The sequence below is a fragment of the Sphaerodactylus townsendi genome, linkage group LG02 (genome assembly GCF_021028975.2).
Source record: "Sphaerodactylus townsendi isolate TG3544 linkage group LG02, MPM_Stown_v2.3, whole genome shotgun sequence".
NCBI lineage: Eukaryota > Metazoa > Chordata > Lepidosauria > Squamata > Sphaerodactylidae > Sphaerodactylus > Sphaerodactylus townsendi.
The window spans coordinates 98,687,963-98,832,141 of NC_059426.1; the positions used below are offsets into that span (position 1 = coordinate 98,687,963).

The following is a 144,179-nucleotide window of genomic DNA, read 5'->3' on the forward strand; positions in this document are numbered from 1 at the left end:
TTATTATTATTATTATTATTATTATTATTATTATTATTATTATTATTATTATTATTATTATTATTATTATTATTATTATTATTATTATTAAAGTTGAGACCTGTCTGACTTGGGAGCCCCTTCTGATAGTATACATTACCTCCAGCATAGCTCTCAACGTCATCAAAACACACAAGCCTCTTCCCCACGACAAGTGGGTGCCCGTGAGGGTATTTATTATTATTATTATTATTATTATTATTATTATTATTATTATTATTATTATTATTATTATTATTATTATTATTACACATAACAACACAGCACAAGTGTCTGGAATTCATTTCTGAATGTCGAGTCCTTCCCAAGGACCTAGGATATTAGAGGTATTTGCGTAGAATATGTGCAGTTTCTGGAAGTGCTGCTTTCTGCAACGTGTGGACTAATGTTCAGGCTTTTCAGATGTTTTTTAAGGATTCTTGGGATTCCTCCTAGAGCACCGACTACTATTGGGATTACTGTTGTTCTTTTTTGCCACAATCGTTCAACTTCAATTTGTAGGTCCTTGTATTTTGTGATCTTTTTCAGCTCTTTGTCCTCTACCCTGTTGTACTGGCAGTGCAACACCTATGATCCAAACTCGTTGTTTTTCTACCACTGATATGTCTGGGGTGTTATGTGCCAGGTGTTTGTCTGTATTCTAAAGTCCCAGAGTATCGTTGCTTCTTCATTTTCTATGGTCTTCTCTGGGTTGTGCAAGTACCAGGTCTTGCTACAGGGCAGGCTGTACTTTTTGCAAAGGTTCCAGTCAGTGGTGGGATCCAAAAATTTTAATAACAGGTTCCGATGGTGGTGGGATTCAAACAGTGGCACCTCCGCACACACTATTGGGCAGGGAGGTTGCTTTAGTAACCCCTTCTCAGCACTCAGAAAAAATTAGTAACCACTTCTAGAGAAGTGGTGAGAACTGGTTGGATCCCACCTCTGGTTCCAGTGCACCATTGCTGCTAGCCCATTGTGATGTTCAAGATAGTCAGTTTGGGCCATTTTCTTGCAACAGCAGATGATGTGCCCCATGGTTTCATCACTTTCTTTGCAGAGTCAGCACTTTGGGTCGTTGTAGGACTTTTCAATTTGTGTCTTTATTGCGTTTGTTCGTAATGCTTGCTCCTGGGCAGCAAAAATCAGGCTTTCAGTTTCCTTCTTTAGAGTTCCCCTTCTGAGCCACTCCCATGTTTTCTTGTTGTCGACCTTCCCTTCAATGTTCTTAAAGTACTGCCCATGGCTTGTTTAGCCACTGCTCCTTTTGTGCTGTAAACTGTTGGACTCTATACTCTTCTTTTGATTCTTTGGCTTTCAGCATCTCAGCCTTGTGGACTTGTTCAATGCTGGCTTTTGACTTTTTTTGATCTATTCTTTTAGACCTCTTTTCTCTTCCTCTACTGATTGCTTGACTTGGAGCAGCTCTCTTCCTCCTTCTGGCCTTGCTAGGTAGAGTCTGTCTACATCACTTCTTGGGTGCAGTGCTCGATTTATGGTAATAATTTTCCTTGTTTTTCTGTCCAGGGGGTCCAATTCGGCTTGTGTCCAGTTAATTATGCCAGCAGTGTAGTGTACTACAGGAACTGCTCAAGTATTAATTGCCTTTATTGTATTTCCTCCATTTAGCTTTGATTTCAAAAACTTTCTTACCCTTCTAAGATATTCCTTCCTTTGACTTCTGCATGCTTGATGTTCTTTGCTTGCAGTATCCCCAAGTATTTGTAGCTTTCATTAACTGGTAAGCTCTTTATTTCTATGGCATTTGGCATATTCACACCTTCGCATGTTGCAAGTTTACCTTTATTGAGTTCCAAAGTTGCACACGGAGGCAGTAGGGTGATACATTACCTAATGGTTCCAATGCAGCAGACGAAGGCAGGGACTCTATGCCAGCACAGAGATCCCATAGAAGGACGATATCATGTCTCATACTAACTTGACCAAGGGAGGTTCAGGTTAGAAACACGCAGACCACGGCCACACAGCCCGGAAAACCCATCAGAACCAGTTGAATCCGGCCATGAAAGCCTTCACTAGATAACCTTGATCCAATCACTGTCCTTTAATTTAGCTTTCTCACAATTATTTTGTGAGGATAAAATGGAGAAAGGAAAAACAAAGTACAAATAGATTGACAGAAAAAAAATTACATACAAAGTTTTGTCTCACTATAAATTATTTCTGTGGTACTGATCATCTCTAGGAACTGTAGCAACTAGATTAAGTGCAAGAATGCCCTCTAGTGGTGAAACGAACACAAATACTAGATCCCCCTCATTGCAACTGAATGTTTAGTTTGTTAATGCTAAAGGAGGTCTTTCTAATTCTGCCTTCTGTTATTGAACATAGTCCAAAGGTAGAGCTTTGTATGTGTTTTTGAACAGTATTTTTCATTGATTGGGGGGGAGGAATTTCCTTGGTATTAGGAATTTTTGTTAGGAGGAGGGAAAGACAGATATCTCTGAGAAGGGAGGGCAATTTCTTAGACAACAGCAAGGAGCTTAGTTGCAGCCTAGTTTCAACATAAATGCAGAGGTGGGATCCAGCAGGTTCTCACCAGTTCCCGAGAGTAGGTTACTAATTATTTGTGTGTGCCGAGAGGGGGTTACTAATTTGTCCGTTAGAAATTCCATTAGGTCCAAAAATCATAAAGTCCTGTTGTTTCCTATGTGGCTGGTTAGCGAAGGTAGAAAGCAGAATAATTCTCCCTGTTGGCCTGTTTTAAAAACATGTTTTAGTAATATGGTAAAGTTCCTTGTTTAAGGAAAGTATCCTTCTTTTGATTTCTAGAAACAAAATTAAGTATTTGAAAGTATTAAGTATTTGACAGGCAGTCAATTAGAGGAGTAGTTGTTTCTGTTGGCAGTAGACGATAGGACTTGCTATAATGAGTTTAAATTATGGATAGAAAGATACCAGCTGGAAATTAGGAACTTTTTTTTTACAGAATAAATGTTTTCTAAAAATCAAAACTAACCAAAAATAAAATGAAAATTGGAGTGCTGTGTGAAAATGAAAATTGTCAATTAGTTGTTAATTAATTGTTAGTTATTGTTCACAAGCAGGGAGTTAATAATCCAATGAACTGTTTGGATCCTTTTGTGTAAATTCAGATGCTTCTGATATGCTTCATATTTAAAACTCTTTGAGCTCTTTCAAAGTGAGCAGAGTGAGTCTGCCAGACTGTAGTCTAGCCTCTGATAAGACAGACCATGATTGGGGTGATCATTCCACACTGACTGTTTCTATATAGAACTTCCCTGCGTGTGTGTTGTCCTTTTGTTTGCAGATTACTCAATTTTCAGTACTGGATTTTTGGTTGTTCTTTTTTTTAAAAAAAAACACTTATGCTGTAATGCAGCAATTTAATGCCCCCATTAGCTTGTACCACCAAGTTGTACCTTGTCTGTCCTTTTGACTGTTAGCTGCATTACCACATTAGACTCATTGTTTTGATTGGCTGTGGTGACCCTTCCTTTTTGAATTTACAGGCAGCAGCAAACAAATTGATTCTGGATGATTGCTGGCTAAGGGAATATTGTTTTTCAAGGTTATTGTTGAGATTCTTCGAAGCATCCTTACACTTATCCTATTCTATTCAGCAGTAAAGAATTTTGCTGTGTTTATGCTCAACTCATTATCACTGATCTTGTTCGCAGGAAGTGTTTGTGTGTGTGTGGGGGGGGCGCATATACCATACAAGCATGTCTTTTGGCCAGTGGAGATTGGGATCACTTTCCACCCCTCACAAAATGATGAAGTGGTGTAAAAATGGGGAACAGCATAGACACTTCAGACTGCCAAGTAATCAAAATTGCTCCCCCCGCCTGCTCAGGGCTTGTTGGGCTGCCAGTTCTCACTTTGGCTCTCTCACATTCTATAGGTTCATTGGGGTCCCTTGTGATGCCCTAGCTCACCCAACTACACTGCACACAAAATTTGAAAATGGTGTCCAGGCACAGTGCTCAAATATATTCTAAGGAATGTACCATGAGGTAGCAAGACAACCATTTGCTGCTTATTTTGGGCCTTCTGATTGGCCATGACAGTTTATCCAGTGCATGTGTTGTCTAGTGCTGGATCAAGAGAATGGTGATATACAAAGTTTTTTTTAAAGAATCACTTTCCACCCCACTCAAAATGATGAGTTGGTGTAAAAACAGCATAGGTACTTCAGACTGCCAAGTAACCAAAATCAAGCCAATTCAGGAAAAAAAATCAGGAGAAATAGGTTAAAGAATGGAGATTTGGAAATGTAGAAAAACCAGGGCAGCAGATAATTGCTAACAAAGCTGGTGGAAATGTGGAGGAAAAATAGTAATAAAGAGAAATGAAACTGGGACATTAAAGCTGACTGGAAGATGCCACTATGTTCAATAAATGTTTATAAAAGTGGAATGATCATACCATAATAAATTAGTTATTATGATGTCCTACAGGATGTTGTTTTTTCCTGCAGCAAACTACAGACGTAACAGTCTTCTTTCACATATGTTGAATGATGTACTTGTGATGTACTTGCAATGCATTTTAACAATCGTCTTCCTATCTATGTGCAAGAAGACTCACTAGCAGCAATAGATTTACTAGCAGGGCCACCCAAACCCAGAGATAAGGCCCTGCTACAAACCCAGATGATAACTTTGTTCTCCTATTCACTCTAGGAACAATATTACTTATTTAACAACATACTATTAGGAGTTCATTTTTTAAATTTATACTCCAATGTGATATCTGCCTACTGTCTGCCAACAATGATTTCTGATAAGTATATGAGACAAAGAAGTACATCTTTTATCTACTGAACAGAATTAATGGACACAAACCTGACATGGCAATAATCAGAAAGCAGCGTGCAGACATTTCAACCTCCCAAGTCACTATGCTGCTAACCTCAAACTTTGTGAATAGGAAAATGAGCCCTTTGTAGTACAGAGAAGAACTTCCCACATGAAATTGTTGAACTGGAATTAATTAGAAAACTTGATTCTTTTCCATTTGGACTTAATTTGGCATTGAGAAGTTTTCTTATACTTACAAACATTCTTTGGACCCAGAAAAAATTGTATTATCACCAGTGACTTCTTTGGGACTAGGTCACTGAGTTCTGTATACAGATATCCCTTTTGTGAATATTGTTGTTTTTATATTCCACTTCTTTCTCTGATAGGGACCCACAGTGGCTAACAATGTAAAATGGGTAAGTACAAGAAAACTGTCCAGATAGGCCCAACTTTAAGGAAAAGGGCCTTTGGGTCACTTCCCTGAGCAGGTCCAGGCACTATATACCAGTGTCCAGAGAGAAGATCAAACTCAGCATGGTGTTATTCAATTTCTGGCGGCTAGCAGGACCTTCCCTCCATTCTTCCCCTTCCACTACAGAAGATACACACATATCTATTTGCCCTATGTAGTCAGCAGAAGGATACAGGTGACATTATTTTTGCATCCCTATTATCTTCCTCTTTGTTCCACTGGATGTATAATGTATCTGTTTGCCATACTGTCATCTGAATATAGCACTTCATACATCTTGTTTTGTATCACGGTTTGGCCCTGAAACTTATATTTTGGGACTCATTTTATGGTGACTGGTAGGTGGTATGTAGAAGTACTACACTTATACTGCTGTTCAGTGAGACATCATCTGCTAGTAGCTCATAAGATCATCAGGATTCACCCCCAAAGTCTGGGAAGGGGGATTGGGTTGATTCAACACTGACCTTTTCTGCACAAGTCATTTTAAATATGTCTGGCACATTAATAAATCATTTCTTTCTAGTTCTGTACTTCATTTTCTCCTATTCATGCTGGAAAGGTTTCATTTTTCCTTTTAATCAGTCTTTTCTGAAAATCCTTTCATGGTGATTCTTTCTTCTGAAACATTTCCGAGCCAACTTCCTTACAGTGGAGTCAGAATTACGTTTTAAATTTCCCTCTGAAAAGCCCAACCAATTTCCTTGCCCTGTGCCATCTCTTAGCCTCTCACTCAGTGCCTGGTCTGCCTTTTAAAAAATATCCTTTTCTGCCATTACCTCTGTGCCATCACTCAGCCTTCCCCTTGGTGCCTGGTTTGCCATTTTTAAATCATCCCTCACCTCATTCCCTTTCCCCTCACTATTTTCCTGCATTTCCTTCCTGCTTTTTTATGGATCTATAACGTAATGAAGCAAAGAATTAACAAAGCAACAAATCAATGAATCATTGTAGCATCATTGCAATGAATACCACCACCCCCAGTGTAAATATTACACAGCCATGAAACATTTAAAGGAGGTGAGTGCAGACAAACATTGAAATAAAGGAGTTAAAAAAAAATTCCTGAGACATTTTAAGCAGAAAAAACCACTGCTATCTTTTCTGCAGTACACTAACATGGCTTCTGTTTTGCAACTGGAGCACCTTTTATTTCAGACCAACCTGGAAAGGATACCTCCTGCTTCAAAATGTGAAATCCTGCCCCAAATAGGGAAAGACTTCCACCCATTGTATTGCCATAAGCCCCTTTGCTGTCTGCTATTTTTTGGCCTGAGGTTTGAACATCACAGCTGAATTATAATTGCAGGGATCCATTCTCATCTCAGAGAGCACAGGGCACTGTAAATTCATTCACAGGGTGATCAATGGACCATGAATTAATTAGAATGGAGAGGGTGGACAGTGTGGATGTAAACACAGCTGCTCTTTTCTAGGTATGAATACTATCAGTGACTGAACAAACTTGCAAGCAAATAGACTGCTTTGCTGTTTTTGTGCAGCCTTAATTTGACTTGACAGCAAATCATCTGGAGTCAGAGCCAAGGTCAATATATCCCAACTTCCTGGAAAGCAGTGTGAAGGATGCTTCCCCTTCTCCTTCCCCATCTGTTTTTGCTCCAAGAAAAGCCGTAGGTTAAACAGCTGAAAGTCACATTGTGCATAAGTGCCTCCACAAACAAAATGCAATGACACATTTTTACCATGCAGCTTGCTTTTACAGTTAGCAAGCTTTCTATTAGCAGACACCTATATGGGATTATTTTTCCCATTAAAAAACCTCTTGCTTTCCTGGCAAGCTTTGCTAGTAAATACCAAGCTCTGATGGTGGTTTAATCATGTCATTTTGTCAAGTTCAGCTCTTTGGCAATGGAAATTCTGTTGGAACACTTAAAATACCTTCCAAACCAGTGTTCATCCTAAAACTGAATGCTGTTGTTTCAATCCTGCCAGAGTGATTGGTGAGTGGAAATATGTTTTTGAACATAGTCTTTCTGGATTTCATTGGTGTACATACAGTACAGTGGCATAGGGGGAGAATGGTACCTGGGGCAAAATGGCGCCTGCTCCCCTCCCGTGGCGCCCCCCCCCCCCCCACACTTACCTGAGTTCAGCCTGCTGCTTTTTGCAGCCTGGTGGGAAAAGCAACCTGGTGGGAACTACACTTCCCAGGAGACCTTGCCCAACTGGCAAGTGTAATTCCCACCAGGCTGCTTTTCCCACCAGGCTAAGTAGCTGGCTGAACTCAGGTAAAGGTGGGGGGGGGGGAAGGTGAGGCCCAGCCACTTCTGGGAAGGAGAAGGGGTGTGGCTGGGTCTCGGTGCAATATGCGCACACTGTTCAGGCAGGCCTTGGCCTGAGCAGCGTGCACATGTCGTGCTGAGGCTCAGTCACACCCCTCCTTCTTCCTGGAAGTGTGGGGAGTGATTTTTCCATCCCCCACATGAGTCCCATGGGGGGGACCCAGGGCGTTAGTCCCTGGATGTCCCTGTGGCAGCTATGCCTATGATACAGTGAGATGACAAAATCTCACACCCAGGATAACCAAGAACGTGGCACTAATAGTGCAATTCTATGTTGAGTTGCACATGTGTCAATGAGGGTTAAATGATGCAATTCACTTAGAACTGTACTGTTAGTGCCATTCACTTGGTTGTACTGGATGTAGGGTTTTGTCACTTCACTTTTATGAACAGTACATGGAATGAACCCAGAAAGACTTTGTGCAGTAATGTATTTTCACACACTGATCACTCTTGCAGGACTGAAGTGACAATGTTTAGTTTTCCATGACTAGATAGCCCAGGCTAGCATGATCTTGTCAGACCTCAGAAGCTAAGCAGAGTTGGCCTGGTTTGCATTTGGATGGGAGACCTCCAAGCAATATCAGGATCACTATGCACAGGCAAGCAATGGAAACCACCTCTGAACATCTCTTACCTTGAAAACCTTATGAGGTCACCATAAACTGAATGTGACTTTACAGTAAAATAAATATGTCATTCTGGTTTGATTGCATAGTTCCTCTCTTCAGGAAAAGAGATTCTTCTGTACATTGATGGCTATAAAGTATTGTGTACTGCATGAGAGAATTTGGCAGTTGGGAACCATTTTGTTGAAGTAAATGCTACTTAAATACTCATGGGCTTCATGACCAAGTCATGCACTAGGAAGCTTAATACAATGCAGCAGTCATATCGTGGTTAATTTGACTATTACAGGCAATTGCTAAATTTCTGCCCAGCATATATTCATATTCTTTGATTTCTGCCCAGCATATATTCATATTCTTTGATTTCTAAAAGCTAGATAGCACAGCTGCCTGCCAGGTCTAAGGCATGAGAACTGTATGGTGTCAACAGCACTAACTGCACTAACTAACTGGAATCTTTCCTAAGATGGTGACAGACTTGGCACAAGAAAGAACAGGCCAGTGGAATTTAACATCCTGATTGGCCTCTGCACTATCTATCCAAAGGTGTCAGGAACTTGCACAATGTGATATATTATTGCTGGAAGTTTTCTTTCCAGACTAGTATTTTTTTCATGTCATCATATGGAGAAAACATATGTGAAAGGAGATATCAGTGTCAGAGGCTTTTGCGCTCTATCCCAATTTTTTTCTTTAACTTGGGACGTGAAGGATGTGAATGGCATAAAATGTGTCCAAATATGCAATTCCTCTGCTGGAACAGCCTTGCCAACAGAAGAAGGGGCACTGGAACAATGGAAGAGGGGCAGTGAACTCTATTTTATTTATTCCTCTCCTCCCTCTCAATGAAGAGCTCTTCTTTGCTCCCTTTGTGGTTCCTGAAGTGTCGACTGACTTATGAACAATTGGGGGGGGGGGGGGGAAGTGCGCTGAAGCAGAGGGCAAAGCAGAGGGCAAAGCAGAGGGCAAATTCCACTTCACAAATCTTCACTCCACTATCTTCAGCTCTGGTTGAGTTGTATTGAACAAGAGGAAGGCTAATAGTATCATTACATAGGGCTACTATGAGTTTTGTGGGCTTAGTGGCCAGATCAAGTAGGTTCTCCCACATGGTTCACTGGCCTTGGGTAGCCACATTTTGCTAAAGGCAGGAGATGTCACCTTTTAAGTGCCTCTTACCTGTGTACAAGGCAAGCTTGAGAGGCATTGACAGCACATCTGGGGCTTATCTTTTTCTAGCTGGCAATGAGGCAAGTCTGAAAGGCATGTTGCCTCCCAGATCTGCCCTGAAACTTCTGTGCTTGGATCAGCAAAATACCTTGAGCCAGCATGGTTTTCCCATCCTCCTCTCAACTGCTTTGGAAATAGGGAGGTTGTGCTTTATGAAACAATACTTGAACTTTTACATCTAAGAATTTGTATAGGCATAAAAGCCAAGTACTTGACAGCTTTGTACAGTGGTGAGAGTATCTGGCTAGGATCTGGGAAAACTGGGTTCAAATCTTTGTCACTTTGTCTCAGCTCACATACTGTTGTAAGGATAAAATGAAATAAAAGAGAACAATATTGGGACGCCATTAGAGAAGACAAATAGGGTATAAATATTCAAATAAATAAGGATAACCTTATTGAAAAATAGTTTCACCTTAAAGTTAATGTGTTACGTCTATGTGACTTCTCTGTGACACTTCACATTTACAGGTTGCAGAAGAGTGTTAAATATTGACTTTTCTGGCTATAGTTTAACATCCTGTTCTTCCCACAAAGCTCAAATATTGTTAGACAGGGTAAAAGGGTAATTTCTATTGACCTTTCAACTAAAAAACCCATGTTTTAAAGTGCTGTGGTCAACACTTCTTTGTGTGTGCAAATATCTGTTTGTTGATACAGTGTCAGGCAGTGTGCGGGAGAGGAAAATGGAGGTCAGTGTTGACACAGTTTCATATACAAGAAAACTACAGACTTGCAGAGATAACATCTAACATAACCTCAATATTCGGTTAGCTTCAAAAAAAATAGACAGTTGATAGTTTGCTCAGAGAGATGATGTCTAACTTCCTGTGAAGAAAATATATCTGCAATGGCAGATTGCAAAAAAAGCAGGTAAAATAAATCTAACATTTACATCAACTTCTAGTAATCTGATAACAGGGTTGGGTTTCTGCCCCATTTCATGTTAAGATAGCTCATTTTTGTTTTGTTTCAACAGATGTAATTCATCTCTCTCATTTGGGTGGGCTCACAGCTGCCCTGAGTCTGATCTGAGGAGACTATTATTAAGTATGTTTAGTTTCTATGTTGTATGATAAACACAAACAGATTTATGCTGGTTGATTCCTTCATGCAATGCTGGGAGCTGTCAGTCTTCTACATACCTTTCAGGTAAAGCATCTGATGGCAACACAATTTAAATGGAAGCCTGAATAAAAAATAGGGAGAAGATGTGACTCAATCATCATCGCATTGTACTTATGGTAGTGAAACATTGCACAATAATTGGTTAAACTAATGTGCTGGCATGGAGTTTGAGTTGCTTAAGGGAATGAAACAATTTGCTGTTGAGCTTCTGTAAATCAGGGAAAATCTTGCTGGGATTAAAATCTCACATGGCTGTAGAATTGGTGGATGCCCCAAAGTCAAAGATGGAGGGGAAAAAATGACAGAAGGATACACAATGGGTAACAAACTACAAAAGAGAAATTAGAAGGAAAAACATTGAAAACTGAGGGCAGGTTTACTGGTTGTACAGTACTAAAAATGTTTAATCAGACAGCGGGATCTAAAGAAATCTCAGAAGACTTAAGGTTAAGTATTGCAGGACTGGGGGAGAGGAATGTGAGAAAAAGCACATCTGAAGTCACAGTGGATAAAAATGGCGAGGCATTGTTTTATTGAACTGAAAAAACAAGATCCTGAGGAAACAATGAGTGGTGGTGATGTGGAAATGAATAGAAGAAGAACTGAGGAGAGGAGACAAGAAGGACCTAGGACTGGGCTCTGAGCCATGGGCAGGAAGGAAACAGGCAGACAAAAGTGTGCTGAGCCAAAAATTACTAAGTCTAGATTAGGGATTCCCAAAGATTCCCAGATCTAGACTAGAAATTCTCCTGGGGGTGGTGAAAACATCAACAGGTGGTGGTGATGAATTTTGAGGCAGTAGGGGGGTGGCAGAGAATTTTGGGGTGATAGGGGGCAGGAATTCCTGACCCAGCTGGAGGGGAACAGATCTTGTCCTTCAATCTTTGCCAAGTGGAGACTGGTGAATTTTAAAGAAAAAGCAGCAGCACTCTCCTTCTGGGGGGGGGTGAGCCAAGGCAGACAGCCCCATCACTGCTGCTTTGCAAACCAGGATTACTATTATTATTATTTTTGCAGAAGCAGCACCACTCTCTTGCTGGGTAGTCTGGGAGCTGGGGGAGCCAAGGCAAAGAGCCCTATTGTTGCTGCTTTGCAAAGCAAGATGTTTTAAGAAGGAAAAGCAACACTTTCCTCACTGCATAGTTGCCTGTGTGAAAGAGTGCACATGGGTCCCTGCATGTCTATGTTTCTGGCTGAGGGAAAAGGTGGCCAAGACAAGAGCGGCTGCAGAGACAGAATGGGCTTGCTGACTGGTTGCTTTGCAAGGCAAGATGTATTTTTAAAGGAAAAGCAACAGCACTCTCCTCACTGTGTAGTGGGGGAGGGGTAAAGCCAAAACAAAGAGCCCAGTTGCCTCTGCTTTGCAAGGCAATATATTTTTTTTAAAGGAAAATCTGCTGTACTCTCTTCACTGCTGTTTTGAATTTGCAGTAGGGAATTCTGGCAACCTTAATGGAACAATAAGGTCCAAAAAGGCAGTATGCCTGTATGGAGGGGTGGTGGTGGTGGTGGTGGTGGTTAAATTTCACATATTGATAAACTATGCAGGCAGGTTGCTAGTTACAAGTCTCTGTTAACTTTGTGTTTTAATGGTTAGAGTATTGAAGTAGGATTTGAGAGATCTAGATTCTGTTGGTTATATGTATTAGTTAGTGTGGCAAGGCTGCATAGTTTGGAAACTGTGAAACCATGTGCAATAAACATACTCCAAGGAACTATATTGGGAAAAAAAGGTAAAACTTTTGTTAAGGTAGATTCAAATTTACACCCATATTGCAGTGGCAAAGAGAAAGATGCCTAATTTAAAGAATACCATTCCCTATTTAAAAATGTGGTCATAATCCAGCATTACATGTAAGCAAGTATGATAGCATGGCTCTCCAGAAGAAACCTGTAGATATGTTCTGCTTCTTACAGATCCATGAGCAGAGAGAGAACACAAAGGGCACAGAATGAGGAGGAGTCAGAGGCATGCCATTCATTAAGAAGATAACACATATTCATAGGGAGCAATATAGGACCTCCCCAGTGTTAAGAATGCTGACTTGCCTTTGCTCCAACAGGTTTAAATGTCCATTCAGCCATGAGGTTCATGAGAAACCAAATATTCTCAGCCTAATCTAGCCTCTGTAGTGTAACTAGTGGAAAATCTTGCTTACGCACATTACAGAAATTCAGAAGCAACTTTTCCAAGACCTTGCTGTACACTGTTTGTAAACAGAAACGTTTTTTCTTTCAGCTGTTGAGTTCAGCTTCCAGTTAACATTAATCCATCTAATGGATTTCTGGCCTAGATTCTTCCTTCACTAGAATGATGGCTCCACTTCCAACTGGAAACTATTACAATCTTGTCATACAAAGCTGCTGTTGCATTCTGTCAATGGTTGGATAGAGACATATAATGTGTTACTTGGAAATCATCCTTGAACACATGCAAGGTAGTTCTATTACTGATTAGCATATAAACTATGACATCCGGCTGAGGAAAAATGCATACATACCTGGAATCTATGCTACTGTTCAGGATTAGAGAGCCAGTGTAGTGTAGTAGTTAAGATCAGCAGACTCTAATCTGGAGAACCAGGTTTGATTCCCCACTACTCCACAGGAGAGGCAGACTGTAGTCTGGTGAACCAGCTTGGTTTTCCCCATTCCTCTACAAAAAGCCTGCTGGGTCAGCCATAGTTCTGTCAGTCACAGTTCTCTCAGCCTCACCTACCTCACAAAAGCACCTGTTGCAAGGGGGAAGAGATGGTGATTGTAAACTGCTTTGAGGCTCCTTTCAGTAGAGAAAAGTGGGGTGTAAAAACCAACTCTTCTTTTCTTCATTTCATTATATTCCTAATTTGACAATAGTATGAATGCATGAAGCAGCTTTATACTGAATCAGACCATTAGTCAATTAAGGTCCAGTACTGTCATTCTGACTGGCAGCAACTCTCCAAGATCTTAGGCAGAGATCTTTCACATTACCTGCTACCAAAAATCCTTTGGAGATGCTGGACTTGCAACCTTCTACATGCAAAGCAGATGATTTATCACTGATTTATTATGATTTGATTATCACTGATTTATTATGATTTGCAACCTTCTACATGCAAAGCAGATGATTTATCACTGAACCACACCCCTGTTTCTGCACTGGAACAGCTTCCCCTTATTCTGCTGTCGAGAAAATTCTTTCTCATGAGGGTCTGTGTAACATTTCCCTTTCTTCTTTCCTCAGTTTGCCATGAAGACTTTTGATCAGATATGTCTTCCTGAGTTTTATGCCAGAACTAAGTTCTCAGGGTGTGCCAGGGTTGTTTTGGATTGGGACTGAAGTATATGGGCAGAAAAGGCTTAAGTCTGATACTGTACCATTTTCCTGACCTGAAATGGCTTTGAGAGTCTCTGTTTATCCTGCTGTGGAAACTTGAATGTACTGATGACTACCTATTGCTATCCATATCTGTTTTAAGTTAGGAAACTAGCTGTGTGGGGAGGGAATCTTAGACCCTTTGCACCACATGCTGTGCTCCCAGGGACGTAGGTATAGATTTTTTTAGGGGGGGGATTCAGGGGTGGGGCCACACCCCCACCCACCCCTAGGGCATGGCCACGCCTCCCCAAGCCCCGCCCCTGGCCTAGCACTTACAAAAACAGCTCTCCAAGGTCGGGGATGGCATACTCCCCAAACAATTGTGAAAGTGGATTAAAAGTGCATTATTCTGCATGTGCGGAAGGGGCCATTGTCCACTGCCAGTAGGTAAAGACTCTTTCATTTGGATATTTCCTCACTAACTCTTATTCGCTTCCTCTCAGTTTACATTATGTATGTTTGCGTGCTTACACATTTTACGTTTGTGTGCTTACACATTTTATTGAATTGCTTAAATATTTTATATAATCTTATATTTTAAACGCTGTTTTAATGTCTTAATATTTTACAATATTTTAAAATGTTTTGACGTTTGCTGTCTTGGGGATCCTATTTGGTGGAAAGGCAGAATATGAATGTTTAAAATAAATAACATTAGTTTGAGTTTTCTTCCTCTCTCCCTCTTCACACTGACTCCCAGGAAAGTGGCCTTAGGACTGTATTGTGTATCTTTCATACTCCTCAACATACATTAATGATAGAGTATGATAGTGGTTTATAGAAGAAAAGTGATTGCTTAAGCCAGAACATTATGATTGCTTAAGCCAGAACATGTGACTGTTCATCTGTAGCCTACAGGAACAAATGGTGCCTTGGAAAGGAAGCAGTCCCCTCTCAGATTTGTGCCACTGCTTATGTCAAAGGTCCCTGAGGCACTGGCAGTGCTATAAGGGCTCAGTGTGCTCCTAGACAGCAGCCGTACAGGAGAAGGCCCAAGTGTAGCTTAAGCCCCTGGTTGGTAAGTACGCTTTCCAAACCTATGGTCAGAAATTCCTGGAGATACATGGGTGAAACCTGGGGAGATAGGGGTTGGAGAGGGGAGGCAGCTCAACAGGATGCTATAGAATCCACCCTCCAAAGCAGCATTTTTTTCTCAAATTATTTTTGTGTTCTTACCTTTAAGGGCTCAAATGATTGTGGTATCTGAAGGATTACATCTTCCCATACTGCCCTGTTTGCTAGATGAGATCTTCTTCCCAAACCATGCTTTTTTTGGCTAGAGGAAAAATATTTGGCAACCAGGGAGAGAGGTTTTTTTCATTGGTACCTGTCATACTTAAAATGCCCTCCCTTGAGTCTCACTCAGAACTCATCTTACTAGCTTTTAGGCAGCAGGTCAGAACATTTCAGTATATTCAGGTTTTAGCTGACATGTTCCATCTCCCCCATGGGCAGCTGCTGTGATGCTGGAATCCACCTCCAAACAGCATCACTTTCAGTGGTGTTTAAACTAGTGTTACGGCCTTAACAGGGGAAGGGGATTTGGGATAGGAATTCTCCACCAGCTGCTAAGAGTGTAACAGCACACGTTTAGAACTTTAAGTAGCACAGGGGAATAAAAATAACTCACGTTGGCTGCGAGAGGTTTGGCCGTGGGGATCTTTTGGACTATATCTATGGGGAAGGAATTCTAGCAAAGGATATTCCAGAGAGAAGCACAGAGTCCAAATTAGTTTAAACATTTTATATACATTTTAAAAATACATACACACAGTAAGGCACAAGAGCACATACATTCAAGTTTCCTAGTATATAAGCAGGTTTGAATGATAGATTTGGAGGATAGAGAAGGGAATGGGTTTTTCTGCAGGGTGATACGTTACCTAACGATTCTTAGAGGTAGATGAAATAGAAGGCAGAGATTCCACACCAGGACAGAAACCCAATGAAAGACGAATTCGTGTTTCAACACCAACAAGACCAAGAGAGGAACATGTGGCAATGAGCAATGTGCTCCAGGTGAACTGAACTTTTATAGGGTAGATTGTTCCTTGGCAGGAAAAGGAACCAATCAGAGCAGGTTTTACTTCTGCAGGATCTGTGCTGGATTTGGGGTGCTGACTTGGATGAGTCAGCTCACCTTTCACTAACCCCGTGACAATAGGGCCAAATTACATTATCAAGCTGAATGAGGGAGGGCTGCAATGCTCCCATGCAGATTAACCCTGTAGGGTCACTGCCCAAGATATTCAGATTTTGGCTGAGACCTTTAGACTTGGGGGAGGTAAAGGCTTTTAGGAGTACCATTACAAGAGGAGGGGAAATACAGAGCAGTAAGTATTTACTGCTGACCTGTGTTTCCAATGCAAATTAAAGAATACAGTATCTGCTGGCAGGGTGACTTTCCATATCCTTTGTCTTTAACAGTTGCTATAGCAAGGTGTGGTAATCAAGCATGCATGATTCAAATGAGACCTCCAGCTTACCAAGAGTACCTCATTATCTTGATTCTGCTTTTGTTAAAGTAGTTTTGACCTTTAGCTTGTGGTCATGTGATCATGCGGCTACCTACACCCAGAGGAGTGCTTCTTGGCAACTGGCATTTGCCAATATGGTTTTAAAGCAAGAAAAATAGATAAAAATAAATATTAATATCACAGCAGGGTTACACTAGGGAGCCCAAGAAGGTGACTCCACCACACTCTGAGGCAGGGTATTCCACTGTCGAACTTCTTACCATCAGGAAGTTCTTCCTAATGTTTAGCTGGAATCTCCTTTCCTGTGCTTTGAATCCATTGCTTCTTGTCATCGCCTCTGGAACTGCAGAAAACAAGCTCCCTCTTCAACATGACATCCCTTCAAACATTTAAACATGACTACTTTGTCACTCCTTAACATTCTCTTTTCCAAAATATGCTTAGCTCCCTAAACCAGTGGCTAAGTGACCATGGGACATCCATGGTTAGGTCACGTAGGGGGTGGAAAATTGCTCCCCTAGACCGCTCTCCCTTCAGCTTGGCCCTGCTCCAACAGACTTCTCAGACTGCTGCTGGCAGAGCCAGCTGAAGGAGCAGTCTGTTGGGATGGGGGCGGGTCAAGGAGGGAAGGAGGCCTGGTCCTGCAGGCTGTCCGAGACTGCCGCCATGCCAAAAGGGTAAATGGGGCGCTGGAGGGTGGGGGCAAAACCTGGGGCCGGATGAAGTTTTTCATCCCTAACCCTGCCACCCAAGAAGGCCAGCTGGGCCTGCCAGGGCCCAATAGAAGCCTGCAGAAGCCTTCCCTCCCCCCGCAGATGCCTGCAGCTTCAAGCCTCAGTTTTCTCGGCTTATAAAAAACTGCCGAGGCTGCAGCACCACTCCCTAACTGGGAGGCTCACTCTCAGAGAGGGAAGGGCACTCCAGCCTCCTCTGTCAATGGAGCCAGCTCGCCTAGCCTCCCACACCATCCCCAGCAATCTGGCTGTGCCCATAGATCACAGGATCCATGGACAGAGTCAGCTCTGCCAGCCCCCACCCCATCCCCAGCAAGGTGGCTCTGCCCATCAATCACAGGATCCATAGACGGAGCCAGCTCTGCCAGCCCCCCCATCCCCAGCAAGCTGCCTCTGCCCACAAATCACAGGACCCATGGGCAGAGCCAGCTCTGTGAGACTCCCCCACCTATCCCCAGCAATCTTGCTCTGCCCATGGATCACAGGACTAATGGGCAGAGTAAGCTCTCTTAGCCCTCCCCAATCCCTTTGAAATGACCCAGTGCCCAAAATCATGGTTCAGTCATTGGGGGAGGGCCACATTTCCAGGAATTTCCCAAGATGCACTTGGCAACCCTCCATGCATTCTGTGAAGTTTGTCATAGCTGATATCCCCCCTTGCAACAGGACACTTCCTCAAGTAACCTGGAGACTTCCTGGGTCTTGACAACTCCTATGAGAATAAAACATAAAAGCCAAAAGAAGGATGCAATTACAGTGCAATCCTATGGAGAGTTACTCCTGTAAAAGCCAATTGAAATGAATGGCCTTAGACTGAAATAACTTTCCTCAGGATTGTACTGTCACAGTCTCAATTTTCGAGGTGCCTGTATCTTGTCTCTCGTAGACTTGCATAGATGTGGACAGGAAAATGCCATGCAAAGCACAGCCTGCCATTTCACACAGTATAACTGTGAAAGTGTAGTTTGAATCGTTCATGACATTTTGTAGGACAATTACATTTTTAAACAAATGTACCTTTAATCAAACAAATCAGATTGTCCTTTTAGTTTCTCAATCAGTGGAGGATTGTCTACTGCAGAATAAAATTAATACAATAGACAGAGCATGGCTTGAGCAATATCCTGTAAGCGTTTGAGGGTAGGTGGGTGGTGGGACTTGGCAGTGATCCTTGAGATGGGTTTAGTGGAAATAGGAATGTGCTCCTGTTTTCAGCTGTGAAACTTTGAAGAGAAAATAATACTGGAACAAAACATTAAGGTGCATACTTGTTTGCAGACTGTACAATTACCCTATTAAGCCACTAGATGGAAATCCTGCTTTATCATCATCATTTAGTAGCTACTCAGTAGGAGATGAAAACCCTTAAAAAAGCTAATCAGTTGTTGGCTATTCAGCATGTTTGCCTTCACAGTAATTTTGCTGAGAAACTTGATCTGCAGTCTTTGAATTGCTTACCTAGAATCCTTTTAAACAATTACTTGACAGCCATATATGAGAGAGAGTCATATATACTACCCTGACCCTTCTTGGAGAAACAGCAGAATAAAAACATACTACAACAACAATGTGATAAACACTGCCCATTTGGTTGCATGATATTCACCCAAACCATGGCAGCATGAAACGGAACCCCATGGAAAAAGGAGATTCAATATTCCATTAAACCTTCTTATGTCAATAGCATTCTAGTCACCTTCATTAAAAATAAATGCCCACTCTCCCATTAGTCTTGACATCTACTCAGGATTTCTGCATGGAAAAGTAGGACATGCCAGCTGATTCGTGACATAAATTTAATGTAGTCGTTGCTCTGTTCACAACTTTGTGATATTCCCAATTAGCCTGTGTTCAGCAGTCATCAGACATGGAACAAAGGAAAATGTCACTTTTTGCTGTATTCCATTGATTTTACATCCTTGCCACAGCTAGCATATTTCTTGACTTAAACTGCTCCTCCATGCTGGCATACTAAATGCCAAATTGATAATTATTTACAAATTATTATCATTTACATAATAATTTACATAAGTACAGGTTGCGCCTGGGAACTGGCAGAGGATACTTCTGAGGCACATGTCAAGCACTTTTGGTAGCAAAACCCATACCCTAGACAGTAAACTCCAGAAATGTCATGCTACTGTGCTCTGCAAAAAAGTATTGTGATGAAAAAAATGACCTGAGCAAAAAGTCTATGTGTAACAGCACAGTCTTGCATACTCTATATGGCAGCACTATGCACCTATTCTGGCAGACAATTCCATAAGGTGGGCACCACAACAGAGAAGATACAGGTTTTCGAAGCCAAAATATGGACCAACCAAGAAGAGGGTACCACCATCAAGGTCTCCTAGAAGTATAGGAGTATTTGGCATGTTAAGAGATGTTCTGCACCTTAAACTGGGCACAGAAGCAGACTGGATATCTGTGTGGTGTAGTTTTCAAAATCAGTTGAATATGCAAACAATGTAGATAAGAATTTTTTTTTGGACAGATAAAATTGAATTGTCAACATGTAGAAAGTGAACCCCCCCCCCCACAGAATTATAGAGCTGGAAGAGACCACAAGGGCCATCAAGTTCAACCCCCTGCTATGTAGGAACACACAGTCAAAGTCCTGTTGACAGGTAGCCATCCAGCCTCTGTTCAAAAACCTCCAAAGAAGGTGACTCCACCACACTCTGAGGCAGGGTATTCCACTGTCGAACTTCTTACCATCAGGAAGTTCTTCCTAATGTTTAGCTGGAATCTCCTTTCCTGTGCTTTGAATCCATTGCTTCTTGTCATTGCCTCTGGAACTGCAGAAAACAAGCTCCCTCTTCAACATGACATCCCTTCAAACATTTAAACATGACTACTTTGTCACTCCTTAACATTCTCTTTTCCAAAATATGCCTAGCTCCCTAAACCAGTGGCTAAGTGACCATGGGACATCCAGGGACAATTGTCCCGGGCACCCCGTTAGGTCACGTAGGGGGTGGAAAATTGCTCCCCTAGACCGCTCTCCCTTCAGCTTGGCCCTGCCCCAACAGACTTCTCAGACTGCTGCTGGCAGAGCCAGCTGAAGGAGCAGTCTGTTGGGATGGGGGCGGGTCAAGGAGGGAAGGAGGCCTGGTCCTGCAGGCTGTCCGAGACTGCCGCCATGCCAAAAGGGTAAATGGGGCGCTGGAGGGTGGGGGCAAAACCTGGGGCCGGATGAAGTTTTTCATCCCTAACCCTGCCACCCAAGAAGGCCAGCTGGGCCTGCCAGGGCCCAATAGAAGCCTGCAGAAGCCTTCCCTCCCCCAGCAGATGCCTGCAGCTTCAAGCCTCAGTTTTCTCGGCTTATAAAAAACTGCCGAGGCTGCAGCACCACTCCCTAACTGGGAGGCTCACTCTCAGAGAGGGAGGGGCACTCCAGCCTCCTCTGTCAATGGAGCCAGCTCGCCTAGCTTCCCACACCATCCCCAGCAATCTGGCTGTGCCCATAGATCACAGGATCCATGGACAGAGTCAGCTCTGCCAACCCCCACCCCATCCCCAGCAATCTGGCTGTGCCCATGGATCACAGGATCCATGGACAGAGTCAGCTCTGCCAGCCCCCACCCCATCCCCAGCAAGGTGGCTCTGCCCATCAATCACAGGATCCATAGACGGAGCCAGCTCTGCCAGCCCCCCCATCCCCAGCAAGCTGCCTCTGCCCACAAATCACAGGACCCATGGGCAGAGCCAGCTCTGTGAGACTCCCCCACCTATCCCCAGCAATCTTGCTCTGCCCATGGATCACAGGACTAATGGGCAGAGTAAGCTCTCTTAGCCCTCCCCAATCCCTTTGAAAATGACCCAGTGCCCAAAATCATGGTTCGGTCATTGGGGGAGGGCAAATTGCCTACGGCGGGGATGGGGCTGCAAAAGATTTTGCCCTAGGCTCCATTTTTCCTAGCTACACCTCTGCCTTAAACTGCTCTGATAGGACGTGGAATTCAGACTTTTTACCATTTTGTGTCATCCTCCTCTGGTCATCCATTCCAGCTTGTCAATATCCTTCTTGAATTGCAGTGCCCAGAACTGGACACAGTATTCCAGGTGAGGTCTGACCAAAGCAGAATAGAGTGGTACTATTACGTTTCTCGATCTAGACACTATACTCCTATTGATGCAACCCAGAATTGCATTGGCTTTTTTTGGCTGCCACATCACACTGCTGCCTCGTGTTCAGTCTGTGGTCTACTAAGACTCCCAGATCTCTTTCACATGTATTGTTGTCAAGCCAGGTGTCATCCATCCTATATATGTGCATTTCATTTTTTCCTGCCTAAGCGTAGTATCTTACATTTATCTCTGATGAAATTCATTTTTCTTGTTTCGGCCCAGCTCTCTAATCTGTCCAGGTCATTTTGAGTTCTGACCCTGTTCTCTGAGGTATTAGTTACCCCTCTTAATTTGATGTCATCTGCAAATTTGACTTGCATGTTCTCTATTCCATCATTCAAGTCATTGATAATAATATTGAATAGCACTGGGGTACCTTATAATGTTGCTTGTTACTCTTCATGAGATAAGAACTGAAGATAGAAAATATGTGCATGCATGAATATGTATCCAAGGAAAGCCAGTGTGGTGCAATGGGTTAGAGTTTTGGACTAGTATTTGGGAGACCCAGGTTCAAGTACCCACTCTGTCTTGAAAACCTAGTGATGACGTTGTGATTCTGTCAACTAACCTACCTCACATAGTTGTTGTGAGTATAAGCTATTTTGAGTTCCCATTGGGGAGAAAGGTGGGGTATAAATGAAGTAGATAAACAGACCAAGAAAGGTTTTTTAAGCTAGTGTCTGTAGGAAGCAAGACAAAGGACTACATTATTTAATATTTTCCTAGTGTCCTGGAACAAGTAGGGTGACAAACTAAGTCCTCTGAAAAATACATCAGGCCAAATTTACTATTATCTGTTCTATACTGTAATGTAGCATTTGTGAAAACAGCCCTGGTGTAATGCTAGTACCAAAGTCCACTTGGTAAGAACAACATTGGGTAAATTCCTGTTACAAATAATATGCTGCCAAAAGCAATCTTCATGCAGCTTTGGCTGAGCCAGAACTTCCCTTCATGTAGCTTAATGGTTTTTTTATTTAGAACAAATGCAAATCTTATCACAATAAAGCACATCCACAAGTTTTGCTAAAACCTTTTGATGATGGCCTCTGAAAAACAGTTCCTCCTCCATTATCTTTGTTTCAGCATCTGTGCAAGACATCACTGTGCTAGGCAATGTGTTTTTGTGATTAGGCAAGAATCCAATAAACTAATAAACTAGATGTTATTACGGAATAAATACAGGAACAAAGAAAACTGCGGATCTAAAAGCAAAAAAAAAAAATCCAAACTGACAACATCTAAAGATTTGCTCTAGGAAAGGACTGTTGCAACATAGGAAATTATAAATCTGCTAACTTGCAGTTAAATGTGTCATACTATTGGATTTTTTGCTTAATCCACAAGATAAACATTAAATATTCTGGATGGAAAACAAAGGAAACATTAACAGATCAAGTAGCAATTAAAAACCAGTGTTTGTGATGTCCTATTAGCTCAATCTGTATTGTATCAAACTCCACTGTGATGCCAAAATTCGAGGGGAAAAGGCACTGCTTACTGTTGTAGAGGGATGAACCTGAATTCCCAAATTCATATCAATTTGCAAGCATTACCTAACCTGAGAAGGAAAAGATTAGGATGCGTATCTAAACACGGTGCAGAAAATGCTAGATGTCACACTGATCCAAGTGAACCAGAGATTCTTTTCACAGATGGGAGGCATTCCTCACCAAAGGAATCCATGCATTCATTTCAGTGCGACTTCTTGAATGGAGGATGCACAGTAACAGCACTCGGACTACAGCAGCCAGTTTCCATATTTGTTTTGAGTTATCGTAGCTGTTCTCTTTGGACTGCAGCTTTTGTTTAAATGAGATCTGCGTTAAAAACCAAACCTGAAAAGAACGGTCTTAATCTTTTTTTGCATTCTTTCTGGATAAGAGTGCCATCCTGATGGAGTAAAAAGAACTTTACTATGTTAGGCCCTTTCCGCACGGGCCAAAAACGACGGCCTGGGGGCGGTAAAAACGCCGCCCCCAGGCCGCCGTTCGCACAGGCCACCGTTTGACCTGACTGCGCTCCCCCTCCCCCAGGGCGGCGTCAGGCCGCCCTAAAAAGCAACCCTTTAAAGGGTTGTTTTTCCCGCAACAGCGTGTTCCCGGCGGCGCGGTGCGAACAGCACTGCCGGGAACACGCTGTTTCCCCTCCCCGTCCCACTCACCGTGTCCCCGTCGTCGGCCTGCTGGCCGTCGAAGCCCCGCCCACGCTGTCCTCCGACCCCTGGCCAGCAGGCCAACGACGGGGACACGGTGAGTGGGACGGGGAGGGGGGAAGAGGCGGCTCCGTGCGGAGCCACCTGCCGTCCTCTCTGGAGGCCGCCCGCATGCTTCCATGCGAACGGCCTCCACCTCCACGCCGGCAAGAATTCTGCCGGCGTGGAGGCGCCTCCACGGCCGTGCGGAAACGGCCTTAATTAGGAATAGTGTTTTCCAGTTAATAGTGGTACAAGGAAGATTGAAATCAATTATACACTAACATAATGAGTTGCATCCTGCCATTCAGTTAACAGTGCCTTCTTCTGGAATGTATGTGTGTGTAAAGTGCCATAAGGTTAACCAACGTATGGCAACCCCAGCAAGGCGCTTTTAAGGTAAATGAGAAGCAAAGGTAGTTTGCTGTTGCCTTTCTCTGCAAAGTCTTCCTTGGTGGTGTCCTTCCCAAGTATTGACCCTGCTTAGCTTCCAAGATTGGACGGGACTGGACTATTCCATGCAGCCTTCCCTCCTAGCCTTTACAGTCTTCCTCTGATGAAAGAGGCTCTTCCACCAGAAATCATTAGCTGAGCTGAATAGCAGGATAGAATCCAATGGTAACATATTAGTCCAGGATTGTAGCTAAGTAGCAGGGCATGTGTTTTGTATATACAAGGTCCCAGTTTCAATCCCTGGCATTCCAGTTAGGATCTCAGATAAGGAATTTTGAGAAGGACCTGTGATCTTGGGCCCTGCTGCTAATCAGAGTAGATGGTGCTGAGCTATGTGGACTGACTTGGTGTAAAGCAGCTTCATGTACACAAGTCACTCCTAAGACTAGAGGTAGGTCCTATAAATTTAAGCAAAAGACATTCCAAGTAAGCTTTCTTAGGATCATAACAGCTTCAGATCTAGACACTTGGAATTGGACAGTGGGAATTAAAATCTCATTTATTTAAATGAATCTGGACCAAAGATTACTAGGCTGCAAATGCTCACATTATTTTGGACAGACAATCACAATGGAAACTTACTAAAAATTTGGAAGGGAAGTTATACATAACTTATAAATACAAGTTAAAACATATGACGCATTTAGGCATTTCGTCATAATTTTGATAAGCATCATTTTGTTGTTTTCAATTACTCACATTCTCTGTCCTGATAGTAAAACATCTCTGATACACAGGAAAATGGAAGGAAACATGTAAAAAGATGGTGACTGCTTAGATATTCTGAAATGGACACATTATGCTTGAATCAATCACTTTTGCACCAAATAAAAATATAAGTAGAATCCATCTTGGAACCATCTTCTAACTCCCTGAAGAAATTCAGATGTACAGTTGAAGAACACAGAGTAGCTTGTTAATGACTTCCAAGAAAGCCATAACAACAGCTAGAGTCGCTGCGAGACTCAAATAATATGCTTCCAATGCCCATTTGCTGACTGTTATGACTATTTTTATTTTGAGACAGTCTCCATACTTTAAAACTAGATAGTGCTTTGTGAACTGGGACCTTCCTTCAGGCAGTCTGGAAAGACACAAGAGCCATTATCCTCTGAGAATAGGCCATTTGGTGTATTCTCCCACTTACACAGAGGCATGATTCCATAGTAGTCCAGCCTCCAAAGATTACTTCCTATTCAGGACATTCTTCTGCAGGATCCGTAGTCTTGACATTACCACATCCCAATCTGCATAGGCTCCTTCAAGGTGACGGGATATTTCTGTTCCTGCTTGGTAACTCTGTCGGCCATGAAGTAAACGCCAGTTGTCAAATACTACTATTTCACCTATAAAAAGCATGGAAAGAATTCAATTAGTGATGAGTACAATGAAACTGGCTGAGCAAAGACACATTCTGAGTTAGTTGAAGGTTAATTTCATGGTGTGGACATTGGGCATGGTCTGACAAGTAGTGAGGTGAAGATTAATCTTGACCTATTTCAAGTTATGAAACCCAAGCTGAAACAGGACCTCACTTTGTCTTTGTGAGACAAAATGCTACCAAACCTTAGAGTTGCCATCAAATTTTGTAAGTAGTAAAACTTGGAGCAAAACATTAATGAACATATAGCATTCTTGTGATGTTTAATTTCCTAGCATAGGAAATCACCTCTGTTATTCTATAGTTATGGGTAGGCATCATCCTTTCCGATTCTGGAAATTCAAAAATTAATCAGTGTTAGGAATATAAGATTAACAATACTCTCTAGGCAACAAATATACAAAGGGTCTTATTTATTTAAACCACTGATATGCTGCCTTGCCACTCAAATAGGGTTTCTTAGGTACAGAACATCAAAGCATCAAAACATTAAACTATTGAAGCAGCAATTGAAATGTATATCAAATATTTCACCATACATTAAGAACATATTATAGACATACACACAACCAACACAGTCAGGGAGGAGGATCAGTAAGAGTTTACCAAATTAAACCTGCTAGCAGAAGACAATGACAGAAGGAGACATTGTGATGAATCCTGTACCCCTCCCAATATAAATAAGACTTAATTCTTCAAGTTATTTTACTTACCAAGTTTCATTTTGTAGGTATACTTATTCTCCACACTATTTAGCAGATTAACAAAGTCCTTGAGAGCAGCATAAAATGGCTTCACTTTTTCAGCAGGTATGTCCAATATTGAGTCTCTGGTTGCATTATTAAAATTGATACGAATTACCTGGCCCTTGTCATCCGTGCTATTGAGAAATAAAGAATAAAGCGCATTAGCTTGACATTCCATCCTGAGCAACTTGGGTATAAGAAAACAAATGTAAAATAAAAAGCATTTCTTCATTACAATGGAGTATAGTGCAAAAGATTATACTACAATGTAGACATAATTTGACATGAAAGTGCCTTCCTGTGTCTCATAGTACATCACAAAATACATAGTACATAGAACATCACAAAATAGTAAATGAAATGCCATATGAATTTTTAAAAACTATCTCTAGCGCATGTTTATCACACTTTGCTTCCAAGGACACTAGGGCAGCACCCGGGATAATCCTTTGAAAAGTGGTTTTTAATTCCACAAGGTGGCAGTGATTGACCTATGGATTTTGGCTAAATACTGTAACAAAGCTCTTGCTGTGCTAAGCTATAACTCACAGTAAAACAGCTACAAGGCACATGGTGCTAGAGGCAGTAAGATATAATCATATTGTGTCTGTTACTTACTCTAATATTCTTTGTTTGGCATGCACAGAGAAAACACAGTAATCTGCACCAGTGTCTGTGAAATTGACAAGAGTGGAGGTCAAGATTTGGAATGCTTGAGGATTCTGCTCCTTAAACTTGTTTGCTACGTGAAATCCATCTACAACATCACTCTCCCCTCCAGTGGGTGTTTGTTCTATACAATGCAGGAACTGAATCTGTAACACATTATTATTATTATTATTATTATTATTATTATTATTATTATTATTATTATTATTATTATTATTATTATTATTATTATTATTATTATTTATTCAATTTCTATACCGCCCGATCCCCAAAGGGCTCCGGGCGGTGAACAACATAATATATAAACAATAAAAAGGAGCAAATCCGGTAAAATACAAACATAGGCTCCGTCAATAAAACATCTTAAAATACATAAAAACAGCGGCTAACAATTAGCAAATTAAACAAGAGGCGTCCAGGCTCAATTTAAAAACCCACCCCAAGAAGGGGGGGACGGCAGGCCCCTCAATATGAGGAGCTCTGTTGTACCCGTGCCAAAGCAGGAGCAGTTAATGCTGAATTATAATAGGAGCAAGCCTAAATGTACCATAATTCAAGATCATTGTATTTCATTTGAACTTTGATTACTCCACTTTTAACTGTTATAAATTGCTATTGGGATGACATAAGCTACAAACTGCAATGAAAAGATATTACATTAACAGCCCAATCCAGAGAGGTGGGTGAATCTCCCTCTGTAGACAGCATGGGCTTACTCTGGTGGAAATGTCCTACCTTGGTGGAGAGACAAATCCACTGGTGCCTGGCCACTGTGACACCCTGTGACAGTGGGCCGTGGTCCCCAGTCTCGTGTCAGTGTTCCCATGCCACCCACAACTGCGCTGGTGTAGTGGGGGCGTTCTGGGGGGTGAGGTTGGCCTTAGCCTCAAGAGGCTGATTGGCCCCTTCCCTTGCTTGCCACCCCTCCCCCTCCCTTCTCTAGGGTGGGTGGGTCATGTTCAGATACCGGGCCCCCTCCCACTCCCTCGCACACCACCCCTCACTCCCTCCCCTCCCTCCCCTTCCCTTGCATGCCACCCTCCCCCTGCACCATTGGAGCAGCCAGTGATTTGCCACAGTTTTTGTGGTGTATCTGTATTCGCTCCTATTTGAGGTGAGGGTGTGTTTTTTTCTATTCTTAGGCTTCCTGCACTGCAGGAAAGCCCTTTGGAGCAGGTGGAGCAGAACCAAAGTGGTGCTGTTCCTGGCTGCCTGTCAGCACTGGGTTGGGCTGTTAGCAATGTTTTATTCCTCTGGTACACCAGTACTGTTCCACAACCCAACATACAGGATACTTGCCTAAAAAATGCTGTGAGTCATGGCCAAATCATGCATATTAGGCATACACATAAATACACTGTTTTTCTCTCTCCCTCAAGCACATTCAGGCAGGAGACAGTCAACAGTAAATGCAGTAAACAGTTGGGCTATTTTGCCAATAACCATTATAGGAATGCTTCCAGGTTGGGTGTGGAGTTCTCCCAGACCACAGAGATCAATGAAAACAGTTACTTCAGAGGGCGGGTTCTATGGCAGGGGTAGGGAACCTGCGGCTCTCCAGATGTTCAGGAACTACAATTCCCATCAGCCCCTACCAGCATGGCCAATTGGCCATGCTGACAGAGGCTGATGGGAATTGTAGTTCCTGAACATCTGGAGAGCCGCAGGTTCCCTACCCCTGTTCTATGGCATCCTGTCCTTGCTGAGCAACCTTCCCAGGCTCTATCCCCAAGTCCTCAGGAATTCAACAGCCCAGAGTTGGCTACCCTAATGCTTGACCTGGGTTTATCACAAGGCAGAAATTGCAGTTATGCTAACTAAACTAAATCAGGCATTCATACAGAGAAGTAATTTTCTTTGAATTCAATGGGACTGGCTTCCAAAAAACCGGGTGGCAATAGACAGTGCCAGTTTGCAACACACCTACCACTTCATTCCAAGGCAGTGCTACTACTGTTGACGAGACCACTGCAGAATAAGTATATTGTGGGGTCTGATCTGGTCTCTTGGATTTGTTTCTACCAACTGAAACATTTGCTTCTTCCTCTCACCTTTTCAAACCTTGTTTATTATCTCCTCCCTCTGCAATAGAAATGGAGTTCTCAAGCTTCATAGGTATGTGGTGAATATACACTGCAGTTTATTTTTAGTGATCAGCCCAATAGAAATCTTTCAAGTAGAGAGACTTCACTGAATATTTAAACACAATTTTTATGCCATGGGAATGGACCGGTGCTGCGACAATTAATGGGCACTTGTGATCAGGGAATAATCCTGTATCTCAGAATGGTGTCTGACAGCTAAAAACAGTCTTCTGTCTGGTTCTGGTGGGTTTTCCGGGCTGTGTGGCCATGGTCTGGTGGATCTTGTTCCTAACGTTTTGCCTGCATCTGTGGCTGGCATCTTCAGAGGTGTATCACAGAGGAAAGTCTGTTGTGTGTAACAGACTTTCCTCTGTGATCCACCTCTGAAGTCTGCCAACCACAGATGCAGGTGAAACGTGGAACAAGATCCACTGCAACCACAGCCAAACTTCAAAAACCAGTTGAATCCGGCCGTGAAAGCCTTCGACAATACATAGTCTTCTGTCTGCCTGTGGACTATCTGTAATGAGAGTGAGACTGAAACAGCAATGAAGGCAGGGTTTCAAGGGCAATGAACCCTTGAAAATGGGTTCAGATACCAGATTTTATGAAGTTACAATCAGTCAGGCTCTTCTAAATTGTATATCAGCAGTTCTTGCTCCTTGACTTGCAGAGAGCCACATTCACAATTGCCATTAACCAAGAGAGCCACATGGTAACTGTATGCCCTGTGTGTCAACCCACCAAACACTCACATATAATAATTTAAAAATAATTATTAATATTAAATATTCAACTGTGATAGTAGTCTTTTCAATTATCAGAGTACCTCTAAGCAAACAGGGTTGTCTCTCCCCACCACTGCTGATCCATAGCCAGCTTGTATGTCTGGAGTAAGGAGAAATGTTACCCAAAGTGGTGGGAGTCTTTTCCTTTTAGAGTGGGAAATAAGCAAGAGCAGACTCTTGGCTTAGCTAGAGGTCGGGCAATGGAGAGATCTGATTGCCTATGGATACCCGAGTCAGCTTTTGCAAGAAACTCGCAGGAAAGTGAATAAAGTTTAACAATTTTTATTAAGGGATAATGAGTGTATACAAGCACACAATCAAATCAGTGCAGTAGAACGTATACACAGTCCTAGGATATAAGCAGTTGTGAGGGGACAGTTCTGGAATAGATGAGGAAACTGGGGAAGTAACGGTTATAGTCACTTGATCCTGGAGTGGAATGGTCCAATCAACAGAACTGAGTGACCAGTGCTTAGCTCTGGAAGAACAATGTGTTAGAACATAAGAACACGCCAGCTGGATCAGACCAAAGTCCATCTAGTCCAGCTCTCTGCTACTCACAGTGGCCCACCAGGTGCCTTTGGGAGCTCACATGTAGGATGTGAACGCAATGGCCTTCTGTGGCTGTTGCTCCCGATCACCTGGTCTGTTAAGGCATTTGTTGTGGAGCAATATCATATGTGGCTCCTTAGCCACTGAGTATCACTATGGTATACCAACCAAAACTGATCTGTCATCAGAGGCATCTGTTATCCCTTCAGCTTCTCTAAGTTACTAAAGATGAGTGGGCACAATAGAGTTGGCTTCAGAGGCCTACATGCTTATATTAGGCCAGAGATGCTGTTGCAAAAGAGCAGCTGGGCTTCTGGGAATAGTGAGAAATGTTGTTCCTATGGTTCCCAGCACCCTTACAAGCTGCTGCAAGTGGGCACAGCTGAATAGAGGCTATATTTTCTGGACATTATAGTAAGAACATAAGAACATAAGAACAAGCCAGCTGGATCAGACCAAAGTCCATCTAGTCCAGCTCTCTGCTACTCGCAGTGGCCCACCAGGTGCCTTTGGGACCTCACATGTAGGATGTGAACGCAATGGCCTTCTGCGGCTGTTGCTCCCGATCACCTGGTCTGTTAAGGCATTTGCAATCTCAGATCAAGGAGGATCAAGATTGGTAGCCATAAATCGACTTCTCCTCCATAAATCTGTCCAATCCCCTTTTAAAGCTATCCAGGTTAGTGGCCATCACCACCTCCTGTGGCAGCATATTCCAAACACCAATCACACGTTGCGTGAAGAAGTGTTTCCTTTTATTAGTTCTAATTCTTCCCCCCAGCATTTTCAATGTATGCCCCCTGGTTCTAGTATTGTGAGAAAGAGAGAAAAATTTCTCTCTGTCAACATTTTCTACCCCATGCATAATTTTGTAGACTTCAATCATATCCCCCCTCAGCCGCCTCCTCTCCAAACTAAAGAGTCCCAAACGCTGCAGCCTCTTCTCATAGGGAAGGTGCTCCAGTCCCTCAATCATCCTTGTTGCCCTTCTCTGCACTTTTTTCTATCTCCTCAATATCCTTTTTTGAGGATCGTGACCAGAACTGGACACAATTACTCTCCCAAGTGTGGTCGCTGCGATGGCTTTATATAAGGGCATGACAATCTTTGCAGTTTTGTTATCAATTCCTTTCCTAATTATCCCCAGCATAGAGTTTGCCTTTTTCACAGCTGCCATGCATTGAGTTGATATTCCCATGGAACTATCAACTAAGATGCCTAAATCCCTTTCCTGGTCTGTGATTGATAGCACTGACCCCTGTAGCGTGTATATGAAATTTGGATTTTTTTTGCCCCTATGTGCATCACTTTACATTTTGCTACATTGAACTGCATTTGCCATTTCTGAGCCCACTCACCTAATTTATCAAGGTCTGCTTGGAGCTCTTCACAATCCTTTGCGGTTCTCACCACCCGACATAATTTGGTATCATGCGCAAACTTGGCCACCATGCTACCCACCCCTACTTCCAGGTCATTTATGAATAGGTTAAAGAGCACTGGTTCCAAAGCGGATCCTTAGGGGACACCACTCCTGACATCTCTCCATTGTGAGAACTTCCCATTTACACCCACTCTTTGTTTCCTGTTTCTCAACCAGTTTTTAATCCATAGGAGGACTTCCCCTCTTATTCCTTCATTGCTGAGTTTTCTCAACAGTCTCTGGTGAGGAACTTTGTCAAAAGCCTTTTGGAAATCCAAGTAGACAATGTCCACCAGTTCACCCCTGTCCACATGCCTGTTTACACCCTCAAAGAACTCTAGTAAGTTTGTAAGACAGGATTTGCCTCTGCAAAAGCCATGCTGACTCTTTCTCAGCAGGTCTTGCTTTTCTATATGTTTAATAATTTTATCTTTAATGATAGATTCTACTAATTTACCAGGAACAGATGTCAAACTGACTGGCCTGTAATTTCCTGGGTCCCCCCTAGATCCTTTCTTAAAGATTGGTGTGACAGTGGCCATCTTCCAGTCTTCAGGGATGGAGCCTGATTTCAGGGATAAGTTGCATATTAAAGTGAGAAGATCAGCAATTTCATGCTTGAGCTCTTTAAGAACTCTTGGGTGAATGCAATCTGGGCCAGGGGATTGGGTAACATTTAGTTTATCAATGGCTGCCAGAACTTCTTCCTTGTCTACCACTATCTTCGCTAGTTCCTCGGATTCGCCTCCTAAGAAGCTTGGTTCAGGTGCAGGAATTTTCCTCACCTCCTCTTGTGTATAGTGTATTTATTTTTTAAAAATTGTTTTCTTCAGGAGTATCCCATCAAAAAAGAGGATTGTCCTACATTTGCATAAACATTTCAATATGTAACAGTATTTTTTGAGTGTGTGTGTATAACATTTTTTGCAGGGGTTCCTCTTACATTATGGCTGTCTTTCTTTTGAGTAAATACAGTGCATGCCACAACAGCAGCCTAAAGAAATACTCCTTTACACAGTGATCAAAATTGAAATTTGCTGCCAGAGGATGTTGTGATGGCCACATAAACAGCTTTAAAAGGGGACTATATAGATTCATTAAGGATTGGAGTGTCAGTGGCTACTAGCCATGGTAAATAAAGGTTACCTCCACATTCAGAAGCAGCCAACTTCTGAATTTCAGTGTCAGAAGGCAATATCAGGGAAGACCTCCAGCCTTTATGTCCTGTTGTTGGCCTTCGGAGAAAAACTTGTTGGCACAATGTGAGACAGGATGCTGCATTAGTCAGATCCAGCAGCAGGACTCTTCTTATGTTCTTATGAAGCATTGGGAACTACATTGCTACACATTCACAAGGTAGCATCTAGGGTCCCCACTTACCCATCAGCTGCCATGAGCTTTCCTTGGTGCTGCTGTACACAGATCTCCAAGGAATGGGGCAGGATAAAGGACTTGTGATTTGGAGGGTTGCTATATGTCTGCAGGACATTCCTCAGTACTTGGTGGCTATGCACTGTAAAACATGCTGTTTGCTTTTGGGAGAATGCTGTTGGGGACTTGAGGGATACTCTTTTGGTGTTTGCCTGCTTCTTCCATCGCTGACCCAATATATTTGTTAAGTAAGCAAATATATGATAAAATTTAGGTAAGTCCTACAAAGGGAACTGGTTGTAAAAGACTGCCCTATTACTTGCTGTGGTTTTGGGAGATGGGAATGTAGAACTCTTTTATTGGAACAGATTTTTGCTAGTCTTTATGTCTCAATTTCAAAATATCATGTAACCAGGCCCAGGCGGTACACAAGTGAGAACATGTAGCTGGTAGATGGTTTCCAAAATGTTTTAAAGCAACTTTTATTTAGTACAAGCATTTCCAAATTGAAAACTTTGAAAGAAACATCATATGGGACTGTGTGATTTTGGCACAAATGAGATAGTGAGCTAACTTGCATTTGTTTTTCCATTTTGAGGAATACCCTCTTGTTTCAATGCCACATTCACTTCTACAGCTTCTAAATGAATTTTCAAAACAACCCATTAGTGTGAATGATTTGGCATCTGTTCAGAGACACATCAGGCAAGCCTGCTCAATTCATTAATAACTGTCTGAGGGCCTTGAGCAAATGTTTCCTACAACATGTGCACTTCAGCATTAATCTGCTGTCACTGCAAGTGAAGACTGGATGGCAGGAATTCTGTCATGGTGTCAGAATGTTATAAGTTCAGTAGGTTATTAAAGCCCTGTACAAAAGTGAGTCATGGTTTCCACTGAAATGTTCAGCTTCACAATGAATGGATGCTCTGCTATATGGGCATTGGCTTTCCTACACTTATTGCACATTAACCATGGATAAGTTAGATCTGATTTAGCATTTGGCTGATTCAGAATGTCTTCACTAAGGATAACTTAAAATCTGTCTAGGAACCACCTGAAGGTGTACTTGCACTATTTAGGTGCAGGACAAGTCGAGGAGAAGACTTTAGCTTTTGTGCTGTTGGTGAAGTAGTTGTGGGTTACTATATAAGAAACCCATTCTCACAATTTCAATTTTCCCCTAGCAGGACAATTCTCAACATGCAGTGTTTAGTGACAGCTCTGAATATCTGTAGAGTCTTCACTGTGAAGTGCTACAGCATTCAATCTTGTTTCCACTCAGTTCTGTGCAAATACAAGGCAGCTGAATGAGATGACATGAAGGTTCAGAGTTAGATGACTCCATTACACTAAAATTACAAACTGTATCCTGACCTCTTTAATACAAATCCCAGTTAATACAACCACACTAACCAAAGTTGAACATACTCAAAAAATCAGGTGTTGCTGAGTTGTAAAACTGGAAGAAGATAAACAGAAAAAAACCTCTAGCCTCCATTGGTTATTGAGGGCTTGTAGTTTGTAACACAACAAGACACAACCAAGAACTCCCGAGGAAGCTCCCTTTCAGCAAATGTGTCTACTCGAGCTTTGCAATGTAGAGAAGGTAGAAACTTAAATCAATAATAAAACAACACATTATGCTTCAGAACTGAAACTAGATGGATCATGGATTATTTCCATCCACCTATGTCTCATGAGTATGTACTCTAAGTGTTCCTTATTTCAGATTCTTATGCAAACAATGACCCTCCCTCCCTTTTCACCTTCCCTTTGCCCCTCTGTTTTCTCTTACCCCAGGTGGATGTTGTAGAGCAGGATAATCAATTAGTGAAAACTTAGCTTTTTCAGTTGTGTAAGCCACATTGTTGGCATCCATTTTGTCTTGTATGCCACGTGGGACTTCATTATAAGAGGGAGAAAGATAGACAAAAATAGAGGGGAAATTATAAGTCTGCCTAACAAAACCCTGAATATAAAAGTTCTTTAAAAGTGGCTGATCCTTAACATTAATACCTATGTAAGTCACCAGAGTCCTCCTATGTTTTAAATGACTGTTTTAGCAACACCGCGAGCAAAACAAATCAATTGCAGAGGTAACCCTTTGATATTGTCCTTAAATTTTACACTTCCAGCAATGATCCCACTCAAATAATGGAAGGAGGCAAGGGATATGAAATAATATCAGAGTACTTACACTCTTCACTCTCTTTTTTTTTCATTTTCTCTTAAAATGTTGTTTTATTTTGTGTGATCTGGGATCCTAATACTCCAAAATGGTGTATCTAAAATGGCAGTAGCAGTCTTTGTGCATGGCTTTAGCGGCAGAAAAATAGCAGGATGTATGTTGTGTAGTCTGCAGCAGCCTGTGCTCTGCATTACTTGTTTCCATCTGAAGGTTGGCTGGGGAAAGTCCTAGAAGGACATTGAGTCCTAGGAGGGTAGATAGGTTTGGTTGCCATAGTAGAGGGTTGGGATTAAGCTCCAGGTTACTAAATAACAGATTAAAAGCATTCTTATAACAGCTAAATTTGGCTTTCCTTGTTGATTTGGACTGGATTTCTTCTTCAGTGAAAGTCTGGGACAAGTCCAAGGGTCCCTTCCACAAGTATGACTTTCAGGATGGAACAAATGTTTCAACTAGAAGATGTTGATACTTTTGGTCTGTCTCCACCCAAAGAAAGAATGGCACAGCTTCCACTCCCTGTTTCCTTTCCTATTTTCAAGATGGATGAACGAACATAAACAAGAGAATCCTGCTGACAACAGCAACAAATTACAGACTGTAAAATGGTTGAAATACAAGGGCATGCAGAAGATGACACATTACAATGCAATCCAAATATGCTTTCAGTGGCAGAAACAGGGAGCAGATGCCAAGACTGAAAACCACAGACTCCAGTTGTTTTAATTTTTTGTGTGTCAACAATAAAAGAAATTACACGTCAATATATGAACTATAAGAAGTAATTACATATTAGTCCTTAAAGAGTGATTTAAAAGGGAAGATGTGGGAGACTCATGGATAAAATGTTCAAGATCCTACTCCGCACTGGAAAAGCAGACATAAAATTATTTTATAAAAGCACCACTGTTATGCATAATCTCTTATATTATGCATACAAAGGTTTCTAATTTAGGCAACATGAGACAAATACTGAGGCAAGTTCTGCTAAGATAAATAAATGGTATTTATGAAACTATTTAATTGTTTAGGGGAAACCCATCTGATAGTTAAGCATTTTATGCATTCAGTGAGCTCACTAATGAAATATAGAGAACCTCAACAAGACACCGCCAACTGGGTGTGACATCATCATGACCATTACACTTTTGATCTCTTCGATTAAAAAAGGCTCAAAACAATTTAGTGGTTCCCAAATGAATTTGATCCTTGTTACTTCCTTGCTTAGAAGTTCTATCAAAATAGTAAAAGCTAAAATGGTATTTTGTAGTACTTGACATATAATTTTTTTTTTAAAACTTTCTTAATCTGTTCATACATTATGTCATATGTGGATTTGTCCACAGAATATTCTTTGAATGCAAGAGATAAAAAATTAATGCATCCAAATACCAAACTAGAGATATATGTGGTAGGCAGACTGTGATTAAAGCAAACATTTCTGAAAGGTGGGATAGAAGACACAGCAGCTGGGGCAGGGAAGAGAAACCATGAGAATGGCAACTTCATACAAGACTTGTGGAAGGGAGGAAAATTTTGTCCAACTAAGGACAGCTGTCACCCAAAGGAGTTTACAGAATATTTTTACCTTGACATTTGAGGTTAAATTTCTGCACAATTTCAAGACTCCAGTCCACCTTCCATCTATAGTTGGTAGAGTATCATTCATTTCAGTAGGTGAAGTCTTCTCTGCACCCTGTGCCAGGCTTGGATCCAGCCTGCATCACAGGCCAGGCAGGGGTGCAGCCTAGCCCTTCCCCTCTCCAACTCAGGTGAGCAGGGGGATCTCTGCACCCTGTGGTGAAGGCACCTTGCTTCCCGACATGGCAGGCGAGGCTTTGAAAGCCCTGACAGCCCCTTCCGCCATGGCAGGGGTAGCAAGGGCCCTTTAAAGCCTCCCTCTCGCTGCTGCTATGGCCGAGAGCCGAAGGCTTGTCAAAGAAGCAGAAGCTGGCTGCGGAGGCAACCAGCTTCTGCAAGACACAAATTATAAGAGATCCAAGGAGGCCTTTTCAGCACAAAACTGTGCTGAAAAAAGTCAACCTATTCGAGTATATACAGTAATAACAAATAAATCAGACAAATTCTCATTTCAAATAAAGTCCAGTTGGTTTTGCGACATCAGAATACAGGCTTAGGAACTAGCAGAAGTCATGCTTAAGTGTGCTCAAATAATAGTGTACAGATGAAAGAACATTCATGTCCACCATCAGACTGAGACAATTAAAAATCTGTTCTGTTTTTCCCACTTATTGTTATTTTATTATTGGAAGAGACAGAGCAATTGTTATCTTTCCAATTTGAGATTTGGTCTTTTCACTATAAGAACAGAAAATTTCCTGGTCTGTTGTATTTGAAACCTGCAAAGGATACCTCAGGAGTAAGATTGTAAATTTTGAGTGTCTGACTGAAGATAGGCTCAGGGCACGAAGTAAAAGCGTACTAGTTTACAAGAGCCCAATAGTTTAAAGAAAATCCTCTCATATAAGAATTAGAAACTGAAAAACAAAAGCTTAATGATGCTCTCTAAAGCCTGTGAAAAGAACTGAACATTTTTTATAGTGGACTACATTAATAGGACACCATCCTTGTTATTTAACAAAAGATTTTTTATTTTTTTGGATATTCATAATTTTCAAGTGCCACTATAAAAGTGGTGGGTGTATTTTCAAATAAAGAGACACTTTCCAGTAGTTCCCTGTGGCTGAGCTTTGGAGCCAGAGAAATATCTTCCTAGAAGTGGGACATTATTATAACATTAGCCTGGGCAATTTACATGTTATCAAAGGTGGTTCAGTCTCTGGTGGGAAAATATGCTTCACAGTATGCTTGAACAGTGTAGGGTTGCCTCAATGAGTTTTGTCATTTTCTCACCTTAAATTTGACTTGTCAACTTCTGCTGAGTGGCAATATTTACAATTGCAATGTCTGTTGGTATATAAACAAGGTCCTATATGGCTTTGTGTAGTTTCCCCTTTTGATCCTGGAAACTCTAATAGACTTGATGTAGAAAATGAAATTACAATGCTTGTTTCTAAATATTAGAGTGTCAATTAATGAATATGATCTGCAGGGTCTCAGGAATGAATGCAATAAGGGGCTAGGAATTCACGTTAAATTATGACTTACTTAGCAAAGATTATGTTTAGGATATACTGGATACCACAGTGTCTCTTTATCAAAGGACGAATGAAGTGTCTAACAGCTAGTATTTTAACTCACAAACATATGCTTTGGGCATGTCCAGTCATTTATTTCTTTTCTGTGAGGGAAGTTATTGTTCATATCAATTCTGTATGAGAATTTATTGTCGAAGGCTTTGTGGCGAATTCAACTGGTTCTGGTGGGTTTTCTGGGCTGTGTGGCTGTGATCTGGTGGATCTTATTCCTAATGTTTCACCTGCATCTGTGGCTGGCAACTTCAGAGGTGTAACAGACTTCCCTCAGATGCAGAGTAGAAATGTTGAGAACAAGATCCACAAGACCAATGGCCACACAGAACAACTCCCTGAAATTCAACCCATGAGAATGTTTATTGATTTTACTAGCGGATACTTATATACTTTAAACTATCTGCCCATCTCTTAAAAGCAAACTGACTGTCAATGAAAATGGACCCTACAACAAATAGATTTGTATTACAAACTGGAATGATAAATGCTCACCTCCTGTAAATAAATGCATGGAGGACCTTACACCCATATCAATATTTATAAATATATATAAAATTCATTTTAAAATTAACTGTTAGATTTTGAGTTTTCCCCTTTATTTTGCTTCTTCCTGTTTTAAACAAATGAACAGAGCAAAAGGAGTCATTTCTTATCACTTGATCCTTTTAATGGGAAATATAGGGATTGAACCTACATGTGTAAACCTAAAGCTCTCCCACTGAGCCACTGCCTCTCCCAGATCAAGGTAATATTTCTTGGGACTGCAGCCACTGGGGCATTCCCCCGCCCCATCTTGTGTAGTAGGAAGGACTGGGCATGTTAGTCCCCTCTGATGTATCTGTGCTGATCTGCTATTTGGTTATTAGGCCCAGGTAAAGGGAGACTGTCTCTGGAATTGGTTCCCCTTGAGACAGTTACTGACATTAGGCTGATTTTTCCTTAGGTCTACAAGGCCAACTTACTTAAACACAGTGCTCTCAAGCAGAGGTGCATGACCTATAGCCCGCCCTGAGCATGGGGGTGTGAGGGTGAAAGGTAGGGGACAGGCTCCGGAGTTGTCTCCAGGTGCCATTTCCCCACAGTATGCCTCTGCTCTCTCAAGCCTACAGTTTTATGGGGTTTTTTTCAGGCTGTGTGGCCATGATTTGATTCAGAGTTTTGCTCCTAACATTTTGCCCCCCATCTATGGCTGGCATCTTCAGAGACAAGTCACCATAATAAGTGTTTTTCTCCATGGCAACATGTCTTACCATGACAGGCCTCAGAAGATGCCATTCATAGATGCAGGCAAAATGTTAGGAGCAAAACTATAAGACCACAGACACAAAGTCGGAAAACCCACAACAACCAGTCAATTCAGCCGTGAAAGCCTTGACAATACATTGAACAGTTCTGAAGCCTGTTGGCAGAATCCACGGTTTCCAATTTAATTCCATTTTTAGATTACCAACTCCTCCTAGTCCAGCAAACAAAGTAGCTTACAATTCTGTAAAAAACCTTCACTAAACAAAGTGTTAACTTTGTGTCACTCATTGTTGCCATGTGTTTCAAGGCCATTATATATTACAGATTTCTCATATTTGTCCCAAAATCTTCCATGAGAAAGAAAGCCCAGGTGTGTATATGTGGATTATGTAGGGGGGGACACCAAGATCAGAAATTCCAGTCCACAGTCCAACTTACAGAACAATGGAACTTGCAAAACATATCTGATTGAAGCTGAGAAGTTCACATTACACATTCTACAAAAAAAAAATCCAAATGGTAAAATCTTTTACATTTATACTGTACCCCAAATGTTTGCATATTTTCCATGTGGAAAACTAGGTAACTGTGTGTGTGGGTGTGGGGGGGGGGGGGACTAGAATGAACTCTTCTTACTTTTCTCCTTCACATACTTTTTCCAGATACATAGATTTTTTTTTTTCCTGATGGAGGAGAACTCAGACATGCAATCACCTCCCACTAGTATTAAGTGACAGTCAAAACCTGAAGCAATATCATCCAAGACAAGTCTACCATTTGATTTGTGAGTGCCAAAATTGAAAGAGAATTGCTTGTGATTTGCTAAAAGGCAATTTTGCTAGCAATTATTTTTTTGCAGGCTACTAGAGGGATTGCTAATTTTTGGGAAGCAGGGGACAGTCCTCTGGAAAGTAGTACTAGAGAAGGAAGAAGAGATAGCACTAGAGAAGGAAGAGAGATCTACAAAAACTGAATAGTCCAAACAAATCTGGAAGTTTACAGTTGGAGCTTCACATAGAGATCACTACCGAATTCCACAAAACCTATCAGTTCCATTCTAAAAATTATGAGTCCATGCAAATGAGACCCAACTTAAGAAAATATTTAGGTGCAAAGAGGGAAAAGCAAAGCCAATGCATAAAGATAGAAAACATGAAAAATATGGAAAGAAGCACACAATGAAGGCATGCATAATGGAAGCATTAATGTTAGAGGGAACCAAAATGGGCACGCACTGTTGAAGTTAACCCATTTAAGAGCACTTGCATGTGATAATTTGTCCATACACTATTTTATTGCTTTCCAGACAACAGTGTTTCTTGTATGGCTAAGGGACTGGCATAGAACCAGTCCTGGACTATGAGGGTATGTGTATGCCTCCCTGTATACAATCAGCAGAATGGAAAGGTTTTTTTCCCAAGATGGGAGGCAAATGCCTTTTTTTCTATGAAGAAACACTCAAGATTCTCATTGAACACAGAAATTTCTACATGATCCACCTATAAGGAAGTCCATCTCCTAATAACAAGCTCCCCCAGAGGAAACTTATCAGCCCACTATTCTAGGCTACTAGCCCTAAAAAAAACAGTAGTTAATAGCAGTTTTAATAGTAATACAACCCGATTATATCATCATATGTTCAGAAATCAGTCTTGGTTTTATCAAATTTTGCAGCTATGGACATAGTAAAATGTCATTATAACTGCACTGATCCACCCTGAACTGTACACATTAGATGTAGAAGCAGTTCTTTCTTAAAAACTTATGGAATTTTACCCCCTTTAAATGGGACTGCTTTGCATGTCAAGACAGGAGGATTTGATTCCCCCTTGCCTGAAATTGATAATATAATTCATTAATGTAAATCCATGAGTAGAAATGACATTGAAAAAACTTATATCCATTGTCAATAATTTTTCCAGCTTTGAGAATCTTTTCTATAATTTTTTGAGGTGGCAACTTCCCAAATTTTAATTTTTGTGCTGTCAATTTCAGCTCAGCAAGATATTTTTCTCCCTTCTATCATTCACTTATTACTTGGCTGGTGCATTCCCTACAGGTCTCTTAATTAGCAAGCAACTGACTAATGACAGAGAAGGATCTTCTTCATTCATTCTCAGCCTCAGAAAGAATAGTTTGGATGAAAATATTTTCCCCATCTTTACCATTCTGTGTTCAGTCAATGCTTCATGTGCCGATACAGCTCACACGTGGCTTTAGATTTTTAAAAAAATGTTTTTATCAGAGGCAAATAAATCATTGCTGCTCCTGTGTTCTAATGTGGAAAGAATGTGGCTATTCCAAGCCAAGATTCTGAATATATTTTTCCTTCTTTTTATTTTTAATTGTTTCAGAGAAAGGAGAAGATGCTTTTTCTTATTTCTTAACTTTTGGGCTGCAGTGCTCAAAATAAAAGGGATATTTTGTTGGAATTGTTACTATCCCAGTCAAAAGCGGGAAAAACATTAAGGGTCTTCTTTGGCTGGAAGCCCCTGGATGTCCTTTTTGTAGCTTTTCAAACTAAGGAAAAGAGACAGAAATGGTGCAATTACACGGAATGGTATTGCTTGAGTTAGATATAGGGCTGATCATTTTCCCTTAGCCCTGTCCTCCCACTTTCCCAAATTACATAAGATAATGATAATAATCTTATGTCTTTAGTTCAGTCTCTGGAACCAGCAGAAAGGAGAAGCAGTGGACAAGGCATCTGGAGCCAGGAAAAGAACAGAGTGACTCTCTGGTGTTCATTTTGGAGGAGCTTTTCTCAAAGCCACATCTTTACTAAAGCACAGTGTATTTTTTAACAGAGGGGTTTTGCAGGGTTATCTCTTTTCTCCCTTGTAAGGTTGCTTAAGAGCTGAGACTGCTGGAGGTGGGAGCTTAACAACAGGGGCTAACAGGAGGTTACTCTCTTTGTCCCTGGGCTGCTAAAGGTGGGAGCTCCTGAGGTGGAGTCCCATTCAGTCTTTAGTTCAGGCTCTGGAACCAGCGAAATAGAGCAGCAGTGGACAAGGCATCTGGGCCAGGAAAGAACAAGAGTGACTCAATTGGTGTTCCATTTTGGAGGGCTTTTCTCAAAGCCACATCTTTTTAAAAAACAGTGTGTATTTTAACAGGGGTTTTGCAGGGGTTATCTCTTTTCTCTGTATGGGTTGCTAGAGCTGAGACTGCTGGAGGTGGGAGGAAGGCTTAACAGGGGTTAACAGGGTTACTCTTTGTCTGGGCTGCTAAGGTGGGAGGCTCTGAGGTGGATCATTCCCAGTCTTTAGTTCAGTCTCTGGAACCAGCAGAAAAGGAGCAGCAGTGGACAAAGGCATCTGGGCCAGGAAGAACAGAGTGACTCTGGTGTTCATTTTGGAGGGCTTTTTTCTCCAAGCCACATCTTTTAAAACAGTGTATTTTAACAGAAGAAGGGGTTTGCAGGGGTTATCTCTTTTCTCCTTGTAAAAGGTTGCTAAAGAGCTGGAGACTGCTGGAGGTGGGGGCTTGCTGGGGGGTTAAGCGAAGGTTACTCTTTGTCTAGACTGCTAAAGGTGGGGCTCCTGAGGTGAGTCATCAGTCTTCGGTCAGTCTCTGGAGATGCCAGCAGAAAAGGAGCAGCAGTGGACAAGGCATCTGGGCCAGGAAAAGAACAGAGTGACTCTGGGTGTTGTTCATTTGGAGAGCTTTTTCTCAAAACCACATCTTTTTTAAAACAGTGTATTTTTAACAGAAGGGTTTGCAGGGGTTATCTCTTTTCTCCTTGTAAGGTTGCTAAGAGCTGAGACTGCTGGAGGTGGGAGGCTTAACAGGGGGTTAACAGAGGTTACTCTTTGTCCCTGGAGGCTGCTAAAGGTGCCAGGAGCTCCTGAGGTGGAGTCCATTCAGTCTTTGGATTTAAGTCTCTGGAACCAGCAGAAAAGGGAACAGCAGTGGACAAGGCATCTGGGAGCCAGGAGAGAACAGAGTGACTCTGGTGGTGTTCATTTTGAGAGGCTTTTCTCAAAGCCACATCTTTTAAAACAGTGTATTTTTTAACAGGGGTTTTGCAGGGTTATCTCTTTTCTCCCTTGTAAGGTTGCTAAGAGCTGAGACATGCTGGAGGTGGGGGGCTTAACAGGGGTTAACAGAGGTTACTCTTTGTCCTGGGCAGCTAAGGTGGGGCTCCTGAGGGTGAGTCATTCCAGTCTTTAGTTCAGTCTCTGGAGACAGCAGAAAAGGAGCAGCAGTGGACAAGGCATCTGGGCCAGGAAGAACAGAGTGACTCTGGTGTTCATTTGGAGGGCTTTTCTCAAAACCACATCTTTTAAAACAGTGTATTTTTTAACAGAGGGTTTGCAGGGTTATCTCTTTTGCCCTACTCCTTGTAAGGTTGCTAAGAGCTGAGACTGCTGGAGGTGGGGCTTAACAGGGGTTAACAGAGGTTACTCTTTGTCCTGGGCTGCTAAAGGTGGGGCTCCTGGGAGGTGAGTCATTCAGTCTTTAGTTCAGTCTCTGGAACCAGCAGAAAGGCAGCAGTGAGAGCATGGGCCAGGAAGAACAGAGTGACTCTGGTGTTCATTTTGGAGACTTTTCTCAAAACCACATCTTTTTAAAACAGTGTATTTTTAACAGGGGTTTGCAGGGGTTATCTCTTTTCTCCTTGTAAAGGTTGCTAAGAGCTGAGACTGGAAGTGGGCTTAACAAGGGGGGTTAACAGAGGTTACTCTTTGTCCTGGGCTGCCTAAAGGTGGGAGCTCCTGAGGTGGAGTCATTCCAGTCTTTAGTTCAGTCTCTGGAACCAGCAGAGAAAAGGAGCAGCTTGATGGACAAGGCATCTGGGCCAGGAAGGAACAGAGTGACTCCTGGTGTTCATTTTTGGAGGAGCTTTTTCTCAAAGCCACATCTTTTAAAACAGTGTATTTTTTTAGCAGGGGGTTTGCAGGGAGTTATCTCTTTTCTCCTTGTAAAGGTTGCTAAGAGCTGCAGAGACTGCTGGAGGTGGGGAGCTTAACAGGGGTTAACAGAGGGTTACTCTTTGTCCTGGGCTGCTAAAAGGTGGGAGCTCCTGAGGTGGAGTCATTCAGTCTTTAGTTCAGTCTCTGGAACCAGCAAGAGAAAGGAGCAGCAGCAGTGGACAAGAGCATCTGTGGCCCAGGAAGAACAGAGTGACTCTGGTGTTCATTTTGGAGGAGGCTTTTCTCAAAGCCACATCTTTTTTAAAACAGTGTATTTTTTTTTAACGGAAGGGGTTTGCAGGGGTTATCTCTTTTCTCCTTGTAAGGTTGCTTAAGAGCTAGAGAGACTGCTGGAGGTGGAGAGCTTAACAGGGGTTAACAGGAGTTTACTCTTTGTCCTGGGCTGCTAAAGGTGGGGGCTCACTGAGGTGGAGTCATTCAGTCTTTAGTTCAGTCTCTGGAACCAGCAGAAAGGAGCAGCAGTGGACAAAGGCATCTGGGCCAGGAAAGAACAGAGTGACTCCTGGTGTTCATTTTGGAGGGCTTTTCTCAAAACCCACATCTTTTAAAACAGTGTATTTTTTTTAACAGGGGTTTTGCAGGGGTTATCTCTTTTTTTTCTCCTTGTAAAGGTTGCTAAGAGGCTAGAGACTGCTGGAGGTGGGAGAAGCTTAACAGGGGGGGTTAACAGAGGTTACCTCTTTGTCCTGGGCTGCTAAAGGTGGGGCTCCTGAGGTGGAGTCATTCCAGTCTTTAAGTTCCAGTCTCTGGAACCAGCAGAAAAAAGGAGGAGCAGCAGTGGACAAGGCATCTGGGCCAGGAAGAACAGAGTGACTCTGGTGTTCATTTTGGAGGGCTTTTTCTCCAAAACCACATCTTTTAAAACAGTGTATTTTTTAACAGGGGTTTGCAGGGGTTATCTCTTTTCTCCCTTTGTAAAGGTTGCTAAGAGCTGCCAGGGCACTGCTGGAGGTGGGGGGGCTTAACAAGGGGGTTAACAGAGGCTACTCTTTGTCCTGGGCTGCACTAAAGGTTGGGAGGCTCCCTGAGGTGGTGAGTCATTCAGTCTTTAGTTCAGTCTACTAGGAACCAGCAGAAAGAACTACTTGATGGACAAGGCATCTGGGCCAGGAAGAACAGAGTGACTCACAAGTGTTGTTCATTTTTGGAGGGGCTTTTTCTCAAAAGCCACATCTTTTTTAAAACAATAGTGTATTTTTTAACAAGAGGGTTTGCAGGGGGTTATCTCTTTTTTTCTCCCTTGTAAAGGTCCTTTAAGAGCTGAGAGACTGCTGGAGGTGGGGACTTAACAGAAGAGGGGTTAACAGGAGGCTACTCTTTTGTCCTGGGCTGCTAAAGGTGGGGACTCCCTGAGGTGGAGTCATTCAGTCTTTAGTTACAAGTCATCTGGAACCAGCAGAAAAGGAGCAGCAGTGGACAAAGGCATCTGGGCCAGGAAGAACAGAGTGACTCTGGTGTTTCATTTTGGAGGAGCTTTTCTCCAAAGCCACATCTTTTAAAACAGTGTATTTTTTTAACAGGGGTTTGCAGGGGTTATCTCTTTCTCTCCTTGTAAGATGGCTAAGAGCTGAGACTGCTGGAGAGTGGGGTTTTAACAGGGGGTTAACAGAGGTTACTCTCTTTGTCCTGGAAGGCTGCTAAAGGTGCAGGGCTCCCTGAGGTGAGTCATTTCAGTCTTTAGTTCCAGTCTCTGGAACCAGCAGAGAAAGAACAGGCAGTGGACAAGGCATCTGGGCCAGGAAGAACAGAGTGACTCTGGTGTTGTTCATTTTGGAGGGCTTTTCTCAAAACCACATCTTTTTAAAACAGTGTATTTTTTAACAGGGGTTTTGCAGAGGGGTTATCTCTTTTTTTTCTCCCCACTTGCTTAAAAGGTTTGCTAAGAGCTGAGACTGCTGGAGGTGAGGGCTTAACAGGGGTTAACAGAGGTTACTCTTTGTCCTGGAAGGGCTTGCTAAAGGTGGGAGCTCCTGAGGTGAGTCATTCAGTGCTGGAGTTCAGTCTCTGGAACCAGCAGAAAGGAGCAGCAGTGGACAAGACATCTGGGTAGGAAGAACAGAGTGACTCTGGTGTTCATTTTGGAGGCTTTCTCCAAAGCCACATCTTTTAAAACAGTGTATTTTTTAACAGGGGTTTGCAGGGGTTATCCTGCTTTCTCCTTGTAAGGTTGCTAAGAGCTGAGACTGCTGGAGGTGGGGAGCTTAACAGCGGTTAACAGGAGTTACTCTTTGTCTGGGCTGCTAAAGGTGGGGCTCTGGTGGAGTCATTCAGTCTTTAGTTCAGTCTCTGGAACCAGCATGAGAAAAGAACAGCAGTGGACAAGGCATCTGGGCCAGGAAGAACAAGAGTGACTCTGGTGTTCTGATTTTGGAGGGCTTTTCTCAAAGCCACATCTTTTAAAACAGTGTATTTTTAACAGGGGTTTGCAGGGGTTATCTCTTTTCTCCTTGTAAGGTTGCTAAGAGCTGAGACTGCTGGAGGTGGGGCTTAACAGCGGTTAACAGAGGTTACTCTTTGTCCTGGGCTGCTAAAGGTGGGGCTCCTGAGGTGAGTCATTCAGTCTTTAGTTCAGTCTCTTTTAAAAATAAATAAATTAATTAATTAATAAGGACATTTCTTGAGGGATAGTAGGTACAGATAGCTCCAAGGGGCACTGACTAAAAGTTTAATATCTAAATATCTAAACAAAAGCACATATGAAGGCAGGAAGCCAGCAGGGGGATGGGGGCTTGCCAGTGTTTTGCACTGAGTGTCACATGTATGACTATCTGCCACTAGGCCAGAAATTAGGTGGGTGTGCCCTGCTGCAATGAGCTCCTGGCACTCAAGGAGCATTATCCGTTCTCTTGACAGGTGGCAGACCTGGAAAGAAGCTGAGGAAGAGGCAGAGGGGCAACAAACAAGGCTTTCAGGGACCTAGCAGCGGGTCCCACTCCCCAAGGTGACATCTCTTCCAGATGTCATGGAGAATGAGAGTCTGGGTGACAGAGGGGTGCCAGTCTGAGGTGGGGAAGATGCTCCCTTAGATGGGATCCCTTCCTTAACTGGTGATCAGCTATCCTCTACGCACTGAGGATACCCTCGGGGAGGTGGGGAGCTCCTTGTAGTGGAGTGATTGATCATCAGGAATATAGAGAGTTGGGTTTGTGACAAGTGATGACCCATGGTGACTGCCTGAATGCGAGAAAGGTTGCGGATGTCCTTCGTCTAGATAGGCTGTTAGACAGTGCTGGGGTGGAGTCAGCAGTTGTGGTCCACAGTGGTACCAATGACATTGGGAAATGTAGCGGGAGGTTCTAGGAAGCTAAATTTAGGCTGCTAGGAAAAGGTTAAAATCCAGGACCCCAAGGTGGCATTCTCTGAAATGCTACCTGTTCCACCAGCACTTAGAGGCGAGCTAGGCAAGCAGGAGATACAGGGTCTCAATGCGTGGATGAGAGGTGGTGCAAGGCAGAGGGTTTCAGATTTGTCAGGAACTGGGGAACCTTTTGGGATAAAGGCAGGCCTGTACAAAGGGGCGGGCTTCATCTTAACCAAGAGGAACCAGGCTGCTGGTAGCTCAACATTGAAAAGGTGGCAGAACAGCTTTTAAACTGATTCCTGGGGAAAGCCGACAGGAGCTGAGGTGACTTAGGTTGAATACAGAGTCCATGGGGATGCAGACAGAGAAGGAGGTTTTTTAAATCAACCACATACAAGTGAGGAACATAGCAATGTGATAAGTGATAGGTGTCTAAAAGGCTAGAGGGCAAAACACATAAATCCAGGTTAGGGACAGAGTCAGAGTATACAAGTGTCTCTATGCTAATAGTAGAAGCATTAGACCTAAAATGGGGAGCTGGAGTACAGAGTTTTGAAGAGGGACATTGATATAGTGGGCATCACAGAGACATGGTGGAATGAGGAGAACCAGTGGGATGCTGTTATCCCAGGTTACAGGCTCTACAGGAAGGATAGGACAGAGGCGTGTGGGGGTGGGGTGGCCCTCTACATCAAAGAGAGCATAGTGTCACATAAAATAGACAATGCAGGGAGCTGATTCCTCTACAGAAGCACTGTGGATATCAATACCAGGGGTGAAGCATAGTTTAACATTAGGAATATATTATAGATCCCCTGACCAAAGCACAAGAGGATTCTGGAGATGGAAAAAAAAGAAATTAGAGAGGCCAACAAAGGCAAAATGTGCATTGGTAATGGGCGATTTTAACTATCCCCATATAAACTGGAAAAATGCATGTTCAGGTCATAGTAAGGAGAGAACATTCCCTGGATATGCTAAATGACTGTGGCTTAGAGCAGATGGTTGTAGGAACCAACCAGGGGAGATGTGATCCTAGATCTAATTCTATGTGGGACCCAGGACCTAGATGCGGAAGTCAGTGTTGTTGAGCGATAGGGAACAGCGACCACAATGCTGTCAGATTCAGTATCTCTGCATGCGAACAAGTGACAACTACTAATGTAGTTACATTAGCCTTCAAGAAGGAAATTTCTCAAAGATGAGGATAGTCGCAGGAAGCTGAAAAGGGAAAATCAAGAGAGTCAAAAATGTCCAAGATGCTTGGAGGTTATTTAAAAACACAGTCTTAAAAGCTCAACTGGAATGTGTGCCACAGGTTAGGAAAGGCAGCCCAGTCAAAAAGCCACTATGGTTAACAAGGGGCGTTGAGGGAAATTATTAGGGGAAAAAAAAAAGATGTCTTTTAGAAAATGGAAGTCCAACTTAACTGATAAAAGAATACCAGAGAGAACACAAATGGTGGCAAAAGAGAAGCAAGTTAGCTGTAAAGGGGGAGGCAAAAAAAGGATTATGAGGGCAGCATGGCTGTGAACATCAAAATCAGCAACAAACAGTTCTTCAAGTACATCAAAAGCAGGGAAGCCAGCAAGGGGAAGCCGGTAGGCCGTTAGATGACAAAGGAGGAACAAAGGGTGTGCTAAAAGATTGACAGGGAGATTGCAGAAAAGCTGAATGAATTCTTTGCATCTGTCTTCACCCAAAGGAGGTGAGGAGAAAATTCCTGCACCTGAACCAAGCTTCTTAGGAGTGAATCCGAGAGGTCTGCCGAGATAGTGGTAGACAAGGAAGAAGTTCTGGCAGCCATTGATAAACTAAATGCTACCGTCCCCTGGCCAGATTGCATTAACCAAAGAGTTCTTAAAGAGCTCAAGCATGAAATTGCTGATGTTCTCACTTTAATATGCAACTTATCCTTGAAATCAGGCTCCATCCCTGAAGACTGGAAGATGGCCAATGTCACACCAATCTTTAAGAAAGGATCTAGGGGGGGACCCGGGAAATTACAGGCCAGTCAGTTTGACATCTGTTCCTGGTAAATTAGTAGAATCTGTCATTAAAGATAAAATTATAAAACATGTACAAAAGCAAAACCTGCTGAGAAAGAGTCAGCATGAAATGCAGAGGCAGAATCCTGTCTTACAAACTTACTAGAGTTCTTTGAGGATGTAAATAGGCATGTGGATAAGGGGGAACCAGTGGACATTGTCTACTTGGATTTCCAAAAGGCTTTTGACAAAGTTCCTCACCAGAGACTGTTGAGAAAACTCAGCAATGAAGGAATAAGAGGGGAAGTCCTCCTATGGATTAAAAACTGGTTGAGAAACAGGAAGCAAAGAGTAGGTGTAAATGGGAAATTCTCACAATGGAGAGATGTGGGGAGTGGGTCCAATAAGAATTCGTCTTGCAACCAGTGCTCTTTAACCTATTCATAAATGACCTGGAAGTAGGGGTGGGTAGCGTGGTGGCCAAGTTTGCAGATGATACCAAATTATGTAGGGTGGTGAGAACCACAAAGGATTGCGAGGAGCTCCAAGCGGACCTTGATAAATTAGGTGAGTGGGCTAAGAAATGGCAAATGCAGTTCAATGTAGCAAAATGCAAAGTGATGCACATAGGGGCAAAAAATCCAAACTTCACATACACGCTACAGGGATCAGTGCTATCAGTCACAGACCAGGAAAGGGATTTGGGCGTCTTAATTGATAGTTCCATGGGAATGTCAACTCAATGTATGGCAGCTGTGAAAAAAGGCAAACTCTATGCTGGGGATAATCAGGAAAGGAATTGATAATAAAACTGCAAAGATTGTCATGCCCTTATATAAAGCCGTAGATGTGACCACACTTGGAGTACTGTGTTCAGTTCTGGTCACCACATCTCAAAAGGATATTGAAGAGAGATAGAAAAAGTGCAGAGAACAGCGAGGGATGATTGAGGGACTGGAGCACCTTCCTTATGAGGAAAGGCTGCAGCGTTTGGGACTCTTTAGTTTGGAGAGGAGACGTCTGAGGGGGGATATGATTGAAGTCCACAAAATTATGCATGGGGTAGAAAATGTTGACAGAGAGAATTTTCTCTCTTTCTCACAATACTAGAACCAGGGGCATTCATTGAAAATGCTGGGGGGAAGAATTAGAACTAATAAAAGGAAACATTTCTTCACTTGCTTGTGTGATTGGTGTTTGGAATATGCTGCCACTGGAGGTGGTGACGGCCACTAACCTGGATAGCTTTAAAGGGGCTTGGACAGGTTTATGGAGGAGAAGTCAATCTATGGCTACCAATCTTGATCCTCTTTGATCTGAGATTGCAAATGCCTTAACAGTCCAGGTGCTTTCAGAACAGCAGCATGAAGGCCATTGCTTTCACATCCTACATGTGAACTCCCAAAGGCACCTGGTGGGCCACTGCGAGTAGCAGAGAGCTGGACTAGATGGACTCTGGTCTGATCCAGCTGGCTTGTTCTTATGTTCTTATGTTCTAATCAGAATTCTAGGGTATATTTTCACAATGGTTGTCCAAGCATTTGTTTTTCAGCATCAGGGTAACTTGAGGCATTATGAAAGACAGGGAGAGAGGAAATCATCCAGGTTGTCCGAAACCTCATGTTTACATACTTCTCAGGAAGAAAAGGCAGAAGGCACAGCAAGAAAGACTATGGGAGATCACACAAGGATCAGTAGCTTGGCAAGTGGGGTACCTCAGACGGCATAGACCATGGCTACCAGACAACACAGCAAGCCTGCTTGGTCACATAACATCACTGGCAGGGGAGAGGGGTAATATATCAAGTCACTTTCACATGACACATTGGTTTCTTAAAATACCAATGTGAATTCTCATCATCATGAGAATAACCAAACTAGTCTATAAAAGCTCAAACGGTAATATTTTCACACCAACCATTTTCTAATGTGGAATTTTTCTACAGCTCAAATGGTGACTAACGGTGAGTAACAAGCACTTCTAAGATCAGGGTCTAACACTAAACATTCAAATTAGGTTTAAACCTGTCCAACTGTGATAGCTCAAAAATAATGAAGCCTGAGAAATGTCATTTACTAAAACTACAAGGAAATTTTAACAAAGAATTCTCAGTCACCTTTACAAAACTACAGTTCCAATGGTTCTTTGGGAAGACATAGTATTTAAATCTCCTTGTGATTAGTTTCAAACTAGCTTATTTGTAGTGTGCCTGTGCAGGAAGAAGAAAATGTGCTTCATTATTGTCTGAATTATGTAGGCACATTCTCAAGGCTATCATATGAATTTAAAATAGCCACTTTTTACAGAACATATTAAACATAGTGACATGTTTAAGAAAATGGTACATTACAGAGAAAAAAAATTAGTCATGATTTCTTCTAGTGCAGGGGTAGGGAACCTCTCCAGATGTTCAGGAACTACAATTCCCATCAGCCCCTACCAGCATGGCCAATTGGCCATGCTGACAGAGGCTGATGGGAATTGTAGTTCCTGAACATCTGGAGAGCCGCAGGTTCCCTACCCCTGTTCTAGTGGAAGTACACTGTTACAGTTCTGAGCAGGAGTGGGGAGAGTTAGTAGAGAACAGCAGATGGTCAACAGGCAAAGAAGAAGGGTTTGGATTTATAATCCACATTTCTCTCCTATAAAGAGATTCAAGGCATCTTATAAACTCCTTTCCCCTTCTTTTCCCCACAACAGACACTTTGTGAGGTTAGGGGCTGAGAGAGTTCTGAGAGAACTGTGACTAGCCCAAGGTGACCCAACAGGAGTGTAGGAGTGGGGAAACAAATTCGGTTCACTAGATAAGAGACTGCCGCTCATGTGGAGGAGTGGGGAATCAAACCCAGTACTCCAGAATAGGTAGTCCACCTTCTCTTAATCACAAATTTGAAAGTTTTAGTGTTGATTATGATGGACTTTCATGTCTCCTTCAGGAAGGGAAACAACTCACTGACTTAGCTTGTCAGATTTTTCTAGCCTTTTCCCTTCAGGGACTAAGGTGCTTCAGAAATAGTAGTGTTTAGTATAACAAAAGCACTTTTCCTCAGCCCTGCAACTGACCCTGAAGCTGATGGATACCCATTGATTTAAAACCACTCTAGGCAAGCCCCTTAATAAGACACACAAAATATATACTGACGCAGTTTTCAAACAAAATAAAAGGCTTATTACAGAGAGGATATGGGAAAGGGAGATGAATAATTTGGACATAAGGAATGGATGAGACAAATAAGGCAGTAACAATAGACATACACTAGAGCTTGGCACAGAGATTCAGTATTCAGTTCTTCAGATTAGCTGTTTTATAGTTATAATTCAGATTAAATGTTTTATTGTTGTTTCTTAGATAGTACAGTTCATTTTACTTAAGATGTTCTGGCTAATGGCTTGTTCACAAAGGCACTAACAGGCTACTCAATACATTCACTCAGCCCTCATAGTTAGAAAAATCTTCAACAAAATATAAAATACTTTACTGCGAAAACATACAGCATCCCATTACCTCAAACTGAGGCCCTTTCCGCATATGCAGAATAATGTACTTTCAATCCATTTTCAATGCACTTTGCAGCTCTGCGGAATAGCAAAATCCACTTGCAAACAATTGCGAACATGGACTGAAAGTGCATTATTCTGCATGTGCGGAAGGGGTCTAACTGGTACATTGGAATTCTTCTCTCACTTGAAGATATTTCTCACTGGTGTGAGTGTCCCCTTCAGCTTGACTTGTCAATAAACTGCTCCACCAGTTCACTCAGTCTGTATATAATTGCTTTCACACTCACGTCTGGATATACTCCTGAAAGCACGTCCCTAGCCATACTTTCTTCTATCCATAGAACTCTGTGAGTGTGAAAGCAATTATATACAGATTTCAACACACTGACTGCCACTATTCTCCTCAGAGATTTTAGGTTTTTAAAACTCAGTTAAGGCACAATAGCTCTTAACACAACGAACTCTAAAGACCAAAAGCCTCTTGTAATGTACTGTCAGGGAGTTAACCTCTTCCCACTCTGCATCATCTAGCCTTTAGGACAATCTGAGTGCAGGATGCCATAGCCAATCGGGTGGCTTCTCTTGTTCCTAGGCCTTTATGCCCACTCTGTATTTAAGCAATATTTTACTTTAGACAGACCTGCACTTATAAAAATCATACATTTCTCTGAAGTCCGTCACATTGGCATAAAAAAGTATGAACACAGGTGAACTTTCATGAAATGCAGTAGATCTGTTTTATGAAGAGAGTGCTGCAGCAGAGGTTTGCAGAGAAAGAAAACATCACACTGGTATTAGTAGTGATGAATCTTTCCACAATGAACCTGCATGGCATTTTCAAGTAAGTTTTAAAAAGGACTCCAAGGAAGGAGTTGTGGAAGCGGTGCATGCCTGTGATGGTGTGTTTGCTCATCCCGCTGGCATAAGGGACAAATATAATTGACACACAGCTTTGCTGTGCCCAACTCATATAAGGCTGCCAGGCTGAAGCTATGCCAGCCCAAAATGAGATGCTGGTGCAGCTGGGGGTGCACTAGGGGCATTCCCAGGGGAAGACTACTGTAGTTGGCTTCCAAAGACCTTTTGGCACATGTACACCCCCAATGCAGCCCTCTGACAGATGGCATAAGTCACTTTTTCCTGTGGAGTTTTCTAGGTGGTAGCGGGTTACCTTTTTCCCATTGCTTGCTGTGCCACCTGGACCTCCACTGGAGGCAGCGCAGCTGTCCACAGTGATATCATCCTTGGGTGTCACCAAATTGTCCCCCCCCCCCCCCCCCCGCCCAGACTAGACTGATATTCATATCCCATGTTTTGGAAAATCTTCCTTACTGTAAAAGTACTGAACTTAAAGTAGTGAAAAGATGGGCTGCACACAGGAGAAACAGGTAAAATATGCAAAGAGTTATGAAAGATATTTCACCTGTCATCTGTGGCAGAAAAGGAGGTCTGCATGCACACATTCCAAGTTTATTCCTTTGGAATACGTAGCTAAAAGGATCTTGGATAAAAGGCATGTAATTTCATAGCCAGTCATTGTAAAGTCTGTAGACAGAACAGGAATGTATGGAACATTGGCCTGACTCAGTTTGAAGCAGTTTCCCTGGATCCTATTTGATTACATGTGCACTGGGAATTCAATGCTAGGAACTCAGGTCCAGCATTCAGCTCTGCACCTCCATCAAAGTCCACGTTGGGTTTGGAGGCAGCAAAGAGTGCAGAGCTGAATGCTGGATGCATGTCCCATCTGATATATATCTGAAAGCACATCCCTAGCCATATTTTCTCCTATTCATTGAACTCTCATATTAATTTGAAGAAAATTCTGTATTAACAATACCCTTCCACCCAACAAAGCTATTTCACCCTAAAATGACAAAACACAAAATGGATGACATATCTGCCAAGAAAAAAGGTACTTAAAAAGCTGTAACTTACCCATAAAATGTGAGGCGAAGGAAACCAATCCGTTGTCCAAGTTTATGCAGCTCTCCCTGTCTACAAGCAGCTCCTGTGAGCAGCACAATCCCCACCTTTTTCAGGGTGACCAACAACTTGTATGCACTTTCATCACAGTATAAAACCTCTTCAAAAGACATAGTTGGGAGTTGAAGATCAGAACCCCAGTATTGACGTTCTGCAAAAATTAAATTATACACAAATCAAAGTTAAGATTTTATTTATTTCAGAATTGAGAACCAAAATCAATCCATGGACCTTCTGAACAAAATATACTTGATTAAGAAATTGGACAAATATTTCATCAAGAGAATATGAACTGTAGCTGATTCTGCTGGCAGTTTCAACTTCATATAAATGAATACATTTTATGCATTTTATACCTTATGTCTAAAATACAATGTGACACAGACTTTAGTCAAAAAAGCTAACAGAGGATAGAATTTTCCTTCCTATCTTTGGCCTCCTTCTCTCAAAATATTTTATTCTCTTTCCTCCACACTGTGGTCTATTTTATATTCTGGTTTTTTTCACTTTTAGGGGATGTTTCCATATCAATTTGTAGTCCACACAAGCTCTGCATGTAGAAGACAATTCAACAATATGATTCTGGGTAGACACACAGGCTTGGATAAAAACAAGCATCCAGAGTAGTGGTTCCATAGATGCAACAATTCACCCCAGCAGAGCATGACTTTCTTATGTCTTCTTCCTGCATCAGCCTGAAATGCTTCTGAAATCCTCTTCCTGAAGAACATGAGATCCCCCAGAAACAGGACTGTGGATGGCATTTTGGACTGCTACAGAGAGAAGTAGGTTGGAAAATCATGCTTCACAGGTGGAAATCCCTTGTACATGCAGAAATGCTAGTTTTTTTAATTTGTGCCATAGTTTGTGAAAGTCACTAGTCAGATGTGTTTGGACCTATTGTTGACCTGCATGAATTGAACCAAGAGCAAGGATCAGAACATACCCAGTATTGCCCTGCATCTTCACATTACAATAGAAGAGTGATAGGGCAGTGGAAAAGTTGCTTTCACTGAATCCTATCTGATCTAATTTAGGAAACTTCCAACAAATCAAAGGATTTACCAAAATGCTGTATGAAAAAAATAACATCAGCTCTTATTATCCACTAAACATGTCTTGTGATCACAAAGCTATGAAAAGGCAGTTGCTACCCTATTTTCCAACCACACAGCGAAGCTTCACCACCAGAATATATACAAAGCTGAACAACTAAATTCCAAAAGAAAATTCTCTTATACTGCTGTGGTAGCATGCTGTAGCATGCTGTCAGCATCCTATGAAACAATGCATCTGCTCCATTGTCTGGTGGCTCACAAAAGGCAGTAATATCTGCCAAAAGAGGAAAAAAGTCTGCTTTTAATGTACAGAGAAGACAAGTTACAAAAGTAATACTTTGGAAACTTACCAAGAAAGAACTTTGCTCATCCAAAATGTGTATATAATACTGCCTATTGTGTAAACAGATACAATATTTTAAACCAAATCTATAAGGGCCAGTTTGAGTCTTGTGTTACAAATCTAACCAAAGGCAGACTGATCTAGTGTATTAATCTAGCTGTAGACTGCATTCTTTACACAGAGGGCACACCACATTTCAGCCCAGGTATTGAATCTTTTCCTTTCCACATGAAGTTTTGCAAGCACAAACCCATTTATGGACCCAACTGCTCCAGCAACTTAGGTAATGATACATATTCTTTCTAGAATGATAGAGTCTAGTGAGCTCACAAATTCAACAATAAAAAGTGTTTATTGTAAGGTAAAAGCAAAGGTACTCCTCTGTGAAGAACGGTCCATTGGTACTCACCCTGAAGGGGCCTTCTCCTGGATGGCGATGAGGGCATCTTGGATGGGTGATTTCCAACCTATACTCAGGGAGGCAGGACTAAATGATGTCACTTCCTGTGATGGGTTGGACTCTCTCTCCTCGATCCCCAGAATCCGATTGGCTTAGCAGTAGAGTAAAGTAGAGATCTCGGATAACAGGATTAGTGACAACAACATAGAATTATAACACAGAACATGAATAATAAACCTATAACGAACTCCAAGAAGACCTAACTTTTAACTATAATTCTAACACTAAAATGATGCTGTACAACGGAGACTATGACCTCAGGGAGGGCCAAGATGCCCTCATCGCCATCCAGGAGAAGGCCCCTTCAGGGTGAGTACCAATGGACCGTTCTCCTGGAGGCGATCTCGGGCATCTTGGATGGGACCTCCCCGAGCAGTGTCCCCTTTACCGGGTGGGTGTCTAGTCTCCAAATATATGTTCTAGCACTCTCTGGTGCCAAAGGCTGTCGTTAGCTGACATGGTGTGTAATCTGTAGTGCCCTAATGAAGGATGTGACAGAGGACCATGTTGCTTGCTCTACATATGTCTTCTAGGGGAATGCCTGAGGCAGCCTGAGCATGGCGTTGGCAATACTCTTGGGATCTTGTAGAATGAGCTGTAATGCCGGGAGGGACCGGAATGTTGGAAGCCTTATACGCCTCGGAGATGCAGCTCTTTAAGGTGTAACTGAGGGACGCCTTGGAAATTCTGGCTCCGACGTTTGGAGGGTAAACGTTGATGAAAAGGGACTCAGTCTTTCTGATAGAATTCCACGTCTGCGGATAATAGATGCCTTGGCGCCCTCCCTGGCGATCAAAGAGTGATGCCAGAGTCTTTCCTTGGGATGTGAAGGAGAAGGGCAAAAGGTCGGGATAATGAGCTCCTGTTTGAGATGGAAGGTGGAGGCAACCTTCGGAATGAAGGTCGGGTCTAGACGCATGACCACTCTGTCCTTGTGGAAAATGCATAACTGAGAGTTGATTGAGAGAGCTTGAATTTCTGATATTCTCCTGGCAGTGGTGATGGCGATGAGAAACAGTAGTTTCATCCGTAACCAGCGGAGACTGATGGATTGGATGGGCTCGAAGGGTGGCTTGGTAAGAGCTGACAGAACCGTGTTAAGCCTCCAGGCTGGGAACCTGTGCACTACCGGAGGTTGTTGCTGAGAGACACCTTTAAGAAATCTTAAAATGTCCGGGTGCCTACGGTGACTGGTATCCTCATGAATTGTACTTAGGCCATCACGGTGGCTAGGCCTGCTGGAGAATATCTACGTGGCGTTGAGCTCCTGAGGCCCTTCTCGAAGCCGTGCTGAAGAAATAAAAAGAATGTCGAGATGGAAGGACTGAGGGGTTCTATCTTACTCTTTTACCCAGGCCCAAAGAGACTGAACTCCTTCCAGAGAGGAATTGTATAGGCGTGCAGTGGATGCTCTTCTCGATCCGATGATGGTGACTATAACTGTGCCGGAATAGCCCTTGGTCGCTCGTGCTTGGCGTTCCACTTCCACGCGGTCAGACAGAACCACCCTGGTTTGGGGTGGGCCCGATGGGGACGCTTGAGATAACATAATGTCTACAGTGGGCAATTGGAAGCGGTGGAGAAATTGCCAGTGCCAGTATGTGTGTACTTGAGAACCATGGCCGTCTGGGCCACCATGGTGCCCCTACCAAAATGACCGGCATTTCTCTAGCCATATCTTCCTGAGGAGTCTTGGCAGCAGGGGCTGGAGGAATGCATATAGGAGCTCCGCCGGCCGGGGTGGTTAAGAGGCGTCCGTTCCCTGGGCCTTTGGATGGAAGTATCTGGTGAAGAAAGCGAGGCCCGGTTAGGCGTTGGCTAGCGCTGGCGGAGAACAAGTCCAGAGATGGATTTCCTAACTCTAGAGTCAGTCTGTGGAAAATGTCGGGGTGTAGTTGCCACTCCGCCTCGACTACCGACTGTCGGCTCAGCCAGTCTGCTTGAGTATTGAGAGTTCCTTGTATGTGTTCCGCCGACAGCGATAGGAGATGACTCTCCGCCCAGGACAGGATGGCCGTTGCTTCCCGATGAAGCCGGCGGGACCTGGACCCACCCTGATTGTTGATGTGGGCCTTGGCGGCAATGTTGTCCGTCCTGACCAGGAGGTGGCGGTCCTGGAGAAGGGGCTGGAAGTGTTGGAGGGATAGCAGAATGGCTCTCATCTCTAGTACATTGATCGGTAGTTTGGCCTGGGTTGTTGACCAGACGCCCTGGGCAAAGTTCTGTTGTAACGACGCTCCCCACCCACTGAGGCTGGCATCGGTGAAGATCTGCAGTCTGTGTGGGTAGAGATAAACTTTTCCTCGCGAGAGATTCTGTTGATGAGACCACCACCGAAGGCTGTTGCGGAGCTCTGTGGAGATCTGTAGGGAGCGATCCCTCTTCTGCATGATGTGATACTGATAAGGTCGAAGGAACAATTGTAATGTCCGGGCATGAAACCTGCCCCATTGTAACATGTCTATGACAGAAATGAACAGTCCCATCAGTTTGGCAAGCTGCAGAAGAGAGACTCTGTTGGCTGGAAGGAAGCTGAGTACAAGCTTTTGGATCTTGGCGATCTTGGCTGGAGGAATGAACAGGCGATTGAGTGATGTGTCTATTATTGCCCCTAGGTGTTCCATCCGTCTCGACGGGTTGAGGGAGCTCTTCTGCAAGTTTACCAAGAAGCCGTGTTGGCGAAGTGTGGTCATGACGATGTTCAGGTCCTGAAGTGCTTGTTCTCTTGAACTTCAGGAGCAGCACAAGGATATATCGTCCAAATGCTGGTGGAATGTGAATCCCCGTTCCCGTAGAACCATGATGGAGTGCTAGGAGTACCTTCGAGAGAAACTTCGAAGTGCGGTGGCAAGTCCAAACGGAAGGGATTTGTACTGGAAGTGGTCTGGTCCCACCGTGAACCGAAGAAAGCGTCTGTGCAAGGGGTTGATCGGAATGTGGAGGTAGGCCTCCGTGAGATCCAGTGATGTGAGGTAATCGTCTGGGCGAAGAGGCCTCCCATGATGGATCGGAGGTTTCCATCTTGAAGCAGCCTTGGCGCGAATGTGTCTGTTATTCACATATGTCGAAGATTTAAGATGGCTCTCCAATCTCCGTTCAGCTTGGGAGCGGTGAAAGAAGATGTTGAATAAACACCGCCCAGGAAGCGTTCGAGGTGGGTACCAGCTCGATGGCTATTGAATTTTGAGAAAGGTGTTGCACTGCCTCTTTGGTTGCTTTTTAGCTTGTCCGGATTGCATTGAGATGGGTAGAGCTTCGAAATCGCGGGACCTTGGGAGGCTGGAGAATTCCTAGAAAGGTAACCTGAGGTGAAGACTTCCCTGGTCCACTGGGCGACGTGGTCGCGTGTACATTGGGGGTGAAGATGTTGAAGGCGACCCCGACTGGGGGGGGATCGAGGGCATAGTCCAGAAGTCTGGAGGTTCTATTGGGTTGAAACTGCTTAGCTCCTCTGCCCTGTTGGCGATTGTAGGGACGAAAGGAACTGGAGAAGGTGTTGTGTCTTCGGAATTGTTGTTGTTGGGGCTGCTGCTGTTGTGGAAACCAACGTTTGCCGTCCCTGGGTGCACGTGGGAGGGTGCGTTGAGATCGGAAGGTGGAGTACGGCTTGAAGGATGAAGCTTGATCAGATCTGACGAACTTAGGCATGGTCTTCTTGTTTCCTTTGGTCTCGACTAGGACGGCGTCTAGTTCTTTTCCGAAGAGTCTTGATCCGTGGTAATTGAATGTGGAAACAACCTGTTTGGAATGAAAGTCGGCTGACCATGCTCTCAACCAAGCCTGTCTTCTAATCACAGTGCCAAGGGCCAGGGCCCGAGAGACCAACGTGAGTGCATCAAATGTGGAGTCTGCCCAATAATATACTGCTGACAAAATCCTTTCTATTCCTTCGCGTAGGCCCTGGGCTTCTGGAGGGATCATGAGAAGTAGACGACGCAGCCACACGATGGTGGCTCTAGCCATGGTGGAAGAGGGGGCTAGGGCTCTGATGGATAAGGCTAATCTGTCGTGAATTCTTTTAAAGAAGACCTCTGCTCTGCGGTCCATAGGGTCCTTCAGGGTCCCTTCTCCGTCCTTGGTGACAAGGCCCCCTGATTGGAGAGCCACTACTGGGGCATCAACTAGTGGGGTCTTGATGATGTCATGGATGTGCTCTGGTAAAACATAGAGACTTTTTAAAGATGAAGGGCAACTTTTATTAGCGTCTAGATTAAGCCATTCCCTTTTAATTCTTCTCTCAAAGAATTCAGGGAGAGGGAAGGCTGTGGCAGTGTCCTCTGACTGAGGAAACATTCCCTTCTTCCCCTTAGGGACCCCTTTAACTGTCTTTTTGGAAGTGGAGGGGCCCTCGGGGTCCTCTGCGTCTGGTGTATCTTGCAGTTCGAGGGCGGAGATTGCCTTTGCCATGAGCTGGGCAAGGTCCTCTTTTTTGAAAAACTTTATACACTGTTCCTTATCCTCCTCCTGAGGTTCCTCTGGGTCAGAGAAATGGTCTGAAGTTTCCTCTATCTCCCCTTCGCTGGCACCTTCCTCCTCAGGGAGGTTTAGGGGGTCCCTATGACTGGTGTGGGGAGGACTTAGTGACCTAAAGGAGGAACTGGAGTGATGACTATGCCTATGTGACCTTTTGGATTGGGAAAGGCGCTTTTCCCTGCGTCTAGCTTTTTTATTTTTATCATGCTGGGCTATTTCTTCCCTCATGGTCTTTCTAAAGATGCCCATCAGAGCCTCTGGGGAAGTATTCGCCCAGGGAAGTGGTTCTGGGAGGCTAGAGGCAGAGGCAGACTGGGAAAGGCCCTCCCTCTCCTTTCCCCCACGATCTTGCCTGGTAATGGAGATGGGGGAGGAGCCCTCAGAAGCGCTGGAATGCCAGCGGCGCCGATCCTCAATACCTGCACCATCATGGCGTCCCGCCCCCTCGGAGTCGGCCCCGCTCTCCCGGCGCCTGCGCCTGGCGCGCAGCGGCTTGTCCGGTAGCGTCGGTGAATTTCGCTTTCGTCGTTGGGGACTTGTGGGGGCTGCCAGCCCAGCCCACATCCCGGAGGAGGGAGATGGGCTGGTGCTCACGTTGCCAGCCCGGCGTTCATCTTCCTTTGCGCTGGGCTCGTGTCAGTAGCTTTTTTTTTTTCTCGGCGGGAGGCTTCCGGCGCCTTTTTTGCTGGTCTGTTTTGCAGCGTTTTTTTTGGAAGAGCCTTGGATTTGATTCCTGGCTGGCCTTTCCGGCGACGTGACCGAGCTCTTGCAAACCCCTGCGGGTTGCTGCCCTGGTGCCCTCCGCTGCTGACTTCCCAAAGGAGTCAGGGGGAGGGGGGAGAAGGAGCGGGCGTAGCTATGTTGCTCTGCCATTAGCCCTCAGGAGAGAGGCTTAAATACGGAGGCAGAGTCTGTAAAGCCGGGGGGGTGGCGAACTATTAGCCAGGCAATAGCACACAGGGAGACAAAAACAGGGAAGACACAAAAAACTCACGAAGAGACAATGTGGAGAAGAAGAAGTGAATAAATGAAGGTCTAGGGCTTGGAGTCCTAACAAGCACTGCACTCCCTGCTCAGGCAGGAACGATTCTGGGGATCGAGGAGAGAGAGTCCAACCCATCACAGGAAGTGACATCATTTAGTCCTGCCTCCCTGAGTATAGGTTGGAAATCACCCATCCAAGATGCCCGATATCGCCTCCAGGAGAACCAGGCCTTTACTGACCCATAGGGTGACATCACATCACAATTTTTACTAGGCAGACTTTGTTTACATTGCAAGATGAATACTCATTTTACTGATCTTGGAAGGATAGAAGGCTGAGTCAACCTTGAGCTGGCTACCTGATACTGACTTTCATCAGAATCGATCTCAGCTCATGAACACTGACAATAAAATAGTAATTGCAAAGCAGATGAGGTATCAGAGGCCCAACAGAAGCAACTAAGCTCTTTCACTATGTGTTAAACTGTGGATAGACCTAGAAGCTGTTCCAAGTTTTGGGAGGCCCTGGGCAGACAGAATTTAAGGTCCCTCTTCTATTCACACCCAGGCCCCTTTCATGCTTCCCTTTCACATTATCTGTATATGCTTCCCTTTCACATTATCTGTATATTTCCTCACTAATTGCTAATTTTTTCCCTGTTCATGTGTGCTCACTCCTGCCTGTACCACATTCATGCCCTTTTCCTGACAGCACTGTCAGGAGCTTGCTGCTATGGCCACCAGGAGTGTCACCACCTGCTCACCAGGGGTGTACTGTTATAATACGACACGTGCCTTCCCACAGCGAGCTCAGATGCACTCCTCCCCCAACCCCAGTCCCACTCAGGGCAAGAGTAGACAAGCAAGACCCAGCCACTCGCTTGCTTTCCGCTTCCTGTCTGCCAGCCCACCCCCCCATGTTACACTCCCTTGACTCAGGAGGCTTTGACTGTGCCCAGCAGAGCGGAGCAGCTCACCTGCCACTTCTTCCGGTGGCTGCCACTCACTGCTATTTCTGCACACTGCTGCTGCCCACTGGTTGCCCCATCAGTCAGTGAGCAGGTGGGCAGAAGCAGTGGGGAAAGGCAGGCAGCAGCAGGCAGAAGCAGCAGCTGACAGAAGAAGTGGTGGATGAGCTACTCTGCTGGGCACAGTCAAAGCCTCCCAAGTCAAGGGAGTGTGGTAGGGGATAGCAGGTCAGTGGCAATGGGCAGCAGCGAGCCAGGGAAGTGGAGGCTGTAAGGGGCAGCCAAATGCACTCCCCATGTTATGCCCACAAGTTGTGACTGGGGCGTCAGCCCCCTCTGCCCCCCCCCCCCCAGTGCGGTACTGCTGCTCACACTTCCCCATCAATGCTGGGAAGTAACAGCAGACAGAATTGGATGGTGGCAAATAATGGGCAAGGAAGGGCACACATACAAGAGAAGAACACAGCTGCGTGTGGGGGTTGAGGACTGTGCCTGCTCCCAGAAGCTGTGAGCACCAGCAGCTGCCTTACCTCAAGGTATATCCTCCAAAATATGACTTTGTTGGAAATTTTGTTCTTGCCCATTTTGGAAAGCAATCTAAGACAAATATGAACAGCTGAAGGAGTCTCCAAAGTTACTGTTCCTGTATCTGGCTTGTTTGAGTATAAAGCGAGTGATGGAGGTAAGGTCAAATATTTACATGAAAAGGGATACATGGGTAAAGGGAGGTGAATCTCCCTTTATGACCAAGATCTCCATCTTCCTTAATTGAATTGGCATTCATCTCACATCTGCGATTCCACTAAATTTGATTCGGTAAGCATAGCTGTATGTACTAGATACATGTTGTAAAAAATTCACAAATTCTTCAAGAGATACCAGGTAAAGAGTATGGCTACACATTACATAGTCTATGGATAATCAACCTGTGGCTTGAGCCAACAAGGGGCATAGGGAGCAGGGTAATCTGGAGCACTGTTGAATAGAACTATAATGACTCAGGGACTATCTGGACATACACTCAAGCTTTTACTTGGAGCTGTGGTCTGCTCCACAGTTTAGGAAAGTAAGCAGGAAAACCACTGTAAGGCACATGAGATGACATGCATAATATATGTACATAAGTCCTTCTGTCTAATGTTTTGGACCTGGCTTGGCCACACTTGTCAAAATGGTTCAAGTTGCATATTCAGTACACAGAAAATGGTTTATTGGGAGGAATGGAAGACAAGCTTATTCTCAGCCTCAAACTGGACACAGCTAATTGGCAAATGCAACAAATTTTCAACAAAATCAACAAAATTGCAACAAAATCAGGGAATATCTGGACATACACTCAAGCTTTTACTTGGAGCTGTGGTCTCCAAGCTGCAATTTACTTGGAGCTGTGGTCTCCAAGCTGCAATTAGTCAATGCAGTTTCTTGCCAATTTTGTCTTTATGCACCTGAACATCTGAGCTACAGTTTTGAAAATGCAGGTTGCATATCATTTTAATTCAGAAGCACTGATATCATGGTTTTACACAAAGGATTATAAACAGTTAAAGGATCCACTAGGTATGTATACCAAACATATAATGCTCTTTCCTCATAACAAAGTATGGGGAACAACTGACAAGTTAACAGCACTGCTGTAACAAACTTTCTTAAAATGTCGGTTTTTTGACATTTATTCTTGAACTTATCCAATATCAGAGCTGCAATACTAAGAATGTTTTCTGGAGAGTAAGTCTCAATTAATAAATTGGGACTTAGGTCTGAGTAGACCTGCTTAGAATTTTTTCCTAAGCATAGTTAAATACTTCTCAGTTCATTGATGCAAATGGGCTTAGTAAATTTGGTTAGGATTGCACTTTAAAGCTTGCTGATCATAGGTGGGAACAGGTGTGGCTGAATTTATGCTGTGTGCAAGTAGAAAATACAGGGAGAGGGTGATTGTGATGCAACTTATGGTATGTCTACTTATGATTTTTTTCTACTGGGTAGTACCATATACATATTCCAGAGGGAACTAAATTATGCCAACACTAAGTACCCCAGAAACGTCAGCATTATATAACTGCAAGCAATATTGTGGTTCTGTGCAAAAGAAAGTGCAAATTGTATCATGTTGTTCTTATAAATCCCAAGAATTTTTGGAGTTAGTTCCATTACCTATGCATGTATGCCAAAGTTTAAAATTGCTAATTGGATTTTTGTAAGAGCTGTAGAATGGAAGCATTTGTTTTTGCACTGGATGGATCTGGATGGCCCTGACTCGCTTGATCTCAGCAGATCTCAGAATCTAGGCGGGGTCGGCCCAGTTAGTATTTAGATAGGAGACCACCAGAAATCCCAGAGTCGCTATGCAGAGAAAGGTGATGGCAAACCAGCTCTGTTAGTCTCTAATTTTGAAAACCCAAGGGGTCACCATATCTTGGTTGTGACTTGACAGTCCTTCATACACACAATAAATATCCAATGTATTGTCGAAGGCTTTCACGGTCGGAATCACTAGGGTGTTGTGGGCTTTCTGGGTTGTTCAGCTGTACTTCATTTCCTATTTTTTTTCCATTGTCTAATAGAATTTTAAGAAGTCATTCTAAACATGCATTTTAGTCTAGTTCTGGGTAGCATTTTCTCCTGACGTTTTGCTGGCATCTTCAGCAGATCCTCTGAAGATGCCAGCCACAGATGGAGGTGAAATATCAGGAGAAAATGCTACTGGAACACAGATGTACAACCCGGAAAACCCACAACACCCTAATAAATACCCAGTTTCTAGTGTTCAAACAGGTGTGCTGAAAATGTTGTGTTTGCTGTCACCCCCTCCATGACTGTTTCTGTGTATAGTAGCATTACGTTACTGTTAGCGTAAGTGACCATCATGTCCAGAAAGAACTTCACCAAATGCAGCATTCAGATGTGATTATTTGATGGTTTAAGGAGGAATTAGGACTGCTAACCTTTGTTTTTTTTTTTTAATTCTAGGAGTTCATGTTGAGAGCTGCTGAGTAAAACAGCTTTTCACCACTTAAAGGAAATAAACAGTAGGGAGATTCAGGAAGTTAATATTTAGACTAAAATGCATGTTTAGAATGGCTTCTTAATGTTCTGTTAGACAATGGAAAAAAATTAAGAAATGAAGTACAGCCGTCTTTCTCTCCAGTCTTTTGATTCTTTCCTCTTTTCCACTCTTCCTCTTTGAATTCTGACTTTCTCAGTTTGCTTTAACTTAGGCTGTTTCTGCACAGCCAGAGGCAGCGGCTTCCCACCGGTATAAATGGCCCCTTCCGCACATGCAAAATAATGTGTTTTCAAACCACTTTCACAACTGTTTGCAAGTGGATTTTGCCATTCCGCACAGCCTCAAAGAGCACTGAAAGCAGTTTGAAAGTGCATGATTCTGCATGTGCGGAATGAGCCAATGAAGCCAGTGGAGCATCTGGACTGTTCGCATGGTCCCATGTGGCCAGTCCCAATGCCGACGCTGGCTGCAGGGGCGGCTCTGCACTGAGCAGCCAGGGTGTCTGCGCGGGACTTACCTTGCCTTCCTCTGCAGCTCCGGGCAGCTGGAAAGACACACCCACGCTGCCCTCCGACCCTCAGGGGACACAGGGCAGTGTGGGCGTGTCTTTCCAGCCACCCAGAGCTGCAGAGGAAGGCAAGGTAAGTCCCTTGCAGATACTGGAGGGGCCAAAAGCAGCTGCCTCACGCCGGTGCGGGAAGACGCCACTTGGGTGGTCCCAGCACGGCAGCAAACAGCACCCCAGCAAGCAGCACCCCGGGGACGGTGTTTTAACTGTCCCTAGGGTGCTGTTTTCCACCCGTGCGGAAACAGCCTTAATTTGCTTTTCATTTGTCTTCTTTTCACTCTGTTTTGGCATGTGACTTATGCTGAGCAGTTAATGAGATATGGGCAAATGGATGGAATGATGTAAGCAGTAGGAGTGCTTGGTATGAATCTAGAGCAGTGGTTCCCAAACTTATTTGGCCTACCGCCCCCTTTCCAGAAAAAAATATTACTTAGCGTCCCCTGGAAATTTTTTTTTTTAATTTTAATAGCAATTAAACAGAAGGATATATGTATTAATGTTTCTACCTGTGGCCATCACCGCCCCCTGGATCGCTGCAGCACCCACCAGGGGGCGGTGGCACCCACTTTGGGAATCACTGATCTAGAGAAACAGCATTTACCTTTAGATGCACTGGTAAAGCTGTAGCAAGAATTTATCCCATAGCAAAGGAGAAGAAAAAAATCAAAGGACTGGATATTAGTTTGTCTTTTCCTGGATCAGTGTATTTAAACCTAAAAACTCATTCCCTGGATTGAAAACTGGCACATTGAACAAAAAGGTTTCATTTGCATTATAAAAGTCAAATTTAGACATAAGCAAATAATAAAATATGGAGTAATATTGGAATCATAGTCTGAAGTTCAAACTGGCTAGCCACAAGCTGGTGTGGTTAACAAATGTGGTTACAGAATTGTAAGCTTGAAAGTTCTAACAAATTGCAGACTCCAGGGCAATAGGTAGAAAGTGTGAGTTTTGAAATAAGTAATGGCTCCATCTTACTGGGAGGTCTGGATGAAGCACAACGGCCACAAAACGGTTTTCCTCAGTTCCACCCAAACTCAGATGTGACAGCATGGTTCATGTAAAACACTTCCTGAGAACTCAGCCCCATTTCTCTGCTCTCCTCATCTGTTGAGAGGATAGTTAACAAGCAAACAAAAAATCCTGAGCTGAAACTACGTGGCTAGACTTTGTCCTTGGAACATTCTTAAATTCAGAAATGTTGTGGCAGAAGAAAATGTCTCCTATTTAGTAACTGAACCCAGCTCAGGAACACAACTTTTCCTTTCAGAAAAAACATCCAAAGATTTTCAGACCTTGCTATGGATATAGCAGACGACCTTTACCTTAAGCTATAATCAACCAGGATTTCCCAAAAAGTCTGTTATTTCACATGTGCATTTTCATGGCAGGTATACATCACAATCTAGTCAGCACAAGTTGATGCCAAAATTTGTAACTATTTCCTACATTTGCAAGGTTTGCATTTTCCAACCACAACTAGCAAGTATGATTCCTCTGGCTTAAGCCTGTTGGAGGGAGAATCCAAGAAATACAAACACACATCCTAATATAAACCATCCGCACAGACCATCTTTACATTTGACTTTGTATTTTCAAGAAGTTGTGGCATGACTGACAAGTTACTGAGTTTTTCAAAATATTTGTAAAACGAAAAAAGTTTGATCCTTGAAAAGAAATTAAAATTTTTGTGAATTTATTCCAGCACATATTACTTAGTGTTTTCTAGTATCAATATAATACAGTCACTTCAAAAAAGGATGTGATGGACTAGTTAGGTTCCACCACTCCCTAAGAACAACGAAACAGAACTGGCAGAAGGTTAGAGAGAGATAGTTGGAAAACAGCAGTTAAGAGAGCAGCTGGGAGTTGGCAGCTAGGGAACTGAGAGGAAAAAGAAGAGTTTTGATTGAGTGAAACTGAGGCAAAGATCAGTTTAAAGTTAGCTGACTAAAAAGAGTCAATTTGCCAGAACAGGGGAACAGTTCAAAAATTCAGTAGAAACAAAATGTTGTCATCTCTACCTTACTTTTTTCAGTGTTGTGTTCAAACCATAAATAGAAGTTAACCTCTTGTTTGATTAACCTTGTGGGCTGTGTGTCTCAGGAAAAGTAATGCACACACTAGTGAAGATCTGTCTATATATGTTATAAGATATGAATAAATCAACACATTGGACTAACTGTGAAGATGTCTTCTGTTCAGTGAGGTGAAATCATCCAAACTGGTTGGGTCATGTTGTCTTCATGACAGGCAGGGCTATGTAAATTTTTCCTGCAGGCTATCTTGGGTGTTAGGGAGCTGTCCTTCCAGTTGCCCGAGAGATCTGCTATAATTTATACTCCACTTTTATTGACTGATTGATTGATTGATTGATTGATTGATTGATTGACTGATTGTGTGAGTGAGTGCGTGCGTGAGTGAGTGAGATTGTGGATGACTTCACCACACTGCACACTGCTTCCCTTTTGGGAAGTCCAAGATGTCATTCTATTGCAGTGGGGCTTAGTCATGCAAATCAGCTATATGTCACAGCTATATACAGGGAGAATATACATTAAAAAGACAACATTTTCATAACTCCATTATGGCAGGATTCTTTACAGTACTCTCCTCCTGAATACTGCCTTCCCCAGTCTGGCTTGGTTGATCCTGTAGTGTTTTACGAAGGTTGAAAAGATAGACCATGTAGTAGTCCAACATATTTCATCTATTGGTACTCTGGTCATAAAGGTTGCTGATATGGCAGATGATCTGGTGGAGTGAGCATAGATGCCTGAACCGATGGGGGCATCCATTAGTGGTATCTTTAAATTGCCCATAGTATTAGCTGGCAAGTTGTAAAATTTCTTTGCCAGAGCTCCTAGAGAGCAGTTCCCCCCAGGATTTGCCCACTCAAATTTCAGTATTTTTTCAGATACCTCAGGAAAGGGGCATATCTACCATATCAGATGATAGTTTAGGGCTTCTACTATTTTTTGCAGCAGTCTATTAAAGTGGTCAAACTGGAAAAGTCTAGAGGAGGCAACATCCTGTTCTACTTCCTCCCCCAACCACATCCCCTCTTCTGGGTCTGAAGTGGGATGCATGGATAATCTGTGTGATTCAGCGTCATTCCAGGAGTGCTTTCTCTTTTTCATGCCCTTTCTTGGTCGCTTTCAGAGGCTTCAGAGGTGCCCTCTTCCTCGGCGCCCTCTTCCTCCTCTGAATCAAACTGACTTTCTGGAGTGGCTCTGGGTCTTTTCCTGCCTTTTCTGGCTGGCTGGTTGCCAAATTTTTCCAGTTTTTGGGGCTTGTAAGGAGCTTCTCCTTCCTTGGCTGACAAGGAGCTAAAGTATCCCAAGCCAAATGACTCACCCCCCGACCTGCTTCCCCCCTGATCATGTATCGGTGAATTCCGAGTTTTATTTGCATCCCGCTCAGGAACTTGGAATCCTTGGATGTTGAAGGGGTTGCCTGGTAAACACCATTGATGCCATTCAGTCTGCTGGGAACTGAAGAAGGTAGGAAAGAAGGCCCTGCCAGCATGTTGCTGAAGCCCAGGTTTTCAGAGGGGGGTCCCCAGAAAGGCATATGTGGGTAATGTCAGCGCAAACTGGTTCTATGGCTGCTCAATGCTTTCCTGGGGTGGCTGGGGGCAGAGTTCAAGGATTGGTGCTACCTGAATCAGTTCCTGCCCATAGCCACTTGCTGCTGAAATTGTCCCAGTGCTTGTTCTCAGCAGCACTTTTCCTTTCCCCGTGGTTCCATTTGGGAGGGTGAGGGAGAGACAGGCTCTGTTCGGCCCTTTGTAGGACCTGTACCTGAAGCTAAGGTGCTTGGTTAGGGGGCAGGGGGACGTCCTTTTTTTTGCCCTGGCTCATTGTACTGTGAGCCAATTTGGTTAAGGTTTCATTTTCCATCTTTGCAATTGTGATTACTTGTGGAGTTAGCTGAAAAGTGCCTGTCTGTAGGGCTATCCAAACCTTGAAGGAAATCCCCCTAATGCCTAAGAGAGCCTGCAAGAAAAAATTTACATAGCCCTGCTTATAGTAGGAGGTGGTGGTGGCATGATCTAATTAGTCTGGATGACTGTAATAACATGTAATAGAAGGTGATGGTGTGTGAATGGAACAGTGTATCAGCCCCATTAACTCAGTGAAAGGCCTGTAATTAAAGGGGTAGGGCTACCCTATCTGCTGATGTCTCTGTGAGCGAGAGAGGGAGCACATGTGATGGGTAATAGGCAAGACTTTCTAGAGATTTTAAAAGAGTCATGTGAAATGTGACAGCTTGACCTACATGTAACCCAGAACCTGTAGGAGAGAGCTTGCTGAAGTTCATAGACACTCTGTGTGAATAGAAAGGGGTGTTACATAAGGTTCTTTAAAGGCAGAGAATGCTTTTGATTCCTTATGGAAAAAACCTGATTGAGATAAAATCACCTTGACTGTAAAAACATTTTGACACTACAAAACTAAACCTACAAAAGAACACAATACCCTTATCTTACTGTCCCAATAATTATTTCATGACTCTAATTTGTCCAGGGCACTACTGTAAAAGCTTTGTTACCAGCACTAGACTATCCAGAACACTCAGTTAACCAGCATCATAATAAGCGCTTCCTTCTCAACTACCATATCCCCACTTCAGACTCCCCACTCTTCTCAAGTCAGCTACCTTGAGGCCCCCAGTCATAGCTTCTGATAGGGGGTGCTGCCCGCTGATGCCATCCTAGGGTTCTCCTTCCCCCTCCGCCTCAAGCTATCAGAAGCCAGCTAGGTTGGAGGCTGCCAGGCAGCTGGCTTGCTTGCCTGCCTATGATAGTTCCATGGTTGGGGGAAGGGAAGAGCCCCCAAGCCTTTGGGACTGTTGCCATTCCCAGTGGGGGACTTTTCTGCACTCTTGAATTACTCCTGATTCTCTTGTCAATCAATCCAGAAGAACCACAATCAGTTTGGGAACGGTTCTTTTGCAATTCTGCCCTCCCTCTGCATTTCCGCAGTGGTGGTGCAGTTTTTTCTTTGGCATGTGCCTTCATTAATGAGGATTTTCAAGGTAGGATGCTGTCATCATTGGTGGTGTCACAAAACTTTTTAAAAAAGAAAATGGCGCTAAAATGCCAATATAAGAACATAAGAACTAGCCTGCTGGATCAGACCAGAGTCCATCTAGTCCAGCACTCTGCTACCCTTTCCTGGTCTGTGACTGATATCACTGACCCTTGTTGAGTGTATGTGAAGTTTGGATTTTTTGCCCCTATGTGCATCACTTTGCATTTTACTACATTGAACTGCATTTGCCATTTCTTAGCCCACTCACCTAATTTATCAAGGTCCGCTTGGAGCTCTTCGCAATCCTTTGTGGTTCTCACCACCCTACATAATTTGGTATCATCTGCAAACTTGGCCACTGTGACCCACCCCCCCCCTACTTCCAGGTTTATTTATGAATAGGTTAAAGAGGCACTGAAAAGTCCCAAAACAGGATCCTTGGGAGACACCACTCCTGTACATCTCTCCATTGTGAGAACTTCCCATTTATACCCACCCTTTGTTTCCTGTTCCTCAACCAGTTTTGAATCCATAGGAGGACTTCCCCTCTTATTCCTTCATTGCTGAGTTTTCTCAACAGTCTCTGGTGAGGAACTTTGTCAAAAGCCTTTTGGAAATCCAAGTAGATGATGTCCACTGGTTCCCCCTTATGCACATGCCTGTTTATACCCTCAAAGAACTCTAATAAGTTTGTAAGACAGGACTTGCCTCTGCAAAAGTCATGCTGACTCTTCCTCAGCAGGTCTTGTTTTTCTACATGTTTTATAATTTTATCTTTAATTATAGATTCTACTAATTTACCTGGAACAGATGTCAAATATATTGATGAAGCATTGTAATAATAGGCTTAGCAGATTCTCTGAGTTCCCAGTTCGCATTTTTTTTAAAAAAAGGAAGTGCGTAGTCCCTCTCCCTCATGGAAATATCTCCATGAGATATGGGGCCAGAACCAACGGGGGGAAAAGCTGATACAGAAAAGCCTGGGGTGGGGCTTTATCACTGCACATTCCTCTGGCTAGGAGACAGAGTAGAGCAAAAGTATGAGCACCTGGCACATCTGATTAACCAGCAACCCCATGAGTGTATAACAAAGACTTTATTGTATATAGAAACGTCTTAATGTTCCAACAACAATTGATGAGTGATGGGCCAAGAATTTTTTTTTTACAAAGTTCCATTTAAAATCCAAGTGCTTGTAATCCACACAGCCATCAAAAACCTGAGTGAAATGAAGTCTGCCATCTCACCCATGTCTTCAGTAGTTGCAGGATGAATTTTGAAATTGCTGAACAGGCAGATCGCCTTGCACGCACTTGCGACGCGACGCGCACGCACTCTCTTGCGACTTGCGACGCAAGCACGCATACGCGACACAATAACACACACACAGTATGCCCGCTATGCTAGAAAAAAATATTTGATTGGCATTTCTTCAATACTAGAAAGCATATGCTTGGTTTATGATGATAACGCTATTGTGGTTTTCCTTGCCTTTCCAGAAAGCCTCATTTGCAGTACTCTATATGAAGAAAAATCACCATCTGGAAATGGACTGGGGAAAAACTATAAAAGATGGTGACTTCATAGTGATTACATTCCTAGGGTGCCATTTCTATTGCTCTTTCATTACCGGTACTTGGGAAATTTTAAAGAAAACCAGACATTTTTGTGACAATGAAATTTTAAGTCCTGTTTCAGTGGAGAAGATGAATCTAAGGTAGGGGTCAGCAATTAGTGGTCTCTGGGTCATATGTAATGTCCTAAGGGATGATTCTACCTCGTCCCACCAGTTACAAATCTAGAAGCAAAAAATTAATATTGTAGCTAGAGTTGGATGGCTGTGATATTGACCCCCTTGCCCGGACACAAAATCATTGGTGAGTTAAATTAGAAGTTGATCAAAGGACAAGATGTTCCAGAGGCTCTTTCCAATATCAATACTCTACGGGTCTGTGATTCTGCTTAACTACTTTCCTAAACCTTGACTTTAAATACTTGAGTGGTAACTAATAGACTGGGTGGTATCAAGTTTGCTACATGAAACATACCAGCGCAAATTAGTTCCAATCAAAGTTGTTCCTGTTTTCATTTTGAAACGTATAATCTGTTTTTCAGTTCATGATCATGCTTAAAGCAGAAAGCAACATTTTTTAAAAAAATCTAAAAATACAATTTAAACCACCAAAGTAATAAATCCGTAACAGAAAAGGAGTCAGCAGCTTATCTCCATTAGCAGAGAAAAACACAACACTGCACAAATACATTCCATTACATTAAACATTCATATAAACTAAAGTTATTTAAGAACATGCCTAAATGGGACCTGGCAAATGGAACCTCTTGGACTTGGCAAGTATCAGATGGTAAGACTCCACAGATATAGAACCACAAGTGGAAATACTGTTAGCTGTTACTGACAGTTTGGAGGTGACTACCACAGTTGATCAGAAAGTCCTCAGGGTACCCAGACCACAATGGGCTTTAAATATAATAATTAACAACTTGAATTTACTCCAGGAACAAACTGGTATTCAGTAGACTCTTGTAAGATTGAAATTATATGCTCCTGTGAAACTAACACCAGCCAATCTGGCTTCCACATACTGGGTCAACTGAATTTTCTGAACTGTATTCAAAGACAGCTTCATGTGTAATGTATTACGCTAATCCCTGGCATCCTCAATAGTGACAAGGTCTATTTATTATACAGGGAGATGGAGCTGCACGTCAATCAAATTATACACTTCTAGTTACAGCTTGCACCTGAAGATCCAGCTTCACTCCCAAGCTGCAAACTACGTCTTCACAGGGAGTGTGATTATATCTTAAACAGACAATCCTACTGTCCTTCCTGGCCTTTAGGCCACTGATTCCAACACCACAATACCCTGGAATAATGCAAAAGCTTTTCTACAACATGGACATAGCAATGTCTACCAAAAGATACATTAAATGAGATTGATGTGTCCCAACTATGGGCAAATCACAGTTCAAGGCAGCACACATAAATATATTTACACATACATATATTTACACACATAAATATAAATATATATTCAAGTGAGGAATAAACTAGCTGACAAGAAGAACAGTTTGTACTGATAGACAACAGCAGAACTGTTGGTGTGGTAATGATAAAACATTTTCTAACAGTATCATCTTGTCTACTCAGAATCCTACTAAGATCTATTCAATGGGACTTACTCCCAGGAAAGTGTTCTTGGGATAGGGGTATCAAATGTGTTTATTAGATCTGTTTGAATTTTTCTGTTTTTGGGGGGTTTTTTTACAAAGCAAAGTGTATTTGTATTTCGTCTATCACCCAACTAGATTTCTAGAACTTTAGTTTTAAGTACGCAGAAAAAGCTCAATTCTGCCAGCACTGTTTTGCCAATTTCAAATTTGCATGATAAGAAAACCCTGTAAACCAAGTTGAAAATAGTCACCTAAACATGGAATTACCTTAGTTTTTGTTATTAATATTATACTTGGCACCATTTGTAACTAGCAAAAGAGTCAAAGGCAGCACCGCACTGCAAACATTCCAAATGAACCAGACCTCAAAATGCTCTTGCCCTAATCAAGGGCCCTTTCCCCACTTACCCTTTTCCAAGGGTTGCTGCGCACAATTCCCAGTGTGCGGCATCCCTGGTGTGCGCCCGGGTGTCCCCATGACCCCTCGTGCTGAGGGGCGCGACAGCAGCAGCGTCGGGGCGGCTGTGCTGTCGCCGCCCCTCTCAGTGTGGAGTGCCGAGGGACCCCGCACTACTCGAGGAGAGTAGCGTGGGGCTTAAGGTAAGTGGGGAAAGGGCCCTGGACAGCTAGATATCTTCCAGGCCAGGGGTTACCAACAAGTTGTTATCCATGGAATGGGACACTCTCCTGGTTGGGGGGAGGTATTTGAGAGGCAGTCCCATAGATAGAATGGTCTCAGACTACTCAGAGCTTCAAAGGTTAAGATCAGAACCTTGAATCTGACTTGGTACTCCACTGGCAACCAGTACAGCTGAGAAGGGGGGGGGGGTCCACTGGATGAAAGTGCTCATGCAACAGGGTCCCAGTGAGTACCTGTTCTGCTACATTCTGAATCAATTAGAGTTTCCAGGTCAGCCTTAAGGGTAGCCCAGAACAGAGCAGACTACAATAGTCTAGTTTGGAGGTAACCATTCCATGGATTACTGCAGTTAGGTCATGGCATGACAAGTAAGGGGCCAGTAACCTGGCCTGGTAATGATGGTAGAATGCCAGTTTGGCCACTTGTGACTTGAGCCTCCATAGATAGGGAGGCACAAAGTATCACACCCAAGCTCCTGACAGTTGGCAAAGGTGTTAGTTGCACCATGTCCACATTTGTGGACCATGTCTCTTTCTTTGCGAACCATCTCTCTGTATGTCTGATACCTTTAACCTTTTTTCAACCAACAATATTTCCCAAAGCAGGAAACAGAAACCAAAATCTAATACAAATGCTAGGTACAGTACAACATATCCCACGGGGAGGTAATAGCTTAGCTATGTCCTAACATGGTGAAACAGTACAGGGCCTGCTTCTTGCCCTCCCTCCAGCACCTTCATCTGTGGCAGAGGCTTAAGGGAAGGAGGTTCTCACCTAGAACTGAATTCATCCTAGAAAAATGGATGCAATATTCAGTTAGGGTTTTTTGATGGTTGTTATTATAATGGTGATCATTATCATCCCCCACAGCCATACCTACCTCATTACTTAACCAAGCTTGGCATTATGTCCATTCTGCTACTGCAGAACAGGTTTAAAATTGTTAAAATATGTTAAAAAGCTATGACTGTTCCAACAGGCTAACATCCCGCTTCCAAAATACCCGTTTGAAAATGTATTTATTTTCAAATGATCTGCAGGAAACCTGAATAGCTCAGATTACAGAAAGAAGACCAAAAGAGCTCATTCATGTCATTCAAAATCAGTATTGCCACTGCTGATGAAAAACAGATCTAAGCACTATAAGAAGATGCGTATGTATGTGTGAAAGAAAGTAGAAAGAAAGAACGAACTTTGCAGGAAATTGCATAGTTAGTGGACTTATCAACGAGTTCTAGTGCTTTTCATATTTTGCAAGAAGAATATGTCATTTGTTAGATAAACTGATTATATTAAGGTTTCCTGCTTCTCTGGATACCATCTGCCCAATGCTGACTGAAGAATACAAATATACTAGAATGTCAAGTGGAATTCTTCTCTTCCCTGACACTGTTTTTATATATGGGGAATGTTCAAACACAGGATTCCCCCATCTGCAGTTCAAAGTGGCACAGTCTATGAAAAGATACATCATGTGTTTGAAGACTGTCCAATTCGAAAGGAAGAACAAACTTACAAGAACAGAGAAAAAAGGGGGTGAGGAGGTTGCCCTAACTGGCATAGTCAGTTGAATGAGGAAGTTACTAAAACAAACAAACGGATGTCCTGGGTTTCCATATCATAGGGTAGTTGAAGGCCAGAGTGTCATGCCCTGGATCTGAGATCAAACAAGACTCCGAAACTATCGGTTCAAAAACTTTATTGGAAAGCATCAGTGGCTAGCAGATGAAAAGCCAATTCTAAATTGTCTTTTCCCAAACCCCAATATATCAATCCCCAGTGCTCACCCCCCCCCTTTCATCTTTTCCCAACTACAAAGGAAAGCTGTGAAATGGTGAGACAGAACTCCAAGGCCAAAGGAAGAGATAAGCAGCCATCTGGCTTGGGCACCCTTACTTGTTTCAGCTAAGCAGAAAAGAAAGTAACTTTCCATCCAAACTCCTCACTCCCCCTCCCAGTTGCAAACATGCTTCCCCGATGCCAGGCTCCTGCCTGACGCAAAGTCTCAAAAGACTTAGTAAAGTGGCAGAGCAAAGATGTAGGAAAGGGGGGGGTTTTCCCAGGTTTAACCCCTCATTACATGTCCGAAGCTCCGCCCCGTTTGGTTTTTTTGGATTTTAAAGTGTTTTTGGCCTGCAGGGGGTGCAGTTTTTAGGCTGGAAGCACCAACATTTCAGGGAGTTTTTGGGAGACTCTCCTGATGATATCACCCAGGTTTGATGAGGTTTGGTTCAGGAGGTCCAAAGTTATGGACTCCCAAAGGGGGTGCCCCATCCCCCATTGTTTCCAATAGGAGGTAATAGGAGATGAGGGCTACACCTTTAAGGGCCCATAACTTTGGATCCCCTTCAGCATGGATTTAAAGGGAGAATCTGAGGTCCCCAGTTTAAACATTGAAAGTGATGCTGTTTCAGGTTGGGGGATAATCCACCCCCAAACAGAATCGCTTTCAATGTTGTTTTAACTAGGGACCCCAGATTCCCCTGTAAGGTGGATTTAAAAGGAGAATCTGGGTTCCCTACTTTAAACTGAAAATTATGCTGTTTGGGGGTGGATTCCAACATCACAGTGGCCGCCCATGGTGGGTCAGGTGCAAAACTTAGAATTTGCACTGGGCTCCATTTTCCCTAGCTTCTGCCTCTGCCTGGAGGGGAAGGCAGAAAGGACTGCTGTCTGCTGGCTGGGAGCCCAGCCAGTGGGGGCAGGCGGGTGGGGCAGGGGAGTCTGCCTTCCCTGGCCTCGGAGAGCTGCTTTTATAAGCGCTGAGGTCAGGGCTTGGGGAGGCATGGCTCCGCCCCCCGAACCCACCTTATAAAAAATCTATACCTACATCCTTGTGGCAGAGAGAAGAAGGGGTGAGAACTGGCAAGATATACTGATTGGAAATGAATCTATTATGGGCTGGGTATGGACTTAAGAAATGCTTGTTGGTATATGCAAGTGTCAGCTCTTTGACCATAAAAGAGTTAAAATGCTTTTTGTTAGTAAACAGATAGGTAAATCAGCTCATAATCTATAGGATATTGAGTAGCATAGTTCTTTCTGGAAGCTAGGAGTTATCTGTATTAAGGAGGTGATCTCCAGGCTGTAATTGATTCTTCAATATATTGCTATATAAAACATGCAACATGGGCATCTTTAGAGGAAGTTGTAAAAGTAATTTTCCTCCTTTTTTCTTTCTCAGTAACACTTTCCAAAATGTAGGAACAAGATGTAGGTCCACTTAGAAAGGATTGTTTATTATTTTCTACCCATGTATGATTTCCTGATCTATTTTTCATTAATAAACTTAATTATAAACTAACTAGCTGTGTCTGTGAATTATTTACTTTGCTAACCAGTTTATCCCCAACAAGGCTTGTCATTGGTTTGTAATGGCACTCAGTTTTTAAACTGGGGTAGTTTCATTTGGAAACTCAGCATGCTGTTCTGGCTAGGAGTGGCAGATTCTAATCTGGAAGACTGGATTTGATTTCCCACTACTTCACATGAAGCCTGCTGGGTGACCTTGGGTCAGAGTTCTCTCAGAACTCTCTCAGCCCATGCAAAGGCAGGCAATGGCCAACCATTTATGTACATCCTTTGCCTTGAAAACCCTATGAGGTCATCAAAAGTCATCTATGACTTGATGGCAAAATCACACACATGAACAGTTTGGTTTAAGAAATGCACAATTCCTGAATTTGCTAACAGTCCCTGAAATGCTACAACAGCTTCCTAAACCAATTTGACTAGTGCCCATTGTGGAACAGATCCCCCTCTCTCAATATACATGCCACAGGCAGTGATGGCTCTGCAGAAAGCAATTGTATGCCTGTAATATTTTATCTAGGAATTATATAAAATTAATAATATAATATTCACCATATGTTTTCATTTTCCATTATGACTGAAATGTAAAAGTTTTCAGGAGCCATTAGTGAAATAAATGTATCAGGATTCTGACTTTTATACGGCCATTCTATTCAGGAAAGTCTGAAGAGCTCCTCCAGCCTAAATAGCTGTCCTCTGGCAGAAGCACCTTTTTTTACTTGAGGCAGAATATTTCAATGAGAGGAAAGCTCCTTAGTGTGAAAGAAGGCTATTCAATATTCTCCATGCTCATGTAAGCAGAGATCAGTGCTATAAGACTGGTAGGGAAAGGGCACTGTTTGGTACTCTGCACCTCAGATCTGAACTGCATGCATAATTCAAGCTTCCATCTGAGTGTAAAAACTGAGGAAAATACTCCAGAGCTGCTCACTTTATTGGAACTCTTGCTTAAGAACATGATGTTAATGCTCAAGTTACCCAGAGTCAGTATATGCTATTCAATTAAAGCATTTATGAACTCTTTCTTTCATCTCTCTCTAGGGAGCACCTGCATTCTGAATTGCGAGCAGTTCTGTCAAAGGAACAAAATAGCTCTCGTGTTCTCATTTCCTATGAATTCCACCCCCACCTTCAGGCCACAGCAAAACAACGATGCAGAATTCTCCTCTGAATAATAGTGTAATATTTCATGATTAATTTGAGCATAATGCCAGGTGTATATGTTATGCAGAAAAGTAACTCTGAAACATTTCTAAAAATATTTCTTACACCAAAGTTTCCTGACTAAATGAGAAAACGTGTTTCTGTTTTCTTTCTGAAATGTGTTCAAGACTCTTTCACATAGCTGAAGTTTTTAGAATAATTTTAAATGGACACATACTTTGTCCATTCACTGAATGACTGTGGCTGGCCTTCACTGGAACAAACCATTTCACTGAGACTACATAATTGCCAGTTTTGCTATGGCAAATGCTATATGTTTGGGCCTGTGTTTGAGGAGGGTAGAGTTTCAGGGGAATGTGACATCTCTTTTGGATGATGCTTTAGGGATTTTCCCAGTCTCTATGGGCTTTACCATAGAAGTTAGTGAAATTCCTAGAGTGGCATGGTGGCTCGGATGTCACTGGATCAGATGTCACTTCCAGGTGACAGTCTAGAAAAATTTCTAGAGCATCACCATCAATGCCACTACCCCAATTTTACCTCCTGCAACTCAAATTGCCAAGGTCAGAGTACTGAAAACAGAGCAGGAGATTGCTCACTGCCACTTGGCAAATGGTAAACCTAACAATAACACACCCATGACTTCATTGCAACACCCACTAAAAGTCCTGGCTGCTAATAACTATTCAACAGCAGCAAGTACTATCATGTGAAAGTAAATGTGGTATAGTGGTTACAGTTTCAGGCCAGACTCTGCAAGAACCAGATTTTAATCTGCACTCTGCCACATAAACTCACTGCATGACTGTGGGTCAGTCACATATTCCCAGCACAACCTAGCTCACAGGGTTGTTGTGAGGATAAAATAGAGGACAGAAGAACAATATAAGCAAAAAAACAATGTAAGCTCCTTTGAGGAGAAAGATATAAATGAAGTAAATAAATAATAAACCTAGCTGAAGATAGGAGGTACACAAAAAGAGAGGTTGACAGTTGCATGGGACAGAAAGCAGGGAAAAGAGAAAGGCTTTGCCAGGAGAAGGGAAAAAAGGAAAAGAATACAGGACAGCCTCTTTGGAGGTTCATTATAATTATGGTAGAGGATTGCCCAAGGTTGCACTGCTTATAGAAGTTCATAGGCCACTGTGATGTCCTAGTTATATCTGCTGTACTTCTCAGGGCAGCATTTATGTAAAAAAAGCACATCAAAAACAAAACATATTTTCAAAGGCATATGAAATATGATGCAAAACTCTGTACACATTAGACAAAAATCACAATTTTTGTTAAATGACAAACCTTAGAAATCATCCAGTAAGTGCTGATCATCTGCTGAGCAGTCTCACTATACTAACCAGTAAGAAATCCCCGGTGACCAATTCATTTTATTCAGACACAGTGAGAACATTACAATATTCTTGTAATTGCAGTGGAGAAAATGTAACACATGTGGGATGATTTAGATAAATTTCTCTGTACTGAGTTATTTGTGCTCTCATGTGCTCTCAAATTCCTGCATGCTCAGATATGGGGCATGCTTTGCTTTATAGGCCCCTTCCACATGTGCAGAATAATTCACAGTCAATCCACTTTCACAATTGTTTGAAAGTGGATTTTGATATTCTGCACAGTAAAATTGAGCTTCAAAGTACACTGAAAGTGATTGAAAGTGCATTATTCTGCATATGCAGAAGGGGCCACAAACACAAATCAGCTATCTTTCTTGAAGTGAATGAAAAAGCCATTTTGTGAGAGGAAACCAATATAGCCCATGTTCAAAAAAGATTACTAGATCAGCACACTAGAAGGCATAGATAAATATTCAGGTAAGGAATTTGATAAAATATTTGAAGTACAGTAAATCTTTGTTATCTAGCACCTGACTATCCAGAACATTAGAAGAAGAAGAAGAGTTTGGATTTATATCCCCCCTTTCTCTCACATAGGAGACTCAAAGGGGCTTACAATCTCCTTGCCCTTCCCCCATCACAACAAACACCCTGTGAGGTGGGTGGGGCTGAGAGAGCTCCGAAACATGGACGTAGGTAAGGGGGGTTTCTCGGGTTTGATCCCCCCATTCATGTCCGAAGCTCCGCCCCTCCGTTTGTGGGTTTTTAAATTTTTTAGTGCTTTTTCAGTTTTTGGCTTGCAGGGGGTGCATTGTTTGGCTAGCAGCACCAAACTTTCAGGGATTGTTTGGGGGACTCTCCTGATGATACTACCCGGGTTTGGTGCGGTTTGGTACAGGGGGTCCAAAGTTATGGACTCCCAAAGGGAGTTATGGACTCCCAATTAACACCCTGTGAGGTAGGTGGGGCTGAGAGAGCTCCGAAAAGCTGTGACTAGCCCAAGGTCACCCAGCTGGCGTGTATGGGAGTGCACAGGCTAATCTGAATTCCCCAGATAAGCCCCCACAGCTCAAGTGGCAGAGCAGGGAAACAAACCCGGTTCCTCTAGATTAGATTGCACCTGCTCTTAACCACTACGCCACGTGAAAGTGATATGCTGTTACGCCAGGATGGGGGATAATCCACCACTCAAACAGCATGCAATTTCAATAAAGTTGTTTAACTAGGGACCTCAGATTACCTCCCTTTATGGTGGATTTAAAGGTACAGGAATTTGGGCTCTCTAGTTTAAACACCATTGAAAGTGATGCATGGGTTTGGGGTGGATTCCAGCATCACAGCAGCTGCCCTCGTAGCAAAACTCAGGTTCTTGCACCAGGCTCCATTTTCCCTCTATGCCTCCTGCCCCAGGGGAGGGACGGGGAGAGCAGGGGCAGGGCAGTCCTACCATCCCCGACCTCTCGGGAGCTGCTTTTATAAGCACTGAAAGGCCAGGGGCAGGTGAAAACATGTTTCATGCCCTAGGGATGGAGTGAGGGAGTCGGCCCACCCGGGAACCTGCCATAAAATCTATACCCTCGTCCCTGCTCTGAAAAGCTGCTGACTAGCCCAAGGGCGTCAGCCCGAAGCTGGCATGTGTGGGAGTGCACATGGCTGTAATTTGAATTCCCCGGAACATAAGCCTCCACAGCTCAAGCAGCAGAGCTGGGAATCAATCCCGGTTCCTCCAGATAAGAGTGCACCTGCTCTTAGCCGCTACGCCACTGCTGCTCCTAGCCATTAGCCATTATCACCCAAAGGACAACCTCCTTACCCTTCGCTACTGCATACTTTTGCCTCTTCAGCTTGCCAACTTTATACCTCTGGCTACTGCTGAGTTTCTGTCAGCCAATGCTGCCAGATGGCATCATCCTCAGGTCCCTTTCCCCCTTCAGGCTGCCTTGAGCTGTTAGGAGTCAACTTTGCTGGAAGGTTCCTTGACAGTTAGCCCACTTGCTTGTATGCTTGATAGGATGGTAGGCTTGATGGCTGGGGCTGTATCACTCTGGAGACAGAGGCATGCGAGGGGGGGAAAATGCGTGCCCAGAGATATTTGTTCTCGGATGCCCCGGGGAGGCCACGCCGGACCCCTCGAGCCCTGCCCCCCCTCCCAGTCTGTCCAGCTGGCGGTCCCGTGGGGTGGGGCCATGCCTCCAGTGAGGCCACACCCCAAACTTGTAAAAGCTAAAGGCCTCAGTGCACGGATCCTCCTTCCAGTTGCTTCTGGTACTCCCCAGTCAATGGTTGCAGAAGGGACTGCTGGCTTCCGGAGTGGAGCTCCATAGCTAGGGAGGGGGGGGGCAGAGCTTGGGGGAAGCCAGGGGGGGTTAAGGCTTGGGGGGGTTCCTTGGCCCCACCCATTAGGATGACAACATGGGTGGGGCCGAGGGCCAGGCGATCAAGTGCTAGATTTTCGCCTCTACATGGCCAGGATCACCTGAGTGTGGTGCCTTTGGGACAGGAGCATACCTCCTGGGTCCCCAGGTGGGGTGCATTCCCTACCTGTGCACCTAGTACATCAATTTCCCCAGTGCATGTGACTCATGGCACGTTACTGGGAATTCATTGCTGGAATTCTGAAGTAAAACAAGAGTTTTACCATAGCATTTCTGTTGATTCCTAGAGATATGTCTCTTCAGGCTTAAATCCAGAGAAGACTTTGGCAATGTTGCCGAAGTCACACAATCCTCATGTCTCTGTACTTAAACCCAGCCTACAGTGCTCTCTTAAGGTGCAAGAAAGTAGTTAACAGATTTTCCTGCTGAATTGCATGGATTTTCTTCCTAAAGAATTCCATGAATTTGTGCTCAATGCTATAACAACAGAAAGGTTAATGTTTGCCCCAAATTGGGAGAAGACTATAATCCCAAAAGAGGTAGGTAGAATGATTGGAGAAAATAGAGGAGTGAATTCGTTTATGTAAACTAGCCTGTCCATTACACAGTCAAATGTCAGAAAGTCTGAGAAATGGAATGTTTTTCTGACCAAAATGAAGTTATTTGATCTTGGATCATTCAATTTCATAATTTGCATTTTAGATCCTTGTTTATATTTGGTTTATCTCAATAAAATATATTTAAATTTTTTTTCATAGAGATGAGATGAATCCCTACCTGTTAAAAATAATTCTTCTTGTATTTTTGCTCTTGCTTGCTCCGAAAAACATCTCTTCTTCAACCATTCAGCCTCAAATTCACTGATGTGGTTGTCTGGCCATATAATGCACACCTTAGACCATAAAAAAAAAAACCAATGAAACACACTGAAAACAGACTAAAGTAAACTTCCTCATTAAAAAATCTGCAAGATAGCTATTTTGCTTTGTTGGCTTTTGGGGGTAGGGAGTCAGAGAAGTCTTCATGTCATTAAAGTATCTAATAGTAACTGTGAAGACAATTTGTGTAAAAAACAGAAAATCTTAAGTATTATTATGAACACAGTGAAATGATTGTACATATTTATATGCTATAATGGGAAAACATTATCTTTTTTCTGATAGAACATAAAGTTACCTTTTTTGATTCTGTCAAAGTGACATCCTTTGCCACAATACTGACATCTAGATTTTCAAGCAGCAATTTGCGTGCCTTAGCAGAGTGCAAAAAGCAGTCAGGGCACTGGCAATTGTCTCGCAACCACACAGAAGGATAAAGGCTCTGATTCCCATCTTCCCAATGAACACAGACAAATTGATTCATATTCAGAGTTTCCACGTTCTGGATGAGTGCAGTTGTGTTGAAAAGCTGAACTGCCTGTGCTGTCCCAGCTGAATGTTGCCAAGACCTCCTGCTCAGAGAGAAATGCTTTTGATGAATGCTTTTGCCCTTCTGTGATTGAAACAGAATATGGAAATAGTCTTGATGGACTTTGGTCTTTAGCAAGTTTTTAGCAATAGCAGTCCACATCATTGCCTTCTCTTGTTTGATCTCCAGCACATAAATTCCTTTGCACTATGAATGTTCTCTTCAGGATGATTCTGTAAGATTAAAGCACTGTGTTGAATAGCTAGAAATGAAAAGGACAGTGTTCCTTCCATTCTTGATCCTTTGTTCCTTCAAGCACAAAAGTTTTGACATTGTTTTCAAAGTTCCAGCCAACTAAAAAAAAGTTTGACTTTTGAGCCCATCAACTTGGACCCCAATTAGAGGCAGCTGACAGAACCAAGATTGTCAATCTCATGCACCAAATTGCTGCAAAATAGAGCACATCAGAGAAAATGAAGACACACTGAAATTTGAAGAAAGACTGTACTTTCTGAGCCCTTTCCCTATCACCCCTCCCCCTTTCAGCACATAGTACCAGACAAACTGTTGTATATGGTCTCGGTCCATAATCTTATTTAGTCCCCTAACACTGACCAGGGACATGTTCTATCACAGGTTTCTAGACACTGGAAATTTAGGCTCTTGTTACAATGTTGCTTAGGTAATGTGTACCCTAATATTGCAAATCTCTCTTTAAGTACTTTTACTTCTCCTAACACTACACAATTATTAAATTTCTTGCCCATTCTGAATATACAAAAATCATAGAAGATATGCCAGAAAATATAACATATAATCTAGTTTTGTCCAAAATTTAAAAGTTAATTCTGTGCAAACACCAGAATAGAACAAGGACCCCCATGGAGCATTCTACTGCAAATGAGGTCCAGGAAGAAGTGGCAGATGAATCTACTGTTGTTCTGCCCCTCAAGTGAATCTGTTTTTGGTGCCCTGTACTTAGCTAGGACAGAGTGGGGGAGATACAAGCCAGGTTCAACAGTTCAACAATAGGTTTCTTACTTAAGAGAATTAAGATCCTAACTCCCTCCCTTGGGTCTGTCTAAATCAGAGTACTTGACATATTGTGTGAGCAGATTTGAAGCTGTAGACTGTCTTCTCTTGGCTGCTTTCAGAAAGTCTACTGTGTCTTGCTTCCTTTCAGTTCTTCAGTCCTTGTCTGGTCTCTAATTCCTGGTAACCTTTTAACTTCTTGTGCTCCAAGGATCACCATATAATGGTCACAAATATCTCCAGTCTCCAGCTACCTCTTGGCATCTCGTTCTGACCTGACTGGCTAGAACTAAAACTAGAGAGGATTGCTGGGTAAAAAAAAAGCGCTGCCTTATTGGGGAAGTATCTTACCAAAGGAGACAGGGGCTAACTAAAATACCCTCCATGAAGACTTAACAATGAACTAAACCCATGCTGTGTCTCAACTATGGGAAACTTCAAAACTTAATGGGAAAATAATAAAAGCCTCTGTGGGGGGCATGACAGCAGTTCTACTCTAGATATTTTGCAGTGTGAAAAAGTGTAAATATATTTTATCTTGGTTGTTCCACCTGGGTTTTAAAAAAAACAAAACAAACCAAAACACATATGAGTACTTTCTAGAAATGACAAGGGGCAAATAATTGATAAGTAGTTAGTTAAAGTTTCAATCATTTTCAAAATCGGTTGCTCCCCCTGAATCAGCCTCATATATGTTAGTGTCCTTTTCCCAGTGCCAATTTTGATGAAAAAGTGCTTTAAAAATGGCTGCTCCTGGTCAATCCAAAGTAGAAAGATACTTAACATTCTTGGGTGGGACCACCATCTCATTCCTTCTAGCCATCAGAACTACAGTTTACTGAAGCTCACAGTGCCCAACTCAAATAACTGTCAGTCTGTGTTTTAACTGTGGATCTTCCACAAGTCAGACAGGATTTGAACAAGGAATTTTTGGAATCATTTTGGCTTTGTAATAGTATATTCCGGAAGCTCAGGCTGAAGAAAGGCAGACTTTCATTCTGATAATGTGATATGTTTTGTAAGGGTCGGTGCTATCAGTCAGACCAGGAAAGGGATTTGGGTGTCTTAGCTTCTGGACCGGTTCAAAAGCAGAATGCTCAACCTCAATGTATAACAGCTGTGAAAAAGGCAGACTCTATGCTGGGGATAATTAGGAAAGGAGTTGATAATAAAACTGCAAGGAATGTCATGCCCTTATATAAAGCAGTGGAAGTGTGACCCCGCGCCAGAGTACTTGTGTCCAGTTCTGGTGGCAGCTAATTCCTCAAAAGTGATGTATTTGAGGAGATAGAAAAGTGCAGAGAATTGTAAATGAGGATGATTGAGGTATTGGGAGCACACCTTCACTTAGTGGAGAGAGAGGGCTGCAGCGTTTGGGACTCTTTAGTTTGGAGAGGAGACATCTGAGCAGGGACATAGGTATAGATTTTTTATGGAGGGGTTCGGGGGTGGGGCCACAACCCCACCCGCCCCTAGGGCATGGCCACGCCTCCCTCAAGCCCTCCTTTGCCTCTGGCCTAAGCTGCTAAAAGGCAGCTTCTCCGAGGAGTGGGGGATGGCGAGACTCCCTGCCCTGCCATCCCCTGCCCCTCCCCTCTGGGCAGAGGCATAGAGGGAAAATGGAGCCTGGTGCAAAATCTGAGTTTTGCGCCCCCCCCTCCCCGGGCAGCTGCTGTGATGCTGGAATCCACCCCCAAACAGCATCACTTTCAATGGTGTTTAAACTAGAGAGCCCAAATTCTTCTTTTAAATCCACCATAAAGGGAGAATCTGGGGTCCCTAGTTAAACAACATTGAAAGTGATGCTGTTTGGTGGTGGATTATCCCCCATCCTGTAACAGCATCACTTTCAATGTGGCGTAGTGGTTAAGAGCAGGTGCAATCTAATCTAGAGGAACCGGGTTTGTTTCCCTGCTCTGCCACTTGAGCTGTGGAGGCTTATCTGGGGAATTCAGATTAGCCTGTGCACTCCCATACACGCCAGATGGGTGACCTTGGGCTAGTCACAGCTTTTCAGAGCTCTCTCAGCCCCACCTACCTCACAGGGTGTTAATTGGGAGTCCATAACTCCCTTTGGGAGTCCATAACTTTGGACCCCCTGAACCAAACCTCACCAAACCCGGGTAGTATCATCAGGAGAGTCCCCCAAACAATCCCTGAAAGTTTGGTGCTGCTAGCCAAACAATGTGCCCCCTGCAGGCCAAAAACCAAAAAAGCACTAAAATGTTTTAAAAACCCACAAACGGAGGGGCGGAGCTTCGGACATGAATGGGGGGGTTCAAACCTGAGAAACCCCCCCTTACCTATGTCCATGCGTCTGAGGGGGGATATGATTGAAGTCTATAAAATTATGCATGGGGTAGAAAATGTTGACAGAGAGAAATTTTTCTCTCTTTCTCATAATACTAGAACCAGGGGCATTCATTGAAAATGCTGGGGGGAAGAATTAGGACGAATAAAAGGAAACACTTCTTCACACAACGTGTGATTGGTGTTTGGAATATGCTACCACAGGAGGTGGTGATGGCCACTAACCTGGATAGCTTTAAAAAGGGCTTGGACAGATTTATGGAGGAGAAGTCTATCTATGGCTACCAATCTTGATCCTCCTTGATCTGAGATTGCAAATGCCTTAGCAGACCAGGTGCTCAGGAGCAGCAGCAGCAGCAGACCATTGCTTTCATACCCTGCGCTTGAGCTCCCAAAGGCACCTGGTGGGCCACTGTGAGTAGCAGAGTGCTGGACTAGATGGACTCTGGTCTGATCCAGCAGGCTTGTTCTTATGTTCTTAATTTTGAATTTGTATGGTTAGTTTATCTTGCTTGATATTTTAACAAGGCATCTATACTTATGAGCTTGCTAATCTTCAGCCGTATATACAATCAATCAATTAAAAGCCAATGGTTAATCAATTAATATATTTCATGTGCAGGCAGACCTGGACAGAAAAACATTAACTTTAATACAAAATAGACAATGTTATGTGTAATGTTAAAAAATGCAGCTGGTATGCCAAAATACAAAATGACTATTAAGGGAACTAAAAATACAAATATATGAGGTGAGATTTTAAATGTTCTATTGAAACATGCTTTAAGTATTCCTTTTGCAGTAGCTGTAAATTTCTTTAAGATGAAATCCTCAATAAGGCTGTGCTTGGTAAGGATGGGCAGCTATTGAATTTCCTACTCTCATTAGATCAGAAGCATACTGACCACCTGGTGGATGACCACCAATGCCCTCAAAATTCAGATGCAGCCCAGATTCAATGGACTGTGGAGTTTTCTTTTATAAATGAACAATTGAACAGCAAGTTTTTTTACAAGTATGAATAATCTTATCACTAGAGATACTGTAGTTAAACAGAAATAAATTGAATCTCACATTTTTATGGCACAAGTCAACTGCTGATGGGATCAGAAAACGAAATGTTGTCACATTACACAAGTACAATTGTACTATGTACAGTTCAGGGGCGTGGATACCATGGGGACACGTGGGGACAAATTTTCCGGGCTCCCACTATTTGAACATGTGGGGGGCGCAGAAAAATTTGGGTTCATTCCTATTTTTTGTATTTTTAGTGTTTTTACGTTGTTGGCCAGCAGGGGTGCAGTTTTTAGGCTAGCAGCACCAAAATTTCAGGCTATTATCAGGTGACACTCCGGATGATACCAACCAAGTTTGGTGAAGTCTGGTTCAAGGAATCCAAAGTTATGGACCCCCAAAGGGGGCACACCATTCCCCATCGTTTCCAATGGGAACGAATAGTAGATGGGACTACCCTTTTGAGGGTCCATAACTTTGGACCCCCTGAACCAAACTTCACTAACCCTAGGTGATATCATCAGAACAGTCTCCTTCTGATACCACCCAGGGTTGGTGAATTTTGGTTCTGGGGGTCCAAAGCTATGGACCCCCACAAGGGGTGCCCATCCCTCATTGTTTCCAATGGGAACGAATAGTAGGTGGGGCTACCCTTTTGAGGGTCCATAACTTTGGAGCCCCTCAACCAAACTTCACTAAAACTAGGTGGTATCATCAGGATAGTCTCCTGCTGATATCACCCAGGGTTGGTGAATTTTGGTTCTGGGGGTCCAAAGCTATGGACTCCCAAAGTGGATGCCCCATCTCCATTCAATGGGAGCTAATAGTAGATGGGGCTACCATTTTGAGGGTCCATAACTTTGGACCCCCTGAACCAAACCTCACCAACCCTGGGTGGTATCAGCAGGAGACTATCCTGAAGATAGCCTGAAATTTTGGTACTGCTAGCTTAAAAATTGCTCCCCTGACAGGCACCCTCACATTTTCTCCAGATTCTCCCTTTAAATCCATCCCCTTTGGAGTGGATTTAAAGGGAGAATCTGGGCTCCCTCAATTAAAAAAAACATTGAAAGTATTGTTGAAGGCTTTCACACCCAGATTCAACTAGTTGTTGTGGGTTTTACAGGCTGTGTGGCCGTGGTCTGTAGATCTTTTTCCTAACATTTTACCTGCATCTGTGGCTGGCATCTTCAGAGGTGTATCACAGAGAGAAGTCTGTTATAAGAGAAGTCTGGACACAGTGTATAACAGACTTCTCTCTGTGATACATCTCTGAAGATGCCAACCACAGATGCAGGTGAAACATTAGGAACAAGATCTACCAGACCACAGTGATGCAGCCCGGAAAACCCACAACAACCAGCATTAAAAGTGATGCTATTTGGGGGGTGGGGGTGGGGAATCTACCCTGAAACAGAATCATTTTCAATGTTGTTTAAACGAGGGAGCCCAGATTCTCCCTTTAAGGTGGATTTAAAAGGAGAATCCTGGGTCCCTAATTTAAACAATATTGGAAGTGATGATGTTTTGGGGTGGATACCCCCCCCGAAAAAGCATAATTTTCAATTGTTGTTTAAACTAGAGAGCCCAGATTCTCCCTTAAAGGTGTTTTTCAAAGGAGAATCTGGGCTCTCTAGTCTAAACAACATTGAAAATGATGCTGTTTTGGGGTGGATCCCCCACCCCAACAGCATCACTTTCAATGTTGTTTAAACTTGGGAGCCCTGGGTGTGCAGATTTATGAGTTGGGGCGTGTTCTTTAATGTGATGGTGACTTTGAGATGACCTGGTGCAAAAAAAAATTCATTCTTTTGTTGTGGGGGTGGTGGCTACCCATACGGGGCCTCTTGTTCTCCCAGTTCTTTTAACTCCGTCCATCAACAGCCTTAAAGGCACAGAACTCATATTCTCTCCCCCCCTTTCCCCTCCTCTCTCTCTCTCTCTCTCTCTCTCTCTCTCTCTCTCTCTCTCTCTCTCTCTCTCTGTATTTCTGCTGCCCTTACAAGAGAAGTGAAAGACTTGTTTTAAAACAGTTTAAAAGCTCTCCCAACCATTGGGGAGGGCAGAAGCAGAGTGGGAGAGGCGGGGTGGAGCAGAGCGGAGCAGGGCAGAGCTTGTACTAGCCCTTGTAAAAGCCCTCTCTTTGTTATTTTATATCAAAAGATTGATCTCTCAATCACCCAACATGTGCCATTAGAAGAAGCAGGAAGGAGCTGGCACCATGGAGGGAAGGCAAGGGAAAAGGCTGCAGGGCACTTGGCAACTGAGGCTAAGCTGTGCTGAGGCTGTATTAGTGGAGGAAACACTGAACACAGATATTAGACAGAGATTAGAGGGGGCTCATCACCCCCACCCCTGCCCCATTATACATATGAAAGATCAATCTCTTGATCAGTGCACTTGGATAAGCAGGAAGGAGCCAACAGCATGAAGGGGGGAGGGGGAGAAGTGCAAAGCACTGTGAGTGAGTGGGAAGGCTGGCCATATGTGGAGAGAAGATGTCTGGGGCATAGCTGTGCTCCAGGTGCAAGGTGAGGGGGAACTGCGCTCAGGGCATGCACACACCCTATGCCCCTGCCATGCCCCCCCGGAACGCCATGGCCATGCCCCTGCCCTGGCATGCACCCAGGGCATCACCCCCCCCCCCAGCCCTATTGGTGCTACGCAACTGCTGTGCCCACTGGCAAATCTGTCCCACTCTGGAGGAGAAGCAAGATTGTGCTATAAGTGGTTTTGCTTGTTGTTACAAGAGTGGAAAGTGAAAGAGGGGCTCCAGACAATGTGACCATACAAGAAATCTTGCTGTAGCAAACACTGGCCCCCACTATGCAGCAAAGACCTTGTGCGCAATTAGCCTATATCTACTTTTAGCTGTGTAATTCAAAGGAGTCTACAGGCGTGTTAAAAAACAGTTCCTCGAGTCTGTCAGAAACCCAAGGGATGAAGGTACAAACAGAGGCTAATATGAATCAAAACAGTGCTCAATTCACCCAGAGTGGATGACTATAACTCCCAAATGTTAATAGATGGGCAAAGTAGTATTAACACAAAACAGGTCTAGTGCCTGGTGAAGTATGATATCCAGATTCAAATTTTAAAATACAGAAGGATAACTGAACAAATTAACCTCTGCAAGGGTGGCACGTGCGAACATGTCAGCAGGATACAGCCAGGGCAATCTTACTGCCGAGATTTTGAAGTGGGGCTTCCTAGCAAATGAGCGAACACTTGTTTGTTACCACTCTGGCTCTCACACGCAACCTAATGGAACTGATTTCCCTAACCCAGCCTGCCTCTTGCAGCTACGCCTATATATGGAAGACGATTGTGCAGACTCCAAAACATGTGCACTTCGCTCTCAACCCCGCGCCCTACTTAGGGAGTGCTGTTCAGAAAGCCCGTTTCCAGAGGTGCCTTTTCAAAGGTTGCTTCGCCGTCTACCTCCCAGGTCGAGCTAGCCACAAACGGACGCTGCAGGCGCAGGGGGAAACGACTCCTGTGGGTTCTCCCCACCCTACCCCATGACAAGGCTCAGTCTGAGGAGTAGGACCCACCTCCTCGTTCCCTGCCAAAGGAAAGAAAAGAGAGCAGGACGCGGTGCTGGCAACGAACTTTTTCTCGGCCTCCCGAGAGTTGTATCTCGAACCACAGGCAGACAGTCGAAACCACAAATATTCCCAAACATGGGAAGGAGGCAGCTTCTTACCTGCTGGGCCCTTGCCTTAATAAAACTGGTAAAGGCGCCGCCGGCACGGCCTCGGTTAAGAAAAGACAGGAGGAAATGGCGCAGGCGGGCTCAGTAAGCAAGATCTGGCAGAATGGAACAAAGGTTGACTGCCGGGCTCGCCCAGTGAAAATGAAGGGGAAGCTCCCCCTCCCCAGGCAGGAGATGTTACAGGCATGCTGCCAGAAGCGGATTATGCGAAAGTTGGTTCTGTTGGCATCAAACTTTCAAAACCCTTTAAGACTGCGATGCAAGATATTAATTCAGCATGAACAGAATTCATAAGTTGTTAACAGTCTGAGTTGTGATTGATTACTCTTACAGTATGTTACTTTCACAGAGCAGCTGTTGGCAGTTGCAATAAGGATTCGTGAACATGCCCCGCATTAGATATGTTCCAATGTGACCTCCGGAGATAATTCTGGAAATAAGATGCTTTGATGCTTATGCTATATTCAGGTTGCAATGGGTTTTAAGTTAGATGTGATTCAGCTGTCCAGGGAGATCTTTATGTAGTATGGCTACAAATAGTAAGAGCATATGTCCACTGAATTTAACAGATGTGCAAAATGCAAAAACGTTTGTCACATTAACAGACTTCAAAGTCTAGTTTAGTTTTGTAATCACTTCATGAATTTGCAGTGCAGTATTCTTTGGTAGTGACTTCACAATTCTCTTTCTTATATGTTCATGAGGGATCTTGGATTCCTCAGCAAAAAAACCCACTGTGGCTTTACATAAATGCAGAAATAACAAACAGCAAACTGAAATTCCAAGACCTTTCCAAAAATCCACGCAATCAAGTGTAACTTGATTGCTTGATCCAGCATTAGCACAATATTTAAAATGGTACATGTGAGAATTACAATCTTAAAATACTATCAAGTCAGCATCTTTATCAAGTATGCCCTGATGACGGCAGAAAGGCATGGTTTAAATCTTATAAATGAATAAATTTCTTGAAATAAATATTGGCTTGTCTGTTGGAAATAATTATTAGGAAAAGCAATAAAAAGTTAAAAGGCTGGTTTGTGAATTAGGTTTTTACAATCATTTTGGCAATCAAAATGTAGAACGAACTCAAACTGAGTTTTGTGACGTATCGGAAACTGAATATTTGTGTTGGTAGCTTTATTCAATAAGTGACTCCAAGTGCCAAATACATTCTGTAATCCATGAAAAAATGTGCCTAATTCTGTTTCATAAGTCAAATAAAGTAGTATTTAATTGCTTTTAAAATTATGTTCCATTTCAATTTTTCATCTTTCCTTTCACAGATTTTTTGTTCCTTGTCCAAGTTGTTAGAGAGATCAGACATGTTCACTCCTTCTGTTTTGAGCATAACTTTACTCTTTTAGCTGAGGCCATGGAAAGCAGAAGTTCTCAAATCATGATGCTATTTGGCCAGGGTGAATTTAGCAGCAATTTTTTTAACTGAAAAGTGGATGATTTGGTTTGTCCCTTTTCAGTGGAAATATATATGGCTTAGCCTTATACACATGTAAGTTTATGCAACGATAGAAAATCCATTTATATTTTTTGGGAGTGAGTTCTTGTGTTGTTAAGTTCGTGGGCTTAAGCATCAAACTGCCCTATCTGTATATGGGGAAACAATCTAAGGCTCATTCCGCACATGCAGAATAATGCACTTTCAACCGGCTTTCAGTGCTCTTTGAAGCTGTGCGGAATGGCAAAATCCACTTGCAAACAGTTGTGAAAGTGGTTTCAAAACGCATTATTTTACGTGTGCGGAAGGGGCCTAACTGAATTTTTGTGGCTGTTGTTTTGATGTACTCTTTGTTACAACTTTGTAGCCCCCACCCGTGTGGAAGCTAAGGCTAAGTACATATGTGTAACTGTATGGTAAGATTTTAGGACAGGGACCTGTTTTTATGTACTCTTTAGAGTATTACGCATATCGAACATGCAATAATAACAACATTAAAATCAGCAAAACAGCTGAAAATAAGCTGATAGTATCACATAATGCAGAAGAGTTTGGATTTATATTCCACCTTTTTCTCCTGTAAGGAGACTCAAGGTGGCTTACAGACTACTTTTCCTTCCTCTACCCACAACAGATACCTTGTGAGATAGGGGCTGAGAGAGTTCCGAAGAACTGTGACTAGCCCAAGGTCACCCAGCAGGAATGTAGGAGTGCAGAAACAAACCCAGTTCACCAGATAAGACTCCACCGCTCATGTGGAGGAGTGGAGAAACAAACCCGGTTCTCCAGAATAAAATACACCTGCTCTTAATCAGTACACCAGGCTGGCTGGGGAGGATATAAAGGCACATGGGAAGGGTATATCAGCAAAATGGATAATGATAGCAAGCATGTAAATACGTTAATTTTAAGGCATCCATTATTTGAACAATATTGTGCAAATAATAATAATTAGCATTTATATCATGTGTTCAAGGACTTTGTTGACATTACATTAGCAATCTAACTATATTGCCAGGCCCATAAGTATTATTAACTTTATACTGCAGACTGAAATGTGTATGTATGTTGAGGTTTAGAGGTAGTGCTTTGTCTAAAATCACCCTGTTAAATTCATAAATTTGTTCAGTCACTTATAGAAGAAAAGTGGTGATAATACACCCACAAGGAACTTTAAACCATTTGCTTTCTCCACAAACTATTGCCACAATTTAATATTAAATGATAAAATGCACTCTCAAATTAAATTTAAAAAATTGTTTTTGCCAGATGTAAGAAGAATGGCTTTCAAATGGACACGGATATATTTTGCAGCTGCAGTTCTAATCCTTAAACAGAATTATTTCCTGTGCAAATAATGTATTCAGTAGTGTTTGCTTGATTGATACATCCTATTAAATGTATAATGGATACTGCATGAGGTCCAAGTAGAACGGATTGTCCAACTGAAATAAAGCATACTCCTTTCTAGATTACATAATAACTAAAAAAATGATTAGTTAACATTATTTTTTAATTTTCTAAATGCCTATAAAATGGAACTTTAAAATAGTAATTTCTGAAGTAATTACAATGAAAATCTGGAACTCATTTCCTTAACAACGTATTTTATGTTTTTGTTACTATCACAATATCATTTTACAGAAACATGTACCATTATGTTAATCTTCTTGTTCCAGACTTTCCATCATTACAAACCATTTAAACTGGAGGATTTTGATTTTAAAGGTATTTAATCCCACACTAGCTTTTGACATAAGTTCAAGCTGTCTTCAGATATACATGTGCCCATGGGTGTGCATATAATTTTATCTATTATATTTTGATCCTTCTCTTCCTTTGGGTCAATGGTTCCCAACCTGGGGTACATGTACCCCCAGAAGTACATGCCAGAGGATTTGGGGGGTACGTGAGAAAATTACATGATGGGTTTGCTAATATGGGGGTACAATTTTAGAGAAAGGGGTTGCCAAGAAGCATGTGTGTGAAAAATGGTTGGGAACACTGGCGTACCTGCCTAGGGACGTGGGGTACCCCTTGTCCCCGGGCGCATCGATTGAGGTCACGTGGGGGTGCCAAAACATCCTCCTACACAGTGAGGGATTGAGCAAGCTCCAGCAAGCAGGCACTGAAGCAGCCGACTGCTCCCAGTGCCTGTCGTAGCCCCGCCCACTCTGTACGGTGGCCTGGAGAGTCCAGGGGGCGGGGGAGAAATCCCACTGGGCTCACAGGAGCAGGACTCCCTCTGACCCAGCCTGCCTTATTCTCCTTAAATTAAGTGTGGCATGACTCAGAAGCCTTCTCCCCAGCAGCCGGAAAAGGCAAGGTGAGCAGAGAGCCCAGCAGCAGCAGCAGAACTGAAGATGCTGCTGATGTTTGTTTGGTAAACCTTCAGATGGGGGGTGACTTGTGAGAGATTTACATGCTTAAAAGTTAATTCCCCTTGTACTGGCTTGGAGCTGTTTCTCAGGCTAGCAGCCTACCTCACAGGGTTGGTGTGAGGACACAATTAGGAAAGTGGTGGGGAGGGAGCCATGTATGTTTTGCTGGGGGTAGGAGGAGGTGATTTGTGAGAGATGATGCTGACGTTTGCTTGGTAAACCTTCAGATGGGGGGTGACTTGTGAGAGATTTACATGCTTAAAAGTTAATTCCCACTTGCACTGGCTTGGAGCTCTTTCTGAGGCTAACAACCTACCTCATAGGGTTGGTGTGAGGACACAATTAGGAGAGTTGGTGGGGAGAAAGCCATGTATGTTTTGCTGGTGGTGGGAGGTGTTTTGTGAGCTGGTGCAAAAAATCATTGTTTGGTCGTTGTGGGGGAGGGTGGTCGTCCATACCTGGGGTGGGGGGGTGTGGTGGGGGCGCCAAACTCAGATTTTGTCCCCGGGCTCCAGTTTGCCTAGATTCGCCCCTGGTTGGGAACCACTGTTTTAGATAGTGTACATGGTTTCTCCACTCTTCCATTTCAACCTTAGTGAACCTAAAACCAGGAAGTAGATTAGGTTGAGAGTCAGTAAGTGGTCCAGCTACCCCCAGTGTAATCCTGTGCAGATATTTTAATCTAAATAAATTGAAATATGTGTGTTTATACTAGAGTAACTCTGTTCAGGGCTTGTGCTGCCAGTGACCATCAAGGTTGAGAAAGGTGTAAGGCTGGACACACTCAGACAAAGTCGGCTTTAAAACAAAGGAACGAACTTTATTGATTTGTGTTACCCTAAGGTACAGGGTGCTGGAACTGAGGGTTCTTGACCTCAGTTCCAGTATATATACAGGTAGGGATGGGCGGTCCTTCCCAGTGGCGGGACCGGGTAAAACTGGGGAAACAGAAACTTAACATGCAACAAAGACTTTAGAGAGGGTTGCGACCCTGACAAAAGAAGGGGTTGGATTTCAATACTCAGCTTGCAGATACAAGACTACATTGGTTACATAATATGCTACCTTAGTCTCAGCTGCTCAGAATCAATGTGTAATCACCATAACACATTTTAAAGCAATGACTATAGCAAAATTGACACTAGGAAGCCTCAGATGTACCCACAGAGTTGCACATAGTGACACATTTTATCTTGCAATATTATGTCCCCACCAATGATTATGGTGTCTAGCACTTTGTCTTTGAAAGAGCATCCAGTGGACAAAAATTAATGGGATTCTTTTTTTTTAATAGATTTTTATTGTATAGAGTATTTATACATTTGTTACATTTAGTATTTTTCTTTCATCTATACATTTTTTCCATTTTCGCCCCCCTCCCCCCTTCTTGTTAATTTTTTCATGCAAGCAGCAGGAGGTTCATTCTTCTTATTCTCTTATTCCATGGCTCTTCGTTAAATCCGGCGTCTTCCATCCATTCTTTATACACTGTCCATATCTTCTTAATATCTTCTATTTTTTCTTTCCATAAAATATTTTTTGTCAGTCTTTCGAATATCTCTAGTTGTATTTGTTCCCATACATATTCCAACCATCTGGAAACTGTCCATTTTTTTTAATCTTTCCAGCCCAACGCCAACACTGCGTGTGCTGCTCTGATCATTATTTTATACATTGGTTCTAAACTTCTATTCACTCTAATGTCATCTATTATCCCCACAATTAGTAATTCTTTATTTACTTCAATCTTTACTTTGACCAATATTTCTACATATTTTAAAATATTTTCCCAAATTTTTTTTACCATTTTACATTCTATCCACATATGTGTATAATATGATTAATGGGATTCTTTAATGGGCATGTTATGCTGAATATTTTAAGGCTTATCACATAATTTACGTTTCTAATCTTAAACTTTTGGGAATGTGACAGATAAAATATAAACTCTTAGTTGCTAAACTTAACATTTGGTAAAATTGTGAGTTTTGATGATTTTTGAATTATGCAACAATTGGCTAAAGTGGTAGACAAAGGAGCAATTTCTTTTCTTATATTAAAGAAGAGCCATGGTTGTCGAGAAGAACCATGGTTGTCATTTCCCAACTCTTTGGCTCCATTTCATGTTATTTTACAATGCTGGGATGCAGAAACTACATGGAAGAGGTGGGACCACAGAAGAAAAAACTTCACTAGTATGGAATGGAGTCACAGCAGCCATGCCATTTCCATAATATATGAATCATTCAAAAGAGACAGGACTAGAGGGGGGGAAGCTTGTTCTAACCAAAGTTAAGCACACTTAAGCCTTGTTGATTTCATTGGAAAAGTTAAGAAGGTATCTAACTCTCTTCAGTATGAATGAGTACATGCAACCCTATTTAATTTTGACTGAATCATACTGAGTAGTTATTGTTTTTTAAGAGCCAAACTACACGTGGTTGTAATGATTTGTTTCTAAGAAGCAGCCATGAAGGGCCTTGTTTGCACTGGGGGCTGTGGTGCTGAAAAAGCAGGGATTTAACCTATTCCTCACAAAATTTCTCTGATTGGAAACCACCCCCCTTTCCAATAGTATAAAGCTTTGGTAGGCAAAAACAAAAACAGTTATCCATATTGCAAGAGGCCTGTACACTGAGTGGTAAACTGCAGTACAGCAGTCAGCGCTCTGCCCATAGTCTGAGTTTGATCCCAATGGAAGTCAGTTTCAGATAGCCAGCTAAAGGTTGATTCAAGGTTCCATCCTTCTGAGGTCGGTAAAATGAGTATCCAGCTTGCTGGGGGTAAATGTGTAGATAACTGAGGAAAGTAATGGCAAACCGCCTTATTTATTTACTTTATTTATACTTCATACTTTATTTATACTTCCATACTTTATATTTTATTTATATTTCCATAATGGGGACCTACAACAGCTTACATCATCATCATCATCATCATCATCATCATCATCATCATCATCATCATCTTCTTCTACTTCTTCTTCTTCTTCTTCTTCTTCTTCTTCTTCTTCTTCTTCTTCTTCTTCTTCTTCTTCTTCTTCTTCTTCTTCTTCTTCATTTTAACCTTACAGCCACCCTGTGATGTAGGTTAAACTGAAAGTGTGTGACTTCCATGGCATAGTGGGGATTTGAACCTCCAAGATACTAGTATGACACTCTAACCACCGTACAACTCTGGCTGGCTGTGGTCTTCTACTTACAGCATCCTGAGATCAGGGTATTTTTGATCATGGAAGTTATACAGGAAGAATTAAAGTCCCTTTCCCACACACCACATCCCCAATCCAGACTGGACTCTTGCAGCTGCTTTTTCAAGTCTTGGGACTCCAGCAACACATGTAGTTTGGCCCTTATATTAAGCAGTGTTTGAAAAACCATATGTCTGATTCACTTTTAATACAAGCAAGGCTTCTCTGTGTTTCAAAGAAACAAACTCAGTTTTCATCTTATTTGGCTGTGTAAAGATCAAAGTAAGGGAAAAGGCTAAAGAAATAAATTCATTTTACTGTCTGCAGACACAGCCACATTTTCATGGTTTGAAAAACTGCAGACACTTCTGTCAGACTTTAAATGTAACACTCTTGCTTCATTATTTATAATAGCTGGTATTTCACTCACACGAATTACAATTTAGTGCCATCTGAAACAGTTCTTTTTTAAAAGAGAAATTTCAAAAATTGTATGTCTTGGGAAAAGTAGGAACAGTAGGACCTTTCAGAAGCATAAAAAAGTGTACGGTTCTAAATAAAAGACAGAAATTAAAATGATTTATTATGTTAATAATAAGGTTCTGAACACTGGTACTTTTTTCTTTCTTGCACAATGAAGATAATCTGGACTTTATAAGTTATGTTGTTGAGACAGATATGTAGTTCATATATTTAATACATGTAGAGGTATAGTTCATTTACTATGTTTGTTATCAGGACCCAATCACCAAGTTTAAAAAGATGACCTCTCAAATGGACTCTCTTAAAGCTCCTAGTATAGGTTCAGACATTGTTTGTTGTAAACATGCAGGTAGTTTCACATGGGAAGGTACCTCTGTGCAGTGGTGGGATCCAAAAATTTTAGTAACAGGTTCCCATGGTGGCGGGATTCAAACAGTGGTGTAGCGCCAATGGGGCTGGGCGGGGCATGACAGGGGCGTGGCCAAGCATTCCGGGGGCGGGGCATTAATCATTTCTCTGTTACTGTAAAAAACTCTTACTGTAAAAAAAAAGTTCCTAATTTCCAGCTGGTATCTTTCTGTCCATAATTTAAACTCATTATAGCAAGTCCTATCGTCTACTGCCAACAGAAACAACTACTTCTCCTCTAATTGACTGCCTGTCAAATACTTAATACTTTCAAATACCTAATTTTGTTTCTAGAAATCAAAAGAAGGATACTTTCCTTAAACAAGAAATGTTACCATATTTCTAAAACATGTTTTTAAAACAGCCCAACAGGGAGAATTATCCCGTTTTCTACCTTCGCTAACCAGCCACGTAGGAAACAACAGGACTTTATGATTTTTGGACCTAATGGAATTTCTAACGGAAAAGCAGACCCAATTAGTAACCCCCTTTCAGCACACACAAATAATTAGTAACCCACTCTCGGGAACTGGTGAGAACCTGCTGGATCCCACCTCTGCCTCTGCGGATATGAAATGTGCTAACACTTAACACTAAAGGTAATGTGTTCCTACAGTTTGCATGGAATTTCGTCTGTGAAATATCTAGGGAAAATGGAGACATATCTAGGGAAAATGGAGCCTGGGACATAATTTGAATTTTCCAATCCCCTCCATTTTCTCTAGATACAGTGGAGTGTGGGGGGAGAGAAATCTCATGGAGGAGTGCCCAGGTCTACTGCTGGGCAGGCAGCAAGGGGGCCAGATCTAATGCTTGGGAAGGCTGGAAGGGGGCCAGGTCTACTGCTGGGCAGGCCGGAAGGGGTTGAGTCAGCGTTCTGGCATGGGCTCTGGCTCCGGAGGGTCAGTGCCCTCCCTCAACCTGTGGCGCCCACCTTAAAGGGAGAATCTGGGGTCCCCAGTTTAAACACCATTGAAAGTGATGCTGCTTGGAAGTGGATTCTCCCCCCCCCCCAAAAAAACAGCATCACTTTCAATGTTTAAACTGGGAACCCCAGAATCTCCCTTCAAGGTGGATTTAAAAGAAGAATCTGGGGCCCCTAGTTTAAACACCATTGAAAGTGATGCTGGAATCCACCCCCAAACAGCATCACTTTCAATGGTGTTTAAAGTAGGGAACCCAGATTCTCCTTTTAAATCCACCTTAAAGGGAGAATCTGGGGTCCCCAGTTTAAACAAAATTGAAAGTGATGCTGTTTTGGGGTGGATTCTCCCTCACCCTGAAACAGCATCACTTTCAATGTTTAAATTGGTGACCTCAGATTCTGCCTTTAAATCCATGCCGAAGGGGGTCAATTTAAAAGGAGAATCTGGGGAAATTTGGAGGGTACCTGCTGTCGGGGGTGCAATTGTTAAACTAGCAGCCTCGAACTTTCAGGGTATCTTTAGGAGACTCTCCTGATGGTACTACCCAGGTTTGATGAAGTTTGGTTCAGGAGGTCCAAAGTTATGGACCCTCAAAGGTGTAGCCCCCATCTCCTATTAGTTCCTATTGGTAACAATGTGGGATGGGGGCATCCCCTTTTGCAACAGTAATGGCATGGAGCATCTATTCTTGCTGACCATCAGTTAGTCTTCAAGAGACAGGTAAATCATTTAAAAGCACATTAGCATTCTCAAAGATCAGTGAATGTTCTAACACAAAATAGGCAGTAGTGGGATTCAGCAGGTTTGCACCACTTCGACAGAACCAGTTATTAAAATGGTGCTTGTAAGCAAACAGTTGTTAAATTATTTAAATCCCACCACTGGAACCGGTTGTTAAATTATTTGAATCCCACCACTGAAAATAGGTATGTGTAATTACTTCCTTTCAAATAGACAAAATAACTGAACAGTTCCATATGTTTCAAAGACATGTTTTGTAGGTTGCCACACCAACAATTAGACACTGATTTCATTCTCTTCCACTAAGATAAGATTCCCTACCGCCATTCCTAGAAAACTGAGAGGCCTCTATTCTTCAGGTAGAATCAATAGCATGAATTGTGTTTAAAGACATACACAGTCATTAACTTAACCATATGCCTTGTTTAGTTATGTGTACATTACACTGATCTGGGCTGGAATTACTTCCAAGAAGCTGCATTAAAGACTGATAGTATTGTAACACTAATCACAATGGAAGCAAACATAGGCCCTTTCTGCACGGGCCAAAAACGACTGCCTGGGGGCGGTAAAAACGCCGCCCCCAGGCCGCCGTTCGCACAGGACCTGACTGCGCTCCCCCTCCCCCAGGGCAGCGTCAGGCCGCCCTAAACAACAACCCTTTAAAGGGTTGTTGTTGAGGGGAAAGCGTCTTCCCGGCGGCGCGGTGCGAACCACGCCGCCGGGAACACGCTGTTTCTCCTTCCCTTTCCCATGTACCTCTCGTGTCGCCGTCCTGCTGGCCTCATAAGTCCCTCCCTCGCTGTCCTCCGACCCCTGGAGGTCTGGGAGGGGCAGCGTGGGCGGGGCTGAGGAGGCCAGCAGGACGGCGACATGAGAGGTACACATGGGAAAGGGAAGTGGAGAAGAGGCAGCTCCCATGCCCGGAGTCAGCCTGTCGCCTGCCCGGCCTCTCCAGAGGCCGTCCGCATGCCTGCATGCGAACGGCCTCCGCCTCCACGCCGGCGGAATTCCTGCCGGCGTGGAGGCGCCCTTACGGCCGTGCGGAAACGGCCTGAGTTATTTTAACCAACAAAAAACTGTTGCTGGTCCTTAAGGACTGGCATGTTTGTAATGATCACAGTGGAAGCAAACTGGCTTATTTGACAAAAAGCTCTTGCTAGGTAGGCCTCTCAGTCCTCTCAGTGGTGTCAAAGAAGAACATCTTCAGAATGCTGTGATTAAAAAAAAATGCCAAAAAAGAAGGATTTCAACATTTTCCCTTTATTTAACAATTTGTAAGTCAATATCATGCTTGTAGTATTTAATAACTCCTTCTATTTATAATTAAATAGAAAATCTTTGTTTTCAACAAGTTTACTACCACATGCTTTTGCTATTGTCTAGAATAAATCATTTTATGAAACAAAAGCTAGCAAAAGTATAGAGGTAACACAATTACTGGTATGCTGGAATAACAATCTGTTTTTACTGTTTAAGCCTGAAATTCTAGTATTCTTACTTGTTCATAATTCTCACAAAAAATATGCTTAGGACTGATGTACGTAAGGAAATTTCATTCAAATCCCTTCCTGGCAAACTGATCCCAAAAAAGGTGCAAGATACAGAAGTAAACTTCTTCAGTCCTATTGATCAAACAAAGCATTGCTGTCCAAATGACTTTCTGAAGTTTCCTGAAGTCTTCAGACACATGAGCCATAAATATATTCACAACTAATTTTTTATCTGAGAAAGTTTGCTTAGAATTGCAGCCCATACTAGTTAAGTGTGCTGACTGAAGGAAGCTGCAGAAGATCCATTCTTGAAAAAAAATTATCCAACAATAGCAAACCAATATAGTGGTTAACATTTGCTAATATTCAGGATGCAAAGGAAAGAGGAGGTTTCTCATTGCCAAATTTAAAACTTTATTTAGAAGCTACCTTATTGGTACGGATAAGGGAATGGGTGATGTTAAAGAATAGCAAAATCTTGGATCTGGAAAACTGTGATAAAAGATTTGGATGGCATGGATAGGATGGGGGGGAATTAATAGGAGGGGGAGAATTAAAACATACCATTAAAAAGTAAAAAATAGTAAGGCTACATCATCTGCAATTAAAGATAGATAATGGAATACAAAACAGTTCTTAAATATTAGAATACTTAATAATCCAGATTTTAACACTGTACATACACATGTATGTACTGCATACAATTTACAATGCGTATTATTTTTAAGAAACAAACAATAGGAAACTTAGCTGAATAAATATCACCTTGGAAAGCAAAGTCGTAAGTCCCTGTTAGAAAGTGAATATGCCATGGATCCTCTGTGTTGCATCTTTTGAAAAATCAGGCAAGATTCCCCATATATATTATGCACTCATCAACAGTGTCTATCTAATGCAATTGTGAGACAGGAGAATAGGCCTAAAATTGTATTTGATATTAAAGAATAAGGGATTTATAAAACCAGAGATTCAAGAGGGTTTTCTCTCTACACCAGCTGGTCATGCAGGCAAGAAAAGATCATATCACTAAGAAAGATCATGTTTCTAAGTGCTAAAGACGTGACAGAAGTCATATGTAATCGACCTTTTAGGCCTACCCAAATAGATAAGATGGCCTACGTGAATAAATGCAGAAATGAAGAGATCAAAGGCTAGAATAGAGATGAATCTGATCAGATAATTGAAAATGTGTTTTTCTATAGTTTAATGAACACTGAAATGATAGCGTGTGTATACATATATACATACACATAACATGTATTCTACTAGGATCACATATTATAATTGTATAATCATTTTTAACCTTTTAAAATGAACTCTGGAATGTATGTGAAATCTTTTAACCCTGAAGAGGGATCTTTCTGAGCATGACCCATCTTTAGGAATGTTGGGAACTGGTTATCTCGAATAAAACCAGAAAAACGGGAATTTAGTTAATTGCCTGCCTATGAGAGGTACAAACAAGCCAAAGAGCAGAGGAAAATTCCAGCTTTGTGTAAGGAATGGTCAGACAAGTTAATCTGATTTTAAGGAAGAAAGCATATGTGAGAGAAAAATGATTATACAGCATACGTATGCAGGTATGACTATGAATTATGACATATGTATTCTTCATACCTATAAAAGATGAAGGTCTTTGTCTGGTTGGGTGTAACTCTCCTAGAGAGACCAACCTATGAGAGATATCTATTCTACACAGTAAAAACATATTCTTCTGTCTAAAGCCTGATTCTTGGGTATTCTTTTCTATATCAGCCTCTCTAAACGTAACTGAGCAGGGCTAGATATGGGTTCTGGTCCAACACTATCATTGGGGACATGATTTTAATTTAATAAGAAACTCAGCTGACTAAAACTTTTGTGAAGACTAGGGTGGGGTTTACTAAGAAACCAAAGTGATAGGCTTTACTTGAATAATATTAGACTAAGGCAAATCAGGAAGGTCTGAAACATTTTTCAGTGAAGAAGAGATGTCTCACACTGGATAATTTTTATGAGAAAACTCACATAGGCATATTCCGCATGGGCCAAAAACAGCGGTGTGAAAATGGTGTGAAAATGGTGTAAAAGGATTTAGAACAGTTTAAAAGGGTTTACACCGTTTTCACACCGTTTTCACACCGCTGTTTTTGGCCCATGCGGAATCCGCCATAGAGAAGGTTGCAAATCTCCATTCTAAAAGTATGTCAAGAGGTGTGTTTTATATTTAAGTCAGACCAACTGACTTAAAAAATGAAAAAATATATAATAAAAAATAAAGGGAGAGTCAGGCTTCTGTATTCTTAACAAGTGATCATATCATGTTTCAGAAGGACAAAATAGAACCATGCAAGAAAAATTTGTTTTGGTCCTGTGAGTTAGCTTCTTATACATGGAAATGCAAAACATCTTATTGTCTTAATGGTTCAGCTGACTTTTAAAAAAAGATTTAACACCTGAAACTTTTATATTGCAGTGTCAAAAGAATTAAATCACCAAGGAGCTATAATATAGTCCTACTTGTGGACCAGTAAAAAAGGGAAAGTACTAGAAATACAGGGAGCTAGAATGAACTATGTGTTTATTACACTGGGGGCAGGGAATGAAGGATATAAACTGAAAGTTTGAACTTTGTTGTGAAGAGATGTGAGGGATGAAGAGGCTGGATTTCAGAAAGGCCAAGAGTGCATGCAAAGTAAGCAAGAATTACCAGAAGTATGTAGTATATTTTATGGGACTTTCAGAAGATGAATATGAGCAGTCTATAGTGTTTGGGCAGATTTTTTTAAATTTAGAGGGTATCTTCTATTCCACAGGAAATAGTTCTGTGGCATGTAATGCATATATCTGTTTCCAAAGACTGCAGTTCTGTAGAATTAGTCAGAGACTTAGGCCATTTCCGCACGGCCCATAAGCTTGACGGCCTGCAGAGGCGGATAAGCGCCGCCCCCCAGGCACTATTACACGAAGCGCGCTGCTGCAGCGCGGCAGTGGCGACCTGAATAAGCTTTTCCACTCCCCCCCAGGGGTGGTGTCAGGCGGCCATAAACAACAACCCTTTAAAGGGTTGTTGTTGGGGAAGAAGATGTCTTCCCGGCAGTGCGGTGCGAACAGCGCCGCCGGGAAGACGCTATCGCCCTCCTCCGTTCTACTCCGCGATGTCCTCGAAATTAGGTGATGCGATCTGCTAGCCGTCGGGGCCCGCCCACACTGTCCTCCGACCTCCAGGGGTGGGAGGCAGCGTCGAAGCGAGGCTCAAGCGGCTCCAGCTGGCGACGGCAGCGGACAGCGTTAATAGAACGGAAGGAAAGCAGCGGTTTAAACTCCGTCTTGAACGCCCGCCTCTCCTGCGGCTGACCTCCCGGCAGCCTGCTTTCGCACGCTTGCGATGCTGTGAACAGACTTACGCCCGCTCCAGCACTCTTGGCGTGGGAAACAAGGAGGCCGTGCGGAAACGGCCTTAACTTGACTACTCTAGTGCAGTTACAAAAGGCAAGAGCTGATGTTACTGGGAAGCACCTTTGATAATGATAGGTGATGATGCAGACAGAAAGGGGAGACATATGTGGGAAAAGCTACTCCAATATTACAATATTACTCCAACTCCTCGCTCTTTCTGGTTCAAGTAGCTACAAGGTTAAACAGGGAGACAGGTTATCAGGGCATTCCAAGGAAGGAAATACTATGATTTCCTTTGGTTACTTCGCCTGCCCTGCCCTTTCTTCAAGTTTCTGAATCTCCTTTACCCCTGCTGTTGTAGAATGCCCACCAAGTCCATTGGAAGTCTAAACATTTTGAATCATACTATTTACCAAAACATGAATGTCTGACATTCCTGATGCCAAACAAAAAACAGCAGTTCTATCACCTTCTCTTGGAGCTACCGTGTTTCCCCAAAAATAAGACAGGGTCTTATATTTTTACACCAAAAGATGCATTAGGGCTTATTTTCGGGGTAGGACTTATTTTTGGGGTAGGACTTATTTTCGGAGAAATACGGTACCTTCTCAATTCATTAAGGCGGGCTCTCGGTAACCCGTTGCTTCCCCGTCACGTTTGACACAAGCTGCATCCTCATTGGCAGGGAGCACAGGGCATTGTCCTTGATTTCTGATCTGTAATTACCGGTAGGGCTTATTTTTTGGAGGAGTGCTTATATTTTAAACATCCTCCAAAAATCCCGAAAAATCATGATAGGGCTTGTTTTTAGGGTAGGGCTTATTTTCAGGGAAATACAGTAGTATAACATGTACAATTACACTTTATTCATAAAGGTTCCCTGGAAATCTCTTGCTTCTCTTTATCAAAGAACACAAAACTGGCTGTTAAGTATGGGGTAAGATTGCCAGCATGGGGTACTGGTCAAGAACTATAGACTCTAATCTAGAAAATTGGGTTTGATTCCCCATTCCTTCAAAAAAGTTATACTGGATGATCTTGGGCCTGTCATAGTTCTCTCAGAACTCTCTCAGCCCACACAGAGGTAGGCAATAGAAAACAACCTCTGAAATCTGTTGCCTTGAAAACCCCAAAACCCTAAAGGAGCAGCAGTAGTGTAGTGGCTAAGAGAAGGTGCATTCTCATCTGGAGGAACCAGGTTTGATTCCCTGCTCTGCCACTTGAGCTGTGGAGCCTTATCTGGGGAATTCAGATAATTCAGATTAGCCTGCTGGGTGACCTTGGACTAGTTACAGTTCTTCTGAGCTCTCTCAACCCCACCCACCTCACAGGGTGTTTGTTGCGAGGGGGGAAGGGAAAGGAGATTGTAAGCCCCTTTGAATATCATACAGGAGAGAAAGGGGGATATAAATCCAAACTCTTCTTCCTCTTCTTCTTCTTATGGAATATCATGTCAGCTGTGACCTGACTGCGCACACATGCATGAGCGTACACGCATACACACAATTGTTACAACCTTTCTGTTTAATTTCTGTTCCTTATTTCTAAGCACTGGAAAACTGACACTCCATGTAATTAAACAAACATTATTTTAGAATTCTTCAGACTGTTATTATTAGACAGCTCAAGCACCAACAGAACTCTACACTGTGGCCACACCAACAACTATGTAACATCCCTTACTTTTCAAATTCAGATCTGGCAATCCTAGCTTAAAGAATGTGGCTGACAGTACGAATTGTTGGCAGTTCAGTGGGGATCTCTCCCACATGGTGAAAAAGTTAAAACTGGGAGAGAGCCATGCTAGACTCAACAGTAGCTTCCAGTTATACTAAATCCCTCTGCAGCATGTTAAATAATTACTGCAGAAAGAAGGAGTGGAAAGAATGGGAAGAGGTTGGGGCAAATTTGATAGTTTTTTTGTGGGAGGCCTAATAGCTGCAAGAAGCTTCTTAGCTTTAAAAAAGCCTCTCAATTTTAAAAAGCCAATAATACAAATCCATACTTGAAATGACAGACTGCTTGATTTCTTCTGAGTAATATTACAGTCGGCAAAACACAATGTATATGGGTGACTTCCACACCAGGGGGATATTCTGTAGCAGTCAAATTCTGATGTGATTCTTGCAACAGAGATTCCATACAGTCCAAGGTAATCTGTTTTGTCTTCACTATTAGCTGTGGTTTCTCTTTCAAAGCTGGCAAGCAGTAAAGCCCATCCCCCACTCTCTTCTCACGTGACACTCAGGATTCACATCCACCCTGTTATTTTTATTTTGATGAACATGGGTAACACTGAATAGAAATAATTCTTTTTAATTTTTTTAAAGCCACATATTTGCAGAAACTGGTGTCAATTCCCTCCCCACTCCCTAAAAGGCAGTCTGAGCAGTAAGTTATTCTCTCTCTCTTTCTAACATGAGCATGAATAACACTGGACAGGAATAATGCAATACCCTTATAGCTTTAAAAAAACCTCCTCCTCCAACTACTTTCTTTCCTCTGTCTAAAAAACCAGTGATTCTCTTCTGTTAACTTTTACTGGGAACTAAATCCTTGCCATTATAAAAAGATAAATACAGTCATCAACTTGCACTTCACAGAAGTCCTTTAGTGAATTGTTTCCCTTTCAGACAGTACAAGATGCTGCTCCTGCCAGATAACATCTTGCCTAGGAAACATAATTTTTAAAGATTTAAAATAAAGTATTTTTTTTTGGGGGGGGGGGGAGAGGAATAGGCTGTTAATAGTCTGTAGACATATAGAGAATGACATCATGTGCAAATATGAAAAAAAAATGCTTCTGTTGGGTAGCTGAAATGTGGAAAACCCTTGGAGTGGAAGCAGCTATGGTTCTACTTATATTAGGGGTGTGGTATGTGAGGTTAGAAGTGCTATATACATTATTACTAATAATGTCACAAATGTTTGTAATATTGGGGCATCTTACATATATTCAACAAAGTTCTACAAATCTGAGATGGGAAAGGAACAAAGAACAATGTTCAAAAACTGCAAGCAATTCACTCTCTGATGACCTCAGTCACTTATTTTCTAGGATACTGAGAAAGTTAACACACTGATCACAAACCAGCAGAGTAAAATCAATGGGTTAATGTTGCTGGCTTGTGAACAGTAAGGTTTCTAAAACTTGAGTAAGGAAAATGCTACATACATTATTATATCATCACAATAAATAAAACTTTTGATACCACAAATTAGCTAAACAGGAATACATTTGGCTATGGGAATATGCACTCTTTAAAAATCTGCTGGTAAACCATTCTTTGTTTTTATACCTTCACTTGGGACAGGTACATCAAAATTACCTGCTTCCTAGTTTATTTGTGGGGGTAAACACAATGAAACAGTGTTACCATCCTTTCCCCCACAGGCATATCGTGCCTTATATGGGAGGAGAAAATCCAGCAAGTAAAGCTTTTACTGGCGTGGTGATGAAGCAGTAAGGGAAAGTCACATGTTGAATTCCTGCTTGTTAGAAAGGTGGCAGATACAGGAGGCAGAACATTTTGGTCGTATTTATCACTGGCAAAAGTGGTACCCATCATGAGGTACCACAAGTACTTTAGTTTGTCTTTTAATAATCCTCCCAAAGCTATCCCGAGCCAAACTACTGCCTCTCTGCTGAGTGGGTCTTCCACACGTGATAAAAAACTGTGGATCAAATACTGTGACTCAGTATTTCAAAGTGCTACACATGGATGATTATATTATTGACAAAAAACAATTTATAATAGTAACAATAGTTATAAAGTTGCAACATTAAGTGCAATCCTATGCATGGTGACATTGCCTAAAATCCACAGACATCAATGGTTGAAGACTGAAGAAAGTCTCCATTAGATTGTAAGTATACGAGTTAGATCCATTGATTAAAAACCTTTTGATAGATTGATGCCCATGATGAATCCTCAAAAAGTTTATTTTCTTAAATTGTTAATTATTTTTAATGGAAGTTCTTAAACATTAACGGGATGTCAGCGCCATCGGAGAAGCATTACTCATTTAACACAGGAGGGAATGCCTCTTCTGAGATGGCGCCTGTTGTGACTCACAAGCGCGTAATTTAAAAAACATAAGAAGAAAAGCTCCCCCCCCCCGCCCGCCTGCAGAACAGCTGGTGTAAGTTATTTGAAAACTTCTGCTAATGCAACAAATAGACGAAATCCCTGCAGTACTGCAACCGCATTGGCAAGAACAGGAAGAATAGCTTGGAGAAGACGAGTCGCTTCTCTCCCCCGTCACCAGGGGCGCACTGCGGAGCTACACGTGGCGGGGGGCGGTCAGGCAAGCGCGGTCAGGCGACAGGTCGCTCAGCCTTTGAGGTACTCGGCCTTGAGGCGGCTAAGGCGCGTGCCGTGGCTGCGGATAGTGAGCGCGAGGAGCTCGTACTTGTCCCGGAGGCCCGCCGAGACGGCCAGGGTCTCCTTGAGGAGAGCGCGTGTGTGCACCAGCATCCCCAGGAAGTCGTCGTTGAGGCGGCTCTCCTCGCGGTTCTCGTGCTCCTGCCCTTGCCGGAACTTAGTCTCCAGTTCTCCCAGGGCCTTGTCCGAGTTGCCGTAGGCGTCGCCGATCTGCGTCGATTCCCGGCGCAGGTACTTGCCGTAGCTCTCCTCGCCGTCAAGGTCGTAGGAGATGCTCTTGCGGATGCCGTCCAGCACCCTTGCCGCGTCCTCCACCTGCCTGCCCAGGAGGGTGAATTCCTCCCTCAGGGTCAGGCTGGGCGCCGGCGGCTGGAAGGGCATCCACTGCTGCGCGTCCCCGCCCGCCGAGCAGCGCAGCCGGTCGCTCACCCTGAAGAGTAGCTGGCACTTCTCCGGGTCGTCGTTCTCCTCGTAGTCGCCGTCGGGCACGAAATAGTGGTGCAGCGTCCCGTTGGACATCTCCGGGTATAGGGGGCCGTCGAAGTAGCCGCGGCACAGGCTGGCCCAGCAGCTCAGCAGCCACACCAAGTTCAGCCTTAGCGGCATTCCGATGGCAGCAGCCCCGGCAGGGCGCAGAGGCAGATGAGACGGAGAGGAGCCTTTGCCTCTCCCCCTCCCGAAGGAGGCAGATCAAGCCCTCTGGCCGGAGGGGCGCTTTGTACCGGGTTCCATGGGGACTGGTGGGGAGGCTCTGCCAAACTCCCTGAAATGGAGAACTCTCTCTCCCTTGACAGAGCTCTCTGGCACCGGCTCACTCTCTCATTTGCAGAGTAGCTAAGAGGGAGTTGCTTCTGATTTATTTCTCTGTGGCTTCTCCCAACCACCTCTACTTCTTTTTTCCTTCCACCCTTTTCTCTCTTCCAAGTTATTGCAAGCAAAACGGGGGAGAAATAGAGAGCCAGGTTTCAACTAGACTTGAGCGAAGCTGCTGCAACCTTTTCCTACTACTACTCCCACTACATATGGATTGTCGGTAATAGGGGAGTTTGGTTTTTGGCCCTAAGATCGAGCTGGCTGCTGGCTTGCTCTCTAGTCTCAAATTACACCACTGGTCCCATCGTTTATGCAAAAGTCCAAATACCAAGTTTGGAAAGAAGCCTTACGTCCACACAGTGTCATTATTAAAGCTACAGTATCATCTCTTTGGGACCAAGCAGTTTCACAAAGTCAGGTGGAAAAAAAAACGCCAAAGCTGAGGTTTATTGGAAGGGGGCGGGGGAGGAGGAATCCCAGCTGATTTTTAAACTAGGCAAAATTCTTGCTATGGTTTGGAGAGAAATGTCCACAGAATTTCCTGAAGAAATTCTAAGGGATCCCAGGAAATGTATATCAAAAGCAGACATCTGCAGAAACAGCAAGATTTAGTGTGTATGTGCTAAGGTTAGAAGCTGGGTAACTGTCTCATCAATTTCTTTTTTTCTTTAAAAAAGGTATGAAAATATTTTTTTATTGATTTGTCTTTTTATTTATACCATAGAATTTTCATTTGCATGTTGCCTAATACTACAAGATATGGATTGGTACAAGGAGTTAGAACTCCCTTGGGGGAGATGTTTTGGTGGCAGGATGAAATCTGAGTGACAAAGGCATGGAACAAGTGACAAAGTCATGGAACTATAATCAGATCCTCTGAAGATGCCAGCCACAGATGCAGTCAAACCTCAGGAGAAAATGCTGCTGGAACACGACCATACAACCTGGAAAGCCCACAACACCCTCATGGAACAAGTGCTTCATACAAACAGGAACAGTTTCCGTGGTATTTCAGTTTGACCAAACCATCTCACAGCTGCTTGTTGGTATGAGTAGGGTCTGGTTTAGAACACTGAGCACCCTGAAAGTTAATTAGGGACTGCAGAACTGCTTGGTATGCAGAAAATTCCAGATTCAGTCTCTAGCATCTCCAGTTAAAAGGATCAGATGGGTGATAGGAAAGATCTCTGGAAAGCCACTGCTAATCAGAGTAGACAGTTCTGATCAGGGGATAGTTACAGAGGGTGGCTATGCTGGTCTGCAGTAAGCTAGATTCAAATCCAGTAGCACCTTAGAGACAAGTTTTTTTGGGTATGAGCTTTTGAGAGTCAAAGCTACCTTTGTCAAATACAGTATCTGACAAAGGGAGCATTGAGCTTTTCTGCATGCTCGACTTGCTCCTGCTATTCTTGGCAGTTGATCCACAAATACTGGAATAAGTTTGGGCATAGTTCTTCCACACATTTGCCCTCTGCATTTTCACAGTTGCAGGGTTAGTTTATTTTCTTCTGCACATGCTTTCAGTAATGAGGATTTTCAATGAAGGGTGCTGTTATAATGGGTGGTGTCACAACACTTTCCCCCCATTGTTTTTTTTTTAAAAAAACACCCTAAAATATCAATATATCCTTGGATGGTTCATCTCTTTCCATTGCTGAGTTATAAAGAATAAGTTATATCTATCTCCATCAGGGAAAGGGATAGATACTAGCTTCTTTTTAAAAGCTGGGAACGTAGAGAACCTGCTAAGCCTATTGTTATAACACTCCAGTGATATATTGATATTTTAGTTCCCTTTTTTAAAATGGAAAAATCACTAATCTTCAGTGTGTGTGTGTGTGTGAAAGAGTGGTTTGATCACTATAGTCCAGTCTTTGAACAGTGAGCTGGAGGTGGGTAGGAATGAAAGGAACTAACCCAGCAGAAATATAATGTTCAAGGCAAAGACCAGCTTGGGACTGGCTTCTAAGATAACATTGTGGTAAAAGCCATCACAAAAGATCTGGAAAAAAATCTCTGAGAAAAAAATGAAACTCAAAGTGAAAACTAAAGGCACAAAATTGTGTGTGGAAACTGGGGATAAACCAGAGCAGTATGATCTCTGATGGGATGTGGAGTAGTATGGTATAGCCCAATCTTGTCAAATCTTAGAAGCTAAGCTGGGTCAGTACTTGGAAGGGAGACCTCCAAGGAAGACTCTGCAGAGGAAGGCAATGGCAAACCATCTCTGCTTAATCATTTGCTTTGAAAACCCCACCGGGGATCTCTGTAAGTCTGCTGCAACTTGATGGTGTTTTATTCACACATGCATGGAGCCAGAACTAATTTTAGAAAACCATGCAGAAAAGCCCTTTGATTCTCAAAAGTTTATATGCTGAAAATCTTGATTCTGTCTAAGGTGCTACTGAACATGAATCTAGAAGCTCTGACCTAAATATAGTAAGGGTCTGATTCAGTATCCGGTAGTTTATATTGTTTTATTTTGTTCTCTGAAGCTTCTTATTGGTAAACAGCAACATTTGGAATATTCAAATAGTGTGTTTCATTTGGGTTTCTGCTAAATTAAGCAACCATAGTATGGGATGCTGTCATCTGTAGGCATCCTAACTGATTGTCGAGTTTCAAGTCAACCCCATTATCCCCCCACAAAAAAAATTATATAAGTCCTGTGAAATTCACTGTGACTGTTCTGGAATGAGAATAGATTGCAGGCTTTCTAACACTTCCTTTAAACCTCAGAATAAGGTTTAAATGTCATAATAACCTTAACAGAAACAACTTGAAAATGACCTTTTCCAGAAACTAATTGTAATAAAATAGTTATAAGAACTGAACAGTGGTTGCACACTCTTCAGAATTACAACTTGTATGTTGTATACTCAGGCATCTAGCTTTAACTGTTTACTGGCTGCTGCTGCTGCTGGAGAGTAATGTCACTGCCATATCTCCTTTGCATCAGTACATTCCAACGTTCTAGGCCTGTGGTGGGGCTCTAATTGTAATGAAAGGCCAACAACCAGTTAAAGAACTGGAAGCTGTAAGAATAATTCAATAATAATAATAATAATAATAATAATAATATTTATTAAAATAAAATTAATAAAATAAAATTAATAATAATAATGCTGGGATCCGCACAAATACAACGCTGATACACTACAACTTCCTAGGCCTCTGGGTGAGGCTCAAATTGTAGTGAAAGCCAACAATAAAGAACTGGCAGCTGTGAAATCAACCAGTAAATAACCAGGCAAATTGTGATCAATCGTGTTGAAAACAGATGTAACTTGATTTGCCTATGAAACCTCCCCCCACTCATTTGACTGCAGAATATCTATTGGTTAAGATGGACAAGCTGCAGTTAATTAGGTTGTTCCACCATTCCAAGCCAGGTGTAACTCATCTGTCTCAGGGATTGATCTATTTTGAGGCTGCAATCTTGCACTTCTTTGCCCTGGATTTCTCATCATAAGTGCCTCTTTCTTTGTTCCAAAGGTACCAGCTACCCTAAAGACTAATGCTTTCTGGATTTTAGGCATGGCTTGAGTTCTGAGCTGGAGAGCGGACACCATAGTTCTATAGCTTCTGCTTGTGACAGATCTTCTCTTATTACTTGTGCCTGTAAATTCTCCCCTGTTATAAGACAGGGGTTGGTGCTTTCTTCCTCTACCCCCTCCTCATCTGAGGAGGTGTCAGCTGGCAGACCCACAACATAGCCTTTCAATGGATTCCATTGGATGCCATTCACCCCTGTTGCCTTCCCACTGGTTTCTCAATCTCAGCCTTCTGCCCCCCCCCCCCCCTTCCCCATATTTCCCTAGCCTGGTCTACACCCATCCAGGTTGCCAGCTCTGAGTTGTGTAGTAAGGAGCAGTTTTTCACTCTCCTTTGTGATTCAGGCCTTTGGAAAGCAAGTTTAGACTCTGTGGGCTTTCCCCAGTCAAGGTAGCAGGGGTGCTGGTTGATCATGACTGTGCAGTCATGATGCCTCTTCTCCTGTTCCTGAGCCCACTTCTTCACACTGTAGTTGTGGAGCTCACTTCCTCCCCCTGCTTATTGAGCAGTAACATATCCTGGTAGGTTGTAGTCAACCTTGCAGCTGTTGGGGGGATAATGGATGCTATCTGACTTGCCACCTGACAGTCTGGAAGCAACCCAGAGCTTGGCATCAGGTCAGAATGATGACCAACTCCAGGCAAAAAGCAAATCCCCAATTATAACAAAGTAAAATTATAATGATGAACTGCACAACTTTAAACGCTCCATGATAAATGTAGCCCACCATCCGGCAGAGGGGTCCCAAACCTTTTGATCCTGCAGGCAGCTTTGCAATTCTGATATAGAGTGGGAGGTGCAACCACAAAAATGGCTGCCCACTGGAGGAGGAGCAAGGAGTAACTCTTCAACATTTCAGGCAGAATCTCTGCTTCACAGAATGACTTTTTAAATATTTTCTTGCTTCCACACACCTTACCCTTAGTAAGGCCGTGAATATCCCATAGTGGCAGCTGCTCCCAAGGCAATTTATTTTTGGATCTGCAGAGCCAATCAGATCTCCAATGGCTTGTTGGAAGCACTGTTGGGCAAAAGCTTAGCCTGACTCCACCTGCTTTCTAAAAACACTTGACAGATATCAGGGCAACGGGCATATTTTAGCCTGCCCGCAGAGACTAATGGACCCAGAGTGGTTCCAGGATGCTCTGTGGAAATCTCCACCCACTGGCGGTACTCTTGATGAGCTGGTAGAGAGCTGGGATTCCAGGCTCTCTGATGCTATCGAGGCTATCACTCCAAGGTGCCCTCTCCATACCCGTACCAATCCGGCTCCATGGTATACCGAGGAGCTGAGAAGGATGAAGCAGGATCTGAGACTGCTAGAGCAAGGGTGGCAGTGGGTACTTGATGAGAAGTCAAGACACTCATATTGATCGTTTATGAGATCTTACGAGGGTGCAGTGAAGGATGCGAAGCAGGCATATTTTGCTTCCACTATCGCGACAGCTAGTTTGCGCCCTGCACAATTGTTCAGTGTAATTTGGCTTCTTACAACCTACTCAATAGGTCCCAAAAGAAATGAATTGGCATTAAGCTGTGAGCCATTTGCAGACTACTTCACACACAAAGTCCTGACTCTCCGTCAATCCCTTCCCGCTACAATTGATACAGTAAGGGATCTGGAGGCCCCTTGGCCATCTTTGGGTCCTTGTTTGGACCACTTCAGCCCACTCAACCCAACGGATGTGGACAGGACGCTGTGTGCTGTATGATCTACCACTTGTCCTTTTGACCCGTGCCCTTCCTGGTTGGTGAAAGCTAGCGGGGGGAACTACTTAGCCACCTGTTGAATATTGTCAACAACTCCCTTGAGCAGGGAGTTTTCCCAGGTTCGCTTAAAGAGGCGGTGGTCCACCCACTCCTGAAAAGACCACTGTTAGATCCTTAGGATTCGCCCAATTACCTCTCAGTTTCGAAACTTCTGTTTCTGGGTAAGATAATTGAGCGAGCGGTGGCAGATCAGCTCCAGCGGTTCCTGGATGATGCAAAAGTATTGGATCCCTTCCAGTCCAGCTTCCACGCTGGTCATGGGACCGAGACAGTGTTGGTTGCCATTGTGGATAAACTCCAGCTTCACTTGGATAGAGGTGGTTTGGCGCTGCTGGTGTTAGATCTCACTGCAGCATTCAGTGTGGTAGATCATGACCTTTTGGTCCATCGCCTCACTGGAATTGGAATTCGGGGGTGAGCCTTTTGCTGGCTGGCTTCATTTCTCCAAGACCATGGACTGCAGGTGTTGGCGGAGGGAGAACTCAAGGAGTCATCCATGACATGTGGGGTGCTGCAGGGGGCGATCCTCTCCCTGATGCTTTTTAACATCTACATGCACCCCCTGACAAGTTTAGTCCGGAGTTTTGGGCTACAGTGCCTTCAGTATGTGGATGACACGCATCTCATTTTCATGATGGAGGGCTACCCATCTTCGGCCCTGGATGCTCTCCTTCATTGTTTAGACACTGTTGCTGGTTGGTTGAGTGGAAGTTGGCTGAAGTTAAATCCTACAAAGATGGAGGTCCTATGGCTGAGTCAGGGAGAGTGTCCGGCATCCTTTGGCCTGCCCATACTGCATGGTGAGGCTTTACAGTTTGCCTCATCTGCCAAAAACCTAGGGGTGATTCTGGATCCGGCTTTATCGCTGGAGGCCCAGGTCACCCGGACAGGCCAGATGGTTTTCTACCATCTGCAGCAGGCATGGCAACTGGCCCCGTACATCTCCCGTCCTGATCTAGCCACTGTGATCCATGCAACGGTCACCTCCAGGTTAGACTACTGTAACTCGCTCTACGCAGGCTTGCATTTAGCCATGATCCGGAAATTAAAACTCGTTCAGAATGCTGCAGCCAGGCTGCTTACAGGGAATTCAAACAGGGATCGGATTACGCCAATTCTACATCATCTGCACTGGCTGCTGATCGAGTTCCGGATTGTGTTTAAAGTGTTGGTTTTGACCTTTAAAGCTGTTCATGGCCTTGGACCTGCATATCTGAGGGACCGCCTCTACCTATATTGCCCTGTTAGGCCCCTCCGCTCCTTGGAGGAGGACCTACTCATGATAGCTGGCCCCAAAATGATCAGGCTGGCCTCTATGAGGGCCAGGGCTTTTTCAGTCCTGGCCCCTACCTGGTGAAACAGGCTCTCTAAAGATATCAGGGCCCTGTGGGACTTGCAGAGTTTCTGCAGGGCCTGTAAGACAGACCTGTTCCATCAGGCATCTGGTTAAATACATCTACCTTTCCATCTGGCCTTCCGTGGCCATTGGGGGTGGGGGAGGGGAATGCAGCTAGACGCTATCTGTATTTTTATGGGTTCTTGTATTATACGTACTGATGTATTAAATTATGGTTTTACATATGTTTTAAAATGTTGTTCACCGCCCTGAGCCCTTAGGGGGAGGGCAGTATAATAATAATAATAATAATAATAATAATAATAATAATAATAATAATAATAATAATAATAATAATAATAATAATAATCTTCAGCATCTATGGCACAAACCAGCTGAGGTCATCCCAGTGGTAATCGGCACGCTGGGCGCCATCCCAAAAACACTAGGGCAGCATTTGAAACATCTTCGAATTGACAAAATTAACATTTGTCAAATTCAGAAGGCAGCCCTGCTGGGATCCGCACGAATACTACGCCAATACATTACAACTTCCTAGGCTTCTGGGTGAGGCTTGAATTCTAATGAAGGCCAACAACCAGCTAAAGATCTGGCAGCTGTGACAGCAGCAGCAGCAGCTAAAAATAGGAGAACCATACCCATTCCACACACATACAATGGCCAAACATCAGTGGGGAAAGATATGGGAAAATATTTGTGAATTCAGGAGAATGTGTTTTTTTCTTGAAGAATTTTGACAGAAAGTAGAAGTCATGCCTTCCATATAAGAGTGATAAATGTTTGATTATACAACCTAAGGTCGTTAAAATTCCCAGCATGTTACAATTTTAAAACAGTAAGGTCTTCAAGGAAAGTAGTAGAAGGTTTTTTTTAAAAAAATAAAACTATGATCTCCTCAATATGTTTGTGAGATTTTTTCTTCTCAAAAGTTGCAATTGTGTTCTATTGTTAGTGAGTCTGGTAGAGCTATTATTGAAAAATGCAGAAAAATGTGACATGTTACATTTAAAAGTCTTGATATTCTGGGGCTGCATGATGAATTCACTCACAAACTCAGAATGTACTGTATTTTGGAAATGTTAGCAAACTGCTAGATATCCCAGCTAAGAATAACAGAGCCAGTGATACCAGATCCTTAGTGAAAGAACAGTTAAGTAGCTGGTATGCTAAGACTGCAGCCCCTCAACGTTTCCTTGTACTCCCCATTTGTCATAGCCACCTGTTGTCTCTTGTTTTTGGGTTAGGTTATGAACCTTTTTAAGGCTCAGAGCCCACACACTTTTACGCCAGTACAGTGAGGCCCTGGCTAAGGTTCTAATCCCCACGGCAATAAAATTGCTACTACTCACTCCCATGAAGCTATGCAGCTGCACAAATATAGGTCCCAAAATAATACAAAGACCCAGTTTCTTCATTCAGTTGGAAAATGTAGAGTGGTGCAGAAGAATATGAAGGAGTAGGTAGCGAAAAGTGGCAGTAATGACATTGCTGTGAGTTGTTTTTCTTTCCAAAATTCTTAATTTCCCTTTTGGGGTTTGTAGGAGACAACTGGCTCAGCTGAACAAGCAATAGCTCCTTCTCCAAAGTACAATACTTAGTTTACATGTGGCTGTTTTCCTTGGCTTTTAGAATGTGGTTCAATAGAAAGGCAGAGAGGTTCAATAGGTTCAATAGAAAGAAGCTGGCTTAAGTGATTTGCTGGCTGGTATGGGATATATCAAAAGAAACATGTCTGCATGGGTTACACTTGCATGAAGAACTGAAGGTTTAAAGCAGACTATGAGTCAAAGATGATTTTTTTTAAAAAATCAATAGAAACAGATTTTTATGGTGAATTTCTTCTAATTTTTTTGGAGGTAAGTATTGCATGTTTTTAAACAGAAATGTACTTAACTAATCAAGCAACAAAATTCCAGCGTACAGCTGTTTGAGTATACACAATTTTGATCATGAAAGTACAGTTTGTTTGGCACATGCATAACAGCATAGATAAGAGCAAAATGTTCTCTGCTGAGCCTGTTTTGTCCCCAGTGTGACACCACTGAAGTCAGTGCCCAGTTTTTCCCTAGGACTTTAATATAGCTACTGAAGTTAACGGAAGTTGTGTGTGCTTGTCTGCCAGGAAAGTGACATCATGCTTCCTTATATTTAAAATAGTGCTTCAGGACTTGGCTACACAGATTTAAAAGACTGTGCTTGTTTTTCTGTCATTGCCTGGTTCTTATGGAGTCATGGCAGTTTGACAAAGACTCTATTCAGAATTAGAACTTCTTTTTTCAGTGTCTGGGGTTTGAACATTGTATTTAAATTTTATAAGGTCCTAAAGGACCCACATGACTTTGTGGCAAGCATACTCAACTGGTAGGCTGAGACATCATCACAGCAGCATTATGAATGTGCTGTGATAAAATCATGGCAAAGCTTTTCTTGGAGTGAACCACTTTAGGCTGAAGATATGTGTGCATGGTTAAAAGTTATCCCATGGTTCTCATAAACTGACATTCAGTATGGCTTTACAGTGACATAGCTATATGGGGACATCCGGGAACAAACGCCCTGGGCAGCCCCTGTTGAATCTTGTGGGGGTGGAAAATCACCACACAACTCTCCTCCTTGTCCCACCCAGCCCAGCAGAAGCTGCTGCCAGGTGCCCCTGTCCGGCTCTGCCCAGCCCTGCCAGGCTCCATTGCTGGCTAAAGTAAGTGGGGCATGGGGGCCAGGGCATGGGGGGCACAGGACCCCCTGAAAACTCGGAGTCTGACCCAGGCTCCATTTTTCTAGTTATGCCCCTGTGGCTTTGTACTGGGGTCTTGAGGTCCTGTCCTTTCACTGATGTTACCCAAAATGGTGGGACACAATGACCCTCTATGGTTGGGGAAATTAGCTGTAAAGCATGAGGTCACTTAGCGTGGCTTAAAGGAGCATTGGGTAACTTTGATCGCCTGTGTATACGGGTTTCAGCTCTTTATAAAAATGCAGCAGAGAAAAATAAATTATTTTAAATGTTTTTATTGAGAAAATAAGAAAATGAAATAAAACAAAATCTCACTCACAATCACTCAATTACTAGGGTAAAGCACATGCATACAAGGTTTCCTAGGATGTAATTTATCAGTGAAAGACAGGTTTTGGATATATAGAGAGAGGAGGGATGAGATATCAAAGATCATATTTACCAGTCTTGTAGTGGATGTCCAGGAAAGAGAGACCCAATAGCTAGACTCTGGATGATCAGTGCTGATGGAACAATCTTATCAAGCACCATGGTGGTGTGATAATATGAACATCTGACTGGGATTTGGGGATGGGAGCGTGGTGCCCTGGTCCTCAGTCTTACGCCACTCTTTGGGTGGTGTAAGTTCATTGAGCCCAATGAACTTTCTGGTGGTGGCTTTTTTGTTTGTTTTTCTCTTCCTCCCTGCACCACCAGAAAGCCCTCTGGAGATGGTGAGATAGCGCCGCAGCAGCGCTGTCCCCACTTGCTTGGAGCTCTGGATAGGGATGCCCGACTTTCCAGGAGAACATCTTTGAAAAACAAGGTATGAAGGCAAAAAAAAAAATACAATGACTATTATACTTTCACTTAGTTTCTAGATTAAGAAAGGAAATTAATACTGCAAGAAGTTTAATTAGGAGATGGACAAGATTTAAAAAGGAAATTATGCAACAAAAAAGTTTTATTAGGATGAAATTAAAAACAATTACTGCGATTTGATACAGAAACAGAACAAGTGAAAACATGTACTTTGAGGAAGAAATATCTTTTCAACAATGATAATTCTTGTGAGCCAAAGTATAAAATTCACTGCTAGTCAAACATTGAAAGAAAATTGGTATAACATGTTCTATCAGTGGTATATAACTCCAAAGGATATAGAGAAGATGGACAAGAATAACAAAGGGAAATGGTAGAAAAGTCTGTAAAATTCTGGAAGAAATTAATGCAGACATTCAGAAAATCCTAAAAATCAAATTTGCAATGGATGCTAAGACTATGTTAAAAATGTCAGAAGAGCTGTTTCAGTATTTGATAATAGTGGCCAGAGTAGTACTTGCAACAATATGGAAAGTAGAAGAATGCTCAAGCTGAGAGAACTGGGTAAGTAAACTGGTAGAATATGCAACAAAGGCAAAATAATGAACTTTGTGAATAAGTGACCAATGAAAGATTTTCAAGAGAAATGGAAAGGATATTATATTATTCAAAAAAAGGTGAAAAGTGCATGATATTGTTGAAATGTTGTACATAAATTATCAATAACTTTGATGATATATCATATATGAGATTGGAAAGGGGTTTAAAGGGAAACACAAATAATTACTTTATAAAAATATGTCCATACAACTTGTAGTTTTTGTGAAAATGTATAGAAAGTTATAATAGAAGTCTTTATATAAAAAAGAAGCCTTCGACAATACAGTCTTTATATACGTTGTATTATACTACATATATATGTGTGTGTGTATATACTTTAAATACTTTGTATCATTAAAATTTATATTAAGAATAGCCATCATTGGTAATTCTTTTTTGATTTTGTATAATATTATATGTATAATTTGGTTTTGTCTCTTAGGCCCTGGGCAAAAATGCTGTCCCCAGGGAACCATTCGCCCAGGGGGCGCAGCTGCTTCGCCCTCGCCCTGCCCGAAGCGGTGCTTGAAACGCTGTTTCTTTCTAACCTAAGCAGGAGGCGAGGAGTTTATGAAACAGCGGCTTGGAACTGCTATGCGTCTGGCAGCGGCAGCAGCTCCAAGGCGCCCTTCCCCCTTCCGCCCTCTACCTACCGTGGCCGTGGCCGTCTGGCGCGTCGCCGAGGCCTGGGGACACGCCCCCCTGTCCTGTGATGCCGGCGCCGTCTTCCTGGCTGTTTCTGGGACCGTTTGTGCGAACGGTCACAGGGGGGTTGGGTCGGCGTGGAATACACCGACCCAACCCCCATCGTCGCCATGCAGAAATGGTCTCTGGAACTAACTGTAACTGTGATTAGATTCTGGTTTCTTTTTTCTTTTTTGTTAATTTCTCTCTATATTAAAAACAAACAAAAATGGGGTATATAGGAATGGAATTAGCTGCATCACTTGTAGGCTGAAGGCTTCACAGTTTTGTGTAGGTTCCAGCATAAATAATCACACATACGAAGAAGTCAGTGTATCATGACATTTTATCTATATGACCCTTAAACATCTCTCTCTGTCTTTAATAGGTTTGAAAGGAAGTTTAATAAATGCCCAAATGAGTTCATTTTACCATTTTATCCCTTTTTATTTATTTAAAACATTTATTAGCTGTCTTTCTACCTTACAAGACTCAAGGTAGCTTACAATGTAAAAGAATACATAAAACACACAAAATACAATGAATTAAAATCACAATTTAAAACTAAACTGATTGAATACTATCCTGGATAAACTTTTAAATGGGGCGCTTTATAGCAGTGAATAGCAACTCTCCAAAAATATAGTTTCACCAGGGTTTTTTTTTTAAATCAGTAAAAACATTTCTCTCCCTTTAACAAATATTATGATAAATTTCTACATGTTGGATGGTGTTAAAATCAGGTGAAGAAACTGTGGCCATAGCCAGCTCTATATTTATTCCCTAACACTCACAGTTGACCATTCCGCAGCCTTTTAATGAGTCATGTAACAGTACTCTAATTCAGCAGCACTAACATTCTGTTATTCTACTGTCCCCAAAGTTTGTTTAGAACATATCTGAGAACTCATGTTTCCTGGTACAATGTACTATTTAAACCTGTTCATGAATGCATCAGGAGCTAATTTATTATATGAATTGCTTCAGTGTCCCATCAGGTGAAAGTCTGCATACTGATAAGCAGACCTCTTAGGAATTAATAACACTTGCCCACAAAAGCTGCAAAGTATTTATTAACCTTAAAATCATACAGAACTCTGTGGCTCTTTGAAAACTTTTGACTACTATAGATTGCATAGCTATTTGTGGCTGTGGCTCAGTAGCTGAGGAATCTGAAGTGGTATATGAAGAAGTGAGCATATACACAAAAGCTTATACCAAGAATAAAACTTTGATGGTCTTAAATGTACTACTGGGCTCAAAAGAATAATCTGTCTTCAACATTTGACAATTGCTGCATAACTCAGACATCATAGCAAGTTTGGGTGCAATCTTAATGGAAGGGCTATAAATCCGTGTGAGAGTCCAGTTTTTCTGTAGAAGGTCCCACATTCAAATCCTGCCTTTCAGTTAGTTAATTCATTAATTCATTAACTTTATTCTTCTACCCTCCATTTTACCCTCACAATAACCCTGAGAGATGGGTTAGACTGGGAGTATGCAACAAGCTCAAAGTCACCCATGGCAAAGTAGGGATCTATATTTGGCTCTCTCAAATCCTATTTAAATACTAGCCACACAATGGTGTTTAAAAAGGTCAAAAACAGCTCCACCATTTGTGCAAACAACTCCGACTTGCTCCCCTGCTGGAGAGGTGGTTCTTCATGGAGCCGCCTCTGGGTTGGCCCCCTCCACTCACCTTCCTGTCCAGCGTCGCACTGGACAGCTGCAGGGACGCCATCCACGCTGCCTTCCAACCTCCAGGATCGGAGGGAAGCGTGGGTGGGTCTCTGCAGCCCTCCAGAGCAATGCTGGACAGGAAGGTCAGTGGAGGTGATGGGAAAAGCGACGGCGTCCCGCTGGTGCGGTTCATACCGCGCCAACGGGAAGATGCCGCTTTGCAAAAACAGCGCTCGTTGAGCGTGGTTTAAAGTGGTGCTTTCGCGCCACTCTGGGGTGGCCAGGACGGCGCTGCTGTGATGCAGCAGTGCCTCCTGTGTGAACAGCACCCTAGGGATGGCTTTTTTCCCGTCCCTAGGGCACTGTTATTTGACTGTGCAGAAACGGCCTTAGGTATAACACCTGAGAGTCCAGGCAACTGCTGCCAATCAATACTGATAGTCTACCAAGGCAACTTCATGTATACTGTTCTGGAAAATATCGCTCATGAAAACAATTCCTTCCGTTTATTTTGAGTAGACAACGGAACATATGCAATGAAAAAATACTCTGTATGAAGCATATAGAGAACAATGATTAGTATATTCATTAATCATTGCAAGAAAAAACGTCCTAATTATTTCTCCAATAATTCTAGCAGTAATAGCACAATAAAAAATACAATAAACCTTTAGAAAGGATTACAATTCTCTGAATTAGTTATTTAAAGATCCTGCATAATTTCACTTTATGGCTTCCTGTATCAGTTGCTGAAAAGGTTCTGCATGTGAAAATTCAATATGACAGATTATTCCCATAGGACTGCTAGTCATCAGCAATTTTGAGTATTGGATGTCTAATTCATCGTCTATCATCCATGCTATGGCATGACCTATGATTAACTCCCATTATGAGTAATATGCTTTGTACATTCTCCTGGAATTATTTTTTATATTTACTATCCTGTTGTACAACATGCTGCTATCTTGCCTTGTCTGTGGTGTCTGATTCTGTTGTAGTCTTGAGCCTAATCATTATTTGGTTGTCTCCTTTATGATCTGGTGCAAATATATCTCCTCGCTCCTCCCTGAAACCTTTAATGGGGACAACTGGCAATTCTAGTGCGGAATCCATATGTCTGCATGCTAATGAATGATCCTGCCTTAGAACTGTGCCCTGAACTGGAGGAATTTGTTGCCTGACTTTGAACTAGACTTGTACTCTGTTTATTGGATTAACCCCTGCCTGTAATGCCTGCTTGTGAGTGTGAGCTTTTAATTTGACTTTGGACTGTGTTTTGGACTTTGTATTCTTGTGCGACTATATTGCCTATCTGTTAACCTGGCTGTGGATTGAAGGGGTGGGCATGTATGTTGTACTAATTACTGGGATTAATCCTCAAAGTTAAACTATCCATCTCATCTGCCCCTGCCTGGTAAGTGGGACAGAGTAATATATTCTTTCCAGAAAAACCGAATGACTGGACATGCCCAAAGTGTATGTTTCAGGGATCTATGAGTTACGATGGCAACTATTAGGCACTTCACTGTGCCTGTCTCACTGGACACAGTGTGTAACAGACTTCCCTCTGTGATACACCTCTGAAGATGCCAGCCACAGATGCAGGTGAAACATAGGAATAAGATCCACCAGACCATGGCCACACAACCCTGGAAAACCCACCACAACCAGTTGAATCTGGCTGTGAAAGCCTTCGACAATATATTTGGCACTTCATTCAGTTCTTTACTAAACAGTCTATTCTGTCCAATATAAACCTATCCATTTGCTGAATAAATTACATTTTAAGATCTATAGAAAGAGAGCAGATAAAAACTTTAAGTTTGCATCCCTTTGCTTTGACAAAACAAGACAATCCAGACCTTTATTCCATTCATTCCTGACACTGCATATCATATTTATTATTAAATATCAAATATTTACAATCTAATATTGTAGGTTTTGTTTTCTGTAACCAATTCAATTAGTATTTCCAGGAACAAAGGGAATTCTTAGACACATAATGCCCCAGGGCCTTAATTAGATACCAATAGCCATAACATTATGTACCATTGTTCTTTAGCTGTAGAAATTGCAGGGTGAATGAGATCACTCTAGCATAATGAGACTTAATGCATTCCACTTAAAGAAGGGCTACAGGCAAGAAGTCTCCAAAAGAGCCTGAGATGGATAGTCCAACTTTGAGGATTAATCCCAGTAATTAGTACAAGTTACAGTGCCTGATAACATAAACTAAGGTCAGGGAAACCAAATCCTCCATTCAATGGTAGTTGAATCCTCTTTAAAGAAATCTGCGATAGTAACAAACCTCAAGTATTTATGTACAATGTATATAAAAAAGAATTGCAAAAATATAAATAATCCTAGCTATAATATTCATTTTGAGTGTATTTACTTTTGCCCAATAAATTCAAGTTTAAGGTTGCCCATCTGTCCAAATTTAAAGATATATTAGCATTTAGATTGTTAAAATTTAGCAAGATATGTGTAATATTTCTAGAAATTAATATTCCAAGATAAATAATGACATCTAGGCAACACTGAAAATGTCCATGAGCAAATATACTCCATGATATATTGCCTCCTAAGGTTGCATTCAACTTTGTTGGTGAAGAGTTCTGCAACATCATCAGTATATTAAAGTGGTTACTATTATCACTTGTTGAACCTAAAAAGAAACATGTTTATGTATCAATTAGATACATTATGTATCAATTCTTACACAAATAATTCTTATCCTTTGCTGTTAAATGGGTTTCTTGTGAAAAGCCACATGCCCTTAACATTCCATGAAGTCACATTTCAAGCCATAATGCTTGAAAATAATGTATCCCATTAAGAATACCCAATTCCCAACATGGAAAAGTTACAAATATATCAAATAAACCATACTATCTATAATTTACCAAAAAAGTTTTTAAAATGACATAATTATCAGGATGACCAAAAGAGGAGAAATAGTTCTATAAACCAATCACCAACCATGCAACAAAACTATTCCCAACCAGAAAAACAAAAAAAGAACCAAAAACAAAAAGTGAATTAATTAGACAGCATCAGCATTCTTTGCTTCCAGGTTATATGACCGAGTTCTCTACAGTACCATTTGAGTGTGTGTGTGCACCAATTCCAATACAAACAGATTGTTAAAAAATGAAAGTGTGAGGAAGTCACATAATTATCTATGCAGAGTCTGGAAAATTAAACAATAGGGTAGAAATTATTGCAGTGAGCAGTTTTCTTCCAGAGATCACAACAAGTTGTTTATTAATCTGCAGAAAAAAAATAGACATTTGTAGCAGTTGGGCTAAGTCATGTAATCTAGTGAGAAATGACTCTACAGCAGTTGGAATCTGAAACTTTTTGAGCTGGCTTTGGCAGAGCATGCAGGAAATGGCACCCTAGAGAACAGCAAGATTTTTTTTTGGATATGAGCTTTTGAGAGTTAAGACTCCCTTTGTCTGATATGTAGCTGTTCTGCTGCAGACCAACACAGCTAGCGTCTGAAAGAAAATGGCGGGATATTTAATATAATATTTCAAATTAATATGTATTGCAAAATGTTGTGCTTTTGTGAATCGGTGCAGTAGCTGAGATACTTGTTCGGTGTAGTCTGGATAGATTAGGGATTCCCTAAGTGGGCAGTACCACCACCACCACCATCAAGGAGGGCAAAAAATTTTGGGGAGGAGTGGTGAGAAATTTTGGAGCAGTAGGGGGGCGGCAGAAAATTTTTGGCTGTAGGAGGGGTCATTGCAGAGATTTCTAGGCCAGTTGACAGGAAGATCTTGTCCTCCCATCCTGGTGACTGGTGAGTTTTAAAGGAAAAGCAGAAGCCCTCTCCTCACTGTGCAGCCTGGGGTGGGGTAAATAGAAGTGAAGGCAAACAACCTTGTGGCAAGATTTTTTTTCAATAGCACTCTTCGTGCTGCACAGTCCAGGGGACAGGGCAGGGTGGGAAGAACCAAGGCAAAAAGCCTGCTGTTTTGCAAAGCAAGATTTTTTTGCAACAGCACCCTCCTTGCTGTGTAGGCTTGGGGGTGGGGGAGCCAAGAAAAAAAGCCCCATCTCCACTACTTTGCACGGCACTAATTTTTTTAAAAAAAGGTAAAGCAGTAGCACTGTTCTCACTGTGTAGCCCTAGGTGGCGGGGTGTGTGTGTGTGTGTGTGTGTGTGTTCCTATGTAGCTGGAAGGCGGAGGGGAGAAAGGCAAAGAGCCAGCAAATGCATTTTATTACTCTTTCTTTGCCCTGTTTCTTTCTTTGCCCTGTTTACATGGTTCTCTCAAAAGACAACCTGACCACTACCCTGAACTGTGGAACAAAGATGTACTCTGCTGCCTTTCCAACATCTTATTTAGTAAACTGGGGCTTCAGAACAACCTCTAGTCACCTGCTTGAGCCAGCCAGGCCTCTAGCAGCCCTGCCCCTCCAGGCATCATTTGGCCAGTGCAGGGGGTGACTCTTGACCCCTCTCCTGCTCCAGGGCAGCAATGGCAGCCCTTAGTAAGTCCCAGGCCACACTTTATTAGCAGGAAGTTGTTTCAGTTCTTTAGACTGCTGTTTTAGTTCTTCAGACTGCTGTTTTAGTTCTTCAGATTGTTTTTCTAGCTGGGCAGCCATTATTTCCAGACAGAGAACTGCTGCTTCTTGATCTTCAGTGGCAGAAGGCTTGGCAACTGTTTTAGTTTCTTTTCCTTTACAGCTCATAGTTTTAAAAGTATAAGACTACTTATTACAAACAAAATAATGATAAAGTGAAAGCAAATGGCCATAGTGTCAACCAAAACGGGTCCAAATCAAAGCATAATGTGCAGAAATGACACAAGTGGGGCAGTGTTGCTTCTGATCACTCCACTGTCTTAAATGGAAGTCTCACAATATACTCCTTTTGAAGTTATTATAAGCAGCAAGATGGACGTAGTCACAGAAAATTGAAATACTTTTGGTATTATTTTATCAACTCTCATAAGAATCCTTTTAAATTAAATCTAATTTTGACACCAACTCATAAGCTCCCTTCTGTTCTTCTAGTCTGGGTTTTTCCTGCAGGCACAGAATCTCATAGTCATCCATTTCTTTAATATAAAACATCTGGGCTCTAACTGAATGCAGGTAAAACCTCCACATATGGCTAACACATATCAAGGTAAGGAAGCAATCGCCTCAAAGGATCTTAGCTTTGTCTTCAGTTGCTTCATCAAACAGCAATTTATCTGCCTCTACCTCTAGGCAGATGCTGCAAGTAAGTAAAGAAACATGAAATATATAGCTGTAGTAAACAAAAGTATGTGAAATTAGGGACTCATTGCTCTACCCCAAATTGCTTTCTAGTCATTCCATGCCAACTCAACAAAATTTGGCACATGTGGGTTGCATGATAGATATGGTTATAATTGAAATACTGTGAAGTTATTAAACATGTTATGTGTGTATATAACCATAATTAGTGGCAGGGCCAAACACCTCCCAAAATTTGTGGAAGGTCACATTTCTCTTGAAACAAGTGTTTCTTGTTGCCACAGAATGAGATGTATGGCACCTGAACAGTCATGGTAGCTTCAAAACCTCTTTAAATTAAAGAGTGTGGTATGTCATAATTAGAGGAAACACCACAGTAATCAATAACAAAACATTTAGGACATTTCAATTTTTAAAGGAATTTCCATACTGGCTTGGGGGTTTTACAGACTGTGTGGCTCTGATCTGGTAGTTTTTGCTTCTAACGTTTCATTCACATCTATGACTGGCATTTTCAGAGGCATGTCATGTGTTTCTCTATGTGGCACAGTGGGGAGTGATTGTGTGGTCGGGTATATGTTCTGTCTATCTCACAGGAGGAAGGGTAGGGGAGGTATATTTGCATGTGCGCAGGTGGAGTTCATTTGTAGTTGCATTTAAATGTCTCTGTTTTTTATTTTGGTGGGGTTTTTTTTACTATTGGTAGCCAGGTTTTGTTGATTTTCAAACTCTCTTCCTCTTTGTTGAAATTGTCCTGGTGTTTATGGATTTCAATGGCTGCATTGTGTGGCTCGACATGGTAGCTGTTGTATTTGTTAAGAATTTCTGTGCCTTCAAATAAGATCCTATTTCCAGCTTGGTTTGTAGCATGTTGAGCTATGATGGTTTCTCAGATTAGATTAGTTGACAATGCCTTTTATGTTCTTTAATTCTTGTCAGAATGCTGCATTTTGTAGTCTCTATGTAAAGTTGTCCACTTCTGCATTGCATGTGATAGATGCTTATGGAGGTAAAGAGGTCTCTCTTTTTCTTTGCTGACTGTATTTTTCTAGTGGGTCTGAAGACTGTTTGAAAGTTATAATTTTTTATCAGTTTTCCCATATGATTGGTGATTTCCTTGATGTATGGTAGAAATGCCTTTCTTGAGGGGGGACTGTTTTTCCTCAGTTGTGCTTTTTTTCCAGTTTTATAGCTCTTCTGATTTCTGCTGAGAAGCAGCCATTTGCTTACACAGCCCAGTCTAGGTGATTCAGTTCATCAATGAGAAGGTGAGGTTTGCAGATCCATTTTGCATGGTCTACCAGAGTTTTGAATGTGCCCTTTTTTCTTGTGGGTAGCGATTGGTGGTTTTGTGTAGCTATTGGTCTGTTTGAATTGGTTTTCTATGACATCCAGAAATAGCAGCTTCCCCTCTTTTTCTTTTTTCATGGTGAATCGAATGTTCAGGTGGATACTGTTAAGGTGGACAAGAAATGTCATCAATTTTTCATTGGGAAGGCTCCTTATCCACAAACTGGAACCATACCAGGGGTTTTGGGGAGTGCTGTGTCTACAGCTTGTTTTTCAGTGTTCCATGTAAAAATTAGCTATAATGGGGCTGAGGGGCCTTTCCATGGCTACCCCATCTATCTTTTCATAGAAGTCATCATTCCATTGGAAGAAACTGGTTGTTAGGCAATGTTGAAACAGGGCTGTAATATCGTTTGGGAGGATCTGCTTGATGAGTGAATAGGGAGACTACATCAGAGTTGATCAATCTGTCATTGGGGTTGAATTTGAGGGTGCTGACTTTGTTGATGAAATGATCTCAGTCCTTAATGTAAGATGTTGTTAGTCCAATGTTGGTTTGTAAGTGGGTAGCCAAAAGTTTTGCTAATTCATATGTGGGGGAGCCAATGGTGCTCACAATGAGTCTGAGTGGGATGGAGTCTTTGTGGATTTTGGGGAATAGTTGGGGTGGAAAAGTTTCTGTTTTGCAAAGTTATTGGACTGTATTGTCGAAGGCTTTCACGGCTAGATTCAACAGGTTGTGGTGGGTTTTCCGGGCTGTGTGGCCATGGTCTGGTGGATCTTGTTCCTAATGTTTCACCTGCATCTGTGGCTGGCATCTTCAGAGGTGTATCACAGAGGGAAGTCTGTTACACACTGTGTCCATTGTAAATAATGTTCTAACATAAAATAATCTTTGAAAATCCATGGAAAAGAATCCCTGCTTTCAATCCAGTTATTACCTCTTGTTGATATATCAAGGTGCCACCACTGCCATACAGAGATTGTATAATTTATGGGAATCACACAAACAAATCTATGGTTTCCTCTCAGGGAAAAGCATACAGATATAACTAATAGTTAAAATATTGTAGTTATTTTATACAAATAGTATATAGGGTCAGAAGACATATGCTGTGGGTCCAAGAGGAGACCTGCTATGGATGAAATATATGCCAGTTTGAGTTGAGATCCATGATGGAAGAAAAGTAAGATATAAATGTTATGACTAAATAGGTGATAGAATTTTCTGAAGCTTGAAAGGTTGCATTTTTCATAAGAAGTATCTCAAATAAAAGATATTGCTTTGCTGATTTTTGTCTACCCTCCTGCATTTAATTACAGATGTTTATGATAGTTGACTTTGGAAGGCTTAAGTGAGCATAACTAGACACAGTTTTGTAGCTTTTTTGCCTCTCCAGAGATATCTGTGAATTCAGGGTCATGTGCATCCATTAGCTTGGCTGTCTGTAGCGAATAATATTTCCTTCTAATCAGCCAGAGAGAGAGGGTTTTTTTTTTAAAAAAAAATCTTCTTCTTTTCAGCAGGTGTTGTGCCACAAGTGACAAGCCTAAATATGTAAAGACAGTAAAAACTGTTGTAGGCTAGTAAGCTTTATATTCTTCAATGTATTGTCATACAAATTAGGAAAAAAAGCACATATGGCATACATACTAAACAACTATGTGTGTACTGCCAGTAAATTAAGGATGTAGTCAACCACATTTAAAGACATTTAAGTTGCATTAATTTCACTGGAAGTTTTAAGCACATACTAAAATTTAGATAAATTACTGGAACTTTCAAGGTTGATAAACCCTGAGTTATTAAAATATTGCTTTCCACACAGTGAAGCAGAAAATATCTGTCTGCTATTTTCCTAAAAGCTTTATTGGATCCCAAGGCACATCTGGATGCTGCACAACTGGAACTGGATCCAGAGCTTTACCTAACATATCTGTTAATTTCTTGTCCGTTATTTGGGACAGCAATAAAATGCAAAAGGGCTTATATTGGTACATTGACAAAAGTTCTGGAATGTAAACTGCCTTGAAATTTAAATGTTCACATGATCAGTGCTGTCTCAGGTCCAAAGTGACACTCACTTAGTAGCAAATATTCTTCATTCAGCACAAATTACTGTGGAAAAAATAAGGACGGGAAGTTTGGCAAGCCATTCAGAGTGTTTTGCAACTAAGCTTCTTCTGTGCTTTGTGGATTCTCTTGTCCAAGTCTATTTATCTGGTGGTTTGTTTTGTGCCACTCAGAGACAAGCAGCATTGTGTGCGACCAGAAGCTGAAATATGAAGGTCTGAGAGCTAGGCTTTAAGGTGGCAGAGAGGAATATGAGGACTCCTATATTTAGGTCCTAGAAACAGAAAAGGTTGTGTGCTGTCGATAGGAAAGGATGCAGCAGAGTCTAGACATATGAATTTCAAAATAATTAGCTAATTTTCACTACCAATTGTTTAGTATTAAATAAGTCACTCACAGAATATTTCTTGATAAATGGAGAGCTGTCATCCTCAGCTTCTTTACATACAAAACATTAACACAGGGATTAGCTGCGGTTGAATATCAAATGTGGTTAGGGTATTGCCTCCCATTTCCAGTGTTCAAGGACAGTAGTTATCCTGAGCAGACATACATTGAAATCAGAAATGCAGTCAGACACGCATTCTAGATTTTTGGAAAACTTATTTCAGTAAACTTAGGAACTACTGAGTATGATCCTGTGGCTAGGAATACCAGAAGAAAAAAGAATACATGATGGGTGGGAATTTCTCTAAAATGATATCTTGAAGATACAATTTCAAACAGTTCCAATGAGGAGAAAAAATGGGAGATATCCAAGGAAACCAGGATTAATGTCTAAAGATTTTTCAAGTGAGCTAAGATTTAAAAGGGATATGTACAAGAAAAGGAAAAGGGGGAAATCACCAAAGAAAAATTCAATTGAATAGCCAGGACATATAGGGAGAAAATCAGAAAAACTAAAGTGCAGAATGAGATCAGGCTTTCTAGAGAGGTTAAAAACAGTTTTTAAAACTTTTTTTGTTATGTCCATAGCAAAAAGAACAATTTTTTTATAGGGTCACTATGTGGAGAAGACGCAAAAATGCTGACAGGGGGCAGAGAAAAGGCTGTACTATTCCACACCTTCTTTGCCTCATTCTTCTCTCAAAAGGAAAACAGTGATCAACCAGCGGCAAATGGAACAGAAGATGCAATAGGTGAAATTCAACACTGAATAAATAAAGAGATAGTGTAGGAATACCTGGTTACTTTAAATGAATTCAAATCTGCAGAGCCTGATGAACTGCATCCCAATGTATTAAAAAGAACTGGCAGAAGTAATCTCAGAATCAATTGCAATAATCTTTGAGAATTCCTGCAGATCAGGAGAAGTCTCAGAAGCCTGGAGGAGGGCTAATGTCCCCATTTTCAAAAAGGGAAAAAAGAGCACCCAAACAATTACTGCCTAGTCACCCTGACATATATACCAGGAAAGTTTCTTGAGAAGATAATTAAACAGATAGTCTGTAAGCACTTAGAAGGAAACACTGTGATTACTAAAAGTCAACATGGGTTTCTCAAAAACAAATCATGCCGGACTAATCTTTTATCTTTTTTTATAGAGTGACAAGCTTCATAGATGGAGGGAATGCTGTGAATGTAGCATACCTTGATTTCAGTAAGGCCTTTGCCAAAGTCTCCAATTATATTCTTGCAAGCAAGCTGGTAAAATGTGGGTTAGACAAAGCTATTGTTAGATGGATTTGTAGTTGGTTGACTGACTGAACCCAAAGAGTGCTCGCCAATGGCTCGTCTTCATCCTGGAGACAAGTGACTACTGGGGTACTGCAGGGTTATGACTTGGACGATGGAATAGAGGGCATGCTAATCCAATTTGCAGATGACACCAAATCAGGGGGTGTAGCGCTGGGCCAAGACTAACAAAATGAATTTTAACAGAGGCCATTTCCGCACGGCAGCAGAAATGGCTGGGTCGGCGCTTCTCGCGCCGACCCGAAGACACTGGGACCATCCGCACGGATGGTCCAGAGTATGGGAGCAGCTGAAGCGTGAGCCGGTGCTTTCGCATGACCCGGCTTGTCCCTGGGCTCACTCGGGACGTCGCTGTCAGGCCTGGAGACTCAACACTTCCACCTAAGCGCCGCCTGCTCGAAAGTGGCTTAAGGTATCCTTACCAGCCCTAACGGCGACGCCTTCTGCTTTCAGAGTAGCGCCCAGGGATTGAAGGTGAGTGCTGGCCTGACCTCGCAACGCCAGTAAAGTGCGGCAGGATGCGAGTGAAGTCGGTCGAAGCGCTGCCCGTTCGCTCGGCAGCGGCTTCACTGCGGCGTTTCCCCAAAAAGAGCGCTAGGAAGCGCTCTGGGGAAACGCCGGCTCCAGGCCGGGCGGGCAGCGCGAGGACGGCGTGGCTGCGCTGCAGCTGCGCCCCTCATGCGAATGGCGGCCTGGATACGGTGTTTTTACCGCCTCCAGGCCGTCATTTTCGGCCCGTGCGGAAACGGCCAGAGATAAATGTAAAAAACTACAGTTAGGCAGAAAAAATGCACAGACATAGGATGGATGACACCTGACTTGACAACAGTACATATGGGAGTCTTGATTGGCCACAAAGTGAACATGAATCAGCAGTGTGATACAGCAGCCAAGAAAGCCAATGCAATTCTGGCCTGCATCAATAGGAGTATAGTGTCTAGATCGAGGTATGTAATAGTACCACTCTATTCTTCATTGACCAGACCTTACCTAGAATACTGTGTCCAGTTTTGGGCACCACAACTCAAGAAGGATATTGACAAGCTGGAACAGGTCCAGAGGAAGGGATGTCATATTGAAGATGGATCAAACTTATTTTCTGCTGCTCTGAAGACGAAAACAAGATGTTATTTATTTATTTCAAATTTATATCCCACCCTATTCCCACAGGGCTCAAGGTGGGTCACAGTAATCAAAGTGCAGAAAAATGCAGGAAAAGAAATTTCACCTAAACATCAAGAAGATCTCCTAACTTTCTAATGGTAAGGATTATTTGACAGTGGAATATGCTGCCTCAGAGTGTAGTGAAGTCTCCTTCTTTGAAGGTTTTTAAACAGAGGCTGGATGGCCATCTGTCAGGAGTGGTTTGATTGTGTCCTGCAAGGCAGGGGGTTGGACTTATTGGCCCTTGTGGTCTCTTCCAACTCTATGATTCTATATACTCTTAAAAGATACTATCCGGTATGTGGATTAGCTAATAGCCCTGGGATCTCTTGAGACTTTGAGGACTGAGCTCCACAAATCTTTTAGGGCCTGAGATGGAGCAATTCTAGTAGGGGATAGGCCATCCTCAACAGCATACTTACAGGACCACCCTTAGCATGGTTACAGCCTCATAAGTCAATTGATATCAACCAGGATCAGGAAATCAATCAGGATTTTACTTCCTGCTCCTATTGGAAGGGGAAATGAGCAACTAGCAGAATATTCTGGTATTTGTTCAGGGACACTGAATATCCATGCCTGTCTTGTCTAATTTGTCCTGTGTTTTAAAACTTGTTTGGTATGATTCTATGATTTGGTTCTATGATAATGAAAACCGCTTTAGTTGGGAAACTGATTTATCTATTTATATGTAACTAGCGGGCCCGGCCACACATTGCTGTGGCAAAAGAAGCGGAGGCAGTAGTGTTGGTTCGCCCCCATCCTGCGGATTTTCTCAGAAGAAAAAGGCAAACTCCATCTCACTTTTAGTAAAAGAGAGCTGTGGCGAATATGGGTGAGGAAGTTGGTAAGTGGTGGTTGGATGTGAGGGAGGGCAGAGTGAGGTGTGCGAGGATGAGCTGGATGTGTATGAGAGTATGTGTGTTGTGTGGTAGCAGTGGGTGAGGCACAGAGAGTGAAAGTTACCAGCGTGTGAGGGGGGGGGGACCCCACCTGACGTCTCACATGGCAAAGTGGGTATGTGTTTCACTTCCACTTATATTACCTAACAGTATTACCTATTTACTGTTTTTACTGCTCATCTGTGGCCATCTGAGCAAACATTCTAAGGGCATACCAAGCCCTCAGGCCACAGATATGCTGCACGAACGTTCTAAGGGTGACAGTTAAACACAGCCAGCTTCATGGCCTGGTGCGCCAGGAAAAAGACATTTTACCTGGCTCAGGTATGGACTTTTGGCGATTTGAAAGTTTGATTATCTGCCTGCAGCAGGGAGGAACATCCTGTGAAAATTTGGGGGCGATCTGTCCAGCAGCTTCTGAGGAAAACCATCAGGGACAAACACATGTTTAGATTTTTATATATATAGATTTGATTTACAGGCTGCTCTTCTGCTGATGGTCCCAGAGCAGCTTACAACAACATTCACAATAAATTAGCACAATCAACAGATCTTACCATATAATTGAGCAACATGTTCCCGACAGCAAACTGGAAACAGTAAGGGCCACTTGGAATTGTAGTCCTTGGCCATCCAGGAGGTCTCAGATTCCAGCTCCTCCTGGAGGGCTATGGACTCCACTTCCCAGCAGCCCTTGCTCTAAGAAGGCATACTCACCTTCTCTACCATAGTGTGATTCTCCCTGGCAGTGCCAAGCCTTGAAAGGGGGGAAAGTGCAGGAGGAAGCCATATTCCCCTCCTCCCTCCACAATGTGCTTCTCTCTACGAAGTCTAGGACCCTGTGGTGAATTTTGAAGAACTTCCCGCCTGGAAACATGGGACAAACTTAGTCAAGCTGCAGTTGAGCCAGAAGAGCTCATTTGGAAAGTTAGGGGAGCCTGTCTGTATGGGCGGGGGGGGGGGGAAGGGGAGGAATCTGCAAAAGAAAAGCCCATTTGCAAAGTTTAAGGAACCTGTCTGTGTGTGGGGAGAGGGAGGAATCTGAGAAAGAAGAGCCTGTTTGCAAAGTTAGGGACCCCCCCCCCCAACCCCGTGGGAAAGGAATTTGAGAAAGGAGAACTGGTTTGCAAAGATAGGGGAGCCTATCTCCCTTTCTTTTTGTGTAAGTTTTTGTTATCTGTGATAAATTGTAGGGCAATGTGAGGGGCTAAGGCAAAAGGGGTTGGCCCCTTCGGTGGGCGCTGTTCACCCACCAACAGTTTTCTAGAGTATGTTGTATTTGTTAGTACAACAAATCGCGCCCCGAGCTTTCAGCCTGGAAGCCATTACGTAAGTGGGGGGGGGAGGGAACGAGTGGAAGCCCCTCGCCCTTCCCCGGCCCGGCCCGACTGAGGGCTGGCTCAAGTGGGCCGGAGTGCCGGCCTTGACGTGACAGGGGCCTTGAGCAACCTATAAAGGGCTGCGTCGGCGGGGACCGGCCTCTTCGAGGCCAGCTGCTTTCAAAGGCCCTCCCTCCACTCCCACAATTTGAAGGGGATTATTGGGGTTCTTTTATTGTGTTTGTTATATTATGCGCGAGTTCACTGCAAGGCGGTTTGGGCATAAGAGCACATCCTATTTTGGGAAGGCAGTAGCTTGCATGCCGGACCTTCCCATGGGGGCCTCCATATGAGGTCCGTGGTGGCGATAGAGCTCTTGAAGACAAGCCTTGGGGCCGTGCCAAGAGCTTGCTGCCCGGCAGGGAGGGGTGTCACAAATTGGGTTTGCGTCCATGTGGCATCTAGTAACTTCCTGTTCCGGTTCCCTCGGGGGATTTGCCGGACAGTGGTTCGGTCCGAAGGAGCCTAAGGGGTCACCTGGAGGCTGCTCCTATAACCAGGTTTCAGCGGTTTGCTGCCTGGGGGGAGCCAAAGTTAGGGATGTTAACTCCTGTTATGCTCGCCCAGCTTCAAAGTTTTGTTATATGTTAATAAATTTGGGCTGCGGCCGATTTCTTTTCCAACAAGTATGTGTCAGTGTCTTTGATGGAACGAGTCTCCACACATCCCCATGCAATGAGCATTACTGCTAGTTCTACAATAAAATACTTCCAGCATTATAACTGAAGACTGTTCTTATGGATTTTTAACATTAAAAAAGATTAAAGAAGAGATATACTCTCTACAGTGACTTTGACATTACACATCCAAACCACACATAATTTCTTGGCTTCAAGCTCTCTCCTTGAGTTTTAATAAAACAACACCTTTTCCTTTTCTGAAACATCTGGCCTCCCCCCACCCCCCAAAAGACTGCATTTGATAGTAAATTATCTATTTAATGGCTGCTAAGCAAATGTACATAATAAAGCATTTTTCGGTAAACCTGGTTTTCAAGATACGAGACAATGTGCTCAGCCTATGAAAGTCTTTGAAGTATCTCCTGGAGGAGTGCTCAATGTTATAAAATTAATTTTTATATTAACCACAGAACTGGTGCAATCATTGCATAATCTGAGCAAGGTCACCAAGACTTGGTCCCTGCATTTATTTTCAATATCTCAGCTCAACCCTGGAGTATATAAGCTAATAATAAAAGAATTGGCTGTTGTGGTTTTCCCAGGCTGTGTGGCCATGGTCTGGTAGTTTTTGCTTCTAATAGTTTGCCCACATTGATGGCTGGCATCTTCAGAGGTATGTCATAGTAGGATGTGCTTACAAAATTTATACCCCACATTTCTGAACTCATCAGAGCCACCAAAAAGGCTAACAAATAAAAGAGGCCTTTAATTTCTCCTTCCAGCAAATTAAGAGGTCTGTATATAATAATACACATCCTTTAAAATATTACAATAAAAAAGACCACATAATTAGAACAACTAAAACCAAAGCTTAAATAAACATACAAATATATAAAAACAGCCATAGAATATTGGTTAGGAAGGGGGAATCATCAAGGAAGTGCCAAGTGAAACAAAAAGGTCTTCACCTGCTGATGGAAGATGACAACAGTAAGGTATGGGCAAGTCTTTCTGGGGACATACTTTTCAGAGTTTGTTGCCTCCCACTTAACATCAAAAGGCAGGTCAAAGCAGAGCTTCAGGAGAAGACCATAGCAGTCAAGTCGGTTCATAAAGGAGTTAGCTGTTCTTCACATAAGCTGGGTTCAAGCAACATAGGGCTTTGAAGATCATACCAGGACCTTGAATTGGGCCCATCAATAGATTCAGAAACACAGGTGTAGCTGGGCAAAGCTGTGCCTGGGGCGGCCTCCGTGTTTTCCACCCCCCATGGGTCCCTGCCCCCCACCACTTATCTTATTCTCCAGGTATGATGGTGTGTGGGGGTGGCTGCGGCGGGGAACCCATGGGGGCAGAAAACGTGGAGGTCGCCATTCCCCCTTTGCCCCCCGGATCACCTGCTCTGGTGGGGCAGAGGGGATTTTCCCTGCCCTGTGCTGCCGGCTCCTGCAGAGTAAGAGCCCACAGCACTGAGCAGTCTGCTGACACCATCCCCCCTCTGCCCCACGGAGGAGGCAGCCACCTGCTCTGTGGGCAGAGGGATTCTTCCCTGGTTGGTGCTTTCGGCTCCCATGGTGCAGGAGTAGGCCTCTGCCGCCATTCCCCCTCTGCCCAATGGAGCAGGCAGCTGCCTCCTCTGTGAGGCAGAGGGGGGTTTCCCTGGTCAGCGCTGCTGGCTCCTTTGGTGTGAGAAGAAGAAGAGGAGTTTGGATTTATATCCCCCCTTTCTCTCCTGTAGGAGACTCAAAGGGGCTTACAATCTCCTTGCCCTTCCCCCCTCACAACAAACACCCTGTGAGGTGGGTGGGGCTGAGAAAGCTCCAAGAGGCTGTGACTAGCCCAAGGTCAACCAGCTGGCATGTTTGGGAGTGTACAGACCAATCTGAATTCCCCAGATAAGCCTCCACAACTCAAGCGGCAGAGCTGGGAATCAAACCTGGTTCCTGCAGATTAGAGTGCACCTGCTCTTAGCCACTGCTCTTAGCCACTACTGCTCCTAGTCAGGCCTCCGCTGCCATCCCCCCTCTGCCCCATGGAGAAGGCGGCCGCCTTCCATGGGGCAGAGGAGGTTTTCCCTGCTCGGCACTGGCAGCTACCACAGCATGAAAGCCGGTGGCACCAAGCAGGCTGCAGCCTCCACCCCCTCCTCTGAGTCCAGGCACCTTCGGCTCCCTTGGCAAGCCTTGGTTCGGCTCCCTTGGCTCCCTTGGTTGTGCACCTCTCAGGCAGAGGTGGGCCCTGCCTCTCAGGGTAGCCAGAGGAAGGGCGGCCGCCACCTGCAGTTGAACCAGGTGTATTTTTGCACCCCCATGTGACCTGGCAGGGGCACGCCCGGGGCAGATGTCCCCATTGGCGCTACGCCATTTTTTAGAACCAGTATAGATGGGCCGAGACTGAAATTATATGGTCCATTTTTCACAATTTATGTTTCTGAAGGACAGCCCTATATAGAGTGCGTTGCAGTAATCTAACAGAGATATGATCAGGGAAGTCTTAGGAGTTATTGGTAGTGTGTGATAGGTGAGGAGGAAAGATAGGAGCATCCAAGTCAGGGATTTGACTCTAAGCTCAACACTGTTCCTTGGATGGCCAATGTTCATACTAAAACTACTACAAGACAAGTTATGAATGAGCCATAAAAGAGGTAAACAGATATTGATGTCCATTTTGTATTGATGTTCATTACATAAACAGGCTCAGCATCACGTTTTGTGTGGCACTAGCATTTGAACCATCAGCCATAAGTGTTGCACATGCATTTACATGACTGGGGCTCACTGCTGTGAGCAAACCAGTGTGTGTGGGATTTTTTTTCCCTCTAGTGCAAATTCACTGTGGGAAAATCTGTCAGCTTAAATTTACATGTACCATGTTGACAGCCTCATAACAGCCCCATCCATTTATTGAGTCTTTGAAAGTAAGGTCCTTTCCATAACCAACTTTGAACAGATTTACAATGACTTTCACTGATAATGTGTGGTAAAACAACAGTATTACCATAATACCTTGGCTATTGAAGCAGAATTAAACAGGAAGCATGGGTATAGACGAACCTAATGTGTTAAACTGTTAGCATTATTTATGTGAATTCGATGACATTACTGGATTAGGTCATCAACTTGCAAACTTTCTACATACTTCTCAGTTCCAGCTCCCTTTCACCCGTAGCCTGGCCTTTATTCAATGAAATGAGGTGATATGCCCTAATAAAGTTTAGCTGTTTTATTGATAATATGCTGACTTTGCCATTTTTACAATGCAATGTTTTCCAAATGGCTGGGGGAAAAAATCCAGTTTGCACCAAGTCCA

General features: G+C 42.8%; 2 protein-coding genes across 2 annotated transcripts; both read right to left on the bottom strand.

Moving 5' to 3' along the window:
- Window positions 1-24,401: 24,401 nt before the first annotated feature.
- On the bottom strand, window positions 24,402-93,790 carry BBOX1 (gamma-butyrobetaine hydroxylase 1). The gene is given in 9 exon segments (XM_048486944.1): window positions 24,402-25,266; window positions 26,015-26,181; window positions 26,666-26,862; window positions 34,733-34,829; window positions 34,831-34,839; window positions 55,207-55,405; window positions 84,967-85,081; window positions 85,366-85,829; window positions 93,662-93,790. Coding segments are annotated over 8 exon segments (1,341 nt in total). The 5' UTR covers window positions 85,762-85,829; window positions 93,662-93,790; the 3' UTR covers window positions 24,402-25,105.
- Window positions 93,791-109,632: 15,842 nt separating this feature from the next.
- FIBIN (fin bud initiation factor homolog) lies at window positions 109,633-113,638 on the bottom strand. The gene has a single exon (XM_048486846.1). The coding sequence runs from the start codon at window positions 113,115-113,117 to the stop codon at window positions 112,461-112,463; it is 657 nt and encodes a 218-aa protein (XP_048342803.1). The 5' UTR covers window positions 113,118-113,638; the 3' UTR covers window positions 109,633-112,460.
- Window positions 113,639-144,179: the final 30,541 nt, after the last annotated feature.

Bases quoted from the DNA above. Each gene is read 5' to 3' on its own strand.
- FIBIN (XM_048486846.1), bottom strand. From the start codon at position 113,117: ATGCCGCTAAGGCTGAACTTGGTGTGGCTGCTGAGCTGCTGGGCCAGC.